The 132,894-nt window shown below is 32.8% G+C and overlaps 15 protein-coding genes and 1 non-coding gene across 23 annotated transcripts; 5 read left to right on the forward strand and 11 right to left on the reverse strand.

Moving 5' to 3' along the window:
* Window positions 1-2,960: 2,960 nt before the first annotated feature.
* On the reverse strand, window positions 2,961-5,628 carry LOC125874798 (gibberellin 3-beta-dioxygenase 1-like). The gene is made up of 2 exons (XM_049555830.1): window positions 5,057-5,628; window positions 2,961-3,627 (listed from the first exon to the last, which is right to left on the reverse strand). Exons 1-2 carry the CDS (start codon window positions 5,539-5,541, stop codon window positions 2,994-2,996), a joined length of 1,119 nt encoding a protein of 372 aa, XP_049411787.1. The 5' UTR covers window positions 5,542-5,628; the 3' UTR covers window positions 2,961-2,993.
* A 4,560-nt stretch (window positions 5,629-10,188) lies between these two features.
* On the reverse strand, window positions 10,189-10,626 carry LOC125873447 (uncharacterized). The gene has a single exon (XM_049554384.1). It carries the CDS (start codon window positions 10,624-10,626, stop codon window positions 10,189-10,191), a length of 438 nt encoding a protein of 145 aa, XP_049410341.1.
* An 8,922-nt stretch (window positions 10,627-19,548) lies between these two features.
* LOC125874791 (katanin p60 ATPase-containing subunit A1) lies at window positions 19,549-25,894 on the forward strand. The gene is made up of 7 exons (XM_049555821.1): window positions 19,549-19,857; window positions 20,393-20,855; window positions 21,651-21,848; window positions 22,216-22,460; window positions 22,756-22,914; window positions 23,006-23,093; window positions 25,278-25,894. Exons 1-7 carry the CDS (start codon window positions 19,736-19,738, stop codon window positions 25,557-25,559), a joined length of 1,557 nt encoding a protein of 518 aa, XP_049411778.1. The 5' UTR covers window positions 19,549-19,735; the 3' UTR covers window positions 25,560-25,894.
* Window positions 25,895-26,537: 643 nt separating this feature from the next.
* On the reverse strand, window positions 26,538-27,809 carry LOC125874816 (protein CDI-like). The gene is made up of 2 exons (XM_049555847.1): window positions 27,654-27,809; window positions 26,538-27,558 (listed from the first exon to the last, which is right to left on the reverse strand). Exon 2 carries the CDS (start codon window positions 27,534-27,536, stop codon window positions 26,784-26,786), a length of 753 nt encoding a protein of 250 aa, XP_049411804.1. The 5' UTR covers window positions 27,537-27,558; window positions 27,654-27,809; the 3' UTR covers window positions 26,538-26,783.
* Window positions 27,810-29,264: 1,455 nt separating this feature from the next.
* LOC125873448 (F-box/kelch-repeat protein At3g23880-like) lies at window positions 29,265-31,840 on the reverse strand. The gene is made up of 4 exons (XM_049554386.1): window positions 31,510-31,840; window positions 31,329-31,442; window positions 30,268-31,012; window positions 29,265-29,674 (listed from the first exon to the last, which is right to left on the reverse strand). The coding sequence occupies exons 1-3, from the start codon at window positions 31,761-31,763 to the stop codon at window positions 30,313-30,315; spliced, it is 1,068 nt and encodes a 355-aa protein (XP_049410343.1). The 5' UTR covers window positions 31,764-31,840; the 3' UTR covers window positions 29,265-29,674; window positions 30,268-30,312.
* A 5,350-nt stretch (window positions 31,841-37,190) lies between these two features.
* LOC125874792 (putative F-box protein At1g49610) lies at window positions 37,191-41,518 on the reverse strand. Of its 2 annotated transcripts, none has more exons than XM_049555822.1 (3): window positions 40,435-41,518; window positions 38,307-38,471; window positions 37,191-37,733 (listed from the first exon to the last, which is right to left on the reverse strand). In XM_049555822.1, the coding sequence occupies exons 1-3, from the start codon at window positions 41,431-41,433 to the stop codon at window positions 37,398-37,400; spliced, it is 1,500 nt and encodes a 499-aa protein (XP_049411779.1). In that variant the 5' UTR covers window positions 41,434-41,518; the 3' UTR covers window positions 37,191-37,397. The 2 variants fall into 2 exon arrangements, with proteins under 2 accessions (XP_049411779.1, XP_049411780.1); XM_049555823.1 differs by having other exon boundaries at window positions 37,494-37,723.
* Window positions 41,519-48,117: 6,599 nt separating this feature from the next.
* Window positions 48,118-50,361, reverse strand: LOC125874829 (auxin-induced protein AUX22-like). The gene is made up of 3 exons (XM_049555858.1): window positions 50,019-50,361; window positions 49,631-49,709; window positions 48,118-48,495 (listed from the first exon to the last, which is right to left on the reverse strand). The coding sequence occupies exons 1-3, from the start codon at window positions 50,344-50,346 to the stop codon at window positions 48,369-48,371; spliced, it is 534 nt and encodes a 177-aa protein (XP_049411815.1). The 5' UTR covers window positions 50,347-50,361; the 3' UTR covers window positions 48,118-48,368.
* A 2,382-nt stretch (window positions 50,362-52,743) lies between these two features.
* LOC125874788 (N-terminal acetyltransferase A complex auxiliary subunit NAA15-like) lies at window positions 52,744-70,881 on the reverse strand. The gene is made up of 26 exons (XM_049555817.1): window positions 70,641-70,881; window positions 67,696-67,774; window positions 67,182-67,264; window positions 66,914-67,063; window positions 66,037-66,152; window positions 65,297-65,402; window positions 64,480-64,551; window positions 64,287-64,402; window positions 63,761-63,893; window positions 62,811-62,888; window positions 62,676-62,729; window positions 62,505-62,575; window positions 61,477-61,531; window positions 61,282-61,377; window positions 60,408-60,536; window positions 60,192-60,274; window positions 59,878-60,108; window positions 59,467-59,599; window positions 59,282-59,389; window positions 57,628-57,759; window positions 57,276-57,332; window positions 57,009-57,106; window positions 56,832-56,890; window positions 56,623-56,734; window positions 56,407-56,507; window positions 52,744-53,492 (listed from the first exon to the last, which is right to left on the reverse strand). The coding sequence occupies exons 1-26, from the start codon at window positions 70,689-70,691 to the stop codon at window positions 53,284-53,286; spliced, it is 2,712 nt and encodes a 903-aa protein (XP_049411774.1). The 5' UTR covers window positions 70,692-70,881; the 3' UTR covers window positions 52,744-53,283.
* A 750-nt stretch (window positions 70,882-71,631) lies between these two features.
* On the reverse strand, window positions 71,632-77,045 carry LOC125874797 (DNA-repair protein XRCC1). The gene is made up of 7 exons (XM_049555829.1): window positions 76,648-77,045; window positions 75,839-76,027; window positions 75,014-75,125; window positions 74,781-74,866; window positions 74,563-74,673; window positions 74,135-74,221; window positions 71,632-72,310 (listed from the first exon to the last, which is right to left on the reverse strand). Exons 1-7 carry the CDS (start codon window positions 76,873-76,875, stop codon window positions 71,969-71,971), a joined length of 1,155 nt encoding a protein of 384 aa, XP_049411786.1. The 5' UTR covers window positions 76,876-77,045; the 3' UTR covers window positions 71,632-71,968.
* Window positions 77,046-82,872: 5,827 nt separating this feature from the next.
* Window positions 82,873-84,136, forward strand: LOC125874800 (F-box/kelch-repeat protein At1g80440-like). Its single transcript, XM_049555832.1, has one exon. It carries the CDS (start codon window positions 82,957-82,959, stop codon window positions 84,049-84,051), a length of 1,095 nt encoding a protein of 364 aa, XP_049411789.1. The 5' UTR covers window positions 82,873-82,956; the 3' UTR covers window positions 84,052-84,136.
* An 8,066-nt stretch (window positions 84,137-92,202) lies between these two features.
* Window positions 92,203-97,138, forward strand: LOC125874804 (phosphatidylglycerophosphate phosphatase PTPMT1-like). Its single transcript, XM_049555835.1, has 6 exons — window positions 92,203-93,002; window positions 94,539-94,661; window positions 95,324-95,417; window positions 96,172-96,254; window positions 96,338-96,427; window positions 96,562-97,138. Exons 1-6 carry the CDS (start codon window positions 92,736-92,738, stop codon window positions 96,934-96,936), a joined length of 1,032 nt encoding a protein of 343 aa, XP_049411792.1. The 5' UTR covers window positions 92,203-92,735; the 3' UTR covers window positions 96,937-97,138.
* Window positions 97,139-100,848: 3,710 nt separating this feature from the next.
* On the forward strand, window positions 100,849-101,703 carry LOC125874835 (thionin-like protein 2). The gene is made up of 2 exons (XM_049555865.1): window positions 100,849-101,231; window positions 101,494-101,703. Exons 1-2 carry the CDS (start codon window positions 100,919-100,921, stop codon window positions 101,562-101,564), a joined length of 384 nt encoding a protein of 127 aa, XP_049411822.1. The 5' UTR covers window positions 100,849-100,918; the 3' UTR covers window positions 101,565-101,703.
* Window positions 101,704-102,519: 816 nt separating this feature from the next.
* Window positions 102,520-106,326, reverse strand: LOC125874795 (nuclear pore complex protein NUP50A-like). The gene is made up of 2 exons (XM_049555826.1): window positions 106,171-106,326; window positions 102,520-104,327 (listed from the first exon to the last, which is right to left on the reverse strand). Exon 2 carries the CDS (start codon window positions 104,267-104,269, stop codon window positions 102,914-102,916), a length of 1,356 nt encoding a protein of 451 aa, XP_049411783.1. The 5' UTR covers window positions 104,270-104,327; window positions 106,171-106,326; the 3' UTR covers window positions 102,520-102,913.
* A 936-nt stretch (window positions 106,327-107,262) lies between these two features.
* On the reverse strand, window positions 107,263-119,976 carry LOC125874787 (coatomer subunit beta'-2-like). 7 transcript variants are annotated; one of them, XR_007447308.1, is made up of 26 exons: window positions 119,680-119,976; window positions 119,441-119,461; window positions 119,276-119,337; window positions 118,952-119,006; window positions 118,030-118,066; window positions 117,590-117,915; window positions 117,345-117,476; window positions 117,109-117,257; window positions 115,085-115,153; window positions 114,655-114,805; window positions 114,471-114,536; window positions 113,784-113,972; window positions 113,301-113,441; window positions 113,123-113,197; window positions 112,854-113,030; window positions 112,667-112,758; window positions 112,457-112,573; window positions 111,742-111,856; window positions 111,549-111,620; window positions 110,854-111,050; window positions 110,665-110,758; window positions 109,973-110,079; window positions 109,590-109,719; window positions 109,043-109,263; window positions 108,245-108,311; window positions 107,263-107,523 (listed from the first exon to the last, which is right to left on the reverse strand). XR_007447308.1 is itself a non-coding variant. In XM_049555814.1 (26 exons), the coding sequence occupies exons 1-25, from the start codon at window positions 119,680-119,682 to the stop codon at window positions 108,292-108,294; spliced, it is 2,742 nt and encodes a 913-aa protein (XP_049411771.1). In that variant the 5' UTR covers window positions 119,683-119,976; the 3' UTR covers window positions 107,263-107,523; window positions 108,245-108,291. The 7 variants fall into 7 exon arrangements, 4 of the variants coding, with proteins under 4 accessions (XP_049411771.1, XP_049411773.1, XP_049411772.1 ...); XR_007447311.1 differs by having other exon boundaries at window positions 107,263-107,577; XR_007447310.1 differs by having other exon boundaries at window positions 107,263-107,627.
* A 1,376-nt stretch (window positions 119,977-121,352) lies between these two features.
* Window positions 121,353-121,426, forward strand: TRNAR-UCG (transfer RNA arginine (anticodon UCG)). Its single transcript has one exon. It is a non-coding gene; the product is annotated as a tRNA-Arg (tRNA).
* Window positions 121,427-125,188: 3,762 nt separating this feature from the next.
* LOC125874836 (uncharacterized) lies at window positions 125,189-125,863 on the reverse strand. The gene has a single exon (XM_049555866.1). It carries the CDS (start codon window positions 125,790-125,792, stop codon window positions 125,454-125,456), a length of 339 nt encoding a protein of 112 aa, XP_049411823.1. The 5' UTR covers window positions 125,793-125,863; the 3' UTR covers window positions 125,189-125,453.
* Window positions 125,864-132,894: the final 7,031 nt, after the last annotated feature.

Consider the following 132,894-nt stretch of genomic DNA (forward strand, 5'->3'; position numbering starts at 1 on the left):
ACAATTTCGTCGGTTATTTTTCACACAAAAATACATAACACTCTTAAAAAGAAATTATTATTTTTTAAAAAAGAATTATTTTTTGTTAATTTTTAATTTTTTTAACTAAAATTAGCTGACACGTGTCGATTTAAAATAAGAAGTTGCATTTGAAGAATATATATAAAATAAAGAAATCATAAAAATAGTATTTCGTGTTAAAATGGAACAGAAAAAATGGAGTTCAAGGGTTAAAATGGAACAAGGCTAAGTTGGAGTGCCAAAATGAAAAATTGGGCCAAGTTTGAGGGGCTGTGTATGTGTTTGGCCTTGTTAAAATGGTATATTCTTTGTTTCAATATATTTGTCCTCAAAGTTTAATAAATTAAAGAATTTTTTTAATATTATAATTTTAAATTTAAGATATGTCAAAATGTTCTTTAGTTTTGTGGTTTTAAACTTGTCATGTGCTCACGTGGAAAATTTAAATTAAAGAATTGTTAAAAAAAAGAGAGACATTTTTATTTAAACAGGCTAGAAAGAAAAATATGACAAACAAAATGAAACAGGTGAAATAAATTGATTAAAGAGTTTTTTTTCTTACTTAATCACCTATGTGTTTTCCTTCGCCCCAAATACACTCTAAATTTCACTCATTTTAGAGGCATCGCTAATAATAAGGATAAATATAAGACGATAAAATTGAGTAATTCTAAATAGTTCATGATCAGATTTGGAACTTTTTCCCTCTAAAATTTTTGCATCAATCACATTTCAGCTCACATCTATCAGAACTGAAACCGTTGAAAATAATAATTCAAAGTTGAGTAGGAATCCTAAGTTGTTTAGAATTTGTTATTTTTGGTATTTACTTATTTATGTTTGATTAGAATTTGTTAGTTAGAGTAGTTCCTAGTCCTACTTTAATTTGGTTTTTACCTTTATATATAGAGATGTTACTAATTATTTTCAATATACAGAAAATATAGAATATACAAAAATATATAAAATAGATAGAACTTGAAGTAAAATTCAAAAACCTTTTGAATTTATAAATAAAATATTTTCGTTCAGAACCCACAATTGTTCCTAGGACAGTACTTTTGTTAAATTATTCTATATATATGTCAAAAACTCTTGTAGAGCAATGAATTGAAACTATGAAAAAATTGAAAAATTATTGAATATGATTTTGAGAATTATTTTTTATGTAGGAAAGGCACATGCTTTCTACCACAAATTGTTGTTGAAGGGATTGACACTGCCACATTATTATATTCCATCATCTCCCTGTAATTTGTCTCTACAATAATTTCCAACAACAGTGGGGAGTGATCAATAATTAAGGGGGTTAAAAAAAAATATAAAAATAACAAGTTTGGTATTTGAATTTTTAAAAATATGTATATATAAGTAATAATTTTACATATGCAATCATACATCTCTATAATATCTATCTTCTAGAGTATAAATTATAATATATATCATTTCACTGCAACAATTAATTTCTCCTCCTTTTCTTATTGAACCAGTTTTTCATGTTACGTTATATCATATGTTCTCTATATAATAACATTTCGTTATGATAGCTAAAAAATATTCAAACAAATAACACCGTTATAAAAAGATTTATTTATGAATTTTGCCGAATTTTAGAGCCTAGCTACCTCTGCCCCTGTAAGGGATATGGAGTTAATTTATGAATAGAGAAGACCTAGCTAAAAAGAGATGAATTATATTGAGATGAAAATTGATAAAGAAATGGACCTACAGCCTAACTCAACCTCAAAATCTAGCTCATGAGAGGAGAATGTCCAAGATCCTCGACTTTGAGACCATGGACCATTACACGCTTAGAACTGGACATTTGGAGCATGAACAATATAAGACGAAGGGTGGGCGGGGGGGCCAACATCGAAAAAATGAATGAGCTTGACTCTGATACGATGATAAATAAATGAACCCATCGATTTGGAACTCCAACATAAATTGACAAACATGGCATCTATATCAACTTGAGCACTTGGCTAGTTTGTTTGTTTTTCTTCTTCTCTGATCTTTTTTGTTTTCTTGTTTAAATTTCGCATGGTGGGCTTTATTTTATTTATTTATTAGTACTTGTCATCATTATACAATAGAATTGCTACATATTCAGGTCAGTAATACTCTGATTTCTTTTTTGTCATATACTTTTATTTCATCCCAATAAATTATAATCTATCAAATTTAATTTATAACCCATTTTCTTTTTAGCTTCATCCAGCATTACGACAAAAAGGACAGCAGATCAATATTGTTTGTTTGGTTGTTCATTTTTAAATAACAAATACAACTTTAATGTGTGCTTATATGTTTGTGTGTCCATTATATGTATACCTTCAATAAGGAAATTATGACAGATTTGTTGTCAATCATTTTAAATTACAATTGTTTTTGTGTATGTTTAAAAGGAGTTCAATCGAATCTTATTTGTTGTAATCATTTTAAATTACAATTATATGACTCAAATAATTGTTTTAGATGTGCAAGTTCTAAATGAAACATTGACATTTTTGTAGTTTTGTTTTATCAAAACTATGGGCTTCCCATTATGTAAAAAGAAAGAAAATTTTTTGTTATAATAGGTGTTTTTTAAAAGAGAAAATTAGCTTCAAAAAATATTGTCACATCAACTAAGTAATCGAGAATAACACTTGACCGTTGTCAATGACTTCATGTGTGAAATGACAAGAATATAATGATAGTTACGTGTCAAACTAAAAAAAAATGATTTTCACCCATAATTTTTACTAATTAAGTGAACCAGATGAGAAATCAACTTTATCTAATGCGCACATCAAGTAAATTCGATCATTTTGAAATACAATATAAAGATTGATAAAAATAAAATCTATATTCTCCTCTCTCCCAAAAATATTAACAATATTCCTCCAATAATGGAGTAAAAAGGAACATCAAGAGAGAAAAAGAAACATAATTTTAAAAAAAATAAAATTCAAATGCCACTAGTGAATTTATCCAACTTGTACCCCATTATGATCTTTGGCATCAGCAAATCCACTCAAAGGGACACAAAGCCGTACAGATGAAAGTGCCTTATCAAAATATTTGGCCTTAGTGCCCAAATACTCACTCCATGTCACTGCCCTATACAAGGGTGGGTGCCTATGGTCCAGCAATTTCGACAGGGGTGAGACTCTCACCCCTGTCGGTGGACCATATAAATAGGCTACAGAAAGTCGATGTCGTGTCCGGTTCACAACCGCCCGATGTAAAACACTCGGGTATGACCCGTTTGAGAGTATGTGTAATAAGTCACCTACATTAACTACTAATGCCCCGGGTATTGGAGGGACAGTGACCCACCCATTTCCTTCTTGGTAAACTTGTAAACCACTTGTGTTGTTTTGGTGAAGGATTGTTAATATGGTAGAATCCGTATGTGCTGCAAGACCCATGGCCCGACCCGGATCCGGACATGCCGGGTATGAATTTAGTTGTAAGGCAGCACATCCTTCTTTGGTTTCACCTTTTGGGCCTACGGCCCATTTTACATCATCTTTTGTTATTCCTAATGACCCAAGTATAAGCCACATTAATCTTCCTGCTAGCTTTTCCATTTCCTTTTCATATTCTTCTATTACTTCACTGAAAAAAAGGCAAAAAAAATTGTAGTTATTAAGTATGAACAACATCAAATGAATTACTTACTACTAGAAAACAAGGAAATAGAGACAGACAAATTCGTAGATAAACAACAAAAATCTCATGCTAATCTCATTTAGCTATTGAGATTAGCGACAAATTTTAAGAAAACTTAATTAACTAGTGTTTTAGCAATATGCTCCCTCCGTTCCTTTGTAGTAGTTATAGTTTCTTTCTTAATGAATTTTGACTGACATTTTAAGATGTATATTTTATCATATTAATATGGAAAAAGTTGCAATTTATAATACTTTTTGTATAGTTTTTGAAAATCTAAAATTTTATTTTAAAATATCAAATTAATGTAACCTGATTTAGCTTTGAAAATTTGTCAAATCGACTCTCGAAAAATGCAACATGACAACTAAAAAGGAACGAAAGAAGTATTAGCTAAGATACCAGATAAAATTCATAGCTAATTTCATATGTTCGTGACTATTAAGTAAGTAATACTACTCTTATTTACTACAGTAGAAACTATTTGAGAAATTTATTTAATTTATATACTAGAAATAGATATAAAAACAAAGTACAATAAAATAAATAATTAGATTCGATTTAGAGATTGGTAGATCTGTGAAGTCTTCCCTCTTATCTTGTCCGTGGGACCTTATATGTCTTTATCGTTAAATTTTTCTTCTTCCATTAATAAAGTATAAAAGTTACATCACTAGGTTTTACCTACGGCTTCCCCTACACTATGCACAAAAAGATAAAAGAATAAAAAGTTGTGTACTTATGAAAATGAAAGAAAGACTTTATTTTCATTCTCCATATATGCGTGCATGAGAAATGTGAGGGATAATAAAAAAGTTTGGCAGAGTATAGTGCTTCCAAATTGAACTTTATTTTATTTTTTTGTATGTAGGTGACGGACAACAATAATCGGCCTTCTTAATCATGGTGGTTGACTAGTTGAGGAGTTTTCTCCTGACCACTAGGTCAAGATTCAAGGCTGATAAATAGAAGAAAATCAATGATATACGTATTTTAAAATACCTTTTTTTTAAGTGAGAAACAATTTCTATAATTAAATAGTATATATTTATCGTTTATCTTGTTTAATGTTGTAACTTATAATACTTTTATTATAATTTTTTTCTATAAATATCTAAATAGTAATCTTAAAATATTGAATTAATCTAATTTAATTTTGCCTTAAAAAGTTAGTTAAACTGACTCTCGAGAAGTAAAACACGACAATAAATATACGACAGAGGAAGTATTATCAAGAAAGGAATCTTATCCGTACGAGCTATTTATCGATAGATTAATAATGAATTTTATAAATGATTCATTTTCCTTTTTAAATTCACAACGTCTGAATCCTGAATTTGCCTGATAATAAGTACTACTATACTCTAATACTTACCAGAATTTCTTGTAATCTTTAGGCCAAAGTTGTCTAGCATGTTCAATTGGGGAGCCAACAATGGTGAACCCTTCAGACCACATGAGCTTTGAGAAAAAAGACGAAATTCGAGCCACACCATAGCCAGTGACACCATCAGGAGAGCGAGCAGCCTTCAATTTTTGTTGCATAGGAAGTGAAAAAAGGGTTTTCCCGGCCACATCAATATCTTGTAGTAACCTCTCTGATATACTATGGTTTATAATTTGAAATGCACCCCATTTCTTGCATGCATGACCTATATGATCAAGAATATTATTATTATTGTTGTTGTTGTTATCGAGGTCGATAACTGGAATAGACTCGAAATTACATGAATTTTCTTGAGAATAATGATCATTTGATGATGTCCATGCATGGGATTCTGGTAATTCTTTAATTGAATTCAAGTCAAAGTGTTTTTGAGAGTGATGAGGTCTAAAAGAATGTGAGATTCTTGAAGGCATAGTGTAGTAGTACGTAATGAAAAATTTATAAAAAAAAAATGTAGATTACTTTATGAGCTATAGTAGATAGAAGAACAAAGGGGAAAAATGGAATGTTTTGAAAGAGGTGATGTAGGGGGAGGTATATATAGAGGTGATTGATTGGAATGAAAAAGAAATATTAATAATAATGTAATTTTGAGTGCTATTTGAAAAATATTGGTGTTGATAGATATATGGAAGGGGACAAGAAACTAAAGATAAATTGCTATTGGATTATAGAAACAACAAACAAGTTGAAAGACAATCGTGTCCTCTACGAAAATAATGTACTTAGATAAAGGATTGTATTATAGAGTTATACACTATTATATCAGTGTAAATAACTTTTTACGCCGTCAGGTCCTGGGACGAAGTTAGATAGGATTGATCAGGGGGTTTATTTGAACTTCCAAATTTTATTGTTTATATATAATTGGATTTATTTTAATGTATATATACTAGATATTAAATCCCTTCAGCTAGTGAAAATCCTAGTTTCGTCACTGATCAAGTCATTCAAATAGCATATATACAAGTAAGTCTCTCCTCAAAATGTAAATTTTAAAAAACTATAATACTATAAAAGTTATTTATACTGACAATATATACAAATTATATATTAGATGACATCTCAAATTCATACACTATTGGTGTGAATAATCTTTCACACCATCAAGTCCAAGGGTGAAGCTAAGTAGGGCAAATCAGGGGGTTCATTCGAACTTTTCTTCAGCAAAAAATTACATTGTTTGTACAATGACTAAAATTGATTTTTACCATCGGCTTCTTCACATTTATTTATTTTTTCATCTTTTGAATCACATAAGTGAAAATCTTAATTTTTCTAGTGATCAAATCCTCAAAAATGTATTTATTACTATAAAAATTATTTATAATGACGATATATATACTATGACATCTAAAATTTCATGTACATAATTACTATTGTGTTGAAATGATCCAAGAAGCTAGTATGGGAGGGGTAATTCCATATAGGTGAGGGCCTATGTATCCCTTCATTTCATGTGGGTTTGTCTTGTCCTCACGTAGAAAAACATCTATATCATTGCGTCTTTAATATCCCTCTATTTGCTACAAGACACTATATTTCTCTCCCCACTGGCCATCAACTTTGCCCTATACATCCAAAAACCCCAAACACAACTCCTATATTTGCTAGCCCAAATGGCTACAATGCCTCTTCCACTTTACCTTTTTGTAATACATCTCTAGAATCTTTGGCCGGGGATTAGCTTGAGGTGTTAAATCAACGAGTTGAATTGAATTTGAGTGGCAGAATGATCCATTCAAAAGTTACTTAGGTTGAAATGAGCTAAAGTACTGATCATAACCTAATTCATTTCAATTATTTTATTTATTCTTTTATAATTTTTTTAGTACCTAATAAACTAGTTTTTCTTTATCACGACTTCATGTAATAGATCAAATATATATAAAAAAAAATTGATAAGATTTTTTATTGATTAATTTAGGTGACATATTAATGTAACAAATGTTTTTTTTATGTATTGAAATAAGTCGGACTGAAATGATCTGATCTAAATTTGAACGAATTATATTTTTATGGATTAATTTTACCACCTCTACTTTATTTGTGATCATGGGGGCTACCTAGGGGATCATACTAACCTTTTTTTTTTTTGTCAAAATTGCATCCTTCTTAAGTTTTATAGCATATTGTTTATTATAGTGTACTTTATATTTTGAATTTTTTTAAGTGAAAAATTCTAACTTCACTATTGTATATATGTTTATGAGCGGTGATGAAACTACATTCATGTAATTGCAATAATAGTTCAATTTGATTTGTTTTGCTGAAAATGTTGTCAACTCATGGGGAGGAACAGGTGCAAAACAACACTCTCCAACATGCTATCACAAGGGAACAATGTGGCCAACTCATGGATTTACTGCAGCATTTCCAGAATGAAAACACATGAGAAGATTCAGGTAACTCAAGTGTCAACACTAGTTCCATGAACTTTGCAGGTATTGTAGTGTGCTCCTCATCTACTGATTTTGATAATCATTCATGTAAATGTTTTCAATCAAATATTGATATATGGATCATAGACTCAGGAGCATCCAACCATATAACATTTAACAGAGATTCCCCTCCAGTTGTATCAAGTATCTCCAATCCTAGGAAGTAGTGTAGCTTGCCAAGATCTTTGATCTCAAAGGTGTTGTCCAAATATGACTTGAGTTGTTCAATCTCAGTGTCATATGTTCCTGTTAATATAACATCATCTACATACACAGCCACAAACATTATCATAGGACCTGATTTCTTGTAAAACAATGAATAGTCATAGTGTGAGTGTGTGTATCCTCTAGCAGATAAAGCCTCAGTTAACTTGGCATACCATTGTCTGCTGGCCTGCTTGAGGCCATAGAGAGACTTAGCAAGCTTGCAAACCAGTCCTGTATCATGTACTTCAAGTCCCTGTGGCACCTTCGTGTAGACTTCTTCATGGAGATCACCATGAAAGAAAGCATTGTTAACATCAAGCTGGGACATTTGTTTTTGAGCAATGTTGAAGGAAGTCTATTTATGATATGAGTGGCTGTTAAAACACATTCTCCCCAAAATTTTGGAGGTAGTTTAGATTGAAATAAAAGGGCTCTATCTGTCTCTAATAGGTATTTATGTTTTCTTTCCACCACACCATTTTGTTGTGGTGTATATGAATAGCTTTTTTGATGGATTATACCTTTGGTCATGAAAAATAAATTTTCTTCATTGTTGGTAAACTCTAGGCCATTGTCAGACCTTATGTATTTGATTGTGGTTTTGAATTGATTTTTCACCATATTTGTGAAGGTTCAAGACATGTAAAGCATTACTTTTGGTACTCAACTAGTGAGTCCAGGTGGATCTACTATAATCATCTACTCGAGTAAGGAAATATTTGTAGTTGTCATAAGTGGGGATATGATATGGTTCCCATAGATCTATATGAAGGATTTCAAATTTGGACTTGGTTTGGTTGGTACTATGACTAAAGGTAGTCTTTCGTGTCTTGCCATTGGGCATATAGTGCACATGAAGGGTAGTTTAGGGGAAAATTTTGTTGATAGAGTGAAAATATTCCTCATTTTAACAAAAGGCACATGGCCAAGTCTGTTATGCCACAACAAATCTACATTGTTTCTTGCAGTCACACAAGCATTCTTATCAAACAAGACACTTTTATTATTGCTATTGGAAGTAGAAGTACAGACAAGAGGACCATAAGTATTCAACAACTTACATTTGTCCACATGACAAGAGTCAATATCGGAAGATATGCAAGTCTTACTTACAGTGGAATTTGAAAAGAAACTATTACTACTAGAAAGACAACAACATATAAAGTTCCCATTTACCCTTTTGACATTCTTCGGACAACTTGAACACAGAAAATAAAGTCCATCTCTGCTGCTATCAAGCACCTGAGGCCTCTTCATTGAAGGGGCCTGCAACATACACAATGCATCAATGAACAAAACTGTGCATTTCATGGAAGTGGTCAAGGAATGAATTGAAACAAGATTGCACTTAAAAGAAGGTACATATAACATTTCATGTAAAATGATATTAGATGTAATTGGTACATCACAAACTCTGTCACCTTGACTTTGTATCCATTGGGAAGTGAAATTAGTACACGATAGGGTAGGGTCTTAATGTTGATTAGGGAATCTCTGTTAAATGTTATATGGTTGGATGCTCCTGAGTCTATGATCCACATATCAATATTTGATTGAAAACATTTACATGAATGATTCTTAAAATCAGTAGATGAGGAGCGCACTACAATACCTGCAAAGTTCATGGAACCAGTGTTGACACTTAAGTTACCTGAATCTTCTCCTGTGTTTTCATTCTGGAAATGCTGCAGTAAATCCATAAGTTGGCCACACTGTTCCCTTGTGATAGGATTTTGGAGAGTGTTGTTTTGCACATATTCCTCCCCATGAGTTGACACCAGGTCAGTAGGAGTACCACCATGTACATTGGCCATCACATTTTTTCCCTTTAAATTCTGATTATTCTGCATGTAACCTTGTCCATTATTGTAGCCATCATTTGGCCTGTAGCCTTGATTGTTATTGTGCTGAGGGTATCCATGTAATTTATAGCTCTTTTCTCTGATGTGTCTAGTTTTCTTACAAAAATCACAGATTATTGCATTTATACCACTGCTACTACCTTGATAATAGTTGCTTCATGTATACGTGTTGTTTCCTCCTGAACTGTTATTACCTCTCATATAACTGTTATTCTGATAATTTGTGCTAAAGGTTCTTCTTGTTTGAACCTTGTTATTAAACACACTTGCATTTAAGAAAGTTAAATCCATAGGCATTTGACCTGTGGGCTTGAACTCTCTATGCTTCTCTTCTTGGATCAACAATGAAAATGCTTGTGCCATGGAAGGGAGTGGGTTCATCATAAGAATATTTTCTCTCACCACAGTATACACCTTGTTTAGCCCCATAGGAAATTGAATTAATCGTATATCATGTTCTGCCTTATGCACACTGTCCTCGCACCACAAATACAGACACAACTGCACTGAGTTTTGAGATTCAAGGTGTTTAATTCCTCCCATAACTTCTTCATCCTTGTGTAAGATCATTGATTTCCTTCTGCATCTGATACAATTTTGCCCCATTTGTTTGATCATATCTATCTTCCAATTCCTTCCAAAGTTTTACAGAGTTATTGACATATTCTACACTGTCTGAAATCTCCTTACTTAATGAATTCAAAATCCATGATGTGACCATATCATCACATCTCTGCCATTGACGAAGTTGAGATGAATTCGCATTTGATTTCACACAGCTTTCATCGATGAAGCCTAATTTGTTCTTCACTGACAAGGCTCGCATAACTCCTCTTCTCCAAGATCGATAACCTGCTCCATCAAATTGAGCAGGAACAAGCATCATCCCTGGGCTATCCGATGGATGCACATACAGGGCATTATTTGGGTCATTACCAATAGCATTACTAGCTCCTTCAGAGGTAGATGAATTTTCACCAACAGCCATGAATGTGTTTTGATTTTGATCAGAAAAACAATCGAAAATGAAGAATTCTAAATTGAGAAATTTCTCACAGCAAAAGAAGAAGAGATGAACGCGAAGAGATTACCAATCTCTGAAATAAATCGATGAACATGATCGAATCAAAAAATCGAAATTGAAACGAACAATCACTGATTAACAGTGATGAAAACTAAAGGATCGAATTGAGATACCTATGCTCTGATACCAAATTAAAATTCACATCAATGGTGAAGAACTTACCCAATACAAGGCATGGAAGCCATAGCTAATCACAGAAGAAACAAATTGAGAGAACTTGTGATTTTGTGTAAAATGAAAAAGGTTACTTCTTATTGATTATCAGTGAGGTATATATACAAGAGAGTGAATGTGACAAATGTATACAACCAATTGGGTGAGAAAGGAATATATGCTAATCGACTAACAACTATGAGCTAACTAACTAACTGACAAAATGCATAACTAACTGAAACTATATCCTATACAAGATTGATTAAATACATATTCAATTGTGATCTTCAATAAATGTATATTGTACAAACAGGACAAAAATAGCACTTTCAATATCCTAGTTTATGTGTCATAATTCTAATTTTATGAAATAAATTTTTCAATTTTGACTGTAAATTTGAACATAAAATCTTTATACTTTTAAAAATAAAATATTTAAAATTTAGTTTATAAGTAACACTATCTTATAACAATACCAAATATTCAAAAAAAATGTATGAAAAATTGTGATAAGACTCATTCGATTCTCAAAATCCAAACACCACTACATAGTTGAGATGAAGGAATTTTTTTTTTTAATTTGTGTATATAGTGAATCCACTGAGATCAGAGAAGCCTTTAGCATTGTAATAAAATTGATTAGGTTCAAGAAATGTTTTTGATCGTAAATTAAATTAAAATCTACATGTAACTCCTTTTTTAATGTTGTTTTCTTATTAAATTTCTGACTCATTCACTAAGACTCAATAACTTGTTCGGGGCTGCGATAGTGGCATGATTGGAGCAAAATTAATTACGTAAGAAAATACTCCTTTGAGAAAAATTAGTAAGGGTATTATCGTCCTCAAAAAATGAATATTTGGTCATTTTCCCATTTTATGCTTTCTTTTTCTGTCCCTTGCATATTTGGTCATTTTCTGTGTTTTAACTTTTAATAAACAGTAAAGTTATTTTTGGTATTTTGCGATTACATTTTATGTCTTTTTGTTCCGTCTATTAAAGGGTAGCTAATATACACATCATATATTATAGCATATTGATTGTCTTTAAGCAATCAACTAATTTGTCTTTGTTAATTTATTGGTGTGATTAATGACTATTTGTCTCACATTTACGTGTACTAAGTAACTTCAGCCAAATGTCCTTTTAGAATGATTAAAGATTTAACTTATACATTAGTGTAAGATTTGAAGAAGCATGCATGTCTTATATTAATTATTCAATAATGATGATTATTTACATATACAATTTCTATTAATTTGTGATTAAACAAAGGTAATTGTCATATTAAATAATTTGCATTGATATAATTAAGCTTCTGCTTTTTGTTCGTTGCACTTAATTATGTGGTCACATACACCATAAAGATAACAAATTAAAGGCTCTCAAGAGTGTTAACATATTACAAATATTTATTATTTCTATATTATTATATTATATATGAGGCATAAAGAAAATGACCATATATGTTAGTAGCATATGCACTTCACGTGACACAAGCGTGCAAGGTTCAACTTTTTTCTCTTTTGTATTTTTGTTGTCATTTAAATAATTTAGGCTTTCTTTCGCGCTAGTTTATATTCCTTCAGTTTAATTTTACTAGACTCATATTACAAAATAAATATTTCACTTTGCATATTCATTTAAGCAAATCATGAGATCGTTCTATTACATTTTCTCTATGCTATCTTAGTTTTAAATAATTATATAATGTAGTATTAATTAGTTAAATTTAGAATTCCAAAATATTATTAATAAACTTAATTTAATAAAATATACTTCTAGTTAAATACTAAATAATATAAAGCAAATGGATTAATGTGTTCCTAGAGACATGTGGTCCAATTTTATACCATAATATAAATTTACGATGAATAAAAGTTAGATATTTAACGTCGAATAAAACTATTTGAAAAAAGTGCCGCTCTCATATTGCATGTACGAGTCGTTGCTTTTATTATTTTTTTTGGGACGTTTCTAGGTTGCCGGCAGAAACAACTTTTGGAGTTTGTTCTATTTTGTAATGATTTGATTTGAATATTCAATTAATTTAATATGTTACTGTCAAGAAAATGAAGTATATTATTATATTATTAACTTTAAATTTAAGATGAGATCATTACATATAATTGTGTGTGTGGTGTTTGTTAATCACTATTTAATGTTGGGTGTCGGTAATCCCTGGATTTATATTTGGTGGCCGTCAACATTTTAATTAGCAAATTCCATTTCTCATTTTTCTTTCCTTTTTAGATACTTCCAAACTCTGGCCGACTTTTCGGCATTTTTATCATTTTTGTTGTTTCGTTCGCTTTTACTTATTTATTATATTAAAAAATAAAAATAAATATTTTTATTTGTAATTTTTAATATATTAAAATGTAGCTTTTTCATGTTTTATTATTAATTATTTATTTCATTAATCATTTTTTTAAAATATAATACTCCATTATTAATATAGATATTATGATAAAGTACTCATATTAATTATTATTTTTTAAAGAACATGCAAACTAAAAAAATACTAAGTAATTACTAGTATTCATTTCCTTTTTAATTTATATGCTAGCGGGATGCCGGTCATATATGGGATAATAATATACGAAAAAAGAAATTTATAAGCTTGAATATTATTCGTTGTAAATATAATTTTTTTATTAAAAATGAAATAGTAAGTCCAAAATATTTTTTTTGCAAATATAATAATGTGTTATATTTTCTACAAGAACTAATACTGAAAAAAAAAAATGGACCATTGAAATAGAAATTAGACAACCTTTCTCGTAAGTCATTTCCCGTCTTTCAAGCTAGTCGACAATATATTTAAGCAATTGGTGAGTGGTGACATACGTGTCTACATGTTTTATTCTCACTCCTTTTTTATTTGTATTTTTTCCACAGATAATTATCCATTCTCCCTCCACGACACATAAACACTAACACATCAAAAATGATATAATAGGTAAATAAACTTTCAAATTCAACTTTAGCCACTAAATAAACACTTCAATTTTAAGAGTGCATCATCACATTTTAATTTGGTTTTAACTGTCAACTAAATAATTCAACTTATTTTAGCTATGACACATGGACACCTGACGTTGATATGACACATAAATTATGGAGATGTCTAGATGTTCATTTTGTAAGTTAAGTTGGAGTGTTTGTTAGAAGAAAAAACAACATATAAAATTAAAATTTTGAGGCGTGAAAGATCACTATCTTTCAAGAGTTATTGCCTATATATTTTTTAAGGAATGACAATGAATTCTCTTTCAAGATACAACAAAATCTGAAATATATATGCAATTTAATATGATACTTCTGGGAATACTTCATATTTATAGAATCTGATAAGGAGACTTTTCATAAAGAGTAACTCTTTTTCTGAACAAACTCAACCTTTAGTTGCTCCCTTTTTGAACAGACATAACTTTTTGGTTAATTAAAGTTAAATATTAAATAAATAAATTGTTCAAAACAAATCTTTAAATTAAGTAAAGATCTAACTCGGTCCAAGCCCAAGTTCAAGTCCAAGTCATTGAGATATAATTAAATATATATAAGTAAATTTTACTCAATTAAATAGACTTAATCGGTTAGGTCTTAAATGACCTTAAGGGTGGCCTCTCCCCAACTATGTGAGAACACCCCACTATATTACAACCATCTCAATAGTGCAATTGAAATCGTGAAAGACGAGTTAAAGTGTATAAATATGTATATGCATAGTCAAAGTTGAGGTGTTTATTTGCTAGACGATGAGGTCAAATTTAAATGTGTTCATAGATTATGCCTATCAAAATTGTGCACTAAGGCTGTAATTAAAAGGATTCCACAATCCAAACTCAAGGAAAATCAAGGACAAACATTTATTTTTCTTTTATGATAATATTTATCTAATGAAACAATCATAAAGATAAGAAGAAATAGCCAAATTTACCTTTTGCAATGTATACAATTTGAATTAGGTATTATGGCCTAATCTTACTTATAATTGTTCAAGATAGATATTTTAATTCTATATTACACGACATTTCGATAAAATAAACATCACATGACATGACACTTTACCGTCCTAGCTATCTCTCTCCTCCGCCCCTTGTTTGACACGTATCTCCTCAAATCCTACTAGTACTAGGTGGTAAAACAGTAAAAGTGAAAGGCAAATAGTAAAGATGAGTTGAGTGATTGATGACTCCAATTTCCAGAATTGGAGAAGCCTAGTTAGATGATAGAAATTTCTCCAATATATATGCAATGACTACCTACCTGAAATATATGACCCCCGCACCCCCACTCCCTATAGCTAAGAAAACATAATTTTGTAGCTTGTTGACCTTATCATGTGAGTGGTCAATTTTTGGTAACCTTTATTAAAAATCAATTATATACATCCAAATACGGCAATTTGGGGGCCTTATAGTTGATTCTACCATGTGTACTCAAGTAGTTGTTTTTTTTTAATTGATATGTGGTGCTTGTTGTGCTTACAACCATGATATTTTATTTTATTTTTCCCTTTGTTCTTCAATCGATATTTTGTTCTAATTATTCATTTCCGTTTATTCTAATTGGAGTTATAATTTTTAAAGCAACAAATTAATTATACATGATTGACACATTTTAAGAGCCGTAAAACAAATATCGGAGTTTTTAATTTCTCTTTAGTCCAATGAATTACTCATCATAGGCATTCATGAAATTTCGTAGGACTTTACAAGACGAGTTCTATTTGAGTTGAGATTCTCGAAGGCTAACTTATCCTGAACCTTAGTTCATATATGTATAATATATTTCTTTGAAGAGGCATTTGGAATTTTCTGTAAATTAATGGCATATTCACAAAGAGATCAAAATATGTCAGACTCTTCTTGATAATCAAATACTTCAACAAGATTCACAAATTTTTTATGATAAAATACTTCAAGAAGGTTCACAAATTCTTTCATGGAGATCAAGTCAAAATCATCCTAGTTTGAGAAATACGGCTCCAATCACACAAAAATCCAAATCACCTTAGTTTGAAAAATACGCCGCTAACGGTTCCGAATCATGAAGAAAACGAGAAATCCTAAAGAAGATCAGAATAATCAAGGAAGGAATGGGATTGTAATCATATTGTTTTATCAATAATATTCTTGTTTTTTCAGATTTTATTTATAGTTAATTTATTTTTCATATATTTAAAATTTGTTACAAACGAAGGTACGCGGTAGTCTTTTTAACTTACCACTTGCATGTCTTAGAGGTACTAGTGCACTTGGTTATTATATTAACAAGTGGTCACATAATTGATCCACATACAAAAAAAGTTTTTGAAACTGAAAACAATGCAACACAAACGACTTGCATACTACAATCTGTCAAATTTTAACTTTTAATTTGAGACTTGACCATATGGATCTCTAGTGGAATTATTTACTATTAATTCAGAAAAGGATAAGTTTTTCTAGTAAAGCGGCAGATCAGATCACTTCAATTGGTTACAAGTTGCAAAAATATGACTGCACACAAATTGTATTTGAATTTCGGCCAATCTCGAATAAATTGTGATATGCCGAATAAGGATTTGAGATTTAAGACAGTGATAATGCTTGCGCGATTTCCAACGCAAAAACTTAAACTATTCTAAATAAAATAATACGTAGATTTGTTTATAACTTATTCATGTATTAGTAGTAATGCGGATTTTTTTAATTGTCAATCAAACATGATATTAATTTTATACCTGAATCTATTTCCTATCTACCTTTTAAACGTCATATAAGTTATACTAAAATGAATATATGGGTAACTTGTTTCTTATTCTGCTAACAAATAACCCTTAAATATAGTAAATACACTTATACATTTTTCTTTTCTCTATGGGGAATTCAGAATCTGATTGTTTGTACTGGAAATACTTGTTTTTGTATTTACATTTCATGTCAACATTTGTGACTGCAAAATACTAACAAATCACCAGAATTGGTCAAAAAGATTTGTGTAAAATGTTCACTTATGTGATTTTCCTATAAAATTGGTCCAAATCACCTTCAAATGTGATGTACAATCTTTTAAAATGAGACACCATAAATTTCCGGTCTCTAAAGGCCTTCCTCAAAGGCTTCTCGAATGACTGGACTCAGTTATGTATTGGGCTTTCTCTTCTTAGAATACACCCCAATTTCTAGATCCAATAGTATGGGCTCCTCTAGGGGCCCAATAGGCCCAATTAAATCAGTACCCTTCCCTAATAGGCTTGAATAATTTAATGAGACAAGAATCTATGTTAATTAACTATAATTTGATGTTAAAAGACTATGTACAATATTTATTGATTTGATACATATAAAAAATATCTGACATATTAATTTTTACCCATAAATACAAATCAAAATAGCTGATAAGAGAACAATTTGATACACTAAGCTTCCTCTATACGTAAATTTCGGGAAATGATGTATCAAAATATCTAACATAAGAAAAGAATGTTTTTTCTTTCAAGAATATATAAAAAGATTTGTTTGAGTTAGTTGGAAGATAATATTATTTTTATCTGGAAATAAGGAAGGATTAGTTTGAGATCCAACTAGAATCTCTTTTATGGATTGAAATCTAGTATTAAGGAATGTCAACTTGAGAATTTTCTTTAAAAAATTTATAATAGGTCTTTAAGATTGTGAATTTGGTAAACTATACTTTAAAAGAGGCATTGGAAAAAACTACATAACTACAATAACATAATCTAGCGATACTTTTGATTAGAGCCGTCAAAATGGGCTTAGCCCATAGGGCCGGTCCATTCCAACCCGTTATTGGGGTAGGGTTGGGATAAGATTTTTCAAGCTTATTTAAAACTAGGGCTTATAAGTCCGGCTCATATAAGCCCTTTGGCCTTTGAGGCTTGATCAGGGTCGGGCCGGGGTCGACTCATGGGCCAAAACATTTTATTTAAGGGTAACTTATCATAATCTCACTAGTATATAATCTAATTACTTACATACACACTATGTTGTAATATTATGAATCTTACTAGATTTTGGTACGTCTAGATACATATATCTCAAAATATATGGCCCAAAATTAGGTTAATCTATTCTAGATACACTTTATCCAAGTAGATTCGCATGTATCTAGAATGCATAGACAAATCTCGCGCCCTCGCCTCCCTCCAATCTTATTTGTCACTCTCGTATCTAGTATGCGAGATACATGCTAATTACACTAGACTTTTTGCTAGTGTTATCAAAACAACGCCATTGTTTTTCATATTTGATTTGAAAATCTTCTCATTTTCTTGATGTTATATAATTATAAGAAAAAAAAGAAAAAAAGGAGTAGCTCGCCCCAGCCTTGGCCCTTCTAGGTTGGGTTGAGTTGTGCATTTTCAGTCCCTTCCAAATGAAAGGTCAGCTTGCCATAGCCCTTCAAATTCCTTGGCATGTGCGAGGCTTGGGCGGGGTGGGGATGGGCCGGCATTTTCAAGCCCTTCCGAATGAAGGGTCTGCTCGCCATAGCCCTTCAAATTCCTTGGCCTACGAGGCTTGGACGGGGTGGGGCTGGGCCGACCCTTTTTGACAGCTCTACTTTCAATAAATTATCTAATATAGCTATAATTAGGGTTTTATATCAAATTTCCTCTCTTCCTCTCTTGTGCGCCACTCTCCCTATCTTATTTTCCTCTCTCCTCTCACATTCCCTTCTTGCTCTATCTCTCTCTACAATTCTTTGCGTGAATCTTTTTTCTTCTCCATTTCTGTTACTTATATTAATATGGAACTCCATTAAGGTTTTACCAAAATTTTTTTATCTATATATACATGTGGATCTCGATATTAATATTTTATATGTATTTGCTGATTGTTGATTATTTTTTTTATCGGATAAACGCATATATATCGAAATTTTCCATTTTGCGTTTTTGATTTGTTGTTCAATATTTGCATCACTAGATTGGAAACATGTATCAAACTGTATCCTCTTCTCTTTTGAATCATTCTTTTCTTCTTAGATTGCAGAAAAACTGACAAACCTATTACCAAACAATATCTTCTTTGATTGATACAACTGATTGTACCAATATATATTAGGAAAACCGATAGAATAATTATCGAACTATATTTGTGTGTGAAGGAAAATGAATACAACTATTATTAGAAAAAATATATATTTGTATATTTATTTTAGGGGTGATACAATGTGTATTTTGTATTTTAGTTTCAATTTCGAAGTTATCTTCTTGCGAGATTGGAAGAGAGAGGAGAGAAACGAGCGAAAATAATGTGTGAAAGAAGATTGTATATATATGTATCTGTGCATCTCGATTTCAATTGAAATACCATGTTGTATCTAAAATAAATTCTACTCGTCTCTCTTATCTACCTCTCTCCTTTCTAAAATTGTTGCTATAAATATAATTAGACAAATTATTACTACATTTATGTTAATGAAAATTTCCCAAAAAGAGAGGGTATTTGTGATTAAGCCCAAAATTCAAATAGAGGAGGAGGCATTTCTCTTTTTGTGGGCTCCGCATCCTCAACGGGCCTTACCCAAAAAAACCAGTCGATCAAAGTGAACCCTTTAAAAAATTCAAAAGATGGAGGTCAATATAGTAATTTACTCTCCACTCCCTAATCATCAGATAGACCGTTAAAACGTCGCCGTATGTTGGTAGAACCAACTTCAACTTCCAGTCTCCTGTCTTCCCCAGAGGCCCAGATATATATATATATAGAGAGAGAGAGAGAGAGAGAAATAGAGAGAGAGAGAGATTTTCGAATTTGTTGTTGTTTACTGAATTTTTGGAAACCCTAACATTTGGGGATTTGGTTTATGGAAAGTGTAGACAGATTTGAGCTTTGAGGAATTGATAATGGTGGGTGCATCACTGGCAGGGTTACAAGATCATCTCAAATTGGCTAGAGAATATGCTGTTGAAGGCCTTTATGATACTTCCGTCATCTTCTTCGATGGCGCAATTGCTCAGATCAATAAGTAAGTATTTCTTTCACTCTCCTTCCTGTCAGATCTCTTGTGCTTGCTGTTTCTTGTATTTAGGAGCTACTTATCCAGTTATAGTTCACAAATGGGTGCCAAATTGGGAGATGTATGTTCCAAAATTTAGGCTGTGTCTGCTGTTGAATGTTTATCTCAATGAAATTATTTCCCAGAAAAAAAGGAGAATAACTTCTGTAACTTATAAGCACAGAGAGTATTGTTTTTATGAGTGAAAAAAGAAAATTTTGTTTGTGTAAATGAGAGTTTTGCCAAGTCATGAATGCAACTCAGGTGTCTGATCTGATACTGGAGTATGGAGATACCACTGATTTTGATTATTTACTTCATAATATTGCTTGCATTGTCATTTTATTTTGGGATTTCGAAGCTTGATGAAGTACCCATAACGAAATGTTGGCTTTAATCTGTTCTTTGGGGTTACTTCTAAACATAGTTATAACATTCTGAGTAGTTAATCCAGGCTGTTTTGGGCTTTTGACTGAAGTTGTTCCTTCTTTTTGTCTATGCGTAGACACGTAAACACACTTGATGATCCTTTGATTCGTTCAAAATGGATGAATGTAAAGAAATCAATTTCCGAAGAAACTGAGGTAGTGAAACAATTGGATGCCGAGAAAAGGGCTTTTAAGGAGGTCCCTATGGGTAGACGTCCTAATTCACCTCCCATTTCAACCAAGTCGTCTTTTGTCTTTCAACCGCTTGATGAGTACCCCACCTCATCCGGTGCTCCAATGGATGACCCTGATGTTTGGAGACCACCAAGTCGGGACACAACAAGAAGACCTGGAAGAGCTGGTCAGGGGGGTATGAGAAAGTCCCCACAAGATGGAGCGTGGGCTCGTGCATCTACTACAAGGACTGGAACCACAAGCCGTGGGGGAAGGACCAGTGGCTCTACTAAGGCTGCTACTGGGGTTCGATCTTCAACTACTGGGAAAAAAGCACCTGGAAAATCTGCAAAATCCGATTCTACGGTAAATTACAGTGGACAATATTATGCTTTGATTTTCGTTACTCTGTAATTTCCCTCTGCTTCAAATTATTCATTGGTAATTCACGCGTCTTTTGTATGTATTGAATCTTGTGGTTAGTCATTTGCTGACTGTTTATGTTGTATGTGGCAAGTTCTAAAGGTCATTTTTATGTGCTAAGCTCCAAGTATTAGTTTGTATCCAAATTTGTGGCTTGTATTTCCTTATATATAAGTGTGCATGTTGAATAGAAGGGCAATCGGCATCATAATGCTATCTATTTCCTTAACCGTTACTTACTGAATGTGGTGTCCTTGTTCAGTTGCGTAGGCAGAAAATTCGTGAAGGGTGTCCAAAGTAAAGCCAAAATAGAATAAAATGTGGCCATGGGGAATTGAACCTCAGTGGCAAACAGCCTTTTGCACACTATTGCCACTAGGCTACTGCTCTATATACAGCAAAGTGTTTCATTTTTCAATTAATTAACTGTTTTAAAGCAGACCACATTAAACAAAATATACAAAATGTAGATGCGACGATTCGAACTTGGGTATTGTGTACATGTTGGGCACACTATTACCACTGAGCTACGGCTCATTATTGTTGTTGAGGGTGTCCAAAATGCTTAATATATCAATATAAAGTAAGATTTGGCCTCTATATATAATGTAATTTTCTGGCGAAGGGTGTCCAATTGGACACGCTGGAGCAACCGTAGCTCCGCCCCTGTCCTTGTTAGACCATTATTATGGGTTGAATCTGAATCTATTTGTTAAGAATTTCTATTCCAATTGTTAGGATGGTGAACCTGAAGAGGGGAAGAGTAAAAAAGGTCAGTACGAGGGGCCTGATGCAGACCTGGCTGCTATGCTTGAGAGAGATGTCTTGGATAATAGCCCTGGTGTGAGATGGGACGATGTTGCTGGGTTAAGTGAAGCCAAAAGACTTTTGGAGGAAGCAGTTGTTCTTCCATTGTGGATGCCAGAATATTTCCAGGTAACTTAGTTGGACTGGAAAGGTGCATTTTGTGGAGTGTTGTTTTATTTCTCTTTACTCTTTAGTCATCAATGAGCATATGCACAAGTGAAGATTTAAATGCATGAATTAGCCGAAATTTCTCATGATAAGGATATGGAAACCTTATATGATTTTAGGCAACAATACCTAGTGGTTATTTTCTTTCTCAAAAAATAAATAAATTACTTTCTCAAAATACCTAGCGGTTATTTTAGCAATATTTTTTTGCTAAGTGTGAGCTATTTGTTAATACTATCTTCAAAGAGCCATCAAAAAGGAATGATGTAATCTTCCACGTATATGCATCATGACTCACTTTTTACTGATCAGGCATGTATCCTTGCAGGGAATCAGGAGACCATGGAAGGGTGTTCTTATGTTTGGGCCTCCTGGAACGGGGAAGACACTTTTGGCTAAGGCTGTTGCTACCGAGTGTGGGACGACATTTTTCAATGTTTCTTCTGCCACCTTGGCTTCAAAATGGCGTGGGGAGAGTGAACGCATGGTGCGGTGCTTGTTTGATCTTGCTCGCTCTTATGCTCCCAGTACAATTTTCATTGATGAGATTGATTCTCTTTGTAATTCCCGAGGGTGAGGACTTTGGCTATTGTTTAAGATACCATCTAAATTTTTTCAGCTGACCTCTGTTTGGTTAAATGTTTCTTTTGAAGAATATGTATGATGTTTTACAGTAGTCTTGGATATAAAAATCCTTACCTTTTATCTTTTCAAATGTAATGTAAGAAAGTTAACTTGTTAAAATGAGTAAGGTTGCCTCAAAATGCTTGTCCAGTGTGCCTTATCTGTGAACTAATTATGGTATGTTAAATAGTTTCTTACTCTTTTTTGAGGTTGAACCCAAGATAATGGTTGGATTGCTTTTCAGGGGTTCAGGAGAGCATGAATCATCCCGAAGGGTGAAGTCTGAACTTCTTGTTCAGGTAGATGGTGTAAGCAACTCTGCCACTAATGAAGACGGCACTCGGAAGATTGTTATGGTTTTAGCAGCTACAAACTTTCCATGGGACATAGATGAGGCATTAAGGTTGTGTCTCATTGTATTCATTCATTTCCTTTTATTGCGTTGAGATGCTTGTGAATGTGTCCTTGACTTAATTCTGTTAATGGAAAATCAGGAGACGTTTGGAAAAACGTATATATATTCCCCTACCTAACTTTGAGAGCCGGAAGGAGCTTATAAAGATCAACTTAAAAAGTATTGAGGTAAGTGTTATGAAAATGCTTTCTCAATCTGTTTTATCTTCTTATGTATGCTCCTGTAAGCCAGTGTTTTGGACGGCGAAAGGCGACAAGGGTCTGACTCGCCTTGCGGCGAGGCGAGCGGTGAGGCGGTTGCCTTTTTGAATTGAGGGGCCAATTAATACCAAAAACTTTAAATAGTTAATTGCATATCCAAAATGTCAATAGCCATAACATATATTAGCAAATACTATATTATTTAGTATAAAACTAAATTTAGTAGGGTAGAAATAAATGTAGAAGGATTGAATTTTTTTTTTTTTTAAAATGTAGGCAGATTGCAGAAATGCAGTCAGTTAGCAGTAGCTTCAAAATAAAAAAACAGAGTCTGCACTTCTTCTTAGAGAAGAAAAAAAATAATCTAAAACCATACCTGCTGAGTGCTGAGCAGCTGAGGTCTCGTCATCAGTAGTGAGAGAACTGGAGAAGAGAAGAAGAAGAAAGCCGCAAAGTAGTGAGGGAGGAGAACTGGAGAAGAGAGGGTAGCGAAGGTGCAAGGAGAGTCACGATGGAGAGAAGAAGTCCTAGGTTTGTAAAAACACCAAATAAACCCTAATATTGCCTTTTAATTATTAAATCAGATCTTTTTTAAAACAAAAAATAAAAAGGCGAAGCCTTGTCGCCTCGCCTCGCCGCGTCGCCATTCTCCTTTTGTCGCCTTTCTGAACTCGCCACGCTTCACCAGTAAAAGGCGATGAGGCATCGCCTCGCCTCATCGCCTTTGGCGAGCGTCTTTCATAAAACTGCTGTAAGCTCATGCAGCTGTAGCTACTTTTGAATATATTATTTCTCCTTACTGCTGAATGCTGTATCGCCTTTGTAGTATTAATTGTGCTTATCAAAACTATATTTACTATGTGAAAATTCTGCGGTACGATTTGGTGTATGTTTATCAATCTTGGTAGCAGTGGCTAGTAATATTTTCAGCTGAGTATTGTGGCATACCCAGCGATTGCAGCCTAAAATGTAATGGAACTTCAAAAGAGTTGAAAGGAAAAGACCAATGACAAGAAAGCCAAAGAGATATCAAGCAATATAACATACATTTATTTTGCCGTTTTAGTATCAGATGAACTAAAGCCAACTTTAGAAACAATATGTTCTATTGAAGGCTCTTGAGTAAAAAAAATGGAAAACACTATTGTACCTGTTATTATTATCTTTCCCTGGAGTAAATTATGGGAATGTGTGCTGATACGGTGATACCAGTGAGAAGACATTGAGTCATTAACGGATGTAAAACAGTTTTTTTTTTAAAATAATAATTAAGAAATGATCCTTTTAGGTGCTTGTCAGATAGGTAATGCTGTAGCAATTCTTTGGTGAAGGTTGATATATCAGGCTTTGGAAAATGTCACTCCAAACACTTGCTATCTTTTGCATAATAAATACATAGATGTCAAACTTTAGGTGTCTTATTGCAGTTTGATGAATAAGATATGTGATGTGTTTGCAGAAGGTGCAGGCTTTGTTGATTGTTCTAACATTATGACTCTGATGTCTTGTTTCATTTTAAGAATGCTTCTTTTTGTGGTTTAATCTAAACAGCTGTGTTATGTAATGCTGATCTGTAGTTGAAATTTCTTCTGGCGTGTTATGTAGGTTAAAGTATTTTGTAACCTTGCATTTACTTGTGCAAAACTTTACATTTTAGTTTGTTCAACCTAGAAATTGCACCCCTTCCATGTTCCAATCATTAATGTTTAAGAGCAGCAACTCAAAAATGAAAAAAACAAATTTTAAGACTGCTTATGACGGGGACTTGGTTTCAGATGTTTGACTTTGCAGAATACTCTGCATCCTTGATATCTCTTCTTTTGCCGGACCAGCAAATTGAGGGGTAAACATTAAATAGGTTTTAAAAAAAAATTAAGATAATGCCTCCATGTGAATATTCTTGGTATCCTTTTTCTTGTTCTTTTGAATTCGATACTAGCATACTTTTTCTCCAATGTCTGAAAGGCATCAACATCATAATGCTGTACTTCTCGATTTGTGCAAGTGGGGTCTTTTTAATTGGATTCTATCTTGTAAATGGATTTTCATGAGACTGTGTTTCTGAAGTTTGAAAGAATTCTATCTTGTTTATCTATTTAGTTGAATGAATCTTTCTTTTAACGAAGTGCAAATGTCTGCCTGTGACGTCAGGTAGCTGCAGATGTGGACATTGATGAAGTAGCTCGTAAAACAGAGGGGTATAGTGGAGACGACCTCACAAATGTTTGCCGAGATGCTTCTATGAATGGCATGAGGCGAAAGATAGCTGGGAAGACACGTGAGGAGATTAAGAACATGGCCAAGGATGACATTGCTAAGGATCCTGTTGCAATGTGTGACTTTGTAGAAGCTATTTCCAAAGTTCAACCTAGTGTCTCAGCAGCTGACATTGAAAAACATGAGAAATGGTTTGCAGAATTTGGATCAGCTTAGGGTAGTTTGATGGTGAGCAGTTCACTCAGTTTCCTTACGTTTGTCCATATTTGGTGGTGTCGGTTATTCTGGTATTTCTTCTTACTTGTGTACTATTCAATCTTTTGATCAGCACTGGACTGATCAACTTATGTAAAATGGCAAATCACCTGAGGTTTTTACTTCATTGTTCATCCGCCAATTGGATTGTTATTTTCTTTTCAATTGGTTTACTCTTTAGCTATCGTGTAAGTGTCAATTGAAATTATGTGACAGTGTAGGCGCTCAACTTTGTAGCACTACTTGTGTCTGTAACTTTATCAAATGCAATGATGTAGTGGCAACTTGTGAGCTCATAGTTTTATTCAATACGATGTTGCAACTGGATCCCACAATTGCTGTATAATTTTTATACTCGATTTCTTAACCACAATATTATGAGAAACAAGTCATTCTTGTTGTCAAAAAGCCTTTCTGATCCAACCACAATACTGCTTTATAGTTTTTAGATTGTGAATGCATGTGTATTCGACATCTCAACGCTTGATCATATTAGAATAATAGTACATGGTGCTTCAGCTTTATCAAGCAAAGGACTAAGTGGACATACAAATGTTGTAATGCCTCCTCCATGAAGAGTAAGAAGGAATTATTTGATACGACTAAATACAGAATTAATCAAAAGCAACTAAACCTCCTCTCTCCATGAAGGGAGGGACAAAAGCTATTTCATTTGTAACATTAAGTAACCAGAATAAAGAACATAACCAGTGTAATCCCCACAGGTGAAGTTTGTATAGAAACCTTACTCCAACCTCGTGGAGGTAGAGAGGTTGTTTCCCAAGTAACCAGAAAGCATACTTTTAGTATATCATTCAAAGATCAGAATGATCTTTTTCTTTCCTTAATGAATCTGTAATACAATATAAGATATGGTGGAAAAACAGCTTACAAAGTAAAAGTCAGTAACTTTAAGTAACCAAAAGCATACTCAACAAATCATTCAAAGATCAAGATGATCTTATTCTTTCCTTCATGAATCTATTATGATTACAATACAAAAGATGTGACTGAAAAACTGCTTACTAACTAAAGGCAGTAAAACTAGAATACAAAGTATTTGATTTGAAAATGAATCGATCACATCTCACAATCGAAACAATATGGAAGACTAAATCAAGGAAAACACATAACGAATGAATTACCTTAACTAAAAACTGTGTGAATCAAACAACCTACATTGCCTTAATCCACCTTCTTCTCTGTCGCCTTCTTGTACTCTTCGAGTTCCTTTATCCACAAATCCCCAAATTCACAATCCTTCCAAGCCTCAAACCAAGGTCCACCAAGCGTATAATGAATCGACTTAGGAAATGTAGCAGGATCCCCTTCAACAACCTTATTATGCCCAACGAGGAAGTTCCAAACGAACGGAACTTCCCCAATCTCCTCATCTTCCAACCAGGTAAACCTATGAAGAAATGCCCCAGATTCAGTATTCACAATCTCAGGTGTCAACACCTTATTCTTTGGATGCCCACAATTATAAAGAACCATTGATGACCAATTCTTCCTAGGATACACAGTTTGAACTGCCCCATCCATTTTAGTAGTCTCTTTTGGAGCATAATTATGTTGTACACACATTAAAGCATATTTATCATCAACCATATCCCTCAATTCCTTAATATCCCCTAAATACAAGAAATCACAATCAACAAACATAGCCCACCCTTCAAAATTAGCCAAATGGGGTGTCAAAAAACGAGAAAATGAAAACTCAGTGCTTTCTAATTTCCCCCTTTCACGCCAGTACAACCCTTTTTCCCTTAACTCTGATTGTTTAATGGGTATGATTTCAAGTGGGATTGAAGATCTTTTGAGAAGGGAGTAACGACAGACCTCATAAGCAACATCTTCACGAGGATCATAACCTATGAAAATCTTGAATGCCTTTGAATTTGGGGCATTTCCATTAGAATGCACATCTGTCGACATTATTATAGTCCAAGATTTCAACCTGTACAACCAAGAAAATCAAAAGGGTAAGCAAAAAAATGATTTTTTTTTCTTCATTTGAATGAACTAGAGAAATGTGAAAACCTGGAGCTTTACCGTAGATCTGGGTTTGGACTTGATAGAGAAAAGACAAGATTTTTTTCTTCTTCAAGATTTGTAGTAAAGAGAAAATTGTGGAGAGGGGAAGAATTTATAGATGAGTGATTTTGTGAGAGTAATTTTTAATAGCAGCGGCTTTACAGTTGTACACGCGGGTGATGCCAATTATTCCCACAACCGACAATAGCTTTCCATTCAAGAGGGACTGGATTTGGGGTGAATTTTAACAAACCTCTCTTAAGAAATTCCAGGTTGTTTTTGTTTTATTTATTTTGTATTTGTACTGATTATAAGAGATCATTAACATCTTTTCTATCATAATTTGTCAACGAGTAAAATTTCATTTATATATTCAAATTCTCGTTTGTTTCAATTGAGTATTTAAACTTTTGATGAAGTGTCATTTTCTAGATTTTATGCATTAGCTTTAATTGGAATATGTCTGAGATTCAACGGTTGAAATTGACGGATATAACTAAAGAAAATGACATATTTTAAATAATTATCTTATCTACGTAATGAATATTTGGAAACATAAGCTTTTTCTTTAAAATTTGAACTAAAAATGTTTGATTAAAACACTTTATTTGTGTTATTTGTTAGACGCATTCAATATAAAATATTTTCCCCTGCCATCCTGATTTTGCGGACTTTAAATTAGTCAAATGTAGGCACACCGTAAGGAGAGCGTTTCGAAAACTATAGGCGTGGGCAGCGTTTTTCTACCAAAATCAGCACCCTTACTCAGAATCCTAATTTATGTAAATATGTTTGATTGTGCACAAAGTTTAAAATACTACAATGATTTTTAAAATTTATAGTTCAATATAAGTCATATATATTTATGTGATTATAAATCATCTCATTAAAGATAAAATAAGAAGTTTAAAGTTAAATTATTACTAGATATAAAATAATGTCAAATTTTTTTAGACNTCAGCGCCCTTACTCAGAATCCTAATTCATGTAAATATGTTTGATTGCGCACAAAGTTTAAAAATACTATAAAGATTTTTAAAATTTATAGTTCAATATAAGTCATATATATTTATGTGATTATAAATTATCTCATATAAAATTAAAAGTTTAAAGTTAAATTATTAAATAATGTCAAATTTTTGTCAGACGGACTAAAAAAAGTGTCACATAAAATAATATTAGTTTACTACTACATGTTACGTGTGTCTATGACTTGTGCTTTCCTGTTCCTTGCCATTCGAAGCTTGTGCAAAACAATCTGTTAGACTACTAAAGCGAGTGTCCCACGCGTGTTGTCACACTGCTTTCTATTCCAAGTTGAAAAAAAACAAAAGGTTAAAAAGACTATGCAAGAGTAACAAGTACATATTCTTTTGCGCACCTCGACTAATTTCACGGGTTACCTGCCACCTCCCACGAGCAACATGTATCAGGTAACTCTGTCCAACAAGGCTAGGACATATGGGACATGTAGCAATTGTTTTCTTGAACCTTACTCTGTTATATTACAACCTTCCTCTGATATTGAGTCTTCGAAAGCCACACTGCATTGTCTATATTTGCTTAAGCCCTATTGACTTGAATTAAATTTTCATAGTGCCACAATAAATAGTTGATGCCATAACGAAGTAGAGTTTATTTGACAAGCCTTTTCATCTTTCACTTCATGATACACAACCTAATCATAGCACCTATTTCTTTTTGAACTATTATTATTATGGAAGATCAATCAGAATTTATGAAGAATCTTGAAAAGTTCAACTCTGATATAAATTAACTGTATTATTAAGAAAATAAGATAAGAGAATTCATTATAGTAGGAACCTTCCTGTTTGAAATGACAAAATGTCAAAATTTTGCAACTTTATATAAATACTAGACAGGATCCCAGTATATAAAGCTTCATACCCAAATCTATTTCTCCTAGATTACCCTGTTCACAGGTATCAGCAATCTACTATATATCATGATCATAGCAGCTAAATATTTCCTCAGATGTTTTCTCCTCACTAAATCATATTATGCTAATGTCAATGTTACTGCAAAATTGAAGAAAGATTCAGCCTTTGATTCCATTAACTAAAATATTGAAAGATAAGAGTTGAAGAAACAACAGTACGCGAGTAGCAACAAGGAAAATCACCAAAACTAGATACTATATCAGACCTTAAACCTTCTAGCATGACTCCTTTTCCCCTAGTAACTTTCACTCAAAAAAGGACTAGCAATGAAGGCCCCATATCAAATACTGTAGTAATCTCGTAAAAGGTTATGCCTAGTGTTATAGGCGCATTCACCTGCCCTGATTCTCACGTCCCTAGAATTGTTCTTTACTCGGTTCAGACTTCAGAGGCACAACATGTTCCCTTAAAACACTGCTCTGAAAGAGAAAATATGACTCAAGTCATTTACTTTGAGTAATGATAACACCAAACACAACAACCAAACAATTGTTCTTGCAAAATGTTGTTTTTTTCAAGGAAATATGCAAATAGCAATAGGACAGCAAGTTCTTGAAGAAGATGTGGTGTGAATATGACCCTTACATATGTTAAAGTGTTTTTCTATATTTGACAATATAGACAAAATTGAACTGCCCTTGTGAAAAGAATGTATAGAGCAGAACTCTTACCAGTAACTTCTTACACAATTGAGCTCGTCAAAAGTTTTGCAGCATTCATCCCTGTCGTGTCCTTAGTTCGTTTTGTAAGAGGGGGCAAACTAGACTTTCAAAGTAAATTTCTGCTTCAACACCAAAATTACCATCACCAACATCCACAGACTTTGGATATCTTGTCGAGTCATCCTTTGGATTGTATATCATGAAAACTGATCCAAATATAACCAAAATTTCACCTGTATTTGACAAGCAAAAGGATGGAGAAAACAGATAACCCAAACGGTGTTCATATGGAGGATACTTGATGGTAAACATCTTTGTCCAAGATTTTTTAATACCATACTCTTTCATAACCCACACATCTACGTGAGTTCTCGGATCAGTGCAAACCATAGAAAGATTACTTCCATACACTCCAAGCGAGAAAACACCATTTCCTTCTCCATAGCAGGGCAGCTCCACCACTCCCCATTCCTCACAAGACAAATCAATAGAACTGATGATCCATCCCTCATGCAAATGACCATCACAAGTAGCCCAATGAAGCTTTCCATTCACAAACTTACCCACCTCCGTGAAAAGTAACTCATTCTTAAGACAATGGATGCTTCTCCAAGAATCAGTCTTTAGACTATATACTTCGAACTCGTTATGATGCTTATTGTGATGTTGACAAGTAGAACGCACACGCAATACCTTATACTCATCATGTATCTCATCGTATCCAAAACCATATGTAACCATGCTAGAAGAAAACCTTTTTTCAGTAGGCAACNAGCAAACCCCAAGGCTCAAGTCAATTGCCAGCAGGCCAACCCCTGAGGGTTGGCCTGCTGGCAAGTAACTCATTCTTAAGACAATGGATGCTTCTCCAAGAATCACTCTTTAGACTATATACTTCGAACTCGTTATGATGCTTATTGTGATGTTGACAAGTAGAACGCACACGCAATACCTTATACTCATCATGTATCTCATCGTATCCAAAACCATATGTAACCATGCTAGAAGAAAACCTTTTTTCAGTAGGCAACTTCTTGTACTTTCTAATTGTTGGATTTCATAGAAACAACCCAGAAACACAAATCAATCCATTGACAGAACCAACCGTCCAAAAACGCCCACAGTGGTTTTCGACAGGATAATTCATGTCAGATGAATCCACAACAGATTCATCAAGCAAAGACCTAAGTGAATAGTTCTTAAGACCGCATTCAGGTGGACTAACCCTCAACATAACTCTATGGTGGATGCAGTCCTTTGTTATTAGCTGCTAAACTGAGATGGGTCTTGATAAATTCAGGGCTACAGATCAATGAAAGCCAAGATTTCGAAACACACCTGCATTGCAAGAGGGACTTCACCGGAAGCCTCGAGAGGATATCAGTGATGAGTTCTGGTGGCAGAATAGATGAATCTTGCACTGAAGTTGATGGAAGTTGAGAATACTTAATGGATTTGCTTCGTTTGTGGTGTTGATGTAAGGCTTCATCTTCCCCGAATTCCATTTGGGATTTACAGAGAAATTGAAAGTGACAAATCTAGACGGTGAAATACACCCTACGGGAATGGGTTATCGGGTTTCTCCTTTGTAAACCCACTGGCCGCAATCTTTAATTTATAGGAAAACCAGGTAATTTGCGAGTGCGGTCATAAATAATAATTGCATTGAACTTACAAATAATTATTTATTAATATCTATACATTAAAAATGACAGAAAAAAATAGAAAAAATCATTAGCAATATTCCAACATGAATTTGATTATTTGTCATTATCACATAACTCAAGAACTTCTAATGAATGAATTATTCAAGAAATAATAAATCATTGGTCCTTTAATCAACATTAAAAGGAAAATAAAGAAGAAAAATAAGAATATATATACNATAGGAAAACCAGGTAATTTGCAAGGTGCGGTCATAAATAATAATTGCATTGAATTTACAAATAATTATTTATTAATATCTATACATTAAAAATGACAGAAAAAAAAAGGTTCTTAAAAAATTATTAGCAATATTCCAACATGAATTTGATTATTTGTCATTATCACATAACTCAAGAACTTCTAATGAATGAATTATTCAAGAAATAATAAATCATTGGTCCTTTAATCAACATTAAAAGGAAAATAAAGAAGAAAAATAAGAATATATATACAAAGGCATTTCGTAAAAAAAGAACACATTTAAGTTGCATAGATTATACAATTGTGATATATATCTCAGGGAAAAATTCAAAAATTTGTTAATAGATTCAAAAAAGAAATTACGCTTAAACATGAAAGCAATTATAACTTTTGAACTTGCATAATGAATTTCTTCAATTGATAAGTGAGAGACTTCATATCTATGTTAAAATAGATAATATGTAAGCTTATATATTATAGTACTTTTAAGTCATAGGATTTTATATAGAATATCAAAACATGTATACTTGGAACTGAGTACAATAATTATTTTCTGCAATCAATATACCTATTGTATGTGTATATGTTCAATATAACTGGAGACAATAACTTTGCAAAAACATAAACAACACAATTTAAAACATGTACTCAAAAACAACAATTAACATCATAAGCACAAATTAATGACTGTAAAAAAAAAATCAGGATATGTAAAATTAGAATGAAATAGAAAGGAAAAAATTGAGTCCACTGAATGCACAGTCTCCCCTTAAGATAATTATTCCCCTCTAATACCTGAGATTTAATGAATTAGATCCTCTTAGGATGGAACGATTTTATTTACCAATGTATTGATACAAAAACAATGGTCCCAGTAAGCCACTCAACATGAGCAAAGTGCATGAATATTTAATTGTGTAGAAGAAGAAGAAGTTCAAAATTTTCATTGTTTTAAAATGAGAGGAAATCTCTCTATTTATAGGCAACAAAGGTAGTGTGAACAAATAAATATGCTTATTGTGCCTTATCGAAAATGTCACAACTCTTTGGAAATGTCGCAACCCTTCGGAAAGGTCACAACCTTTCATAAAAGTCGCAACTTTTCATAAAAGTCACAACTCTTCGTAAAAGTCGCAATTTTTTTATAAAAGTCACAACTTTTCGATGAATGCTAGTTTTAGAAATAAATAAATTAAAAGGGAATTATGATTTGTGGTGGCGCCACGTAGGCGGGCTTAAGGTTCTCTTTTATATATGATATATGATATATGATTAGCAAATTAGTCAAAATTTCTAACATAATCATCTTATATCCTAATATAATTTATTTACCTTCATTTTTTTATCGTTCTTTAGGCATCTCCAATTCTATACTCTATTTTACTCTCCAAATATAGATCAATTATAGAGTTTTGTATTTTTGCCAACAATTAATTCTAACCCAATTCTCTATTTTACTCTCTAGAAAAGAATTTTTTCTTTAATATTATATTATTATTTCTATTTCATTCTTATTTTTTTATTTCCATAATATAAATCCTTTATTTCTTTTTCCAAATAATCACTATATATAATTTTCATGTAATATAGAATTTTAATTTTTTGAAATTTTTTATTTAATATAAAAGTTTATTTTATTTTAAATTTGTAAATAACATAAATTGCAAGAAAATATTATATAATGTATACATCAGTAGACAAATATAAATAAAATACAATTACATAAACACTTAACTCTTAAAATTATTACACTGCTCTATAAAGAAATAATTAATCCCCACACACAATTTCTACAATTAAGGGAGGAGTTACTAAGGAAACCAAATAACAACAATTTAGGAACAATTTATTCGTGTAATCCTATTAGCTTCAACCCTTGTAATCTCAAACCTCTCGGCTCTCTCCATATTCTTCTTCAAAAAAATAAAATAAATTATAATCATCTTCATTCCGGTGTTATAGATTTCAATAATACGGAAAGTGACAATATTATAATTTAAATTAGTTCTTTAAACAATCTGCCAAAAAAAGAAAGTGCAAGAATGTTGTCTCTCCTCCGTCAGACGATTATGACTTAGATTTGTACCAAAAACACATCACAAAATAGGTAATTTTTATTTGAAGGGTGATACTTCACAAGTAAAAAAGCCAAATGTGGGTGTGAAGAACGATTTGAAGAATTCCAAGTCTAGAAAAGGAAAAGTTGTTCCAAATATATTAATAGTTCAATTTTCTTCATATTTTGATGATTTTGATTTTTTAGAACTTGTATGTTGTTTTTCTATAATATTATTATGTGATATATATTCTGCATGTAATTATATTATACGAATTATGATTGAACTTGAAATATGTTCATTTGTTTGTAAAATAGGTATAAGAATGACATATTTTATTGATAGATGTGAATATGAGGTAGGTATTAAAAATGTATTTTATTATTATTATTATTATTATTATTATTATTTTATTTTAATAAAGCTGATTGTATAATACATCACTGTGAATTATTGTTGGTAGATGTAAGTATAAAGTAGGTGTAAAAAGTACATTTTTATTACTTATGATTTTAGTGAACGGTGTGAAATTTACATTAATATAGGTTCCTAACCCTTTCTCAAACGATATAAAATTAGCTCCTCGGCTTAATTCATCACTTATTACCCGTTTATATATCAAATTTATACATTTAATGATTTCATGAATAAGTTAGTTAAGTAATTTTCATTAACATTACATACAAACTTATTTTAGTACCAATTATATACTCTACTTTGTAAAGCAGTTTCCATTAATATTACATACAAGCAGTTTTCATTCCTATTATATCAATTATATACAATATTGCCATTAACATTACCTCGTTTTAATTTTCTGTATATTTACTTTGTATAATTATTATTTTTATTATTTCAGAAAAAAAAAAACAAGAAAAAAAATCAATTTAGATACTATAAAAAAAACAAACGGACACTTTCTGATCTACCACAAAAGAAAATATTTTTAAAATGTGAACAAAAAAGATGGAAGAAAAGNAAGAAAAGAAATTTACCATCAGATGTTGACTAGTTGACAGAAATTTCAAAAAATAAAATAAAATAAAAAAATATTTCTACAAAAATCGCTGCCAAGGCAGCGTTTTTTTAAAAAAAAAACTAGTTCCACCAAAATCGCTGCCAAGGCAGTGATTTCAAGATATATATATATATATATATATTTATTTTTTTTTATTATTTTTTTTTTTGTAAAAAAGCTGTCAAAAGGTTGACAATTGCTGCCTTGACAGCTTTTTAGTTAAATTTTTTTCTTTTTTTATAAAATTCGTTTCTCTTCAATTTTTACTTTTTTAAATTGTTTTTCGTTTTGAAAACAAGGCAGTGTTTTTTTCTAAAAAATAATTTTTTTAACAAAAATCGCTGAAAAGGCAGTCTAATTAAAAAAAGATTTTCGAAAAAAAAAAAATTAAGGAAAACGCTGCCAGGGCAGCGATTTTCCAAAAAAAAGTTTTTACAAAAAGCTGCCAAATTTTGTTTTCTATGAAAACGCTGCCATAGCAACGATATTTGGTGGAGGAAAAAAATTAGAGTTAAAAAATTGCTGTTGTGCCAGCGATTTTAGTGAAAAAAAAGAAAAAAAATTTGACAAAAATCGCTGCCCTGGCAGCGATTTTATTTTAACGGAGTACACAGCGTTAATATGTGTCAGAGGAAAATCGCTCCGGCAGGAGCGATTTTGCCGTTTTGGTTTTAAAAAAATATGATGTGCCCTTTTGGAATTTTTGGCAATTTTTTTTGCCCTTTTGGCTCCGGACTCCTATTTTATTGATAGATGTGAATATGAGGTAGGTATTAAAAATGCATTTTATTATTATTATTATTATTATTATTTTATTTTAATAAAGCTGATTGTATACATCACTGTGAATTATTGTTGGTAGATGTAAGTATAAAGTAGGTGTAAAAAGTACATTTTTATTACTTATGATTTTAGTGAACGGTGTGAAATTTACATTAATATAGGTTCCTAACCCTTTCTCAAACGATATAAAATTAGCTCCTCAGCTTAATTCATCACTTATTACCCGTTTATATATCAAATTTATATACTTTGTGTATTTTATTAATGATTTAAAAACCCGTTTTAATACCACTTATATACTCTATGTATAGAATCTATACTTTGTAGGACAATTTTCATTTACATCACATATAAGTCATAATTTGTGAATTATACTATTAGATTCAATAGGTATTAAAATAGGTAAAAATTTTATGTTTGTATGATGTTTGGAATCTATACTAAAAAAAGATTTCTAACCCCTCCTCCAAGTGTATAAGATCAGATCTAAATTGATTGAGTTTGTTTCATCATTTGTTATCAATTTATATATCAAATTTATACATTTAATGATTTCATGAATAAGTTAGTTAAGTAATTTTCATTAACATTACATACAAACTTATTTTAGTACCAATTATATACTCAACTTTGTACAGCAGTTTCCATTAATATTACATACAAGCAGTTTTCATTCCTATTATATCAATTTACAATATTGTCATTAACATTACCTTGTTTTATTTTTCTGTATATTTACTTTGTATAATTATTATTTTTATTATTTCAGAAAAAAAAACAAGAAAAAAAATCAATTTAGATACTACAAAAAAAACAAACGGACACTTTCTGATCTACCACAAAAGAAAATATTTTTAAAATGTGAACAAAAAAGATGGAAGAAAAGTAAAATTTTCTGATTAATAGGTAAAAAACAAACTAATTGAGAGAAATTTATGGAATGCAATACTCCATCAGTTATACACCTAAATTTATGGAAAGTATATATTCTCATCAATTTATTATTTATACGTTTTTTTAATAAAATCAAATATGTTAGATATTGTTGGTATTCTAATGTTAGAACTTGAAAACTTAAGAATCCCGTTAAAATTAGTAATAACAACATTTAAACATGTCATTTATTTAATTTTCTCATATCTACTAATGCATTACGGAGTGCATTTTTGTACTTTTGATCAGAATTGAAAGTCGGCCAATTCAGGATTGACCAAGTAATTACAAACAAGCTAAAACATAAATACACTCACATCCAAATATGTGGCTTTCTAAACACGAGTTTCAAATATAATTCAACAAAATATTTTGGAGGACAAACAAGGCCAATATAGACGGCTTTAATCTTCACAGAAGGGATTGATAACAAATGCACACTAAGAATCTTCTGGAAAACCTAACAAATTCTCTATAATTTTTGAGATCCTAGTTGAACAGGTGTTGCATCTTCTCCAGTGAGATAGGCTTATAACCAGTTTCACCATATTTCTTGCATGCTCAAGCAAAGACTTCAATAATTGAGTGAGCCCTGTTGTGTCATCTTTGAAGATATCATCACCACAAAACGCTAAAATAACCTTTGAATTCTTTAGTTTCTCTAAGGAACCTTTGATTAAGTTTCCTTGAAAGGAGAGGAACTTGTTTCCCAACACGTCAATGTCATCACCCAAGAAGTTGATATCATTGTGGATAATCCTAACAGCTAGGAAATCCTTAAGCAAATAATGTGATTTCAAAATGCAATGATATAGTTCTAAAATTGAGAAACACCATGTAAGCAACATGGTAGGCGACAATAAACAAGCAAATGAAAATGCACAGCAGAACTAAAATTTGGTAGACTAACATTTTTATGAGAACACGTAACATAAAGGAGATAAATATTGGAGAAAGTACTACAATGTTACAACTGAAATTATAGGAATGGACGCATGATGGAGTCTTGAGTGCAGCCCCACTTTGTTGACATATCTTTGGTCAAAGAACAAAAAGAAGTTCAACTTTAACCCCCTCATTCACAGTAAATACGATAAAGTATAAACAAGTTCAGTATCAAAGGGGGTTGTACCTACGATGGCCTGAAATCCAAGGCTATACTTTGCCTCAAAAGGAGATGAGTATCAGTGGTCATAAAATATTCTAATAATCTAAGACAATTACATAAAGGATGGAATACATACCATGAGGAATAATAACCTCTAACTAAATGGAGCAAACATGAGGAAAATATTAAAGAGTGAAAGAAACCAAAATATTTCAAAGCAAGAAATCAATTGAAAACATACCTGTTCCGGTAGTAATGTCAAATTCTCCAGATACGGAGTTGAGCTTAACAGGTTGCCTATACCGAGGAAGGAACATTTTGTAATAAACGAATTTATTGTCAACCATTTGCACTCCAGCAACGGCAACGGCAAGTCTACATTTTCCAACATCAACTTGGAAATCACCTAAACAAAAGCGAGAAGCAGAGTATCACATAAGCACACAGAATATCACAAAATAAAATTATGGGGCTTGAAAAAAACAAAAAATTATGGATTTAACTTCTGCCCTTTTACAATCCTCCCCTACACACGCACACACAAAGAATTCAAGATTATGGTCTTTCAACCTTTAGCATAATTCAGCTACATCTTTTAGCTCATTAAGGTTTGATACTTGCAACTGATAAACATTTCTAACACAAGGAATCACAATTAGATACACATTGCTGAATCTAGAGAAGTGGCAATAAACAAACATTACCCTTCACCAGTTGGTTAAAAAATTTATTGACCACAACTAGTGAAGACAATATTATTTATTAAAATGTCACATTAAATTCAATTGAGAAAGCCTCATTAATATAGAACAGTGTCATGCAAACATAAAACATCGAAGGGGAAAAAGAAATGGCTACAGCGTTTGACTTGCAATAATGCAAAGACTCCCTCAAGAACTGAAGACCGTTTTTCTTTGGGTTAGAACCTTATCTTCCTCTACATGGCTATTGGTATAGGTTTCACAAAATCTTTTAGTAGGTCTCTCTGTTTTGGAACATACTATTGGTTGGAGTTCATTCAATTTTTTGAACAATAATGCTAGATTTTATAGAATTTTAATACAAAATGACTAATGTTACAAATTAGTGCTGAAAAGAATTGCAAGCGGTTGTATCTGTTCTATATCTCTTCCTTATCTTTTGGTATCTCATTTTCTCTTTCCGTTTTTCCTTAAATCATTATAACCTTCGGCGCACTATTCGTTAATTAATCTTGTAAGGAACTTCTATTTGAGAATGTTATTGATTATTAAGTCTTGACGCACTTGAAGCCACCAAATTAAGGCTGTTCTAACTAAAGCAGCCCATTCACTTCAGTCCATTACAAAATGGATAGATCTCTGCAATATGGTAGAAAGGCTAAGACATGTAAAAAGATAGAAACAAGTATGTTGCAATAAAGCTCCTCAGGGCACTATCAAAGTAAACACTGATGGGAGCTTCTCACAACATTAGGGCAAAACTGGCATAGAAGGAATTGTTAGAGATAGTCAAGGTGATTTTATCAGGGCTTTCTCTTTCTCAACCCAATATAGCAGTAGCAACAGGGCTGAAGCTATTGTGGCAGAGTTTGGAGTGAAATGGTGGTCTTAATGGGCATCCTAATTTCACTTTAGAACTTGACTCATGTTTGTGGCCAACACGGTGACAAAGGAGGACAGTTCCAATCTAACGTTTAAGCAGATCGTGGACAACATCATTAATTACAAGAGGAGAGCTGGAATCAAAATCAATCATTGCTACAGAGAGGGAAACCAGACAGCAGATTTGCTTTCCAAACTTGTCTCAAGCAATGATCACAACTTATTGATCCATTCCCTCCATCAACTTCCAGGGAAGGTTAAGGGTCTACTACAACTTGACAAGTGCCAAATGCCTATTAGGACAAAGCTTGACAAAGCTATTTTTTTTTTGTAAGCTGTGTTTTTGTGTACATAGTTAACACCAGAGGGTTGTAAAATTATTAGGCCTTTTGGACTGATGGATGATAATATCACCAAGTAGCTACAAAGATGTGTTGTATTGAGGCCCTTTTTGCTTATGCAACACCACACAGACATTGCCTTGGTAATTGAATAAACAAAAACAAAAACAAATTAAACTAATAGAAGGAGCCAGTATTTAACCTCTCATACTTGACCAAAACCATATGAGTTAAACAGGAACAAGAATCAAAGACAAATATATCAAGTTAGCGACCTATAACTGATAGACCTAACACCCCCACCCCAGAATGCAATTAAAAAGCCTCTCACTAGACATGCAAATGATGAACTCTGGTCATTAATATTGATATAGACTATAAACGAGAGTAACTATATTCATGTTCAACTTGAAAAGATTAGAGATATTTGAGACTGAAAACTAACCTCGATAAACCAGGAAGGGACAGTTAGTTCACTAGCACAACGTACGTCTGATAAGATATCTTTGATGTCAATTAGATCATTTGTAACACCCCAAGTGTGATTATGGAAATTAAGATCTGCATGGACCAAAGAAGAAATGTCGCGGAGTCTAAATTTCACATCATGGAAAGCCCCAGATATCTCTAAATGCTGAACAAATGGAGCAACAATATCGAAGAAGCAATGATTGTCAAGTGGATCCGAATCATTCAAAGGATGCCTATGATCAATCAATAGCAATCTCGTGCATTTTGGAGAAGTTATATGCAAATGATGAAGACCACAAAATTCACTTAGCTCCAGCGATTCCAGCTGAGGACAACCTGATGATATTTGTTTAATGTTTTCATCCCCCAGAAGCAAATTAGTCAGAGTTAAACTCTTGAGGGATGGCCAATTGAGTACACAATTTTCGGATAATTTACAATACTTGCAATTTAATCCTACAAGGGATGAGTTACTGCAGAGAACTTGGGGCAACGTATAAGGTTGCTCATTAGAAACCCAAACTTTCAAATAAAGATCCTTCACATTTTTGTTCACAGCAATTTCAAGCCATTTATCAATTTTGGAAATAGTAGACACATCATCATGGTTAAGTACAAACTCAAGACTGAACTCTTTAATGTTAGAGCATCTATGGAGACGCATTACATTGTCAGTGAAGGAAATGAACCTATTGGCTTTCGAGCTACTGTTGAGTTTCGAGGTTTTAAACAGGAAGAAACCATCCCTGCTGTCAAAATTCAGATTGTCGATGTAAGTCCATAGGTACTGCCAACGCTTAGAGAGAATAGCTGTTTTGCATGCATCTGTTAAGGTCAGTAGAGAAAGAATTTGAACGATAACAGAGTCAGGCAGCTGACTAATCCAATCAATACCGCCGGTTTCACTCCGAATCCTCTTTGTTTTCGAGTTTCCACAACTACCAGCGGATTGCTTTTCCTCTTCTTCGCCCATCCTTTCTCTGTTCGGACACAAAATCGGTGAAATCACACAGCAGAAATGAAAAAAAGGAAGAAGAGAGGGGAAAGATAGATTTACTGTAGAGTAGCAAATTAGGACTAAGAAGGGGTAGTGAGTGATCCGTCAATATTTGGAATTGAGCAAATCAAAATTATAGACTATGGATTTGAGTCGTCAAAATAAAAGATAAATTATTTATATACACACATTTTTTTTATTCTCCATCACGTCACCCCGTATTTGAAAGAGAATTAATTGATCGAAGTATTAACTTGGAATTCGAACTCGCAACTATGTCTAGGGAACTTGTGACCCAAACAAACCAAGCTACATACAATTTGGGTACGAAATAGTATCACAGCCTTGGGCCTTCCTAAATCCACACCTGGACACAATCATCTTCTATCCAAACTTATGTTTTGGGATACATACACAAGAAGGGTGTTGACTATATATCTTATCTAGCAGCCCAATTTCAAGGATCTGTAATGATCATTAGGCTAGTAATAAGGAGATAATTAGGACTCTTTCTTTGTATATATATATAGTACAATTATATTATCAAAACTATATATACAATGAAATACATAAAATTATAAGTAGAAAATTTTGGTCCACGTGCAGAAAACATGAATAAGAGTCATGTCCATTCAGGCCAAGATGAGAAAACTATTTTAATCAGCTTGCTACACCTACACTGAGCATTTCAACATAAATAAGCTTGTCCTTGGAGCTGCATAAATACACCATTAACAAAAATAATTAGTTGATTTAGTAAACTATTATTTTAAAGCTAATTTAACAACTTTTAATCTTATGTAACTCTTCATCAACCTAAGCCTCTTGCAAGATTGAACAAACATTCTAGCAAAAGAAAATGGATCATAAGAACAAACATGACTGGATATATAAGGCATAGAAACACACATACACTATGGTGAAATTATATATATACAACACACCTAAAATATGCTATGGTCTTATCACTCTCCTAAATTTATTTCCTCCGTATTATTTACTCCATTTCACTTTCGTAAAAAAATGCAAGTTAAAATATATTACGTGCATATACGGCGCCTATATACTAGCAAAAAAGGGATTTTTGTTAATATCATATTTAATTTGATTATTTCAGACTCAAATCAATCAAACCTTGTCATCTCTCAGGTCTCAAACACAACAAAGTTCAAAGTCCCTAACTATGATTTATACATTATATATTTTGTTTCAAAATTTGTTGTAATCCCACAATCTAACAACACATTATCTTGTACATAAATATAATTAGAAAAAAAAAAATCTCTCTTCCTATTGCTCCCCCCTACCCAATATTTATTGTCTAATTACTTTTCAATTAATAACGTTAAGTCCCAATGGTTTGATCGTGTAGAATTTGATCCATTTTCTAATTGAACGAAAAGTATTCTACTGAACATCTCCAAGTAGCATCCAGTCCCCATCATTTAATCTCTTAACCTCGCACACAAGGTAGGATGCGACCTGTGTACATGCATGTTACTTATTGTTGTTGTTATTGAGGTCACCTCACGACAGTGAGACTCGTTCCTAGAGTTATAATGAGTGGTAGTGGACTCGATGTAACGATTTCTATTTGCTCTAATATATACCATGTTAAAATTTATGATATATCATCTCAAGTTTTATGAATATTACACGTAGCTAGGTTAAATTACTTATTCCAATTTGGTTGTAGTAGTGGAGATTTCATTCTGGTGAGGATTCGACATACGATAAAAAATAAAAATTGACTCCTCTATTTGAAAAAAAAAATGGGCAAAGGTAGGTGTTGGATACGATGTTATAAGAGCTTTTGGATTAATGTGGAAGGACACGTTTAGACAAATGGGTGGTTCATTTTGTTTCATGTCATTAATTAGAGGAGTTAATCACGGAAAAAGTGCGCATAGGGTCCATATATATACCAGTACGATAACAATAATATATCCAGTAAAATGTCTAGAAATTAGAAGAATACAATATAGATAGACTTAACTTTCTTAATTCTCTCTTCTTCTTTTTTTATAACTCGTTTGGAATTTTTTTTATAACTTGTTGGCAGTTATTTCTTATTTACTTCCACTAGCGCAACAAATATTTTGCCTGATCGATAAATTTTATTTATATTAAATTTAAATAAGTGTTTACTATATTGACTATAAGTAGTGTCTTTTTGCCTTGAAGTGCAACTTTGATAATGAAATGGGTTATGAAAGAAGACCGTGAGATCATGATCACTCTTTTATGCTAAAGTTTAAGCTATCATCTAGGTTGTGAGCTCAAGATGTGAGAGTTAGGCTCGACTCTTATATGAAGTTAATCAAGTTGGAGATTGTTTAAGCTATCATCTATGTAGTGAGCTCAAGTTTGCATCGAATGATATGGTCATTGTTAAGACATAACCCAAAATTACATATTTCTTTTATAGAAACCGTCACAATATATGTGATACATGAAGGAAAAGTCTTTTTATATTACAAAATCTCTCATGTTTGAATTTTAAGTTTATAAAATTCTTTTCAAGTAAAAAAGTAATAATATTTTACACGATTGTATGCGTGCTCAATAGAAATTAAATGATATAACTCATATAAATTAAGAAAAATAATTGGCTACAACTTAGCTATATGTATCTACTAGTGATTGAGTGATGCAAAGCATGGCACTCGTGTGTGCAAAAAGAAGTTGGGACCAATATGTCTTGGGCACTTTAAGGAACAAGTCAACCTTAGAAGATTCCATGTGCTAAACCAACTCATGAATTTAAGAAGAAGAAAAAAAAGTAATGTCTGAGTCATGTGACCCTGTTGCTTTGTCGGATTTTGACTTATTTCTACCCCTTTATCACGCTTCCAACCGACACGTTCACACTCTCATGTACCTCTCCTTATATATGTCTACATTTAATTTAAAAAGAAGGAAATAATCGACAACAAGGGTCCTGGTAGAGTGAATAAATATTCTTCTATTCTTGATTAGAGATATCGGATTTGAATCTCCTTAGATTACATATCGCTTTTATTAGAGAGTGTTTTATTCCTAAGCAAGACTTTTCAATGTCAATCCAGATATAGAGGAAGGGAGTATTATAGGTGGAGCTTTTTCCACTATATATATATATATAGCAAGTAGCCTATTGTTTTATTCAATTATTTATTTATGAACTATAACTTACTTTATAGGTACTATGGTAAAATTATTTCACATTTCTATATTGTAGGTGCATAGTAACTAAAGTCTAGTTGATTATATTGCTCTAGAAAAATACCACTCTTGAATATAATAATAAAGAAAGGTTTACCAGTTTAGTTCCCATATTGATTGCTTCCCTCAACAAGAAATTCTCGTTAATTAATTTGGTACTTGTTCGTACTGTCCAAAATACTCCATGTTATAGCACATGCCACACATGAATGCATATTTAGGTTGAGCTTTTGAAGATATGTACGGAGTCGCATTTGCTAGGGAGCGTTTTACCTCAACGTGAGATTTTTCAGCGCGAATCCGAATTTAGCCGGGTTTTAATGTGGGTATCGAACTCTGGGTGGAAAAAAAAATAAGATTAAACAGATTTCAAATTAACCTTATTATAAAATTATATATATATATGATCAATTTTCTTATAAATATTTGTTGAATGTTAATAATAGAACTTTTATTAAACACATTTGGAAAAAGGCTAACACACATGACTCATGAGTTACGAAATTGGAGCCTTTCAAATAAGAAAAGGCCAATCCACGAGTAAAACAAGATTTCCAAAATCTAGTAAAATACACTACTCAAGAATGAGTATGAGTATTCAACCTTTTTGATAAATAATTCAACATTCAATCAACAACAATAATATTCTAACTTTTTTAAAAATTATGAGTGCTAATCGATAATACTATATCAAATTTTAAAAATATTTATATAAATCTATTATGAATAAATCATGAGTTCACGTGAATTATAATTCAGACAGTAAGGACAAGCACTTCATTAATTTTTAAACGTGACTATAGTATAAATTAAAGTGAGTAATTTGGGGGGATGGACAATTTGCGTGGACCAGTTTTTGATGTGTTTCAACATTTAAGGTTATTTTTCTTGAATTGATCCAACATATCATATTTTTCAGTTATATGGTATCATTCCTTTTCTAAAAAAATTCAAACAAAAATTGACCTCTCATAAAGAGGAACAATCATGACTTCAACTTTTTCTCATGCATGGGTAATTTATTTTTGGAACAATTCCCATTATTAAAATTTGCGGACTGAACAGTGAACAGACTAGAAAAAGTGAGTCAACATTATATTACACTTTTTATGAATTAAAGAAAATGACTCTGCAAATATATAATATGAGATAGAAGTTTTTAAAAAGTATTATTAATTAATTTACATTGTAAAAACTATATAAATGGGCCACAAAACTCAAAATAATTATATGTTCATACCCCAATTCAAAGTAATTCAAGAAATACCATTCTCTCAAAAAAATAAATAAATTATATATATAGGCCATACCCCCCATTCATTAAGACTAATAATTTTCTCTTAACTGATACTAAATCAATATCATGTATTGTATTGATATCATGAAGACTAATAATTTCGCTTAACTGATACTAAATCAGTATATATATATATTGTATTAGTATTATTGACGTTTCTCATTCAAAAATTATTTATTAGTCAATGATACTAAAATCATGTTATCCTAAAACAATATTAATTTTAATTAATACAAGAATGCCTTCTGTCGGACGTATCTACGAGGGCATCAACGATCATGTGCAGTGGTAGTTTAATTAGTTGCTATATATTAATACTTTCTCAGTTCAATTTATTTGATATTTTTTACTTTTTTAGTCTTTCCTAATTAAAAGAATGGAAAATTGTATATAATAGCAAACTATTAATTCAAATTAAATGCTATAAATATAGTTTGATTTAATTGTACCTCATAGCAAACTATTGCTATTTCACCTCTCTCCTGGTGAATCTCGCTCGCCACTCTCGTTCTCTCCCTCGCCTCTCTCGTTTTTCATACAAACGCAAGTGTATAAAGTGTGTTTGTGTTTGTATAAAGCGAGAGAAAATTGTATATATACATATATTTTCGTTCCCCTCTCTCCCCTCTCCCAGATCTCGCTCGCCACTCTCCCAGATCNGTTCATACCCCAATTCAAAGTAATTCAAGAAATACCATTCTCTCAAAAAAATAAATAAATTATATATATAGGCCATACCCCCCATTCATTAAGACTAATAATTTTCTCTTAACTGATACTAAATCAATATCATGTATTGTATTGATATCATGAAGACTAATAATTTCGCTTAACTGATACTAAATCAGTATATATATATATTGTATTAGTATTATTGACGTTTCTCATTCAAAAATTATTTATTAGTCAATGATACTAAAATCATGTTATCCTAAAACAGTATTAATTTTAATTAATACAAGAATGCCTTCTGTCGGACGTATCTAAGAGGGCATCAACGATCATGTGCAGTGGTAGTTTAATTAGATGCTATATATTAATACTTTCTCAGTTCAATTTATTTGATATTTTTTTCTTTTTTAGTCTTTCCTAATTAAAAGAATATCTTATTTTTATAATTATAAATAAATTAATTGCTTCCTAAATTTAATGTTAACTCAAATAATATAACATTAATTAAGATTAAAAAAAAAAAGGACATCTGACATATTTTCGCCGTGAGTTGTGACTGAATTATAATATTCTTTTTCGACTCGTATAAATAATGTTTATATACATACATCCTTAATTCACGCTATATGAGAATTGAAAAACTTGACCCGATCGAGAACATGGTTTACAAGTTTCCCATGGTTTCTTGAGTCATTTGGAAATAATAATTAACTAAGATTAATGCATCTTGTTAATTAAAAAATGGACTACGTTTGACCGATAATTAGTTAAATTAATGTTGGGATTCCAATAGAATTAATTAAGTCTGATTAGCATGCATGCATGTAAGCGTTAAAAAGTTATATATATATGCTTATACTGGAAACTATGCAATGTTCATCTGTATTTCATATATACATATAGTCCAAAGAGAAAGATACATTATATTATATTATATAGTATAAAATACATGGGAAATTGAGTTGGATGGATGCAGAAACTTTGCCCTTTTAACTTATGCATGAACCTATATATATTATTTTGTTAATTAGCTACTCTAGGTCAATTCCCAGAAGCCGTACGTGTGATAACGCATTTAATTATATAAATTGGCATATATATTATCAATGTATATACTTCTATTATTACAACAAGTTGTTTAATTTACATTATTCTTTTAAGTTATTGAAGTAGACTTATTATAGATATAGCGTTATATGTTGTTGTAATTACAAGTATCTCTACTATACTATGAGAACATTTTACACTATAATAATTAACCTTGTTAATATTATCGGAAATTTGTGAGTGTTTTGCAAATATATGTTGATTGTTGAGAACTTAATTAAGTAAATAAAAATATCTTAGTAAATATGGAGAAAAAGTCTCAACAATTTTGAACTCTTAAAATTTTCACTTGTTTTAAACTATGAAAAAAAATTCAACAATTCACTTAATATGGACCAGGGAAGTAACATATAATGAGATAAATGAAGAGAAACATTTTTTTTTAATAAAAAAATTACATATACTAAAAGCTAATGTATTAATAACTGCAAACTTTAAGTACGTTATATATCTGGATTACATTACAAATTAACAAAATTATCAACCAACATAAAAGAGGAAATCATGATATAATTATGTCTTACAATTACACCTAATTAAAATTGCAGGTACATTTCCATAATACAATTAAACATATATAGGAGAAACAATAACATAATTAATTTAAAATAATGATATGAGAGGCTATTAATTAATTAAAAAGCGTCATTTCTCTTTTGACATTAATACCCTTGAGAAAATCTTCTGTTCGAAGCCCTATCACTTTTGCATCAGATCTCTTCATTATCCGTAGCCTTTTACATGATTCACTAAACATCCTGTTAATTAAATCACAAATTTAGTATTAATATTAATTAAAAATAAATAGATACTATAGGCCTGCTGGTAACAGTAAGAAATATTCAAAACACAATTGAGTGTATATATAATAATAAAACGACATGCATGGAAAAATTGTCTAAAATTTCATGATTGTGAAACTGTGTAAGAAGAAAACGTGGTCCAAAAAAGCTTTCAATGTGATAATTACTGCTTGACCCTTGATGTTTCTTGTCCTTGGGGACATTTTTGTCTCATTCAAACAATATTATTAATTTCTTCCATAATTATGCCTTAATTTGTCGGCAATGAAAAAAGCTGAAATTAAAATCATTTAATTAAATTAATCATTTCTTCTATCCCTATCTCTATCTATTTCTCAGCAGATGTGAGTAGAGAAGAGGGAGTTGATCGAATGATAGGTTGTGAGTTCGAGTCATCAAGGGAGGGAGCTAGGAATGGATAAGAAAAAAAAATTTAAAAAACATCACTAGATATTTGGTTGACAAGTTCAATTCAAATGTGTAACTCATCGAATGAATTATGCTCTCGTCAAGTTTTTAAAATTAGTTTATTTTGAAAAATATTTTTTTTCAAATGTGTATAGTAAAAAAAAATTGTAAGAAATAGTTGGTATTTGATCAATAAAATATTTTTGAACAACAAGTAGTGTATAATTTTTTAAAAGTTCTTATTTCTTAAAACTGCTTTTAAAAAAAAGTATTTTTTACGAAAAACCCACTTTTTTTTTTAGCTTCTGAAAAATTAGCTACTCCATAGAACACTTACGTTTACGAAAATTTTGACCAAAATCTCACTTTATTTAAAATAAACATCTTTTTTGACAAAATTAAGAACTTTTAATCATTCATAAACTTGGTCAAACAGACAATCAAATCCAACAAATCCACATGAGAAACATCACGTACACCTAGTAAATTAAGTAGTAGTACGGATTATGAAAAAAAGAAAAACTGTCCGAGAAGTCATCGTGTTAGTATAAACGACGACAAAACATTAAAGTTGGTGATTTAATACAATAAAAACTCACATTAATCATTATTTCGTTAGAGGCGTGCAAAGTTTTATATGAACAAGTAAACGTAAACGGAAGGAGTAAAAAGATGAACTTACTGCCAGGGAACGTCACCCACAAGCATCCAGTCTCCATCTTTATCCTCGTATATCGGAATGTACTCTGAACTACCTTCACCTATCCACAAATTCCCACTTCTCAATATATATGATCGTTTCGTACGAGGGATAAGAGATGAGAAATAACATATGAAATACATAGAAAAAATAATACCATACCAACTCATACAAAAATATAAACTCAACACTCATATAATTCAAAAATTCTAGTTTTGTCACTGATTCTAGGGGAAAGGGTCAAATATATCCTCAACTTTGTCATTTAGAGCTGATATACCTCTCGTTATAAAAGTAACTCATATAATTCCTACTGTTATACAAATGACTCACACGAATAAATTATACGAAGAAGAAATTATTTACTTACAAATGCCATAAAAGTGGAAGAGTTTTTCAAGATTGATAACAAATCCAGAATAATCCTTATGAATACTCAAATCAACTTTTCTAAGAAATGGTGCACCATCCATGCTAACTTTCACGTACATCTTCTTCGATCGAGCGTTACTACTATTATTGTTCTTTCTCCGATAACCACAAACCGGTGGCCATCCAACAACTTGGTTCTTATCATCGTGGTTAACGTTGGTGCTACTTCGATCACTATCGATCTCCGAAAACACCCTTTCTTTCTCATTTTTTGAACTAGGAATAAGCCCTAATCTAAGCTCTGTAATTTCAAGTTCTGTTGCCATTTTGTTTGATGAGAAAAAAGGGGAGTTAGTTTATAATTTATATATATAGTGTGTGTGTGTGTGTGTAAGAGGAGCAATGAAAATATATGGTCGGTCACATGAGAAAGCATGGTAGGGAACTATATGTTACCTATAATACTAATATGGACCGACAATTTCCTAATTTTCTATGGTACCACTATCGTACGTATGTAGGGTTATACTTCCTCCGACTAATAGAAAATAAAAAATTAACGACAGATAAAATTTCATAGCTAAATTAAAAAAAAATCATACTAATTGCATTTAGCAATGGATTATATATTAGAAAATTAAATTAGCTTGGAATTTTGAATGACGAATTAGCTGAGAATTACTGATAAATTTCTAAGCTAATTTCATATTTTAAAGTAGTACTGTCTACGGCGAAATAAATGATTTTTTTGGTGTGGAGCACATCCCTTGAAAAGTTAAAAAAGACATTAATAATAGTGTCCGTTGCAAAATAAATGATATTTTGGTGTGCATCACATTAAAAAAAGTAGTTAAAACAGTGATTTCTTAATAGTATCACATTTTTTGCTTCTTTTAAAACTAGAGATAGTCGAAGGAAACTCATTATATAGAATTTTGTATTAAAATAATTAATAATCACTTTATTCAATTTAAGTGTGTTGTTTCTTTTTTAGTCTAATTCAAAAAGTGTCTTCTTTAATATTTAGTAAGTTTTTAATTTCAATATTCTACCTGGCATAAGTTTGAAATCACTAATTTAAAGAATATACACATCTTTAATGTGATCTTTTCATACACACAATTTAAAATTAAAAACAAATTAGTTAAAGATAAAAGAAATTTTATTCATCTCGTCACAATTCCCGATAATTTTGCCATTTGTGTCTTTTGCTTCCTATGGAAAGACTTTGGCTTATTTATATCTAGACTAGACTAGGTTATTTGTCCTACAATTCAAGTTTTGTAGTTTTGCTTCTTTTACTTACTTTTATAGGTAGAATATTGCTATAGAAATGTAATTAAAATCTAACATGAAAAAATGATTTTGAAGAAAATCATATTATTATAGTGAAATGTTATTATAACAAAATGATAATTATAATGAGGCTCAACTATGTGTAATTCATATGTAAAAATTTATTTAAACCCTTTTATAAATATTGGAGGTTTAATAAGTGAACATTTGATATTTGTCAACAGAAAACATGCCATGTGATCTTTCCCTTTGAAGGGCTCACTTAATTTATATGCATATATGAAATAAATATATACTCCCATTAAAATTGTGTAATTATTTCAAGTTAAGGTCCAGAGTATAGACTATAGACTTACAGGATCAAGTGGGAACTTGACAGGTCTCAGAGCTATTGCGCTTTCAAAAAGCAGCGTCCACCTGCACTTTGTATATAACTGAAAGCTTAACGTAATCAATATAGATGGTCTAATTCCACCCGAATTAAGGATGTGCTTGATAAGAAAGAAAAATATCACGGAACATATCGATTAATTGAACATTTTTTATTTATGTGATTGAACACCAAATTTAAAAGGAAGATTTAGATTGAACACCGAATTTAAAAGGAAGATTTATGTGACTGCGAAGATTAAAACTAATTGTCAAAAATATTTGTGTGATACTAAATTATTTTTTTGTGAGTATTTTTTGAAAGTTTAAGATTAAATTATTTTAAATATATAAATATATTATTCTTTTCAAGACAAACTAAACGAAAATTAAGTTTTGAACTTGCAGTTTTAACAAACAAAAAAATCAAATTTCAAATTTGCCCGTAGAGATTTTTCTTTGTTCTTTTCGTTCCAATCTTCAGCTAGAGATGGGTGATAGATATAGAGGTAATGTTTCTCTAGTTTGGCCTTGATAGACGCTAGAGTAAATTCAATTTTTCGATTCAATTACTAATTTTCCAATTCCAACCACCTGAAGACGGAACAATGAACATTGTCAAACCCTTACTCATTTCTTAGAGTCAAGTGACTTTCCACTCCTCTGAGACAATTCATTCCTCTAGATTGTGGGTATTAATTATCATTTTCACTAGAAAGCAGGTTGAAGAAAAAAACATAGGGTAAATATTAATTGACTACGAAGTCACTTGAGAGATGATTAAAAAGTAGTCTTATGTCTCCATTAGTAACATAGACATAGCATTTAATCATTCTTTATATCATACATATGAATTCTCAGGTAAGCACATTTTTGTGGGGTACTAGATATGACGTTACATTTCACTTTTCATGCTCATTTTTCACGTTTTTCCACTTTAGAAATATGCTGGCAACACAACTCATGCAGAAAAAGGAAAAAGAGGGCTAGGACCAGGCTAGGGAAACAAAAAAAGAAACTAAGGTCCAATTAAAGCTAGCATAGACAGACGAATCGACTGGTCTAATAAATCATGGTAAGTCATCCCAGCAACTCAAATCAATTTGTAAGTTTCTCCGAGTACTATCACAAAAATCTTCACATACTGTGTTTGTACATTAAATAATGCTTGACAAAACTGAATAATACACAAGCCTTCACGGTCGTCTAGCTTGGCATATTGTTCTATGCTAGTGGTATACAAGATCCAGACCTGAAAGACTTCTGGAGAGCTCACTTCGATCTCTAAGTTGTTGAAACCGAGTTGCACTAGCCCAAGAAACTCTTTTTCTGGTATCTGACCAAACCCTGAGAAACCAGACAATGCTATATCATCATAACAATACCAGATCAAATATACACAGAAGCCAAGAAATTGAATCCAGGGGTGGAGAACTGCTGTAAAAGGAAGTCTGTCTGAAAGCAAGAAATCATCAGATGTCTCACACCCATTTGAACCTTCCCATTGGTGTACGAGTACATTCGGAGGTTAAAAATGCAGTTTCAATTAGCTTCTCCAGTACTCTTGTCGACAATTTACTTCAGCATGAAATATACAATTAGATATGTAGATCCTTCAGCGTGTCCAGCTTATCTAATCTCCCATTTGATGAAAGCAGAGCAGAATTTTCACCAGCATTCAAGTTGACAACTCCATTTTCAGGGGTTTTCTGTGTCTGATGGTTAGCCGAACTTGTAGCAACTGAGCTACGAGTACCTTCAAAATAAGTTGAGAATGGGAAGAACTCGGCGCAGCGCAATTTCCATCCTACACGAGCGTGCCAAACACATCATTCTCCAGAGAATTATCAAGTATAATTCAGTCAAAGACAAAAGGATTTTGAGTCTCTATTTTGCCAAAAGTTGCCAGCACATATGTACAAGTAACATAACTGAAGGTTTTTCTTTTCTTTTGAAGTAATAAGCAAGCACTTAACTGCAGCAATAGTGTAGAATAAAGGCCCGAAGAAGTAGCGACTACAGCTAAAAGTCATTTCCTGTAGGTGTCACACTAAATAGGAATGGGGTGTCTACCTATTTTTACCCATAAATAACCTACACTCAATCAAAGTAAAGACTTGAACAGACAATTTTACATTCAAAGATGTATATATTTGAAATGAACCACTTTGAGTGATTGGTCACTGCTTCCATTCTGGATGGACTCATCGGATTAACATTACAAGGTAAACAGTTTGTTGGATATACAACAAGTGTTCAATATAATAGCAAAATGCAGAAAATTGGGGGAAAAAAACATGTTCACAAAATGGGCCAGACAAATCCAATCAGAGGGAACTCAACAAACCGGAGGTAGAGCACATAATCAACTTCCTCGAAAAAGATGCACCACATCTTTTAAAAACCCTTTAGAAGTTTATTTCAATTGGATGTAACTTCAAGGAGATAAATCTAGTAGGGGTTTGCACAATTCAGTTTAAACCGAAAAAACATCTGAACTGAAAATTTTGTTACTCTCGATCAGTTTTAGGTTTGAATAAATCAGAGATCCAGTTCTCGATTTACTAAAAGAATAACCAATAAAACTGAAGTTTATATACTTAGATGCATTATATAATTAGTCTTGGGACTCATATGAATTGCTCGGAAGTTTTGGTAGTTAAGGACTTGTGAAGAGTCCCATTGGCCCTTTAAGGGATGGGCGGGTCTATTGATATGGATTGATCAAATCCTCACCTCTTGAGCTAGCTTTTGGGGTTGAATTAGGCCTAAGATCCATTTTTTAACATGGAATCAGAGCAGGACTCGTCCCAAATCTCACTTCCGATGGCCCCTATATGAAATTGTCTAGACTTGGGCGTGGTTGGGGTTGGGGGGATTGCAAACTCAACTAGGTTTGCTTCAAAATTGCAGCCTCCTCATCAAACTCCTTTGCATTCTATTTCTCCAACAGAAGTTACACCAGATTTCATGGGGACCTAAGTCACTAAACTCTATTGTCTGACCATACAGATGGACCGTAAAAATTCCACAATTTTGATTTAGTACAAGTAGAGTTGTCGGAAGAAACTTACCATTTCTAAAAATATAAAATATATTATTGGTGGCATCACTTCTTACCTGACTGTGGCAATGGCACAGTTCTTTGATTGAGCAGATTAATTAAAAGTCACACTTGGGACTTGGGAGGGGCTTATTGGTGGCTTCTTCCGGTATATTTCACGGCAACTCACAAAGGCTTTACGATGAACCACGACTCAAATATCTCCCAACGTAGTGCTCTGTGCTTGTGATGAGTACTGGCTCCATAGCTTTTATTGCTATCGTTCATGGCATGGGTAAGTTGCACATTTTCTTTTCCTTTTTTTTAATAAAGAGGGTAAGCTGTACTTATTTGCAGAGAGTCCTAAAGAATCTCATATCCTATTTGCTCAAAGCTGGTAGTTAAGATCAGATAACTGATTGGAGATAGTTTGTACAATGAAGAAGAACCAAACCGAAAATTTAATAACTGAAGTTAACCGAGATAATTTCAGTTCAGTTTCGGTTTGCATATTTGGAAAACCATACACCGATGACCAAACCAAACAAACCGAATGCCCACATAAACGAGGGTGGGGACAGAAGTGCAGTAATCTCGTCTTAAAATCTCTTAAATGTTTGTGATGCTAGAGAACACCACCAACACTGTGAGGAAACATGTTGTGGAATAATAATGAGAAATATGGATATGACCGGTCAACTGTTAAATGCTTATCACGTCAATGATGCACGTTCCAGACCAAAATTATGATTTCCATGCAGCAGAACATTAGTAGATGTGATTATGACCAGTTAGTGCTAAATTTCTATCACTTTGTTAAACCTGCTATTAATAGGGTCTATAGCCGCAGGAAGAAGGGTGAAAATAAGGCCTAAATGTATCTGTATTATTTATTAATTAGTATGTGTATGTATTTCTAGTAGTTACCGAGCAGTTTAGGTAGTTATTTTGTAATAAATAGTACTAGGAAGAAGAAAAGACAGTCAGTCTTTTCGGGTAGGATTTTTTCTGGCAGATTTGGAGGTTAAGGTTCCTCGAAATACCTTGGTTGTTAGGACTATTCTCTATTTGCTATTTGTAAGACTTATTCTGTGTGTTGGTGTTAGTAAATTACAGTTAGACAGTCAGTCTTTTGGGGTAGGATTTTTTCTGGCAGATTTGGAGGTTAAGGTTCCTCGAAATACCTTGGTTGTTAGGACTATTCTCTATTTGCTATTTGTAAGACTTATTCTGTGTGTTGGTGTTAGTAAATTACAGTTTAAGTGTTGTTCCTATTTCTGTATTGCATTTGAAAGTTTACAGATTTGTTGTTAGGAGAGTGGGTTCCTAACACACTTCAACGGTGCATATCCCATCTGACAGACGAAGGTGATAGGTGAATAGGAACAGACCAAAAAGGGAAACACCTCTGGGAAAAAATTAAAGAACAGGAACAGAACAAAAACACTCAACTTCTATAATTTAGCAGTTTGACATGAAGTGTATGGCTTTTTAAGCCACAAAGGTAATAGGTCACAAACTGAAACAAAATGAGGGGCTAATTTAGTTTAACCCCATTTAGATTGTAGAAATATGATATGTATACTTTCTTATCTTTTAACAGAAATAGAATAGCATGTATGATATATTGGTACCAAGAATCAGAACATCATGAGATGGCAAAGAGCAAAGCACTTACTTAATGCAGCATCATGGTCATTCAAGGTTTTCTCCAGGAGTTTATGCAATGAAATGCAGTCTTTCAATTTCCATGTCCTAACAGCTCCTTGAACTCCATCTCTAATTTGAAGAAGAGTTAAAACAGAACCCTTATAAGTTTTGATAACATATAGAGAGAGAGACATTATGAGCAATCTGCTAGACTGCTAATTGATTCATTAATACAAGTCCTTACATAGAAACAAGATCATTAACCCAGTCCTCAATTAACTTGACAGCCACAGCCTTCCTGGTTGGTTCCAGAACATACATCAACTCAGCCACTGCAGCCCTGTGCATCAATGATTCTGCACACGTACAACAACAAAGAAATCATACTTCTCTTGGGAACAAAAACTTGGACCAAATATGACAAATCCATTAAAATGACAATCGAAAATGGACCTTTATGCTTTTCAAGGAAAATGTTGTTTGCCTCAATTAGAGATTTCTCGTGCAACTGACTGAAATTGCCAACAGACACAAATAGGTACTCAGTCTAATAACAAGGATAAATCACTGTGTAATTAATCAATATCTAAAACATTGAAGATAGATGGAAAGTGGATGATTCAAGGAAACCTAAAGGTAGGTTGCTCGACTTCTAAGACACGCCACACAAGTTTTTCAGTTTCGGTGACTGGGGACGGCAATCCTCCTATTTTATGGAAGAATTTTATCTGCAAGAGATCACAATCTATATCAAGAAAGATGTATAGTCCTCAGAGTTTCAAAGAGTTCAGCAAGAATTTAAACCTGTGCAAAGAAACAGTTGACAAGGCCAACAAACATAATTTACACTACTACAGAAATTTTTTATTAAAAAGTCATGAAAAAAGATAAATATACCAAGCAGAGATGAGATTTTGGATTTTCTGCATCCAACCTCAGCAGATGTTTTACAGCCTGGAAAAGATAAAGATCAAAGAGAATGTTTATCAATGGTCATACAGAAAGAAAAGGATAACTCTCTTTTACAAGGAGAAAGAAAAGGAAAACTTTGATTCCTGATACATCAAAAGACAGATGATAATTAAACCAGAAAAAAAGAGAAGGATGGTAATTCAAGCAGTTGATCAAAATGCACTGGGACCAGTACCAATCCTAGATACACCATACAAAAAAGATATGTAAAATGGATAGAAATTGGAGCAGAAAGGAAGAGGATTTTTTCTTACTGTTGAATTATGAAGGAACATACCTGCAAGGCAAGCAAAATTTTCTGTTTCCTCATGTTTACTTCAAAGGACAGTAAATGTGTCTCCAAGCAATCAGATGAGTGCTTAAGTAGCAGCTTCAGGTACTTTGTAGCCTCGGCCAGGGGATCTTCAATCTGAAGTTTTCTCAATAAGAAAATTTCATACATCAATCAAAATAGGGAAAAAGGACAAATATACCAACGAACTATCGTAAATGGTATACAAATACCCTCCGTCATACTTTTCGGTCATTAGTACCCCTGCCATCCAAAAAGCAGAGCACATTTGCCCCTCGCTCTAACAGAAGAATATTTAGTGACACGTGGCACAATCCTACGACTCAACCCGGTTTGACCAATTAATTAACCCGAAAATTTAAAAACCCGCCCAATGACCCATTTAACCCACCCAATACCCCATTACCAACACAAATATTAACATATTTTCTGCACTAGACTCCTTCATAGAGGTATATTTTCCCCCAACTTCAATATACAGTGGCGAAGGAATAAACGCCGACAAACTGCATCAAATAAAAAAATTTAGAGAAACGTGGATCTGAAAAAACAAAAACAACTTCAAATCATGTCAAAAATTCATAAATTTTAGCTTATTAAATTTCCAGCTCAACAAAACTTACTGGAATGTCGAGAAAATCAGATGATTTCTTCAAATTTTTTCACAGATCTACGCATAATTTAATACAACAAAAATTTGAGCTTCAAAAAATCGATGGAAAACAAAGCATATCACAGGCCTAATAGTATACACTACTTTGTTATACCTCCATCATAACAAAATCATACTATACACAAATCAATTTTTCTAAACTAACTTGAGGTTCAACGGAGTCGGTCGACTAATTTTATCCAACACAAAAACAGTAAATTTGCAAAATCATAAGAGAAATTTACCTGAGAGAAGTGTAGGAAAAAGTATGGTTAATTTGAAGAGGATGATTCAAATAAAGAAGAGAGAAGAAATAAAGGGGAAAATTATTAACGAGAAGAATTGGGGATTTTTTTTTTAGATTTTTGGTTGGATTAGTTTGAGTGTGAGTGGGTTAAATGGGTCATTGGGCTTTTAAATTTTCGGGTTAATTAATTGGTCAAACCGGGTTGAGTCGTAGGATTGCGCCACGTGTCACTAAATATTCTTCTGTTAGAGTGAGGGGCAAATGTGCTCTACTTTTTGGACGGCAGGGGTACTAATGACCGGAAAGTATAACGGAGGGTATTTGTATACCATTTACAATAATTCGGGGGTATATTTGTCCTTTTTCCCATCAAAATATGCAAAATTTGGAAAAACCTCAGAATAATAAAATCCCTTTTCTCCCATTTATTGGACACACTTGTTTTTTTTTCTTTCTTGGAATAGACTCCAAATGTTTCACACGACCTCACAGACATAAGATGTTGACCACTCAAAGTTTCATGAACTAAATTTCCACCGGAAGTACAAATTCAAATCGTGATGGAGATATCCCTCGGCACACTAGACTCGATATATAATCAATTCCAGTGTCTTCTAGCATCACTAGGGTCATACATTACTACTTCTTGTAGCCAAATTGTGCATACATCATACAGGAGATTATGAAGTTCAAGCTCACCATACATACAAGATGTGAGAGAACGACAGACAAAATAATACCTGAACCAACTTTTCACCGTGTGGATCAGGATCTACAGGCTTCACCTGGCGCTTCCCTGATTTGACAACACTAGTGGTACTTGGTTCCTCAGTTTTGACTTCTGCATCCTAAAAGCACGCAAAAGACTAAGTTACTTCACGCTAAGTTAATTTTTCAAAAGCAATACAGAAGCAACTTCAAGTACTTTCTTAGCTCGGGCCTCTGCTTTCCTCAGTTTTTGCTTCAATTTCTTTTTCTGAGAGGGAGGCAACTTAGCCATCTCATCATGTTCTTCAGCTGCTGACTTTGGAGGACAATCATACAGCCTCAGGTAGCATCTGATTTACAAGAAAAAGAATGCCCGAGGAAACATAAAAATCTCCAGTCACAGAAACATTTGGTAAGCTAGCCGACAATCTAGGACAAAACATGGATATTAAGCAGAATTTTTCCAGTAATCGGATTAGCAAGTGTCTTTCCTAGAAAATAGTTCACAGGTTTAGACAGAGAATAGCAAACAAATTAGTAAAGGTTAATAATAGCAGAAAAGATTTAGAATACAAGGTTCCTGGAGATCTCAAACATTTTAATACTTTTAGCAAGTCAAAATAAATACCTGATAGCACCACTTGCTGCTTTGCGAAAATAAGCATGTGAATGGAGCCGATCTTGAAATTTCAGCATTTCAACATAGGCGCGTAGTGTCATTTTCCTTAAGCAATAAGAGTGAAAATCAAATTGATCCTCCGTGATATCTGCATAATGTTTTTCCACAGCCAGAAATTTCTTTAAGGCCCGCCCAAGCTCGCCTTGGCGCAGATAACTTTCCCCAGATGCCAGTTCATACCTTACCAAATTCATCAAAAATTTGCAGCTAAAAGGATCGCAAAACCAAGTAGATAATGATTTAAGTTCAGTGAAGAAACTTACCACATGCACTGCATATCGTAAAGGTTGTTCAGTTGATCCCCTTCTTTTGTGAATAATAAAGCTGTCTTTTCAGCTAAAGCCACCTTCAAAAAGATGTGCAGCGTAAGCCATAAAAAAATCAAAGGACAAATGTAGGATAATTCATAGGTACTGAAAATTACCAGCAAAGGTTAAAGATTTTATTAAAGATCAAAGAAAACAGACGAAGTTTTGTACCTGATCAGCCTGAAGCATACGCTTAACACATTCACTGTTAACATAGCGATCTGCAAGATCCATACACCTGGCTTCATCAGCCAATGAAGCAGAAGCTGATAAGTCACCACTATGCTTTAATATGCGGCTCTGTGTTGAAGAGAACCAAAGACAAGTTACATACATTATAAAAGTTATGATTAGACCAACATATGTTAAGTTCATTCAGGGACCAAGATTCATGTCCCCGGAAATATGATCATAAAATTTGAGAGACATGAAAAGAGTAGAAGATTCCTTGATAAACTAGCAATAGATAGTGTGTGCATTTGTCTTACCATGTCATGTCAAATGAGCAGGTACAAGATCGAACGGATTTTGATCAATGTAATACTTCTGCTAGTAAAGTTTGACAACCAAAGAAGATGGACAATAAATAAAAACATGCAAAATGATGATGAATCAATATCAGACATCGGAACACATGTAATTTTAGAAAGACCTCTATTGTTTGTTTAACATAGGTGGTGAGAAGTAGAAGCAGACTTATGATTAAAATAAAAATCAATCCCTCAACTACACCTCAATCCCCAACTAGTTGGGCCTGGGAAAATGATCCTCTATATCCATTCTCTATCTCCATTATAAAAAAACACACAATTTATGGTGCAAATTACAGATAATTTATTTTGACACGCTCCGATAGCAGCCTTTACTTTTCATCACATTTGAAAATTGGAAGTGCAGTTTCACAAGAAACATTTTCAGACAAGTAACTTAAGAACCAACAGGGATATTGTCAAATATCAAAGTCAATAAACAAATGGTAAAGGCAAAAGAAACGAATAATGAAAGATTCGCAAACATTCTGATATGGATAGATGAGCAAATATACCTTGACAGAGTATAAATCTATGACCGTAGGAGTATGTTCTATTGCCTCATCAATTTTTACAAGAGCAATGTCACACTGTCCACATCTGTCATAATGCTGCAGCAACAAATTTTTTCAGCAATTAGGAAGGTGAAAGGCGACGAAGAAAAAGACATGAAAGCCCTCAATATATATATCGAAGACATGTGAGCAAACCTGAGCCAAATAGAACAAAATCCACAGAAGTGTTGAAGGGGGTTCTTTTCCCTCACTGCAGAAGTGTATATTCGAACATCAAAACTTAGAAGTAAGAAAGGGAAAAAAATGAATCAAAGCCCACAGAAATCATAGTATCAAGGTAGGCACTGATTACACCTCATACAAATTATAAGACATCAATACCCTTAAGCTTACATCTCAATGGAATCCAAGAGCATCTAGGTTGATTGCTAATAGAGATTGAGATGATACAGGATTTAAAAAATAAAATAACAGGCGTGAAAAGGACAAATAGTAGCTCCTTAAAATTCCCTTCTTGACGTTATATTGACAAACAGACGGGCATCATCTGGTTAAATAAGAAATCAGATTTGGTGTGGAACTTTTATAATTGTTTTTGAGAATGAAATATGTAGATAATCATTGACTACATGAATTACGTTGTTCTGTTGTGGAACCTCCATAATGAAACAAGCAACTTTATCATGAGAATCACCTTGGGTATGGTGATTGAAGTTTAAAACAAACAAAATAACACACAAATGACTACATATACGGAAACATAAATATTATCTCTCAGCCTCAAACTAGCAAAATACAAATTTATTTCTTACAGAAACTCTGTAAAATAAAAAAAGTAACCTGAATGTACCTGGTAATAGAAACCTAAGACCTACGTTGCTCGGACTCCCCAAAAATGTTACTGCACCCGAGTTAGATCCTCCTAAAATGCACAACTTTAAGGATCCAACAAGCACCCAGTGACATTTTTGAAGAGTCCGAGCAACAAAGCCTAAGACTAGTAACTGTCGAAATCTGAAGTGGCCTCAAGAAGGTCAAGATAGTGAAAGAAGAAAATCAAATGAGATCTTCTTACTGATCTAACATAATAAAGGGGGGCAAAATAAATAATAAATCAGCTCACGACTGAGGACTGCTAAAGTTTGCCCAATGGTTTGTTAAGCCTAATTGTGAAAGTGACACAATAAGTGTATCATGAATCAAAAGTAGAAGAATTCACTAACCTCTCGGGATATCCACCAGTACTCTTAATTGATTTCTCCAGCCTCAGAACCAATTCCCCTAGAATATTGGCCTGTAAAACATATGCAAATAATTACAAACACCACAAATATGCGGGAAAGTAATAAACCCGTGCAATCTGCTATGGTACATGAAGGAACATTTGAGCTGACCTTGCCAGGGTGATTGTACAGTGGATAAAGATCAGAAAACAAAGAAGGAACACCCTAGATATTCATCACCATGAAAACATGTCAGCTTAGCTCAAAAGACCAAGGAAACCAGAAAGGGTGTTGGCATATAAGTACTTTTGTTAGAAGAGGTCGAATATAGTTCTCGGCCGCTTCCCGAAACTTGTCGTCTTTAAGAAAATCAAGTGGAATTCTCTGAAAGGGAAAAGAAAACAAAGTTCACTATGGATAATTATCATATTTCCGCAAGATAGCAAAAGGTAAAAGAATTGTGATACAACAACAACAACAAACCCAATGAAATCCCACAAAGTGGGTCTGGGTGGGTAGAGTGTACGCAGGCCTTACCACTACCTCTGCGAGGTAGAGAGGCTGCTTCCGAAAGAATGGTGATAGATAAGTAATAAAATGTTTACATTTCAAGTCATTGAAGACAGCTTGTACTTTTAGCATTTAAGAGAATGAAAAGTCAATTCCCCCCAGGGCTTCGTTCTAGTGGCAAAGGATGAGGGAGTTGTGACTTAGGTCACAGGTTTGAGCCCCCCTGCCATATGAACTAAGCTTGTTATGTAAGTGGAGAAGCACAGAGGAACATGCCCATTATCCCTGAGTTTTAAAGGTTGTGGTTGGTCCTAAGGGTTGGCCCCTGATGTTTTTTTTAAAAAAAAAATAAGAATTAAGTCAACTCTATCAAGAGAGATTGTAGCCTATACTTAAACCATAGTAAGGTCCAGAAAGACAACAACGCAAGGTAACTAAATCAGCCATGTAAAATTACAGTACTTCGCTAAAGGCAGATAATTATGGAATTTCCTGAAAACAAATCAACAGGATATGGGTAAGAAAGATAGCCACTGCCCAACACCAATTCAAACCTGTGTTGCTCAGACTCTTCCAAAATATCAACCGGTGCATGTCAGATTCTCCAAAAGTAGTGTATTTTTGGAGAATCCGACACGAGTGCAACATCGGAAGTGCAGAGTCCGCGCAACTTAGATTCAAACATTATTGAGCAGAGTTAGACAGCCATTATCCCTTGATAGTAGGCAGGATAAAGCACACATTACCTTTACAGCAGATGATCTATTATATTGCTGAGCAAGTGACTTGTACAAAGCTTCGAGCCTATCAATTTCATCAGAACTATACTGTCCGTTTTCAGAATATAGTCCCAGGCATCTTTGTAACCCCTCATAGTATCTGAAAGTTAGAGAGAGTATATATTACATGTATAGTTAGTACTTCAGCTTTGAACAAAAACTAGCTAGCATATCCATTCACAGTTAAGAGATAGCACACAACAACAACAAAACATGCATGTGATTAAGCACTGGGTATGTTGTTGTTGATCTTTTTTTTGGGGGGGAGGAATTACCAAGGAACGATCTTTTTTGTTGAGAAGGAATTACCAAGGAAATATCTTTTTTATTGACAAGGAATTACCAAAGAACGATTTAATCTTAGTATAATAGAAAAGATAGATATGCACATATAGAAAATTATAGTTTAACTGTAAAAATTATCTTTATTATATGAAGGCATCATCTAAACATTCCAGTAATTTTTGACAAACGAACTAAGATAATAGTGCACCTGTAATTGTCAGGATTCATTGACAGAAGCACTCTGAACAATCTTTCACCTTCTTCAAAGCGGTGAAGCTTCAAAAGAAGCGAAACCTCTTGCTCCTTGTAGCCCAATTTGTCAAACTATAGTGACATAATAAAATCAACATCCAGGAGTAAACTCAAACAAATTTCCGTAGGATTGCATTATATGAACTTACAATCTTAGACTCTCTCTTGTGCAACTCTTCAAGGGCCTTCTCAAGAAAACCACATTCCTCTAACAGAGAGACCTGAAACAGTTTATAACCGGGTGAAATTGAAGTTTTCAGAACAAAATAATACAATTCTCCAGGCATTGATAACACAATGCTCCAAAAACAGAATTATTCATCGGGCTAACTTGCTAGTTGTATAAATCACAACATAAAGAAGCAATTTGTTTCACATATTTAAAAGATGAAAAACAAATATTTTTTTTGTTGAGAGAAGGCCACTGAAGCCTCGTCCAAACAGGCATAACCTGATAGCAACTAGTTCAAACACATATTCTTATCACTTATATACTCAAGCAGGAAACTTCAAATCAGAAAGCTCTTAGAAAAGTAGATCTGTGTCGGTGGTTAAGCAACTAAATCATTTTGCATGTTTGAATTCATAGCTACCCATAGCAGCTTTCATCCAACTAAATCAACTATGTATCGCAGAATCATGCTTTCTGAATGTGTTGCTAAACCAGCACTACAATGTGCCAAATAAAAAGAGCCAGATGGGTTTGTTGCAAGAAAAAACTTCAGTATGCTGACAGTATGGCCATGGAAAGAAGCATCTCCAAAAACATTCCAGTTCATTTGGGCAGTAGTAAAATAAAAAAAAATGAGTATTACTAGAAATTTCAACCATCCAAGTACAAAAACCTAAATGGGCATCAGGCAGCAGAATGGTACCAGTATATGTCACTGCACTCACCTCAAATAAATGAAAATTTAAAACAGAACAATAAAATATTCTGAAGCATGCATAAATATTCCCTGTTACCTTGTATAGAAGCATCTCCCCATGTTCACAACGTTCATTTTCTGGAGGATAATCATCTTCGAGAGTCCCTTCATATGCCTCAAGGATATCAACAGCTTTTGACCCACTAACATACAAGAAGGTGAAATGCAGATTGATGTTTGAAGTCGATGTTGTGAATTATAAAAAGAAAAAAAAATTATTCAAACGATCTTAAAGAGTAAATGATTTGGTAATATAATGTTGGAATTAGTCAACCTAATATGTTCTTGGAAGTATATTATCATATATGTTATAAAAAAAAAAAGGACAAAAAACTGAATAAAATGAAAAACCCAACAAAACCAAAGCGATGACAAATGACTTAATTGGTTTGGTTTGTTTCCAACATTTGTATAACCAACTTAATTGGTTTGGTTTTCTTTTAGAGAAAAACTGACCCAAACTGAACTGTGAACACCCCTACCCACAATCACTGTAGGAAAAAAACAGAGAAAGACAAGAACTAAAGAGTCAGATCAACTGCCAAGCCAGTCATACTTTATTCACATGCAAACCAAATCAAATTCCCCAATATGGACATCCAATATCTTATACACAGAAACACCATGGAATGCAGAAGTTCTTCAACTCCTCAACTAGATTTCTATCAGGCATCAAAAACAGATAATCAGCATTCAGCAGGAGAGAAAGTACTAGCTATTTCGAAACACACATCTACCAATTGTACTAGCTATTTCGACAATAGTAGAGCAAGTTACTTGGAGTTTAAATGATGAGAAACAGCAAAGCCAATCCAATTCATGCGATGATTTGGCTTCAGAGTGAGCAATTGCTGTCTCGTTTCAACGAAACCTGACAAGTCACGCATTTGTGCCTGCAGAAAATATTTACCAACCCATAAGTTTGGACAGAGAAGAAAAGCACGCTAAAAAATGAAAAGGAAACACAATGAGAATGACAAAGGTAAAATAACAGAGCTGCTCATTTTACAAGATAAGCTTTTGGCCACCACTCTACGAAATTCTTAGATGTTAATCATGTAAGAATCAATTGCATAGAAATTCATGATACCAAGCACCTGGAGCAATTAAAGGAGACATTCCAACAACATAGGAGGAACCTTTAACACCCAGATTGCACCTTAACTTAGAATGTCATAAATTACTGGGATCATCAGAACATAAAAAAGAAGTCTTAAGGCAGCGATCAAAGAGAATAAACCACACGAATGTCACATGAAATACAGTCCAACTTTAAGCTCGGAAACAAGAAAAAGGAGTTGCAGGAATGCCACAGACATGACAATTTTACAAGCATAAGCAACCCACTTATTCACTCACATCAGTAAAGGGTGTACAGTGACAGTATCATCCAATACTCCATATACACGTGAGAAACGAGGCATAGCGATGAATGAATAACTCTTCTGACATGAAAGTTTCTTAAGTAATTTGGCAACTCACTCATTAAGGAGCAGCTCTTTAACAACAGTTTAATAGACATGATTGAGACGCAGCACAACTTTAATCTTTAGCAACCCATTATGAGGCTTATACTGATGAGCCTAAATGCAGAACAGTTTAAGTGCAGCAAACACTCAGTAAAGGAAGAAGAATGTTATTAAAAGAGTCACACCTGTAAAAGGGATAGGTCACGTAATATCTCAATGTTGTCAGGATCGATTCTAAGGGCATTGCGATAGCACTTAATTGCTTCTCGGTACTCTCTATCTGATCGGTATAGGAGCCCATAAACATGCCAACAAACATGACTCTTAAGGTCATTCTGCAAAGAGAGAAGCATAGTTAACACTGTTATACATAAAAAAAATTTAAAAAAAGGACAATAGAAGTTAAAACACAAGGAGCTTTTCATTCCTAAGAGGAAAATGAATGAACTCCACCTTCAATCCAAGCCGGACAAGTTCATATGCTTCTGATTTGCGGTCCACACAATTCAGTGTTAATCCTTTCATTGCTAGCGTTTCTGTAACCAGATCATTAAGTAAAATGGCAGCATAATAACTAAGAACGCCCCGGAAGGAAAGAACAGTCATTAAGATACAAAACAACTAGTGCTACTTTACTCAAGCTCAATCTCAATTACTTCACATCCAGCAGAAAACATGGTCTGGAAGTGAGAGCTTGAACTACTGATTAGAAGATTCAATGAAAAATTTACAGTCGGCATGTCTGATAAAAGACATAAAAAAATCTGCTAGCATGCATATTGCCTACTGTTCATATAAATATTGTTATCCGTCATACTTATCATGGAAAAGTAAAGGTGCCGTCCTTCATCTATTTACAGATTACAAATTAACTTCTCAAGGACCGATCATGAATGGAATAATCATGAACAAGGAGCTCAAATTTTTGACTTCTAATCAAATGTGCACCTAGTAGAATTGAATTTACCTCCATGGTCAGGAAATTTCTTGAGAATAGTGTCAGCAGCTTTCAAGCCTTTCTTATACTGCTTTGTCTCATATGATTTCTGCAACAATTAAGAAATCCGGCTCAACATTAGACATACTTAAGCCAACAATAATCAAGAAATTAGAAAGAGAATAAACAAGAGGAGGAGTGGATGTCATATGTACTCCAGTCATAATGAATTAACTGGAATATTTCATGTTAAATAGTCATATAATCTACTCCTCTGTGACTTACTTTTCTTTTTAGTCGGTCCCAAAAAGATGACACATTTCTATATTAAGTAACAATTTAACTTTAAAATGTCTATTTTACCCTTAATGAAATGATTTATAGCCACACAAATTTCTATCATTCATTTTAGACCACAAGCTTTAAAAGTCTTCCTTTCTTTCTTAAACTCCGTGCCGAGTCAAACTACCTCACATAAAATGGAACGGAGGGAGTAGTACAAAAAGGATTATATGTCATATTTTACTAAAAAGAATGCCTGGATTCAGGATACGAGAAAAAACATCTAAGTGTTGGCGTGAATTCTGTTTTGATAAATAAACATGAAGTTTTTTTAATCAAAAGTAGCACAATGCTTGTGGTATGAAATTACAACATGAACCTTGCAAAAAATCAGTTCCTGTCTAGACTTTGGTAGGCTGCCTACATCATATACATTTTGCATTGCACCCCAAAAATACCTAAAGAGAAAAACTAATAGTACAAATATGAAGTGAAGTACCTTCAATCACAAAAGGAAGTATGAGATAAAGCACCCAGCTTTCGGCATGAATTTTTTTAGTTTGGTAGGTAAAATAAAAAGGTTTATTGATCAAAACTCAAAATTAGCACTAAGCTTGTGCTATGAAATGACCACAGAAACCCTCACAAAAAATCTGTTCCTATCTAGACTAACATGTGAGGCAAAGAATAACTCTCATATGCTATCCATGTCACATACATTGCATTTTACACCAAAATGTCAAAAGAGAAAGCTAGTAGATTTTAGCTTGAGTATGTTCTCCTGTACTCTTTTGAAACATTAGTGATTACCCTTCCTTCCAAAATTACTCACCACATACAAGCAGATAATTTCTCCTTTTTCTGATTTTCCGGGTGAATTTGGACAAGGATTCCTCAATTTTTGAAAATAAAATTATTTCAATAAGGATAAATAATGTAACAAATAATTGATAATAACCTTTTGCAAGAAAATTACATGCAAAAGTGCTATTAGTCAAATTTGAAAAGGTTTGATATCATCGTTTTTTCTCGTTAGTTTAGAAAAGGTTGGTGTTGTCAATATAAATCCTCTATATGTTTGTGAAATGTATAAATGCTCCATATATTCAGCTATATTCTAACTCAAGTCAATCCAATACTGGTAATTAATATGTTTTTAGGGGTTCTCCAAAACTAGGAGTTCACTTAATATCAAACTTATATCTGCCCACGCCTAATGGTAAAAGTATCAACACAACCCTAACATATTGTCATCGCTTGTATGGGCCTTTGCTTCATGGCCTCTTTTCTTTTTGATAATCGTGGTGTCTAGGCCAGCTTCCTTGCACCTTGACTAGTTCCACAAGTTACTGCCACCACCCACCAGCAACAGGTAACTTCGTCCATCAAGGCCGGAATAGATGGGAAGAAATTACCTGGTGTTATTGTCTCTGCTAAGATTTGAACCTGAGGTTTCATGGTTCTTAACTCACTTCATTGACCACTAACAAGAATATAGATCTTAGCTAAGAATATTTTAGACTTCATTATCTTTGCTTCATAACGTTGTATTCTTAGCTAAGTCTTAGAGATTGTAGGTCTCATAATACAAATCTTCCGTAATAACTTCCCTCCAATGTGATATTTAGGTTTACTTTGTTGCCTTTCAACAACTCCAATCCATCATATTGTTGCATCTACTAATTGGTACATTTCGGACTCTATGTCAGACATGGGTAAACCATCTCAATCGATCTTCTATTATTTCTCTAGGTGTGATTTGCACCTTCTATCTTGTATTATAGATCTTTTAGGCTCATTGTAAGTAGCCTAGATTCCTATTAACAATATTTTGGAGGTCTCCAGCATGTCCTTAATGCTGAAACTACAACGTTACCAATTTCAAAAAATAAAATTATGAAAAAAAAAAATTGTAGTGTTCGTGCACATGTTACATTTTCACTAATTTTATAATTTTCTTGAATTTTCTGTAGTTTAATTTTATTTATCTTTTTGTAGTTATATACTTTTTTATAATTTATAAATTATTAGGCTTACACATCATGCCTTGGAGTTTATGCCTTGCAATGTATCATGTAAAATGTCCCACCGCCCGCCCTTTAAAAACACTATCTGAGCTTTGCTAATCCCCCTCTTTTTTTGGTAGTAACTTCATATGACACTTTTTTTCACAAGCTCTGTCAAACACCACACCATACTTATGGTTCTAGTCCGTTAGACACACCTAAAACTTCAATCTTTTACTTTCTTATTGCAACTTATCAATTCTTGGAGAGATAAAGGAGGAGGATTTCGATAGATTAAAACTGAAGTCTTGAAATAGACTATTTATCATTATTCCTTATAATGATGACATGACAATCCAGCCACAAAAGTATTTTGGACCATGATTATATATTAGTTCAGCACAAAATCATCTGAATTCACGATTGTACTACAATTCTTAAATTCGCATTGCAACGGAAACGCCTCTAGCCTGTCCAAATTCATAATTTCATAAACAACTTAACAGATAAAATTCATGCAACCAATATAGTACCGTACAATCGTCACTGAAGTAATTTAACATAAAATACAGGCTATTAACTGGCATGAATACAAAGTAATTGAATAAAGTGAACACGAGCCAAAAAAAAAAACGAAACTCCATTGAAAAAGAATTATTGTTTTTTTGAGAGAAACGAAGAACTTACAACGATGAGTTTGAAGAGGTTGGCCTCTTTGGCAGGAAGCGAAGCCCCCATTTTTGAATAGCGAAGGTTCTAGAGAGAGAAAGAGGAAGGAGATTCCAGGTAGTGAGACAGTGAATGGGAAAAGATACAGCGGAGATGGTGGCGTTTATCTGCTGCAACCCTACTGAGATATAGTCAAGTTGAAGCTTTCGGGCTGGGGAGTCCGCAGGGGTATTTGAGTAATTGCGTAATTTGGTTACATTCGTGGGGAATTTACGATTTTATTACGTTAGTTAGTTCCTAATAAGGTTAGGTGGAAGAAGGAAGAAAAAAGTTGCAAAAAATTAGTAAATTAGGTAGGCCTTTTGACATGGATGTAGTGCTTATTTGAGAGAAAAAAAAAGATGTAATAGTTTGAACTTTGAAGTTGAAGTTGTGTTTACATTACATTTGAAAAAACTGATATTTAATGGATGAAAAAAAGACCATTTGAAAAATTAACTTTTACGGCTAATCAAACAATGTTTTTCAAAAATATTTTAAGAAAAAAAAAACGCATGTCCAAATGAGCCCATAAAATTTATTTGGAATAGTCTTCCACAACTCTCGAATGGTCTCAATTTCAACATGTTTAATGTGATTTTATAAGTGGATTTGGATAGTGTAGAGTGTATTTAAACTTACCCTTACATCATGGAGATAGAGAGATTGTTTCGAAAAAATTATCAACTCTGATAATAATAATCTCAATTTCCTCAAATTATTATTAACGAAGTCAGTTGTAATCTTCCTTTCAATTAAATAATTGACATGTGTTGCATACTTATATTGTACCAACGATCAATGGAATCAATTGAGAGGCATGAGATCTCAAAATTAAAATTTCATTGCAGGCACAAATATCATATGATCTCATCTCATTCGTTCAAAGTTTGAGTGAACATAATTACTCGATACATACGTTGGTGGAAAATAATAGGTTTTCCATATAATTAATCAAGTGCCCGTAAGTTGATTCGGACAACAATGTTTATTAAAAGAATGTTGATTGAAAACTAAAACGAGCATAGAAAACAAATAAAGATAGAAAAAGAAATTGAGGTAGCGAGGATCAAAGTTATTGGTACATAGATTTTTTGGGACCTAAACCAACTTGACAGAAAAATCTCAAAAAAGATGAAGATCCAGCCCAGAGTATGTAATTGGGTTTTTGTATACTTTTTTATAACAGGTTAGTGACAGATAACAACTCTTGGATGTCGATACTCAGTCCAAATATAAAACTATCATCTTCTTCCTCCATTCACAGGCGAAAAGGAATTGAAGATTAGTGTTTCTACCTCCCAGTTTTACACTCGCTTAGTGTTTCGAACCGTAGATGCTACGGCATTATAAGCATGGTTAATTTCCTCTTCTGTCATCTCAACAGTATCATCACTGTCATATGCAGCAGCATCTTTGGCAGCGCCACCAGCCTTTCCACTTACACGAGTCTGCTGCTCTTTCCTCTTCGAAAGTTCATCGTCTTCTCTATTTCTGTACTCCAGCTCATAAATTTGTTTACAGGTCGCAGCTTGTTTGCAAAGATCCTTGTGCATTGTAGCTGAACCAACACAACTACCATCAAACTTTGCCAGCTCCTCAACAGCACGAGGGATGCATTCCCACTGTTCAGTTATTTGACGCATATCCTACAGAGTTAACAAGAATATAATTAACCACGAAAAAACATAAATAAATTGGAGGATGAGTCAAACATATCATCAAAATATGGAGAAAAGAAAAGCAACTGCCAAAACCTTTTTTACTTCAGTGATTACTTTTTTAATCACTACAGCTTGAACTAATTGATATTACCTATTATATTACAAATCTTCCAATAAAATTTCCACCAATTCTTGTACCAGAGAATCAACATTAATTCAGCTAGAATTCTTAGAATGTTCAAGGACTCGAGACATGATAAAGTTTCTCCATTGGAAAGCACAACATTCAAAGGATAGGCTAAGCAAATGAATTTACAACCTACCCTCCATTTCCTAGGACAGAAAGTATTCATTCAACTTGAAATACAGATCAAAGGACACTTGTAGCCTTAACAAAGAACGTACTTTCAAAAGAGCAATTCAAACTTCTCCCTGGAAGAAACAACCATGTTTTCATAATTTTTTTATAAGGGCAACCTCACAGCCATAAAAGTTCTACAATGGGTTCATCACACCTTGGTCAATCATCTGTCAGAATATGTGTTCCCTGTTGAAGTTATTCACTTGGTATGAAAAAAAAAGCTGATATTCCAACCCATTATGCTTAATGGTCTCACTTGATGGGACTCAAGTAAGGAAACACAAAAAGTTCTGCCCAGGATGCTAAAAATGTCTGCTACAAGATGTAAGCATTTGCTCATTCAGCTCTATGTAGCTGTGCCACCTGTTTTGACTGACTCGGAAACCAGCAGACTTTTGTCGTCATTTAATGCCATTCCCAGTTTCCTATCATTAGCCACTCCGGTACAGTACAACCATCAACAACAACACCCAATAGACCCTCCAAAAACCTAACATGCCTCCATGCTTGCCAGAACATCCAATGTCCACCCAGACTATACCCACACTGGTTACTACCGCCACATTTACAGTTAGAATCGAGTAAATTGACTGTCTTCACTCTCACTACGTTCCTTCATGTACAATAATGTATTTGTGATTCCAGAATACTCTCAGAAAACAAAAGGTCCTGGTGGGATGAAAAATTAATTAGGTAAAAACTTACTTGGGTGTTTACGCCAAACCAATAGATGCATGACATGTGTTTGTATGCACACTTTTATCACTTGACCATGATTAATTAATGACTATTTTTACTACATTAAATCACTTAATCACAGTAAACACCCGATGCAGGTTAGTATTTACCAATTACTTAATCAACGCAAATTCTCTCATGAAAATGCAGTTCAATAATGGTAATATCCAACAAAAGAAGCTGCCTAGGATAAAAATTAATTAGATTAAAAACTGCAATGCTACCTATTTGTCACAGAGCACTATTTATTTTCTTTATAAAGTAAATATAAACAGCGATAACTAATTTGTGTAAAACATGAAATACTACTTCATTTATCATCCATAGCAATAACTAATGTGTGAGAACAGTCCAACATCAATAATTGATTAATCAACTATGCATCACCCCAAAACTAGTTGGGGTCAACTACATGAAAAAGAGTCCAACATCAATGGTGCAACAGAATACATTACCAGGAAAGTGGCAAGAAGAAAATCCTGAGGCAAAACTATAGCAGTTTCAAATGGTGATAAGTCGGAAAAAACTTAAGCACTTGTTATGTTGATAAGAGAGATACTATCCCCCTCTAAGATTTTCCCATGGCAGTCCTATATATTACTTAAGGATATCCAAAATGGCAAGTAAGAGACCAGCAACACAATTCTTACTCAATATAAACCAAACGTTCAATAGAAAAATGTAGAAAATTGTAGCAAAAAATAATTTACCTGCCCTTGATTAAGAGAATCTATGGCATCCTGTAAACAGGTTAGAATTCCCTCAGCAGCTATTTTCTTCATCTCATGGGGCTCTGGCTGTATCAAAATCAAATTTGATGGAGTAAGATAACTTGTGACAAATAATTACATCCAATTATGCAGGATTAAGTATTCATTCAGATACTTGGATGGACTATTTCTCGCAATTCCCTCAACACATTTTTCACCTCCTTTCCTCCCCCCCTCTTACCCAAAAAAAGAAGCATAAAATTCTTGGCCTATTCTTTCAGAAGACAGAGGTCCTTCATTTTTTTTTTCCTTTTTAATAAGACAGAACACAAAGCTAGTTTGTATCCAAATGAAGATAAGCAGTCAGATTGACAACACTCACGTACAAGTCAACAACTGATTCCAGAATATTAGATACATCACTTTACCCTTTCATCTTGATTCTCCAGCCATGAAATCGTCCGGTTAAGATCATCTATAGCCCATTTTTTCACTTTATATGGAGAGAAGCCATCTTTTACTTTATCAGAATGTACCTCCTGTCACAACAAGATAATGTGGATCACAAAAGCAAGTCCGGATGAATTGATTTTGAATCCTTTTCCGAATCTATATATGGTGAACCTGTGTCAATACAGATAAGTACCTCAGATGAAGGAGTAGTAGTTGTCTTAAAAGGTGAACTTTTCTCTCCTCTTGTTTGAGATTTTCTTGATGTTGATGTTTTTTGATCTGTAAGGACCAAGATGGATCAGTTAACTGTAAGTATCATTCACTATATTGAGCTTAATGATCCCCGTCCTTCTGTAACACACAAACAGTGAGTTGGGATAGGGTGGGATGGGGAGAGGAGGAGAGACAAAAACAGAGAGAGGTAACCTTGGCTGGATTCATGAGAGACACTTTGACGTTTCCATGGCTTGCCAGCATGCATAAGATAAGTTTCAATTTCAACAAGTTTTCGTTGTTTGTAACACTCTGTTATCCACTCCTGTGCAAAACAAGCAAAAACTTTTAGACTTAGAAAGAGTAGAGGTTGTAGAAGAAAATAATCAAACTCCAACAGTAAACCCATGTCCCCACATAAAGAAGGCAGCGGTGCTTAACGTGAACAAACTTAAACAAAATAAAACCCACTGTTTATCACACATTTTCATGACATGTGGATGCCTAATACTTCGACATACAGTGCAAAGCACGGTTTCCCCACGCACCAAAACAAAAGGAAGTAAGTCAGGATAAAGAATAAACAAAGACTTACACCAAGATTTTTCTCTCTCAACTAAGTTACCACTTGATCTTGCAGAAATACCAAAAGAATAAGATCGACATCTAGGTCTAAGACCCTCCCATGTTCAAATAGAGACTGAAGTATCATCTTCTGAGGAGGAAATGTCATTAATAAAATAGGATGCATTCCCGCGAGGAAATTATGAATCATGCCGTTATATAAAGCAGAAATATTGGAACAAAAGAAAGGATCAAGCAAAATAGTTCTGTTTCAAAAACAAATGACAAAACTGAAGTCTACAGGGATAGGAAACAGAGAAGACACAAGTAGTACAACACAGTTAGATTTCGTTCATTTCGTTGAAACACATAATACTAGACGCATCACTATCTCCTAGGACATCAGCCTCCTTCCTATCATAATGAACTTGCAGAAAATCAACATCAGTTATACAGCAAAAGGAAAAGGTAAACCTTCGATACAATTGTTCCATTATCTGCTTCAACTTGACGAAACTTTGGTGTATTGGAAAATGCACAGATCAAGAGTGTGGATTCCGAGTTCCAATCAGGTTGATACTTGGCTCCCATTTCTAAAGCCTGGGACCTTAATGTACCACGCTCGGGATTGACAAAACCTGATAGGACAAATACAACCCCTTCCTGCAGCACTCAGAATATAGAACAACAAACGAGCTAAATCAATCAATCAACATACTCCATAATCCCAAATCACTTGGGCTGATTATATGAAACAATACGTATTCATTCCAGTCCATTCAACACATTTCATGACAAACACAGCTAGAATTAGTTGGGTTTTGACTATGCTAATCCTATATATTTGTGTCATTCCATGCTATCCAACCGATTACATAACTAAAATTAGCAAATTGTCAACTATATGAAGCCTCTATATTCATTCTAAGCGATCCGATCCATCTCATAGCAAACACAACTAAAATTAGTTTCAGTCCTGTATGAATCATTAGCATTCATTCTACTATATTTGACCTATTCATAATAATCAGTACAAGTCTACAACATAAATTTCAACATTCATTCTTCCCTATTCAGCCAAATTCATTACAAAAACCGTCACAATTAGTTCTATCAACTATATGAAGTTATGAAGCATTCCGCCCTATACTATTCCACGCATTCCATAATAACTGAAGCTAAAATTACTCGGGTTGACTATTCAAATCCTCCATATTCACTCCCTATATTCGGACGATAACATAAGAAACGCAGCTCGTATAATTGGGAAAACTCTACAATACCATAAGTTTTGAAAAATTTGAAAAATGTGCTTCGTTCTCAGCTTCGTCGGGAAGTGTTTTGCTATGGTTGGTTTTGCGTCTACCTTTCCCTTGCTCAGCTGTCTCCGTCGTCTCACCTTCATCATTTGATTTACTCTGACCCGAACCACTTGAACCGGGTTTTGAACTCATCCATGAAGGAAGATTACGTTTCCTCCCATTCTTGTCACCGTCGTTTGACCCAGACATGTTCAAACGGCGCTGCTTATCGATCGGAAATCGTTAAATTTCAGATTGTGAGAAGTAATTTGAACATGCAAATTGCTTCAATTTACAGTAATATTTTCCTTCATTGATGAAGAAGTTAACAATTTTAGGGTTATTTCCAGAAAGTGTAATCACATTCACTTTTGACTATATCAGCTTTTTATTTACTCCAACAAAAATCAGTATGGATTTTCATTCGTATTCTAATGCTATAATTAAGTCTCGGATGGTAGTAGACTACTAGTTTTGCACAAAAAATTAATTAGCAATCTAATTTGTTTGATATATCTATTCTTTTAGAGTGAATTTGATAATATGTTCCAGTTAAATTTGGTGATTTTGCTAGTTTTTAGAAAGGGGAATAAATTATTTTTTTAAATACATCTAAATTCTAAATATGCTTTGTAGAAAATATATGGTCAAACACCATTTCCATACCAATTTAACATTTTCAAATAAAATGAAAAAAAAAAATTATTTCCATAATCAAAAGTCCACTAAAATCTTTAAAAATTGAACTCGTTGAATTTAACTAATGAATTGCTAATTAATATCAATGGTAGAACATGGTAAAAAGTTAGCTTTTAAAGGTCGAAACTTTGATAGAATAATGTTTACTTCTTCAGTGAAGCAAGCAATTGAGTATCATGCATGTAAATTGGACAGAAATTAAAGAAAAAGTGTTTTGAGTCAAGAGTCATTTGAGAACAAATTCCTAGTGAAATTTATGGAATCTTGAAGAACATTATATTTCAGCAACTTGTTGAATTTCATATATGGCCTTGAAAAAATTTAAGCAATATAAAATTTATCATTTAATTAAGTTTTAGCTTGCTAATTGTTGTCAACCTTTGACCAGCACCTGGATGAATGTAACTTGATCACTTTGCTTGTGTTGGAAGAAAATAACATATAATGTATAATTACTTTGATCAATATTAAGTATATGATTCAACGTGGTGTGTATAATTAAACCTAAGTAAATATATATATATGTTAACTATGTTGAAGAAAGTTGTCTCACATCAGATCAAGACAAATTTCAAGATTCTTTATATGACAGGGATAATTTTCCTCCTTTTAAATTAGCTTTCAGAGCATTTGTATGACAACTGTTGGAACAATAATTCACAATGATTCAAAATTTAACTATTGTGAGTTTTGAATCAAAAAGTATATTTTACAATGTGTATATAATAGTACCCTATTATATTCATTTTTCTTCTTTTTGCATCATGTATATAGGATCAGCCCAAAATATTTCAAACTCTTGAACCCAATTTTAATTTAGACCCCACCCCACCCCCATTAACATAACTTCTGCAAATTTATCCTATATGCTCCATCTAAAAGAATATACATACATTAATTTATTGTATATTGAGTACTCAAGGTTCACGTTCTTAAAATAGTTTGAGAAATTAAATTATTTTTGGTCATTTGTTATCAAAATAAGTTATTTTAGCTTTTATTATTATAAAAAGAAAACTGACTGTTTATTGGGTGTTGAACCATTATCAAACTTATAGCAAGAGGGAAAATCTCAACACTTCAAAAAGCATGAGAGGTCAAGTCCATTTCTAATCGAAATTTAAATACGTGTGAAATTGGGTTCACACAAATTAACTATAATCGTTTTATTATGTATTCACTTATGAAAAGATTAACCCGACATAATAGGTAAAACATTTTTTGATGGAAAAAATGTAAAAATATTTTATGATATATATTGAGGGAATTACACGTATAGAAATTCAAAAGAATCAATTTAATTCATATTAGACTTTTTGTGTTATCAATAATTCGAATTTGAATTATGAAATAGATAACACCTGATTGAAATTTTTATAAATAAACATATGAACATGTCTTGTAAAATATGGACAAGTCCAAATTTCCATTGTGGAATTGTCTAGCCAAGTTGCATCTGTTCGTCCATGTTGGAACTAGATTGGATAGTGTTTTGACTATTGATTGGGCTGGTGGCTTTAATCTATTTAACTATAATAATAATAAGAGTAAATTTTAGGTTTATCATACATAAAAATCATATTTGTATGTTATAGCTATAGTTTGCATAATTGCGCTTCATAATAAATTTTATGTTTGCTATGGAGCATCAGATTTGTATAAATCGCAGGTAGGCATTCGTTTGTATAAAGGCGCAACGATTGTATANTAACTATAATAATAAGAGTAAATTTTAGGTTTATCAAACATAAAAATCATATTGTATGTTATAGTTATAGTTTGTATAATTGAGCTTCATAATAAATTTTATGTTTGCTATGGAGCATTAGATTTGTATAAATCGCAGGTAGGCATTCGTTTGTATAAAGGCGCAACGATTGTATATGTATATCGATTAGATAATTGTATATATGTAACTATTATGTATATGTATCAATAATCGTATTTGTATATCTGCATACAATTTGAATTTGTATACAATTGAATCGAAATAAAACATTTGTATATCAAATCTCTCTCTCTCTCTCTCGCTTTATACAACACAAATTATACATTGTAATTTGTATAATTTGACTTTGTATAAAGCGAGAAAGGCAAAAGAGAATGGGTAGGGGAAGATCTATATTTGTATAATTAAAAGTGTATATGACGCAAATATATGTATTTGTAAGTGTATATACAGTTTTCTCTCGCTTTATACAAACACTAACTCAATTTATACATTTTTGTTTGTATAAAGTGAGAGAGACTGGGGAGAGAGGCAAATGACAAGTGTTTGCTACAGATTACAATTAAATGAAACTGTGGTTATATCATTTAATTTGAATTAATAGTTTGCTATTTTATATAATTTCCCTAATAATAATCAAACATGAATGGCATAAATCGCACGTTTTGTCTTTCAAACAGATTGATGTTATCTTCTTTTTAGCAAAAAATTATGTCTTGTAGTCGTACGTTTTTTAGATTAGTGCAAGTGATTATCTTGTGATGGCGAATTTGAAAACGTATAAAATACTAGTTGATATCCAAATTTCAACTGATAATTAATTTATTTTATTAAACACATATGCAATGATCAATCAAGATATTGCGTAACTCAAATTGGGAGAAAGTTTATTTAATGTACAGTCTACGTATATGATGGGACACTCATGCCAAAAATATTGTAGTTATATAATTTGTTGAACAAAAGACAACAAATTGTATGTTTTTTCGTGGGATATAATATTCTCAAGTTGGATTGTGAATGATACTATATGATCCTTTGAATAGATATAGATTTTGGAAAAAAAAAAAGAGAAGAAGGCAACGAGGGAAAACGAGAGAGAATAATTAGTCTGATCAATCAACAACTAATATAAATATAGTCACCACGTAAAACGAAAAATTTCATAAATCCTCTATAATTTGCTATTTAACAAGCTATAGCTTCGTTGTCTATTGGAACTTAAAAAAACAGATAATACCTACGGACCTTCACTCTTAATTACAGAGGTATGGTGACTCAAGTTTGTAATTTGAAAATGAAAAAAATGTTATAGGCAGCATCTCTCCTTTAATATAATTTATATAGTGCAAAATCGAATTAATCAAAAAACTAACAATAGATACAATCTCAATTTGTACGTCTCACTCCTGATCTCACTGGTTTACTTTCATGCGCAAATATTTTTTATCTACTAGAAGGCACCGCCTTTTGATGTAATATATCTAAATTGTTTGTCTCTTTTTTAAATTTATAATTTATAATTTCAAGTAGATATTGTGAAATAAACGTTAGATATATTCAACAAATACCTTGTAAAATAATGTGAACATAGTTGTCATGTTTCATTAGCAAAGTTATTTATTTTCATTGCATCTTATTTCATTGAAAAGACTAGTTCCATGTGCTTAGATATATATATGATGAATTAGATTATAAATTTGTCAATGTCAACATTTATGAAAACATCATTATTTGAAGTGCTGAAAACTAATAGCTTAGATTCTAAGATTAAGAATGTATCATGTGGAAAATAATGAAGTTTGACTAAGCTATATACAATATAATAAATTTGTTAATATTTTTTCAACTTATTAAAGTTGAATCATCCTAGAATATATGACCATTTTGATTTCGTATAGATCCGGCAAAATTAATTAAATTATGTTAGTTTGAAATTCAAAAATATCAAAGCAGCATGCTGAAACATGCCTAATTAACATTGGATAGGGCAAGAAGAAAAGAAAAGGGGAACTAAGGATAAGAAGACTAGAAAGGGGTTCGACAAATATATGATGTATAATAAATCGTTTTTATAGAAAGTGCTTTCTCTCAAAGTATAAAAGATTTCATGTGAATTCAAATTATTCAAAACTACAAAATGAATACCAAATGTCAAATAATACAAAAATTAAAAAAAATAGACAAGTAAAGTAGCATAAAGTCAATTTACTCCGGATTATTATCCCCTTTATTTTATTAGTGACAAGCAGTAAACAGTAACAAATGGAGTCAGATAGGCATATAAATTAGTAGCAAATATAGTTAATTAAATAATAAAAGACCAAGACTAAGAAACCATTAGAAAATTATTCACATTCAGCGTTTACTCCAATGAGTACAACCTACACTAGCATAAATATCATATAATTTTGGCTAAAGTATTCATTAACCCCTTGAATTTAAAGTTTTTTTATTCGGTATACATCTAAATTATATTCCATTTTAATTACTCTCGAACTTGTTTATTTCTCCATCACGTACACCTTTTTTGTCCACCTGCTCCTATTGTGACTACACGCGCGCAACAGTTAGCAAAAATGGTAATGCGGATTTCCACCTGGATAAATAATAGTCACCTAGATAAATTAATATGGCAAAAGATAAATATCAAACATTCATTGTTTAAAAGTTATTTTTGAGTAAGGGTTGATTTCGCGGAACTCCTTCTGGATTTGGGTTTTTCTAGACGTGAAGTTGGTCGATTAAATTTCAAATTTGTCTGAAATTCTTATCAAGTAAGTGTTAATCTTTGTTTCCTTAACTCTTCATTTACATTTTGCCCTATTTTTCGTTTAAAATATGCCAAATATTAAAGAAAAATGAAGATTTTACATTTTTTTACCATTGTAACTTTATGATGTGGCAAAAAATCACTTCCTCATGCGCCTAGTAGAGCGTGTTGTTAATTTCTACGCCAAGTGGACAATAAAGGTGTACGCGATGGAGGAATAAACAAGTTCGGAGGTAATTAAAATGGAATATAGTTTAGATATACACCGAATAAAAAACTTCAAGTTCAGGAGGTAATGAATACTTTAGCCTATAATTTTATTTATCAAAACTTGAAGAAATAAGAAGAAATTAGTACTTAATAATTTTTTTCATTATGATTCTGGATTCAAATGTCAAACCTGATTCTCAATTCATTTCACTGATCATTATGCCACATAATTATTTGTTTGACCATGATTAATCAATCAAAATATAGTCTTAACATAAATGTATTATTTTACAATTATAAACCTAGCTATATATTTGATGTAGAGACCATATGACTTATGAGATATTCTCTTTGTCTCAATTTATTTGACGATTTTTTCTTTTCTAATCTGTCTCAAAAATAATGTCATCATTTTATAATTAGGAACAATTTAACTTTACAATATAATATAGATTGGATAAAAATAAAAAAATGATGTCATGGCACGTGACAATCGCAAGAACTTGTACGCGTTATATGCCTGTAACTCTATAAATATTATAGCAGCCAGCCAATTATAATTTTGATTATAGCCATATTCACCAAGTTGCACTACTTGTGTTGTGTGTATTACTCTGAAAACAACCTCTCTGGACTCTGTGCCCTCCCCTTTGCCCCCACTGCTACTTCACAAAGTAAACTCTTTAACTTGTGTCACGCTTACGGTTTTGTCAAACCAATGTTCCATAAATTATGTCCTTTCATTTTGCCCCCATAAATTCATGATTTTATTTCCCTTTCTACTAAATCTGAAAAAACATAACTAAAATTTACTTCAAATATTTTCTTCCATACAAATTTACGACCAAATCATAATATACCAAAAAAGCGAGCTAGAGCCATGGACCTGATCCCGGGGATACCTAATGAAATAGCTCTTGAATGTCTCATACGTCTCCCTGTTGATCAATTTTCTAAAGCAGCTTCAGTATGCAAAAAATGGAACGGCGAGATCATGTTGCCGGAGTTTCGCCGCCTGCGGAAAGTTTCCGGGTTGACCCGAACCGTTTTAGCCATGGTACAATCTATGGTTGCTACTGTGAAAAAACCAGAGGGTGATACTGTACTTTTTTCTACTCAGGTTTACCGGCTCTCTGTATGTGACCCGGAAAACGGCTCCTGGTATGATTTGCCGCCGATACCGGAGTTGATTGATGGATTGCCGAGGTTTTGCCGGATTGTTGGAGTCGGGTCGGATTTAGTAGTGATTGGCGGGTGTGACCCGGATACTTGGCGGGTTATGGACTGTGTTTTCGTTTACAATTTCATATCCGGGTCATGGCGTCGTGGGGCGGATATGCCAGGTCAGCAGAGGTCGTTCTTCGGATGTGCATCGGATTCCGATAGAATGATCGTCGTCGCCGGTGGCCACGATGACGAAAAGAATGCTATGAAATCAGCACTCTCATACGACGTCGTTAAAGACGAGTGGATTACACTTCCTGACATGGTCATGGAGAGAGACGAATGTAAGGTTGTATTTCACAAAGGTAAATTCCACGTCATCGGCGGTTATCCTACGTGGGCGCAAGGTCACTTCGAGAATGATGCTGAGGTGTTCGACACCGCCACGTGGCAGTGGCGACTGGAAGATAACTTCTTGAGTGTGATCAACACTTCTCCTCATAGTTGCATTGAAGGTGATGATGGAAGATTATACATGTGCCGAGGCGGTGACGTGGCAGTGAAGGAAGATCCTACGTGGCAGAAGTTGGCGGGGTTGCCAGCAGGGATTACTAGCGTGGCATATTTGACAGCGTGTCAAGGGAAGTTGATATTGGTGGGAAGGGGCCAATTAGATGAACTATATAGTATTTATGCTTTGGATTTGGATTTGGATGTGGAGAGTGATGGCAAAGTGAAAAAATGGACAAAAGTAGAAACTTCTGATGAATATAGTGGTCATGTTCAATATGGTTGTTGTTTGGAAATATGACAAAAATCAGTACTTAGTTTTAAGAATGAGAGTGATTTTTTGTCCTTTTAATTTCCTTTCTAAGATGCTCAATTATTCTGGCATGATTGCTCTAATTTTTAGCATGTACAGTTGTGTATTGTGTTTCAAGTTTTGAATTGGTTTACTATCTGCATATTGTCTTCTTTTTTCATTCGGCATATCAGGGCTCGAATATGAAATTTCTGGTCAAGGATAGAGGAATCTCAACCATTTCACCACGATCCATATTGATTACTATCTACATATTGTTATTGCATTATAGTCATGGTTAGAGATCTTCTACCTAGATCCGTCTCATTTTTTAATTTTATTGGAAGCACCGCCTTTAACAGTGAGTTATGTAATATGCAAATTTGAATTAATCAAACCTTAATACGATTATCAGATAGCAAATATAAATTTTTTTAAAAAAACTATTCTGTCTCAAGTAGTATTGGCCTACTGCCTACATTTGACATTCAATTCCTTGCAGTCATGGTTAAAGATTACTATTGTGTCACACTTTTGCTAAGCTAATGGAGGAAAAAAAACGTTTTTGCTTGGTACTCTTATAGAGATATTCAGTGGCGGAATCAGGATTTTCATAAGGGGGTTTGAAAAAAAAAAGCAGTGCTTAAGATTTGAGGTTTGAACCCATCAACCACTAAGTCAACCTCTAATCTTATATTCAGGAGGTTCAAAATCAATATATAAACATAAAAATTCTTTAAAATACCTTAAATATACAACGTAATTTTTTTCCGAGGGGGTTCGGGTGAACCCCCTCGACAGACTCTAGGTCCGCCCCTGGAGATATTTGTGTTTGTAGAGTCAAACAAAACATTTTATCGAAAATGTTGAATTAGTGGGATTTCAAAATAAATATACGAAGAAAAAGAAAAAAATATCATTTTGTGGATATTTTTAAATTTCCTTTAAGATATAAACATAGCTGAATAGTTTTTTCGTTACAAAAATCAATTTTATTGACATAATTGTAATAAATCAAAAGTTGAATAATTATCTGCAAAAATCTTAATTAAAAAATATGGGAAGAAGCTATTATACATTCTCAAAATAATGAAGTTGAAAAATGGATGGTTTAGAGCAAGTGGATCGATGATATCGGTGGCTAATGCTTGAATTTGTTCAATTAAACATATTATTACTAATTAATGATCATTACAATAATGTTGGAGTTGACTTTATAATCAGATTAATTAGCTAATCAACTTGGTAAGATGATTCTTCTTCCTGACAAATCAATAATAAGTATTAATGAGGAAGAAATTTCTCTCTATGGTCCATCTTGCTTGTTATACTCCATCCGTTCCTGTTTAGCCGTCCCGTTACATTTTTTTAGAGTATTAACTTTCAAAGTTTTGCATTAATTTAATATTTAAAAATAAAAAATTAGACATTCAAAAACTATACAAAAAGTACTTGAAATTACAATTTTTTTCATATCAATAATGATGAAAAATACATCTTAAATTATTAGTCAAAGTTCATATAGTTTTACTTTAAAAAAGAAATTGTGACAAATAAAAAGGAATCAAATGTGTGTTTTGTTTTGCCCACCCTTTTAAGAATTTTTTTAATTAGAGGGTATTTTATTTCTCTCTTTTGCACCATATTAATATCTCTTTATATTTGTGACTCGCTCCGTCATTCTTAATATGGGATAAAAATAACACTATAATCCCAAAATAAATTATTTTATAATTTTATCTCAATCAAACATAAAATAAACGTATCTTAAATTAATTACGAAATTAATAACTATTCCTTATTCTTCGTACAAACGAGCACTTAAGTACATGCGAAGACAAACAAATTATACTAATTGATTTAACAACACTAAAAATGGACAAAGAATAATCGAATTTCAGTTGTCGTTTAATAATTGAAAAAACTATCATTTCTTACGTGATGAAGTGAATGAAGTTGCTCTTTCCTCAATCAAAAGTCTCAAATTTGACTTCTGAGGATGAAAATATCTTTGATAAACAACGCTAATAGGTCATACGTGACGCAAATCTAGAACACCAATGGGAAACATTTTTTATCTTTTCTCATTATTTATTTTTTTGTGTCTTTTCTCATCTAACATAACATGCGTGCATTACCACGTCTGCAATTTGAACCATACATTTTGCCTTTATGGCAAGTCATCTATAGTAGGGTTAGTCTTTGTCAAAAAACAAGAAGATTACCTTTATTCCCATTTAATTTAAATTAATTTAATCGGTTTTCCTTTTTCCATTTCCCTTTATTCCTTTCTGTTTTAAAAACAACTTTACTTCTTTTTCCTCTTTTCCTTTTTTCCTGTAGCAGCTTTGTCCAGCTGTAGAGAATCCTATGGCAGTGACTAGTGTCGGTAAAATGAGCTCATATTTTAGTAATCTGTCTAATTCGTTTATATTTTAATGGGTTGGATGAGTAATTTTTTACATAGGTAAAATATAAACTGATATTCATATTTAACCCATAAAAATATGGGTAAACTATGGATAAAATATAAATTAGCCAAATGAGTTAAACTTCTAACTTTTATTCACTCAAAATTCATGATATCACTAAAATTATTGTAACTTCTTTTTCCTTTTATGTTCTTCTACCGAACTAGTTATTTTTCTCTATAATTGAACATGTGAAGTTTTTGGCCCTTCAAAAATATATATTTTAAATGTACATTTCTTTTGTTAATTATAATTATATTTTTTATTTATTTAATTTTATATTGGATAATAAATAATAGTGTAAAATAAGCAAATCATGTATTAGTATTGACATTGCTTAAAGTACATTAAGCATGTTTTAGTCCTAAAATGCAAATATTCATTTACTTTGAAATTAAAAATATTTTCCCCTTGTTATTACATAGATTTATTTTATATTGAAAAGTTATACGATTTTTTTTTTACTTTCATGATACAACAAAACTAAATGACGCATTTTCAATATTTTTCATCTAAAAAAAAGACTAAAATATTTTCTTCATGTTGAATTCTTAAGTAGAGTACTATCTATAATGAAAATATGGGTAAATATGAGTAAACTAATATTTTACCCCATCCATTTTTATCCATATCAAATATGAGCGGGTTGAATTATAACCCATTTTATGTTGACCCATTTTCAGCCTGTCCAAATTTGACCCAATCCGTCCAATTGCTACCACTAGTGACTAATAAAGTTTGGGAACTAACGAAAAAAATCTACACAATTTTCGTCACTTTAAAGTTTATTCCTATACGCGGGGTTTGAAGATGGTAGTGTGTACGCAATCTTATCTTATCTTGCGAATGAATATAAGAAGAGTATTATTTTTAATAGACCCTCAACTCGAGTAAACTTAATAAATCAAGCATGTAAAGCACGAGTACAATAATTTTAATTAGTTTAAACAAGTTTTATACTACCATTATAGTAACAAAAGATTAAAACTAGCTGTGGCAAAGTATTTTACATATCTTATATATTTACGAGTTGTCCACATCATGCTTAGCTTACTATAATATGGTGTATATATATATATATATATATATAAAGACAATTAAAATCTTTGAAATCTCCAATATATAAAACATACGATGTTGCCAAAACTATCAAACTTTTTATGTAGTGCTATAAGCAAATGGATTTTTCCATGACAACGAATCATGCCAGAACACTTGACCATCACCCTTCATGTCCAATAGTGGAGCCAAAATTTTTAATAAGGGGGTTTAAAATTTGAAGACATAGACACACGAAATAGTTGAAGGGGTTCAATATCTACTATATAGCTAAAAACATATTTTAACCATGTATAAATAATATATTTTTCCATCGAAAGAGATTTGGATGAATCCCTAACTATAAGATGGCTCTGCTACTATCTGCGGCCTAAGTACTCTCCTATATATCTAGATCATATCCTCGATAACTGAAGTTGCCTCATAATTTTATTTTGTTTTAATATTCTTTTGGTGGGATTGTGTGGGAAAACAATTTAATAAGTCTAGATCAATCTACAAGTTTACAAACTTACTTTAAAGAAGAAGAGGTCCAATCTACATTTACCTTGTCTTGATCTTGTAGTTTATTAATATGGAATAAACTAAATATAGAGTTGACCCACCCAAAAATAGATATCTAAAGGAAAGTCACTCTCACAACGTGTTTCATCCAATTAAATTGTCGAATATGTTAGCCACATTGAAATCAAATTAGATCCACATATAAAATGTACACTATGAGATATAAAACCTTAGGTGAAATTTATTTTTATTTAATTTGGACAAAATTAAATGATTTTATATGACAAAAAATAGAAGTATGACTTTGTGTGATAAATTAAAAGTTAAATAATTTTCCGCAATAATCATTAAAGTTGAATGAATTCTATGTAACAAAAAATAAAAAAATGTGACTCTTGTCACATGTCAGAGGCGTTGGCTCGAACAAACCAAATAACTTTTATTTAGATCTCTCGAGATATATTAAATATATGAATAGAATAACTAAATTATATTGTTATATGAATTCATGATTCATAAATTTTAAATTTTTGATAATTCATCTGAAAGAGATATCATGAACTTCTCTTTGCGATATTTTTCCTTCTAGAAGACTAAAAAAATCTTTTCTTTTAAAATCTATATAATTCAATATATATGGATATATAACCCTTTCACATCACATCCATATAAAATTGTGATCCAATTAATATTCCAAGTTAGTGTAGAAAATTAAAGGACAAAACAAAAAAGCAAAAGTGAGCTATTGCCTATGCATGATCCACCTTTGTTGAATGGTCCAGTCTCGAATCCTTCTTAAAGCTCTAATCAGCATTTCTTCAAGTAAACGCCATATATAGTAAATGACATATATAGTTTTACCTCGTACTCTCCCTCCCTTTCACATTAAAGATTTTTTTTGTTTTTAATTTCGTGGTTTTAAACTAAAGATATATAAAAATATATTAAAATTATCTTTTAATCTGATGACTTAAATATGTTATGTGAAAAGCTGAAACTAAAGAGTTTGTCTTAAAAAAAATCGTTCTTTTGAGAGACACTAAATAAAATGGAGGAAGTACTTATATTATATTATAATATATAGTGGTGTGTCAACTATTGGAGTTTCAGATCTTTTTTCTTTTGATGTGAATAAATAAATGAGAAAATTTCAAACATGACTATCATTTGGGTATATAATTAACAATCTATAAATCTATCTTCCCCCACCCTCTTTATCTGTATTTTGAATTTTCACCCTTTGTTGAGGTATCAAACAACTGTATTTATATATTCTTTGAGATGTATTATATTTATTGGATTCATATTTCATAGTGGATTTAGATTGTATCCTGTGTTTCCACCTATGTGCCTATATTTGTATGTATTATTTTTAAGTGTTAAACGTCTGTATTTGTTGAATCATATATTTATATAAAAGAGAACCCTAGGTCTGCATACGTGGCGCCATCACCAGCTAAAAATTTCCTTTTAAATTTATTTATTTTCAAATATAGTCTTCTCCTTTCATGAAAAGATGTGACTTTTATCAAAAATTATGACTTTTATGAAGAGTTTGACTTTTATGAAGAGTTACCCAAAAATAGTCATCTCCTTTCATGAAAAGACGTGACTTTTATGAAAAGTTGTGACATTTATGAAGAGTTACTACTTTTATGACGAGTTACAACTTTTATGAAAAATTGTGACTTTTATGAAAGGTTCTGACATTTTCGAAGAGTTGTGACATTTCCGATAAGGCACAATAAACATTCCTTCACACCATCTTATGTTGTCTATAAATAGAGGGATTTCCTCTCATTTTAAAATAATGAAAATTCTAAACTTCTTCTTTTGCACAATTAAATATTCAAGTACTTTACTCCTGTTGAATGGCTCACTGACACCATTGTTTTTGTATCAATATACTTGTGAATAAAATCGTTCCATCCTGAGAGGATCTATTCTATTAAACCTCGGGTACTAGAGGGGAATAATTTTCTTAAGGGGACACCGTGCATTCAGTGGGCTCAATTTTTTTCCTTTCTGTTTCATTCTATTGTTATAGATCCTGGTATATTTTTTTTAAAGTCATTAATTTATGCTTATGATAGTAATTGTTGTTTTTTAGTACATGTTTTAAACTTTGTTGTTTATGTTTCTGCAAAGTTATTATTATAAGTATTTGCTAGTACATATAAATATTATTTATTTATTAGAAAATTTAATATCTCATGTTGATGTTCATCTAATTTCCCTACAATATCAAATAGCAATACTTCCTGGAGGCAAAAGGATAAATTATAAAATCAAATTAAAGATGATTGATTGAAGGATATTTGATAAGATGTTATAATTAGTCTTTTCCTTTACATTATTAATGTTCGTTACTACGTAATCTTGTATGTAAGATAATATAGTGTTTTAATTTTAATGACGGATAGATTGTAAGTATTATTTTATAAATTATGTGATATTAATTTTACTAGTTGTATTATATGTTTCCACCTTTTTTTTTTTAACATATTTTTAAAATATCAGACGATTGTATTTGTTACATTCATGCGTGCATAAACTCTCTGTACCAACACCGAATTAAAATTTGAAAAAAAAGAAGAGGAGGTTAGAGGAAAAAGTAAAGAAGGAACTTACTTTTGTCTTAAATTAGCCAAAATAACTATATATTAAGTAACTAATTCGAAAAAACAATCATATTGCTTAGTAGTAAAAATGAAATAGTATATTTCCTATGATAAGGATGGTTACTTAGGTACAGCCCAAAAATAATTATACAGTAAGCTAAGGCCCCTCAATAAGATGCAAGAATCATAGCCCAGGATAGTGATCCCAGCAGCCCAAACATTACAACTCCTTCACCAGCATTAATAAATGATCAACAATCTTTTATTATCTCACTTATTTTTTCATATTTGATAAGTTTTAATTTTAAAAAAAAATTCTATTAGCATTTACACCTGATATTTCAAGTCTATTATCACATATTTTCACCAACTTATCTATCATAAATATCTTAAAATTATCCTTAACGTATTATATATGATATTTCAAGTCTACTATCATATATTTTCATTAAACTTATCTTTCATATATACCTTAAAAAGATGTACTAGTTCTTTAGTAGTAGTTTTCTTTTAGGCATGATACATAAACATGATCCTTAACCTGACGTCAGTTGGCAATTATGATCTTTAACTTTGGGTGTGCACAAGTAGACACTGAAACTTGTATATAATTTAACAAATAGATTCGTCCTACATGACACCCAGCTACATGGCAATTTTGTGTCATACATGGCTTCCAACGTGTATTATGCCATGTAGGATATATGTGTCTACTTGTTCAATTTTATACAAGTTTAAGTGTCTACTTGTGCACACTCAAAGTTGGATGACATAGTTGTCCATTGAAGCCAAACTAAGGATCATGTTTATGTATTATGACTTTCTTTTATTATGTAATACTTTCGTTGTTTGGATAAAGATTAAACGGAAAGAAAACACTAATTATTTTTTTAAAAAAATAAAAAGATTAAAACAACATTTGTTTTAAAACAAAATGGTAATACTTAAAAACAAAAGAGAATTCTTGGACATCCTAAAATTGTTGTTTCGAACCACCTTGGAGCAATAAAAGAAATACTTTTTTCCCTACTATATTAGAAGAGTGACTGCAGAGCTAGGATTAGTGTTTTTTTAAATCTGTGTTCGATACTTTTATTGGAACTTGACTAAATTTGAATTTGCATCCGAAAGCCTTATCAAATGCTTCCTAACAAAAATGACTCAGTATCGAGGAAGCTATTAACATGTTGTTATGTGTCCTTAGAAATCATCTCAAGGACCAACATGAGTTGTGGTGCAGTAGAGTGATTATTTTACTCTTAACCAAAGATTACAAATTCAAGTTTTGGGTATGAATTTTTTTTTTGTTCAGAGCGCCAACCCTGAACGTGCCGTGCTGTGCCGTAGGAAAACCAAAAAAAAATAAAAAAAAATTCATCATAAGGGCCCTACCAGAAATACTAGGCTTAAACGTGATTCGTGAATTGTCGTTTGGGGTTTCCACGTCACCGTCAAAAATTACTTTTAAGTTTATATTTTAAAAAAGGATTGAAATTACGTGGCACACACACAGAGAAAGGGGACAATCTGAATTCCCAAGTAGAGTATCGTCTAGGGTTCTTCAATTCCAAGCTATCTCCACTCTTTTACCGATTCGGATTCAATTGATTTTCCAAATCAAGGGTCTCAACCGTCTCCGCAAGATCTTGTCCGTCTGATCGATACAATTTTCTCTAAATATGGTTGAAATTTGCAAACCCTACCTTGATTTTAATCAAAGTTCGAACCTTTGTTGCAATTTCAGCAACCCCGATCCGTTTCACTGATAATTTGCCTAATTTTGAGAGAAGGATCCATTTATTTTATGTTGATTTTGAAGACAGTGATGAGAATGATATTGGGTTTACAAGTCTCTTAGTTTGAATTTTAGGTGAAAGCTTGTGGTTTCGTGTGGAATTTGCACTTTGTTTATCAGTGCGTTGTATAAATCTTTTTTAAAAAAATTTCTTTGGTAAGTGGGTTCTGCATTTTGTTTTTTACTCTTTTTTTTTGTGATCAGTCAGTTGTATAGATTTTTTTTTCTGTTTCAAGTATTATCATGTATATAGAGGAAGAGAAGAGAGGAGAGTTGGAGAATGGGGAAGTGGAGATGGGTGGAGTGGTAGAGAAGGCAGAGAAATCATTTCCTGCTGATAAGGTGGTGTGTTCTAGTGGTAGTAGTGGCAAGAATGCTATTGTTGTGTTGGATGTCAGGAGGGTCATGGTTGGAGTTGGTGCTCGGGCTTTGTTTTACCCGACACTTCTCTACAATGTTGTTAGGAACAAGATTCAAGTGGAGTTTCGCTGGTGGGACTGGATTGATGAGGTATACCAGCTTTTGACACTTTTTGTTGTCCTGGCTTTAGTGTATACACTTGTAATGAATGCCTTGTTGTTGTTATTGTTGTTCCCCTTTAATGTATACACTTGTAATGAATGCCTTGTTGTTGTTGTTATTGTTGTTCCCCTTTAATGCATACACTTGTAGTGAATTACGTGGTCTTTTTAAATGTATCTTTGTCATTGTGCAAATGATGTCAGTATGCTTCAATAGTTGTTTAGACAAGATGGAATGTTTTTGCGTATAATGTCCAATCCCTATGGCGTATCCAAATAGTTATGTGATGTGGTGATAAAATTTTGAACTAGTTATATTAGAAATTCATTCTAATTAATTGTCATCTGAGGCAGGATAGATCTTTCTGAAAGGCATTGTCTGGAAAAAGTATTTACACCTCATCAAAAAAATAAAATTAGTTACATTAAAGTTGATTACTTTGATTGCTGATGTTGAACTGTTATAACATCTTACTGAACTTCTAAGTCATGAATGATGAACAATAGTACTATATGCATGATTATTCAGAAAATGAGGGTGCAACTGAATTGTAGAAATATCAATTGCGTAGTTTTTACCTGAAAGAACATGTCTTTGGACATGCTTGTCAATAATAAACAGGCATGTAATAGATTGATATAGTACTCTGTATCAAATGCATTAGAAAGATGATTATACGTCTGTCCTTGGATTGACAAGACAATGACACCTGGGGAATAGTATTTTTCTTGTGATAATCTACTAAAAGAAATTTGCCTTTAATCATCAACTTCGACATGTGGCAAAAGATGGATGCATTGTTATCCAGGAAGATGAACCAATAGAAAATTTGTTGAGCTCTTCTTTAAGTAAGTTACTCTCACTATTGCCATTGCCGATCAACTCTCTTACATTTCCTTCTTTGTTTCCTGAAAAAATATTTACTTTCTTTAGTTAGGAAGTATTTCTAATATTCTAATTAGTTTTAGAATGTTATGTACCAAAAGGTGACTTGAGATTCTCCTTTATATCAGTACAAGTTGACATTGATCAGAAAGATAGTTCTATCCCCACTCTAGATCAAATCCTTTTAAATTCAGTAAACTTCAATGTTTGCCGACATCCTGGTCAAATTAAGAGGACTGATTTTGGAGGGAGTATGTATAGTGATGTTGACGACTTGACGTTCCTCATATCTGTTTTATGTTTTACTGGTTTTGTTTGAATTATTTGTTCAAGGTTGTAGAATGTCTGGTATATGTGCAGCGAGGTAAAGGAGGTGCATGTAGGAATCTTAACAAATGTCTTCTTACATCTTAAACTTTCATGATATAAGCTGCAATTCTTTTCTCGTAACTCCATATGCATCTATCTTCATATTGGAGATTAAGTTTGTGTGTTTGCATTGACCATCTTGGAAGATCGCATAGGTTGATTGATGTTCATGTTCTTTCAATTATTTTTTAGTGAATAGTTGGGTAGTAGTTGTACTCTAATATTTTACTGCATAACAAGATTGTATTACTGACTTAATCTCCCCTTTAGTTTGTGTTATTAGGTGCTGTCCCTTTCCCATCGGATGTGAAAAGGCTTAAGGAGCTTGGTGTCTCCGGTGTTGTCACCCTTAATGAGCCATATGAGACTTTAGTTCCGACTTCTTTATATGAGGTTAGTTCTTTTATTACTGATATTTGTTTTGATCTTTCTGTTATGCTTAACTTAAAAGACAAGTTAGTCTTCTATCTCAAAAAAAGAAAAGAAAGATAAGTCAGTCTTTCCTTATCGATCTAGAACAAAATCAAAAAGGAAAAACAGAAGTCAGTCAACATTGAAGTTTTCTCCTTCATGCGGTCTTTCCTCATCTAAAAAATAGAAATGATAAGTCAGTCTTCATTCAAGCTTCACCTTCATCCCCTTCCTCTTATTTCCTTTGCATCCCTATGAAATTGGAATGCGCATTAAGGACATGTTGAGTATCATTGCATTAGCTGAGGACGATGTACATGCACCTAACTTGTTTTGGTGAATGGTCTATTTGTCCGTTGCAATTCTTGTTTAGGGCCTTTATTTACCGATTGTGGTCTGATCTTCTTCACGGTATTACTGATATCAATTCTATAAATATGGGATACAGTAGTGTTGACTTTCTACCTCACCCCAGTACAAGTTAAGTTTTTTACTTCTTAATTCCTACATTTTACTTTTCACTATTAACTAGTTGTCTAGTTCATGTACTTTTACACTATGGATTTGTTACTTAAATTTCCTTCCCATTACATGATCAAGTGTTTTTTTTTCTTCACATTATTGTTATCTATTATTTCTTGCAGGCTCATGGTATTCGTCATTTGGTTCTCCCCACAAGAGATTACTTATTTGCGCCATCACTGAATAATATATGTCAAGCAGTAGAGTTCATCCATGGTAAGTACCTTCCCATCCCCTTTTTAACTAGTTCGTTGATTTATTGTCAACATTCTTGACCTTAATTCCTGGATGCTTTTGGGATTTTGTCATGACATCACTGTCGCTTACCATCTTGAGATTCATCTAGTGTCCAAACTCTGGAACTATGAGCTGTCTCCATCATATAAAAAATGACAGTCTGAGGGTTGAAGTGTCCAATTCTTGGGTTGACACAGATTTTTTGATAATCAAATTTTATTCTTGAGACTAGACAAAAATACTTTAAACTACATGTTTATCAAATAAAAAATATATTACAAATTCAAATGCCGTGTCATGGTTAAGCAAAAGTCAACAGAACATTGGTCCATTCAAATATTTGTTCAATTCACTAAATTGTGATTATGTCACTTAAAATGTGATCGAGTACATGTGTTAAGGTGCTGGTCTTGCTATTTGGATATAGTACTTTTTGAGGTATCTGCCACTTTGTATATTGACTTGTTTTCACTTTTGTTGCCTTCTGTCAAAACAAATAAGGGTGAACACAAAATTCCATAGAATTAGCCTTGGTTGAATAAATATCTATGTTATTCCTCTTGTCTTCTCTCCTCTTCCTTCATACCTAATCAAGATTGAACCTCTACACTTTTCCCCTGGCAGAAACTATAGAAAATTCCAACAGAATTGTTTAAAGTACTGCCAGAGCCCAGAGGAGGGTTTACTCGTAGGTTAAGTCTTTTAAGTAAACTTTTCTTGTTTTTCTTTTAAGAAAATGCTTCCAATGGACAAAGTACATACGTGCACTGCAAGGCTGGTCGAGGACGTAGCACAACCATTGTCTTATGCTACTTGGTGGGTAAACTAGAACTTGTTTGAATGGATTGTTTTGAAATCACTTTACACATTTTCTTTCTAAAGTTTCTTTTGTTTTGTAGGTTAAGTACAAGCAGATGACACCAAATGATGCATATAACTATGTGAAGTCAATTCGTCCAAGGGTGCTTTTGGCCTCTACCCAGCGACAGGTGTCTCAGAGATTTGCCTCATTGATCCTTTCTCTTAGATGCATGATTTTTCTTCCTTAATGAGATACTCTAGTTGACTTGGTTTTTATTTTTCTAGCTATTGTTGTTGATTCTGTTTTTCCACTAATAACCAGGCTGTCCAGGATTTCTACCATATCATGGTGGAAAAGACATACAGTTCTAACCCCTTGACTAGTATGATCTCGTTGAGTTCAAGGTTCTTGGCTAGACGTAATTTGCTCGCCTTTGATGATGGTGCTGTAGTGGTGATAACCGAAACAGATCTAGATGGATATGATTCGAGCCTCGACTCTAGGGTGGCTGGATCCGAGATATGGGCTGATTTGAATTTGGTTTACAGGGTTCGAGTTGCTGGTGGGGCAGCCTTAGCAAGACTCTCCTGTATGTGGCTTTGCTGCCACACCGACCAGAAGATTCTGAATCAGAAGCCGACTGCAAAGAGCAAGCAGCTGGAAAGTTTTACTGTAGATATACATGTGTTCTCTTAAGCTAAAAGTTGTATGTATACACGTGTTCTCTTAAGTTCAAAGTTGTATAGGTTTCTTCCGTACATAAAGATGCGACAAGGTGCCTACTGTTTCAGTTGTCTCTACCAAAAAACCTTGACGTTCTCAATGTAAATATGGTGTAATTCTCATGTTGCATGGAAGTTTAAGAGTAAATGTATATATAGCTTTCTGCAAAATTTGAGCTTTGGTGATGTGTACCTTACTACCTGTTAGAATATTTTGTGGTTTCTGAACGGGGGATTTGCTACTCAGGGCATATATAGATGCATCAGGTTTGCATACAAAGTCTGAACAATCTGTATGTTAATTCACTTAGCTAGAACCTCCTTTTTTTTTCTGGTTTATTTCCAGCAACACCAAGTAACCATTTGCCTATGGACATTGAAGTTCTATATGATGAACTTAACTTGTTTGGTATTGAGAGTTTGAAACATAGTTATTTTGCATTAAGCAGTTAAAAAAATTGGGTGTATTACATTACATTAAGCAGTTAAAGAAAAATAGAGGAAATTGTTAGGGGTCGTTTGGTTTGAATACAAGTTATGATGGGATTAGTTATGATGGATAAGTTAGGATGAGATAAGTTATGCTGAGATTATTTCTTATTGACCGTTTGGTTGGTTCCTTTTAATACACTATGCATTACATAAATTCTAAGAATAGGTTGTTTATTTACGAAAATACCCTTCAATTTATTTAGTGTTTTTTTATATATATTTTCTTTTCAAGCAGTAGTTATTTATTCTTAAAAATAAAACTTTTGTCTTATTTAGCTTAAATATTTTTGTGTGTGCATTTCCATAATTGTACCAAATGTATTTAAGAATAAAATTTTCATCTAAATTTGTTAAAGTACAAAATGATTTATTATTTATGTTACTTCATTTAAACACGTATCATTCTTAAATTGTAAAATACTTAAGTTATCTTCATTTTTAAATCATCTTTCATGGTGAACTAACAATAGAATTCTTCCCGAAATTAGCGTACATGAGATGAAAAGAAGATTAAAAAAATAAAAAGTACACAAAAGATCTAGCTAAAAAGAATACCAATATAAACTAATTTCAGAGAAAACTACACGGGAAGCTTGTATTCAGTACCGTAGCATTTTGTTTTATCTCTCATTTTAATTGATATATAAAATATAAATTTTCAAGTGGCTAAAAGAATATACAATTAAAAATATGTAATTCCATAGTAAGGAAATTAAATTAAAATATAAATAAACATACGAATTAGTCAAATAAATTCATAAATAAAATTATATTTATAGTGTAATTTTTTTTAAAAATATGAAGAATTATTATAATAAAAATAAGGAGTAGTTAAGGTCATAACTATTATTATACATGATATTTAAAATAATATATGATTTTATATGGATATAAAAAATAAGGTATAAAAAGAGTTTAAAGAGACACTTTTGTCATTATATCTATCTTATACCGGAATAAGTTATTCCGGTATTACTATTCCACCCAAAGATAGTGATAACTTATTCCAGGATTAATTATTAATCCTGGGATAAGTTTTCCCATGCTGTACAACCAAACAAAGGATTAAAGGGTGCTCAAAATTTATCCCAGAATTAACTCCCTTTATCCATCACACCAAACGACCCCTTAAAGTACTTTATGAAATTTATGCACACTATCTAAAAGATACAAAATTTATGACTCAAAACACATTATTTGATACATTTTTCTCTGAATATGGTCGAAATTTGCAAACCCTACCTTGATTTTAATCAAAATTCTTCCTGTTTTTTGTGATCAGTCGGTTGTATAGATTATTTTTTTCTCTTCCAAGTATTATCATGTATATAGAGGAAGAGAAGGGAGGGGTAGGTGGGTTTAAACTCATTTTCATATGCCTTATCCTTTATAACTACCTCTCTAATAGACAATCAGTGGTGGATGCAGAGTATGATGTACGAGTTAAGTAATTATTAATTGTGGTACCTAGTTGTTACTTTATATGAACTATTAACTTGAGGACGTTACATAAACTCATAAACTTCAAATCCAAGATCGGCTTATACTAATAGTCCAATATAAAAACAGCCATAGCAAAGACAAAAAACCATCACATGTCACCGCAACTTTAGCTACCACCAAAACAATGATCAATCTTTTACTAGTATTACTACTACTATATATGCCACTTGTGAATACTGGCTATTACAGTTGTATAATTTTTCCATAGGCCAAGAACATTTTGTTGTTAAAGGAAAAATGAAGTTATGGGCTTTTGTTTTTGTGTTAATGGCATTTGGGATGTTTATAGGGCAGTCCAGTGCCTCTGTTTCCACTTTTAGGGATTGCTATTCGAAATGCTTTATATTCTGCTTAATTGAACCTTCTCAGAATCTTTGTACTTGTACTTCTAGATGCTTAAAAGAATGCATTTTTAGTTCTGATCCAGGTAATAGTTCCTCTATTATTCCCACTTCACACAANTAGTTGTTTATTCTTAAAAATAAAACTTTTGTCTTATTTAGCTTAAATATTTTTGTGTGTGCATTTCCATAATTGTACCAAATGTATTTAAGAATAAAATTTTCATCTAAATTTGTTAAAGTACAAAATGATTTATTATTTATGTTACTTCATTTAAACACGTATCATTCTTAAATTGCAAAATACTAAAGTTATCTTCATTTTTAAATCATCTTTCATGGTGAACTAACAATAGAATTCTTCCCGAAATTAGTGTACATGAGATGAAAAGAAGATAAAAAAAATAAACACAAAATATCTAGCTAAAAAGAATACCAATATAAACTAATTTCAGAGAAAACTACACGGGAAGCTTGTATTAGTACCGTAGCATTTCGTTTTATCTCTCATTTTAATTGATATATAAAATATAAATTTTCAAGTGGCTAAAAGAATATACAATTAAAAATATGTAATTCGATAGTAAGGAAATTAAATTAAAATATAAATAAACATAAGAATTAGTCAAATAAATTCATAAATAAAATTATATTTATAGTGTAATTTTGTTAAAAAATATGAAGAATTATTATAATAAAAATAAGGAGTAGTGAAAGTCATAACTATTATTATACATGATATTTAAAATAATATATGATTTTATATGGATATAAAAAATGAGGTATAAAAAGAGTTTAAAGGGTCACTTTTGTTATTTTATCTATCTTATACCGGGATAAGTTATTTCGGTATTACTATTCCACCCAAAGATAGTGATAACTTATTCCAGGACTAATTATTAATCCTGGGATAAGTTTTCCCATGTTGTGCAACCAAACAAAGGATTAAAGGGTGCTCAAAATTTATCCCAAAATTAACTCCCTTTATACATCACACCAAACCACCCCTTAAAGTACTTTATGAAATTTATGCACACTATCTAAAAGATACAAAATTTATGACTCAAAACACATTATTTGATACATTTTTCTCTGAATATGGTCGAAATTTGCAAACCCTACCTTGATTTTAATCAAAATTCTTCCTGTTTTTTGTGATCAGTCGGTTGTATAGATTATTTTTTTCTCTTCCAAGTATTAACATGTATATAGAGGAAGAGAAGGGAGGGGTAGGTGGGTTTAAACTCATTTTCATATGCCTTATCCTTTATAACTACCTCTCTAATAGACAATCAGTGGTGGATGCAGAGTATGATGTACGAGTTAAGTAATTATTAATTGTGGTACCTAGTTGTTACTTTATATGAACTATTAACTTGAGGACGTTACATAAACTCATAAACTTCAAATCCAAGATCGGCTTATACTAATAGTCCAATATAAAAACAGCCATAGCAAAGACAAAAAACCATCACATGTCACCGCAACTTTAGCTACCACCAAAACAATGATCAATCTTTTACTAGTATTACTACTACTATATATGCCACTTGTGAATACTGGCTATTACAGTTGTATAATTTTTCCATAGGCCAAGAACATTTTGTTGTTAAAGGAAAAATGAAGTTATGGGCTTTTGTTTTTGTGTTAATGGCATTTGGGATGTTTATAGGGCAGTCCAGTGCCTCTGTTTCCACTTTTAGGGATTGCTATTCGAAATGCTTTATATTCTGCTTAATTGAACCTTCTCAGAATCTTTGTACTTGTACTTCTAGATGCTTAAAAGAATGCATTTTTAGTTCTGATCCAGGTAATAGTTCCTCTATTATTCCCACTTCACACAATGATGTTGCAGACAGTAAGAACCTTAACTTCTGCAAGCTTGGTTGTGCTTTCTCTACATGTTCTGCTCTCAGCACAAAACATCAACCTAGTAAGTTTCAATTTGTTTGTCTTACTTTTCTTTTTTAGTTCGTTTAAGACAACGAGATTAAAGATTTTTTTTTGGTACATTCTATGTATCTTTAGTTTAAGACAAGAAAATGTAAATGTTATCTTTACTTTCTTAAACTCTGTGTAACTTAAAACCAGATAAACAAATTGAAAACGGAGGGAGTAATCTTTATTTGTACATTATCTTTGTCTTGGTGTATTTGCTCTATAATTGATGTTCTCTTTTCATTCTTTGTTTTTAGATGGTGGAAAAATGGATGACTGTGTTGGATCCTGCTCAAGAATGTGCACCAAGAACTACTCAATTCCATAGAAATGGCACTATTACAGTCTGGAATATTTTATTGGACTTCATTGTTTTTAGCTTCTTTTTTTTTCCTTTTCTGTTGGTGTGTGTGTGTGTGTGGTAGTTCCCATTTTTATAAATTTCTTTTTTCTTATGCTGTTTTCAAGTTTGAAAATGGAAAAGTAATTCACGAGTGTGTTTCTGAATTTTGGCCTCCTTTTTCTAATCCTTTTGTAGACTTCAGAAGAAGCATAGAATTCTGCAGTATCACAATTCACAAGGTTAATCCTGTAATGTAACCCTAAACACAAATTTAAAGGCAATTACTGTTCGTTTTGTCAATTAACAAACAATATATAACGAACCAATAAGTAATTTTTCATTTTTTAATCAGAAGTCTCGAATTGAGGACTAGGTATAAAGTTGCATAGTCTTCGGTGTGGACTCGCGATGTACCAATGCGAGTATATGATTAATAGGAAAAAAACGAATACGATTAATGGAATTGCGTGAAGCTCAGTTTATAATTGGTTAAAATGCTGTAATGTACGTAGTAGGCCAATCTGTCTGGTGCACTCACTTTTGAATATTTTTTTCACTGTCTTTGCATGACCCGTGAACTAGGAAATGGCATTGGGTAAAGAGCTAATCATAGCACGTGAAGAGATCCAAACATTTCTCTGAAGAAAAGAATTAGCATTACTGTTTAAACTAATTAGTACTCATTTCTTATGGATTGGTAGGGCGAAAACGAAATTTAGCACAATAAAAACAAATCAAGAACGTGTTTATTCTGCAATATCCTCTTAAGAATAAAGCCACTGTTTTCTATGGGAATACTATTGGTTTGTCATCTAAATACCCTACTTGGTTTCATTACATGCTTGATTTTTGATAAGCTTTACTTAAGCCGAAGGTTTATCAAAAAACAATCTCTCTACCTTCACAAGGTAGCAGTAAGGCTGTGTACACACCATCTAAATTGAGATAGGAATTCAAGAACTTGTAATTTCAAGGAGCTAACAAGTAACAACAAGCAAAAGAAAGTATTACATCAGAAAATGATAGAATGAAATCAGGCTAGAGTTGCGTCTACAATTCGTGGGAATAATAAAGCAATATTAAAGGCAGTTAAACCACAAGTTATATCCCTAAAAGTCAAAAGAGAGAAGAAATATTAGGGATAAACAACATCATAATGTTTAACACTACTTGCTATATAGGATCATAAGTTATCCATCTATGGACAAAATACTCTACTTTTTTTTTTTAAAACTATGCAAAGGGGTAGAAAAGGGGAAAATGTATGTAGGTGGGTTCTGTGATGATAATAGAATCTCTATGCATCATTGCAAAAATTATTAGTCATCTGAACTTCACGGAGAATTTGGCGGCGTCTTCAAAGAGACTTCTATCTTATCTTTATGTTCCATCACAGCAGCTCGAAACTCCTCAACAATAGAGGCATCCTTGAACTTCAAAGCAATTGTTGAAAGTCCATCTTTCTCATCATCAGCACTATTCATACAAGCAAAGGTGACGCCTTTTTTATCCATACTTGCAAGCTTCATTTCAGGATAAAGGTTAGCATTCAAAATCAACCTGTAATTTCCTCTGGTTCTCATAACAAGTCTAGCTTTTCCAGTTCCACTTGAAATATTGAGCTTCAGCTCTCCCTTTCCACGCTCCTTCCACCCTCCATTAAGATATTCAAACAGCACAGAGTCAGCTGTAAAGATTGCCTTTTCATGCTCCTCCCCTGTTACAATGGGAACCTCTTGCATGGAAGGAAATCCAGTTCCCTCGCTCTTTTTAACATTAGATGACCCTGAGTAACCGAATAGAGAAGCATTTCCATTAGTGGGAAGACTAACACCGATAATTGACTGGTCGCTTTTTACTCCAAAGAGAGACCCAGAACCAGAACCAGCACCTGATTCAGAACCAAACCCTAGTGGAGATCCCTCTTTTGAACTAGCTCCAAATGAGAATGTAGTATTGGAGAACCCAGTTCCTGCAAGTCCTGTGAAAGCGTTTTGGCTACTGGAGAGCTGTTGAAACGAGCTAAAAGATGCAGTTTCAGCATCCTTGTCATTTTTTCCATCGCCAACGTGTTTTTCCATTTCAATTTCTGTCTTATTGCCTCCCACTTCTATGTCATCTGCACTCTTCTCCACTACCGTGACCGTCTTAGTGTCATCTTTAATTCTCTCACTTCCCACTGCCTTCTTTTCAGTAGATTCAGGTTTGTTAGGTTCATTAGGCTTATCAACTTTCTCCTTATCAACATTAGCATCAGCGGTTGACTCAAATTTGCTCTCTGGTAGTTTAGAATTTTCATCACTTTCCTTCTCATGATCAGCTTCCTTACTCACATCTGTTTCTTCCTTTTTAATTTCCTCACTTTGATCATTTGAATCTTCTAGTTTCTTGGAAGATGTTGTTCCATTCCCAGCTTCAGTTGTGGTCACGGCAGGAGTTGTACTGGTATTAGCAGGTGGAACCAACTGGATCGCTGCAAAAGGGTTAGAAGAAGGAGTAGTTGTAGTCGATGCTGCTTTACGAACTTTGACGATTCTCCTATTTGCCATCACCTCATCGCTTGCTCTCTTGAAAGTTCCATTCTCCTGTTCAGATGACTCATTATCATCATCAAGACCAGGATTATCTCGTGATAGTTCCTTTACAGCAGCCCTTTTCTTTGATGGTTGAAGAGATTCCGTGTCCCCCATCCCAAAATGAAGAACGACACTTGAAGAGTTCCCAAAAAGTTGATGACGATTCAAATTTCTGCAGGAAATACTCAGAAGTCTCAGTAACCTGACAAATGAATTCAATCTGCTGTGTGGCATAAAGCAGCCTAGGCCATTGAGAGGGAAGTCACAGTCTAGATAAACCAGGACGAAAAGACAACAGACTGCCCAGAAAAATTTCATCAATCATCAGGAAGGTGGATCAGATGACAGTAGTACTTTGAAATAACTACACGGAAGCTTATACCATGGCAACAAACTATCCCAACAACTAACATACACAACAAACTCATTGAAGAAAACAATGCAACTAGTAGTTAGAATGTCAAAAGCTTCATGTCAAGCTTTCAGACCTGCTTTGTACCAGCATCAGAGGTACAAAGGCCAGAACATACAACGGAAAGGTGATATAAGACTGCTGAGTTAAGATACATACAGACACACATGCGAGAGCATTTACTCCTCGTATCCAACCAGGTTATCGATTACCGTTCAAAAGTGAGAATGAAAAGTTTTTTATATGTAAAATGAGGATGAGTAGTAGTAAGTATAGAAAATTAAACAATTCCTTTTGTCGTATTCAGAGCCTTTCAGATCGCATGCATGCATAAAACTCTAATCAATATCAAACAGAAACTTGGAAGAGATAAGACAGCACTGTAGAAGCAGAACCCAAAGAATTTCTTTATAAGGAAACAAGAAAACAGAAGTGGAGCTCTGAATTTTCTAATTCAAAACCTCTTATTTCTCTCTTTTATATGAATCAAAACCTACCTGAAGAAACCTTCTCAAAAAAAACCTGCCTGAAGAATTTCACCAAAATATTTACTGCAAACACAAGGCAACTGATAAGCTTTAAACTGACAAGTGTCTTGACATAGAGGCAGATCCAAAATTTGATCTTTATGGGTTCAAATTTGGTATTTTACCACAGTTCATATGATTTTCTAGGTTCAAAATCAATTATTTGTACTCAGTAAGAGAAATTTTTAACAAATATACAGGGTCCGAGAAAAAGCTACTAGGTTTGAATGAACCATAGGACCTTAACATACAACCCACAGAAGGCCAAAGGTAGTGGTGAAAGTACATTCTAAATCCTACGACAAATCTATGCTTTTTCCAACCTCTCCATTTTGTGTATTGGTATTACATTCCTCTTTACAATTATGTAAAGCTAGCAACAGAATTGAGTGATTTCTTCTGTGTACAGGATCATAACATTTTTGGTGAAAAATAGGAGGTCGACTAAATGAATCTTTTGTGGGATCCTACCCTCCCCAAATCCTACTAGTGGGATTACACTTGGTATTTTGTAGGCAGTGGCAGACCAAGAGTTTTTCAGCAAATGGATTCTATATATGAAATAGTAAATGCGCCAAGAAGCGAACAGAACAAAGTTTTATCACTCAAAAAATTCAACAATAAGGCATTCTAAGAAATACATGTTTGCAGTGACCATTACAACATAAAGAAGTAGCTAACTTGAACAATGAAACAAATCACACCAGATATAACCTACATTTTATAATTCTTCACTACCGCGGTAACAAAATTCACATCTTCTTCCTCATTTATTCTCTTCCAGGAAAGATTTGGGTCTATCATTATGTGTCACTGAAATAACACTCCTACCAGTTGAACTAGTTTCAAATAAGAAATCATTACAACTTACATACAAAATAATTCAATCTCAGTTCATTTCCTATATCCATTTCATTCGCCAAACAGTACCTTACCAGAAAACCTTCTCTCACAACAAATTCTGGATTTGTTTTACCGATAGTTATTTTAATCAAGTATAATAAACCATAAGCTAAAAATCGAATTAATTACAGAAAATCCATAAACAAAAGCAAGAGAAGCGAGATCGACGTTACCTGGAAGCAGTCTGATTTCTTCAAGTAGTTTTAGAGAGAATCTTTCTACTGTAATGAAAATGGTAGCGAAGTGTATAAAAACCCTAGACTGAGCTTATGAACAGAATCAGCTTCCTTTTTCTATTTTTTTTTTGCTTTCCTTATTTATTCTTTTTTACTTTTAGAAAGATTAAAATTTAGCTCACAAAGTTGTTATTTATTCTATTTATTTATTAATTATCTAAAAACCATCTTTTAAATAAGTTGTATCTTTTGATTAAATTATTTTTGAATTGCAATACATGAATTGTTTTCAGAATATTATCAAGTTTGGTACGTGATAGGAAATAAAAACATAGGTTCATAAATTCAATAGCAAATCGTAAGATATGGTGCATTCTTAAGCAATAAAGCATAGTACTAATATATCTTTTTAATTAGCGATGTTTTGCAAATTCTTTTCATTCTAATAAAGTGAGTGACCTGTCACTAATAACTGATATTATTCTAATGACCAAGCAAGGATCAACTTCTTACTTACTTCTCAAGCGATAGTTTTGCAATACCCACCAACAATGAGCATGAGTAAATGCTTTGATGAAAGTCTTTTATATATTTATCTTCTTTGGTGTACTTGTTGAAGCTTTTCAAATTATGCAGAGATCATACACATTGGAGCTTCAAATTCATTAGTTGCATTTGTAACTACAACTAAACATAACTGAATTTCAAGCTATTACCTTTGATCTGCAAGTGGATTTAAATCAAACTTTGACATCCTAACCATGATAAAAATTAATATTATAACCCTAAAAAGAAAATTGATGAAGTAAAAGAACATGGTGTTTGTTATAGGAAGTCATCTTTCTGCTTAAGATATAATTCCATGGTGTTTGGAATCAGTAAGTTCAAGTTTTAGCTTATGTATAATTGAAATTCGACTTCTAAATCCTTAATATAGTGAAAGTGATTGCGCCAATAAAATGGAAAAAAGAAAATATTAATATCTCAATCTGTCTGCTACATAGAGATTGTTACTACCATTGACTGAATACAGTTGGCAGAAAAGGCTCTGGTGAAGGGAACACAGTGAGTTGGAGAATCATAGAGAAATATGAACTCAAAAGCACTTCCGCAGTATCTCCACTTGCATATTTTGTGCAACTGTTTTTACATTCACAATGGATTGAAAGAATTTTGACGGATTAAAGAATTGTATCCCTCATAAAGAATAATAGTGTATAAATCTATGCGTATAACTGAGCTGGGACAAATGTTTTCTACAGTGTGCCACCAAAACTCGTTCACCACTCAAAACAGACAGCCAGCCAGTCCCTTCATCGTTCGTCCCATTCAGACAACAACTTTGAGAACCTGGAATGAAAAGTTCAAATTTCTGTCAAACGGTCCAAACAGTGCATGTTTTCCCTGATGTGAAGGTAAACAAGGAATTCAGGCATTTGTCAGAATTCTGCAAGCTGTCAACACGAATTAAGGTGTAAAAAACAAAACTGAAAATGATTATAGCTTTAATCTGACCAAACAAATTGAAGATTTTTCTTCCGTCTAAATGTTCTATAAAGCCAAGGAATTCAAACACTCATTATACATTGTAAGCAGAACTTTTCGAAGATCTGCATTATTGAATCCAAATCCAGATCAAGTATACCAGAAGTGTAGTCAAATAATGTAAACTAAAACATTATGCAAGTGAAAGAACTGCAGAACACAATTATTCTATCTTTTTCTGGATAGTACACACAGCGCTTTCAAGAATATTTCTGTATTACAATGTGGTTACACATACGTATGAATCAAAAAATTGACCAAATTCTAGGGGGGGAAACATGGCTTCTTCAGTTTCTTGCATATAGGCCAAGGCAGAACAAGGTTAAATGTACAAGTTCAAATATTCTACAAGGGCACCAGTCAAGCAAATGAAATGATATGCATGCAAGTGTAGTTAACACACAAAAGACTTGATAAATAAGATACAATTTGAAGCACCCCCAATCAAGAAGACATACAGATAAGAACTGTTTATCAGACAAAGGATGCATAAAATTATGCTTGATGCAGAAAACTCAATTCTCACCAGAAGAACGGATTACATACAGCTGGAACCAACTGTCTTCACTGAACCTAGTTATGTGGTGTAAGCACTGCAAAAAGAATAAAAAGGAATGAGAGGTAAGTAACAATAAATTGACAACCACAAAAAACAACATACCCAGTGAAATCCCACAAGTGGGGTCTGGGGAGGGTAGAGTGTACGCAGACTTTACCACTACCTCGTGGAGGTAGAAGGGTTGTTTCGTAAAGACCCTTGGCTCAAGTTCAGCAATTTCAGGTATAAAGAAGAAGAAAAAAACATTGACGAAAACATAACATAACAGCTAATAAGAGAGGCAGTATAAAGTAACAATAAATTGAACGAAAAAGAAAAGAACAAGCACAAATAGGGACAAATCGAGAAGGAGAAGTGAAATGCCAAGAAACAAATGAATGCCAACGTAGTTAACTTCCTAACTTATGCCAAAAACAAATGAATGTCAAATGCTAATCAGCTGAAAAATATTAGCCAGTGCTGGAATTTTCACCCATAAAAGCAGTTCAAGCTAAATGTCAGAAATTATCTATGGATTGAGGTACTTTAAAAAGTTTGAAAATACATTAATATCTAGACATGAAAGAAGAGAACAAACTCCAAACTCCACATTTTAGTATTTCATAGGAAAGGCAATATGCCTTCTCAAGGTTGGGTTTGCCAAAATTGCAATTGCTTCAAGCAGTTAAGGTTAAAGAAAAAACAAGGAGGCATAAAAGAAAAAAGAGAAGGATTTGGAATGTATAGGAGCCAAACACAGCAACTAAAAGAAATTCAATTAATCACCAGCTACAAAATTAGGATTTTCACACCGGCCCAACCAATTGCTTTTAGGCTGACAGTTTTCCTTCAGTATTCGTACCCCACTCTTCTTCAGCCTCGTTTCCATTGACGAGTACTGCACTATCAGTAGAGTCAGCATCTACGACAACAGCCTCTTCTTGGCTCTCCTGTTGAGTGCCATCTTGTCCCTGTTCTTGAACCTCATCACCATTCTGTTCCACAACCTGGGGAGTTTAAACAAGGAAACAATCAGTTTTAAACATGGCCATTACCACAGTGATTAGTCGTATAAGCTGCTTGTATGAAGGGTATCAACTACCATCGAGCATAAGGTTGTTGTTAAGATGCTTGAAATACAAACTATTATGCCATACATCCATATCTAATCCCCAGCATTGTATAAACAAAATAATGTAAAATGCTAACTATGTTTTCTACTTCTTTTTTTAAATATATATATATATATATATATATATATATATATATAAATGGACACATAATGGAAAATGAATCCTCATATGAGACAAATAGAAACATGTCCATCTAATACCTCGTGGTCCATTTCTCCATTTTCAAGGGGTTCTTCTTCATCCATTTTCATGTTGCTGAAAGCTTCTACAAGGTTGGAAGTTGGTCTATCAGCATAATTTCCATAATCTGCTGCTGGTGGGTATACACCCCTACAAAAAATTAGAAAATAACCTTGATGAAAAATTTTCACAATAAAATTGTGCGCAACACTTGGTCTCATAACTGGGAATCAGTCCACACTAGTGTTAAATATGCCCATTCATTAAGCCCTGTTGAATTCATACTCCAGCAATAAGAGGAAAGGAGTACAAATAGAAAAAGAGATGTAAACTTTTTTCAAAGAGCCACCAGTGTACAAGCTACAAAAGATCCACAAAAAGGAGAATAGTGGTCTATATACACCTTTCCTCTGAGACTCTAGCTTCAACAGCATGTGCAATTTGCCAGTGCTCAAACATGTTGGGATATTCTTCAGGATCAGCCAAAGCTTCTGCTGCTTTCTGGTTAACCTACAGGCCGAAATCATGCAGAAAACTAGGTTCAAAATCTGACAAGAATTCTGAGTGACATGGTTGCAAATAATTCTGCAGACTGTTTCTTACCCATAAAAGACAACCTTTTCTGCAGTTCTCTTACTACTTGCACTCAAGTTCAAATCATTTTTTTAACAAAGAAACTCAAATTCTAATCGTGAAGTTAAAAGGATGTCTGTATCGAATATAGGGTGTTCTCAGGCCACATTGGCCGCTGAGAGAAATTGACAGAAATATTTCATGGCAGGCACATGCAAATGCAAGCAAAAGTTGGAAAAGAGAACACACACGTCAACACCAGCAAATTTGTATGTCTTATCACAGGCATAACAGTACCATCAAAGAGCTCCTAAGTTCCTTTGCACTGTTAACTTAAAGGTCAAAAAGCATGATCCCCGCAACATGAGGCAGAAGCATTGTACTTTATTTCTTTATTTATTTTTAAAAAGATTAAAACGAAAGTAACATATTTTTTAAAAAAACTGACCAAGAGAATACACAGCTCCTTAAATAGTGGACAATGTAAATCTAATAGCAATCACAAAAATGAATATCACTGACCTTATTAAGGTCCTTCCTCCACATTGCAACTATTTCAGAAACCTTACTTGGAAGGTAAGATCTTGCCATAAATGCAGCCTCAGGTATCCGGTTGCTGCAAAGTAATTGCAATAGAGAATATCATTCCAGAGTTGACAACAATCTGACAAGTGGCAACAAACTGAAGAGGATCTCAAACGAAAAAAGTACCTGTCAACCAACAGCTGAACACAATCTTCCACTTTACCCAGGAGGAACAGGCAAAGGAATGCAACATTGTTTCTTCCATGCTCTTTTGCAAGAGATGCTAATTCAGCAATTCCTTCAGCATCTCCTAATGAGGAATAAAGCAGCAGCAAACCACTCAAGTCATTAGCGTATTTCAAACAATCCTCTGCCATCTCCAGCTGCAAAATATAGAACAGCAATATTGATAGAGAATCCAAGTAAAGAACAGTTGGTAGGAGTAAGGTTTGTGTACACCCCACACCATCCCCAGACCCCATTTGTGGGATCACACTGGGTATGTTGTTATAATCCAAGTAAAGAGTACTAGGAAGAATGACCAGGAGGCTGCAGAAATCAACTACAAACACCCTTTACCACTGAACTACAAACAGAAACATTCGGTAAACTGTCACAGGCAAAAGGACAACCAACAGAGTTCAGAACCTTAACCATAGATTTTTCCAGCAGCAAAAAAGGTATGGGTCAGGAGTTTTCTGCTAAAGAAACTTTCGGAGAGCTGACTTGGAATTTCTGATATAAATTAAGAAGCTCAAACACTGACCATTTGTAAAACTCATCAATTTACTTGTTTTTGAAAATTCAAGTGGTTTATGTTCCCCCTGGTAAAAATTTGGTTTTTAAAAAAAGGGGCTCAAGTGGCTGTAAGTATCAATTACCATTCCAGCAGACATTGCCAGTTCACCCAACTGCTTCCATTTGGATTCGCTCTGTGCTACTACAGCAATTTCCTGCAAACAAGAAGGGGTGCATGCCCATACTTAACAACATGTGGTTCTTCTGACAGAGACAAGTATAAAGGAAGAGAGGCTGAAGTCAAATCGCACACTTTCGCGAGTTAGTAGCCCTTACCTTTGCAATGTCTAATTTACCCAACTGTATGGCAAGTTCAAATCTGTAGTCAGCGTCTGTTGCAACTTCCAATGCTTCCTCAATCATACCTCGTGATTCCAAGAAACGAGCAACACTACGGGGAATCATTTCATCACAACTTAGAGAACTTGATAATCCCATCATATAAGACAGAAATAAATCCACCACCGCCCAAGGCTTAATTACTAAACACAATATAGTAATGCAGATCCCAATAGATCATAGGAAAGATAAGAACATGAATGACTGCATTCAATCACATAGCATAGCAGCAAGAATATCCTTTTATCTAATAAATGCATCCCTTCCAAAAGTCAGGGCTTGTAGCACGTATTAGCACTAAAATTACTACGGCTATCAGAGTAACTTTAGCAGTGTGTGCCACACCCCCATGATAATAAACAATTTTACATCAATACAACAACTGTGTTCACAAACTAGATGGGATGGGCTATATGAAACCTCAAAATCCATTTCATACCATTTGGACACATTTCACTCCAATACTCAATAATGTGTCTTAAGAAAACAATTTACATCATAGACTACACTAAAATGATGTTTGTATTTTTTTAACTGCCATTTTGTCACATTTTGCAACTGTGTTCGAAGATGAAGGAAAAATCGCAATCAAGCACAATTCATTAATCATATTCACAGAAAAAAACATATTACAAGAAGAATAGAGATGTACCTGTTATGGTGATCCTTAGGAATTGATGGTAAGACCGCATTAGCTCTGTCCCAGTCACCACGCATCACAAGTGTCTTGTACTCTATCAAGCTGAGCAGAAGAGTATATCCCACGACACTGTAATGAAAAGAATATGGGTCATCATAGAAGAATCATACTTGAAATAATTTTTCTAGTTCCTGTGTGAGAAGCTGTCATGAGCCTACTCACTTGAACTCTTTGTCAATCAGGAATACTCTACTTTGATTAGCGAGATATCCCAGCAGGTACATGGGTCGGTCTAAGTGAAACATGGTGGTCACCTAAAGATCGTAAGAAACACTGTTACTCACCTGTATGAGATGAGACATACTGAAAACAAAGAGGTCCATAAAACTGCATGAATGACTTTTCATACCTCGCCGCCTACACAGTAATTCAGTCTCGAAGAAGAATTGTTGTAAATGAAACAATCTCCGACCCAAATTCCAGTTCTGACACGTTCATTTATTTCATAAAGAAGTTCAAAAGCATCTTCAACACCTTGGTCATCTACAGATCTTCCACTATCTAAATGTGCAGAAACAACATCGCGCTGCAGGTTTAACAAAAGGACAATCATAACACAATAGCTTGCAAAGAAAAGATATAGTAGTAGTTTAAAAATCTGAGAAAGAGAGCTCTCACATTATACTTCAGTATGTAGAATGAAGTATCACTAGCAATAGCCACCAGATCACCACTGTCAGCCCAGTAGAGGTTCTGAAGTAGTTGAAGCAAAAAAAAAACAAATGATGTTGTAACAACCATCAAAAGAGTAAAGGACCAACATAGCACTTATGGAAGTCAAGCTTATCTATCTTACTTTGACATTAACATCAATCCATCGTATCAACCTGCACTCAATCCAATCGTAGAAGCAAATGAAATCATTTGAGCACATTGCCAATAAGGTACCCCCATAGATGTGCTCAGCAGAGAAAGTAGGGCGAATACTCTTTTTTTCCTGGAGATATCAGCATATTCACTTCAATCCAGGTGAACAAAAGAAACTACAACACAATGCACCCTTCAGCTTCAAGACGAAGAGAAGCTAAATGCATTAAAGAACTACAACTTACTGCATGCACATGAACCCAAATTTACTTGTCAGGCCTCTAAGAAGTAACAAATTAAGGGTACGAAATAGGAGAGAGAGAAAAAGAGATTGAGTAAGAGGGGATAACATCTAATTGTGGGGTCCATTATTTAAAGTAATATCATTAGATTAAATAACACATAATCTGAAGCATAACACAAAAGTAATCCAAATTTGGGAGGGAGGCAGTTGTGAGGACATTCATGAAACCTGGAAATTTTTGCTGAAAATCTTAATCCTTGAAGTACTTTCTCTGATAGCATACTCTCCATCAGACGACCAAACAAATTCCAGAGCTGAGCCAAATGACCTATTTCTCCAGGCCAGAGCAGTATATATGATATACTCACCGTCTCCACAAACAACGACAAACCTTCCATTTGGGTTATGCTTTAAGCTCTGTGAAGGAGGAGAAAAAGAAAGAGATCAACAGTAAGTGACATCTAAGTAATTACATCCTTTAACCCTAAGAGGGAAACTAGTATATTCCAAGCACAACCTCAAACTATGAGAAGATGACTAAAGAACCAATAAAATGACACATCTTTAAGGACATAAGGAAAGCAAAGAAGCAGGTACATAAGTCATATCTTCTGGGATAAGCATCACTACTACAAAATGGCTTCCCATGGAAGTCTGAAGAGAGAAACTGTACAAAACGAAAACCAGAAATCAGATTAAGGGAGGATTGGTTTCAAATCTATGGATTGCTTATTTTAACGAAAATAGCAAGTCTTTTACTAGAAAGAAGATACAATTTATGCAACCCAAACAGGATAACCTTACATGAATAACAATTGAAGTATTGAACTATGGAACCAGATCCAATTCACAGTTGCAAAGCAGGTGATACAAAATTATACAAAATGCCAGGTATTAGCTGTAAATCTGACTCACTTGTGGGTATAGGTCACAAGTTCCCAATTCCTTGACTGCCAAAGGCAATCTTTCTCCATCAGTAACCTGATATAAAGCAAATTATTCATAAAACAATATCCAGCAGTAATTGAGGGGGTGACAGGAAAACAATATTCTGTAATTTGAATCAGGCGAGCAGACTTGAAGGAAATTGATGCCATACCTCATAATCCACACCCACACTCTTGATGTTAATAGTTTGAACCTCATTGTGCTTAGCCCATATGACTTTTCCACTATTATCCATGCTAGCAACAGGTACCTCTCGACCAAGTTTTACCATAATGGTTCCCTCATCGTAACCAATTACAACCCTATACATTTAATACATTAATTATAACTGCAGCTAGCTGAACAAATGCAAATACAAAGAAAAAGATGAAAATCATGATCTACTCCTTAGCTCTTTAATATTTCCTAGTTTCAAATTATTTTTTTTTGTAAGCTCACGATTCAACTAACATTGGCTATTCCCTCTTTCCTCGTTCAAATATAAAAAGAAAAGAAAGAACTGAAAATCAAAGTAAATATGGAAATCGTTAGACTTCCAAGCAGATAAAAAATACAGCTATAAATTAATTATAGAAACTCACCTTCTTGAACCTTTCATGTAACCAATGGCCCAAACTCTTTCAAGGCCATAATTCAACGTGTTCTCGAGTCTGCGCGAAATAATTATTTTTAAAAAAAAAAAGATTAAGAAATGAAACAAGATTTATGAGAGGAGACAATCACTCAGAAGTCAGAACCAGAGGAGTGCTTACAAAAGTGAAGGAAAAATTCATCAGTTTATCTTAGGCAAAATAATAGAAATGCATCAGTTTTCAAAAGAGATAATTCAAAACATTGTCAGGTTTACAAGAAAATGCAAATCAACAAAAAGATAAACAATTAAAACCCAAGCACCTAGAAAAGAACACAAGAAATCAGAACCAGAAGGTTGTATAAAAAATTAATGAAAAATCATTTTGAAAAGGTAAAGTCACCAATAGATGAGATGCATTGCTTTAAGTGGTAGATGGAGAATTTCATCTTCTCGTTAGGTAAAATTCTAGAAACACGTCAGTTTTCAAGGTTTAATTGATTAGTTTAATCTCAGAGTGAAAAATAAGAAGAAAATTAGCACTGCAGCTAATAGCGTAGAGTGTTTTAACTATGTTAACATGTTAGTCAACTGATATAGATACAGGAAACATAATTCATCTTTAGTAAACAGCAATGCAAAAGAGGATATCAAAACGTTGTTATCGATCTACTCAAATTCTTAAAAAGAATATTCCATGCTGAAAACAAGAGACGTGTCAATTTCAGCAGCATGTATGTGCGTGCGATATTCATGGAACCTAACTAAGTTGCTCGGACTTGGGTGTGGGTGTCCGATCCGGGTGTGGATCTAGATGTCGGATCCTTCATGATCTAATTTTTAAGATTCGGGGATATGGATCCATGTATGGAACGGGTGCGGAGATTCGCCTAAAAATAATTAAAATATCTAAAAAGAAAGTTATAAAACCTAAATTATGATATATTTGTGGAGAACTTGACGAGAATCCTAGAAGGAGATTAAAGGAAAAGGAGTGACATGGAAATTTCTATATAAAAGGTATTCCATTTTCTTCATTAGCTTTTGTATTGATTATAGAAATCATTAAAATTGTCCACTTTCCCATCGATTTTGGTCAAAGTATGGTCAAAGTACCCGAAATTGGTTGACCAAATCGGACACGGATCCCACACCCACACCCATGTTGTGTCGACACGGGTGCGGCACCAAAAGTGAAGAGTCCGAGCAACTTAACAACCTAGCAACCTAATGAAAGATACATTCATCTAAGCAATGCCCCCACCTCCACCCCCACCCCACCCCCCACCCCCCACTCCCAGCCCAAAACACACACACACACACACACAAATTCGGTAATTTGTGTTACATAATCTGTTGCAAAGAATTTCTTTTTGTAAAAAACAGACAAAATTCCATAACAAATTAGAAAGGGAAAATGAACATACAATTTGGACTAAGGTAGTAGGGCGTGCATATCTTTCCATTTTCTTTTGATCCATTATCTTTCCTTGTATAAGGGGGGAGTAGTGCATATGTTTCAACAAAAACTGTATCTCTACGCAGGTGACACAGCTTGAAAGATAAAAATAAATATGTGCTGATTTATCCACCAATAGCATTACATAGGTCATCACTGTGATTCAATCAAAGAATTTTTTTTTTTTGATGAACTAAGTTGTTTCATTACCAGCATCAAGAAGATGCAAAGAGTACAAAAGAGATATGCTAGCTGCATTACATGATAAAAGTTGAGACCCAACCAAAGAATTCACATAGGTCATCATTGTAATTCAGTCAAATAATTCATATAAGCTACATGGCCGGTTCCACTGATTCATGCAACTCCAAACGATAGAAAGAAGTGGTTCCCTTTACAGATTACAACTAAATATGTCCATATTCATCCGCATAATCGCTGTCTTTAAAGTTACAGAAACTATATGTCCGACAATGTATTGAAACACAAGAAGTTGTGTCAAAAAATGAATGCCATGTCTAATAGTAATAGAACCTTGAAATAAGCTAAAATAATTAAATGATACTGAGTATTACCTGTAAGTAGTTGCATGCCAAATACGAACAGTACCATCTTCAGACCCCGTCATTATAATAGGAAGATCTGGATGAAAACATACAGCAGAAACATTGTGTGTGTGACCTTCAAGAGTCTGGACACAACTTCTTGTCTGATAGTCCCAGACCTGTTTCGTGATTCCAGAGCATATAACTCAGGTTCTATACAGGTGCAGTCAACAACAGAACATGGGAATAGGTTATTAGTAGCAAACCTTAGCAGTGTGATCATCAGAGCCAGTAATTAGAAAAGGTTTATCACCACCAGTGAAATAATCAACACAATTAACCCCTTTCAGATGGGCATCCAGTGTAAAGTTAGGGTCAGGAGAGCCAAGGTTCCAAATCTACAAGTCAACCATTACCAGCCCCAATGTTACATAGGTGAACGACAAATATGATGTTATTTAGAAATTTATCATAGGAGGGAGGGGACGATAGGAAAGATTAAAAAAATTACCTTTATAGTCCGATCAAGAGATGCACTAGCAAAAGTATTGGTGTCTTTTGGATTAAATGTGACCTGCATCACATAATGGGAATGACCCTCAAAAATTTGAGTGCATACCCATCCCTTCTCCCAATCCCAGAGCTTTATAAGCATGTCATCAGATGATGACAGCACATATGGTAGTGTAGGATGAACAGCCACACACCTAATATAATCTGTGTGTGCCTCGAATACTTTGACCTTATCCATGGTATTATAATTGTATACACGAATAAACATGTCATCGGAACCAGCAACAATCCACTGTTTGCGTGCTATAAATTTCGCTGATCTTACTGCAAAGAATAATTAAGGTGTTAAAAAGGTACTGCAACCCTTTGTTAAAGCAGAAAGTTTCTTATGCACCCCCTGACCAACCAAAAAATACCACTTTCATTCAATTAACGGACCTGGTAATTCAGTAACTTCGAAAGATTGTGCCATTGTCTGCATTAAAAATGAATGACTCATCAGCATTCTATAAATAATGTCATTACAATGTAACTTCTCTTCTATTAGGGGAATGCTGATACAGTTGCTTTTTCATACTAAGCTAATAAGTATACATTTGCACACAAAGTGAAAACAGTTATGTCTCATATGTATCAATGGTAGCTAATAGGTAAAGATACTATGAATACTGAACATACTTGGAACTACAGTAATTAGAGGATATCAATGGTGGAGAAATAATTTTAGGGGCAGTTCTGATTTCTGGGTACCAATTTTACTGATCTAACTTGGAGATGTTATCCCAAAGGTCAGGTGAGAGGAAAAGGTATGCGATACGAAAATGGAATACATACCTACATACAGGGCAAATCAAATTATGAGCTCAATAGTAATATCAGCTTTTCAAACAACCACTAACCAACAATTCTGGGAGCTACAACTATCAGCTTGTCTTTAAGTACAAATTGCTGGAAGTTCGCATAGTATCATCTTCGCACAGTCAGAACTAAAGCTACCAGCAAACATCGAAGGCTGCTTTGTGAGCTTTACTAAGCACTCATTGAAAATCAACACCAATTCATCTTTGCATGGCCAGAGTTGCAACTACCATGCAAGTGCTTCTAATTGCCCGCCCACCCCCTAACTCCCTTTCTCTAAATTGTTAAAGATTCCTCAGAAGGATTTTCTAAAATGTTAAGATCGACGTATGACCATTATCCCAAGACCATAATAGCTGCTCCGTCTTTTTCATGTAATGTTCTTCCTTAGTTTGGGATTATGCTTACTTTTACAAGTAACTTTATCATGTATAACTTTCACAAGATTCAAGAATCCAACTTTAATAAGAAGCAGCACAAGTTTGGATGTAATTTCCTATACCTGGGTCTGGTAGTTCCAAATGCAAATGGTCCCTGAATATAAACTTGTCAATATCCTGTGAACGAGAATAGAAAGAATGAGCCACAAGAATTATCATTTAAGTAAATGACATTATCGTTTCTACTATACCAGGCCCCCCATTCCCAAGAGAAACACAAACTTTGTAATTCAAAATTTTGCAAAGAGTTTGTTACTCCAAAACTTCATCATATAAAAATGTCACTCCAACAAACAACATTAGAGACTACAGAGCAAGCATAAACATCAAAACTGGAAAAAAAGAAAGGAAGTTACTATTTGTTTAGTAAATATGAGTTTCATTACCATGGCTCCGTAGGATGTAGATCCACGGCCTTTACCCTTTCTGATCTGTGAGCAAGTTTCCTCTGATCAAAGTACCACAGTCAGCATTAGTACGTATTGGCAATACAAAAATATAAAACTATTTAATCCACCATTAATATTTTGAATACTGAAAAAGTATAGTACCTTAATCTCCAATCTTAGAGGCTGTGCCATCGCCAATGCAAAAAAAAAAAAAAAAGTGAGATTAAGTTAGTAAACAACAAATTACCAGATCTCAACTAATTCTCAGAACCGACATTGAATTTTTCCAATCCTCAACAGAGTGATCCCTTACCACCATTAAATCGAATTAGATTTGAATCAGATCTAAGTTTTAACGTAATGCGAACGCATTAACAACATACTGAAACTAATGGACGTACCATTTTCACCGACGAATGCGAATTCTATTGGAAAAAGGCAATAAATCAGAGATTTGAGTGTGAAGAATCCTAAAGATCCACCAGCTACTCAATTGCAGAAATCTTCCAATTCGAATTGCTCGCTAAGTGGCAAAGTGCCGGAGAGCAACGAAGAGAGATCGAAAAAGAGAGAAAATGAGTAGAGGTTTTGCTAATGGCAGCGAGCAACCTCTGTAATAATAAGAAGAAAGAAAATGGGACGAACGGTAGAGGAGATCATACGATGATGATGCTTTGAACTGAAGTCACAATACATTGACAAAATTATTTTACTTATTTATATGAAAGATAAATTAACATTATTAGTTTATTGCTCCTAAAGAAAATTTGGTACGTAATTTGATTTGGGTAAAATACATTACACAATTATTGTTTTTTATGTATACGTATATTTTAATTAGCTATGGTTATCTTTATTTACTTGTTTTCGATTTCATATATATATATACTCGATGTAATTTCATAAAAAATGTAAAGATAAAATATATACATATTTTTTTTTATTGTAGACTATTTTTGATTAAAAAAAAATTATTTTATTTTTAATATAAATGTAATTATATTTTTTTAATTAAAATAGTGATGACTCCAATGAGAAATTTTTAGTTATGACCTTTACATTCAAATCAATATACATTACAATAAATAAAGGATTTTATGGTAATTATTTAGCCATAGTACTATTTTACATAAATATTGCTAAAGATTTTTGCGACAATGAATTCTTTAACTAGATTACCACAAAATATTATGAAAATAAATATCATCACTAAAAAAATATATTATCACTAAATGTATTTTTATTTTTTTTGTATTGATACAATCCATGTGAACAAAAAAAATCAGTTGCTTGGCTTTATAATGTTACTAACTTGGTACTGTATAATTTATTTATTATGCAAAGATAAACATCCAGTATAATGACTTTTTTTTTAACTGTATTTACTTGCCAAATTTATAACTGACACACTCATAAAAAAATAATTGATATGATCATCTTTTACCTACTGTCACTTTATTAGGGGCAAAGTTACGGTGGTGTCAGGATGTCTAGCTGAACACATTTCGTTGAAAAATACATACTATATATAAGTCAAATCTTACTTTATATATATATATATATATATATATATATATATATATATTATTTTGAACTCCCTCAAAATTGATGGAGACCTGTAGCACAATAACAAGGGTATCCACGAAACTTACATGGTGCCCAAATATGATTCCTTGCACGCGCATTTTTTATTATTATTATGGTCAAATTTCTTTTGTTTTTTTTTTCAATATTCAATATTTATATTGACAACAGTGTATCGAACAAATATAATTCATTGTGATAAATGAAGTGGATCTATTTAATTTTATTTTATGTTTTAAATCTACTTCAAATCTATTAGATATTTAAAAAAAAAACGCATCTCCAATGTAAAGTAAGCAGTAGCTCAATGGTAATTGTGTGCAGGCATGCAAGATTGAATTCATATGGAGTTATTTACTATCATAAGTTTGGACACTCTTCATAAAAAAAAATCGGAAAACATGTCATTATATTAGGCGAAAATAAAAAAACCGATGGCATGTCCTATTGTTTTCTATTTATTTTGACAGAATCGTTATAGCAACAAGATGACCGCATAGCGCAGTGGATTAGCGCGTTTGACTTCGGATCAAAAGGTCGTGGGTTCGACTCCCACTGTGGTCGGATGTGTTTTTTACACAATGAAAAATGTTTTCTCCTGCAATTTTATTTTTTGCACTTACACATTTGATATTTTAAACAAAATATTTAGATATTTAAAAACTATACAAAAATGCTATAAATTGCAATTTTTTGCATATCAATATGATGAAAAAATATTGTTAGTCAAAGTTATTATAGATTGACTCTAAAAAAAGAAACTATGACAATTAAAAATGAATAGAGGAAATAAATCAGATGGATCTTAATTCTTAAATTGGTTTTAATATTCCACATAACTTGGATCTAATTATACCAAGGCAACAAAATGACCATTTGGTTGTATAGCGCTCACTTCTCACCTCTCTATCAATGTTTGTACTTTCGAAATATTCACTATTAAAAGAAAAGGTCAAAATTGATCCGACTTAAGTTTGTAATTCAAAAAAAGTTTGATCGGAAAATTAAACCAAACTTGGAAGGATGTTTTTCCACTTAATCTCAATTCTCAATTATGCATTCACGTTCAATATTGAACACTAGAAATCTTGAATTGACGCATAAGCTCCATTATATATCAATACATAAGAAATTGAAAAAAACAATATTTTTTTAAATTCAAATTGCAAAAGGATACGAGATTTAACACCAAAAGCGAGCAAATTAATTTAGTAACAAAAAGATTAGAAAGTAATCAAACTCCTCCAAAAAAAAAAAACACCTACAAAAAAGGGATTGTAAGCAGTCACAGAAGGAATAATAAATAATAATATCATCACTTGACCGACAGTCATACAACAATGTGGAAGGACAATCATTCACTCACTAAGAACCTTCGAACGATAAGACGTAAATGCCAAAAGTGATGACATGAACGAAGTCGTTACTTCAACATCGTCACTCTCAACTTTTAAAGAGATTCAATTTGTGTTATTTGACAAAACTTCGAAGTAATTTAATTTTGTGTATTGTTTTTCAGTATTAAATCACAATAATAATAATAATTTTTGAAATATATTCCAACGTTAGTCTACATTAATCGCAATAAGATATCTGAAAACTTATGTGGAACATGATTTCTTCACTTTATTAAGCTAGCTAAATCGGAATAATAATTATATATCTTCAGGAAAGTTTTTAATACTTTTATTCTATAACTTTATATGATTCAAACATAGTCTGATACTACTAATATTTATGTAATTTGTATATTATGTACTTATTGATATGGGTATATGCACAAAGCGCATACCTGTTAGAATGAATGCGGCCAACCAATGATCACTGAATCAGGTCCTCCGACAGAATAATAGCGCCAAAAATAAATAACTCAAAGTAAATCAAGCACAAGGATTTTACGTGAAAACCTCCTTTCTCAAGGGCAGTGAAAACCATGACCTGTACTCACATGGTTTCAACCCAAACTTCATTCACTCAAACAGAGCAAAGTTTCAGATTACAAACTCTTGCAACCTAAGAATTAACTCTTAATCCCTTCCCCTTTATTGTAACTATACTACAAAGGAAAACAAAGCAATAACTCTATTGCCCACTAAACCAACTCTAGTTGATCTAGACTTCAAGAACCCAACAAGTCTAACTCCAGCCACCAACTTCGATTTCGACGATAAGAGCATAAACAAGCAGCAATCCTGCTGCACCACACATCAACTAATTCTAGTTGACACTCCTAGGCAACTCTACCCAAGAAAACATCAAAACAATGATGTAAAAAGGCTTGACTAAAACGTAGATGATTCTACTAACTAACTCTAGTTAATACGACTCAAACTAAAGACTTAGACAAGTAACCGATCTACTATCCTTTATAACTTAGGAGTAGATTTACAATATAAGAACATAAGACACAAAACTCAAAATACAACAACGAAACTTCAGCACTCCATCAGGTCCTTTGTTGAGTATGAGCAGTGTTCTTCCTTGAAGATGACTTCTTCTTTTTGAGCTTATGAATTTTCAGAAATTCAAAACTTTGTTTGCCAAATCTTAAGTTTGTGTTTAGAGAAGAGACTATTGTCAAATGGACACAAACCCTTCGGACAAGACCATTGGCTGAGAATTTGCTACTTTGAAAAGTCGTGCACCAACCATGTCATATGCAACAGCTTTTAGACAGCTGTCTTTTGACTTTTTCATGTACGCAGTCTGTCCTTGACCAGGTCTCTTATTAGATCTGAAAGTTTGTTAAATCATCAAAACTTCTCAGCTTAAAATAACAATACCCTAACACTAGTACGTTCGTACATATATATTGCGATGTGATGTTCTAAACTCAGCATACAGTGTTTGTGCATGTAGTAGCTGTACGAATTTAGTACTTGTTATTATTCAACCCTTGTGTAATACCAAGGGTACAATTCATTGTTTCATAAACGGCCTTTCCGGTTCAGCAAAGATTGGTGCTCTTTAAATTTTCCAAGTCACATTACCCTGAAATGAACGAACATCAAAATAATTCTCATCATTTTTCAACATTATGATACATTGTATATTGACAAATGATAAAAACAAAGTCTATGACATCAAACAATATTAATAATCATGCCCAAGTAGTAAAGTACCCCATGAATCATCATGTCTTATTACCCCTTCATGAATTGCTAAGGTTTTTTAGAAAATTTTCTTAATATTGGATATGATCAAAAGACGTTACTCATGAGTCCGCCTGGCTCCATGTTTTTATATTTTTTGCTCTTTTGGTGACTCGAATTTACAACTTTAGAGTTGGAAGTTGAGAGTGATTATCACCTGAGCAACATGTCTAGCTCGGCACACGTATGCTTATAGTCACTTCGTTGGGACGAATCTTTATAGGTAGAAAGGGAGTGGTATTAAATACTAGCAATTGGGTATGGTACTAGAAGTTCATTTGTCAACGATGACAGCAAGATTCATTCTGCGGCTCTGCCTACCAGGCTTAATTTATTAATTTGGGCTCTACCTTCTTAAATCAATACCCATCCCATCCAAATTCCAATCCACCAGAATTTAAAGAAAAACGATTAATAATTCACTTCGGAATTTAATATTAATTGAATGCATTGCTCGTGAAGGAATGATTGAATCACCCGGTCTTGTCTGACGTTACTTAATTTAGGCAAGGATTCATAGTTATAGACTTCGGATTGCTAATAATTTGTTGCAAGTAAAGATATCTCGATCATGACATAGCCAGGATTTGAAGCTTATGAATTCAGGATTCTTATCGTTTTAAGTTTTTCGATTCTAAATTAATAATTTGTATATATTCAATGAATTTCTTTTTTTAAAAAAAGTGTATTGTATTCTAGCTCTACCCTTGCTTTCATATGACTAGTTGTTTCGTAACAGATAATCTTAGATATTAATTTACTATAGATCTGAATGGTGTAATCGAAGAAATACCAAACATATCTCAACTATTGTGTCTCCCAGACTAGCTAATGGAAATAGACTGTCAAATCATGTTACTTCTTTTGCACTGATTTGTACCCAACCACTTCAATTTTTTTGTTTACGATGGAATAATCAACAACCCGCAATTATCGATTGAAACTTAAACAACTAAACCATAGTATAAATATACAATTTCATAAAGCACAACCAATTGGTAAAATAAGTTGAAAAGGAAGAAAAGAAGCTCATGAAGATTCTAATTGCCGTTACTGGTTAGTACCTGCTACGTCAATTTAGATAAAAGTCAAGATAATGTAAAAGATCTCATAGCTAATCCAGAAAAAAAAAGTGTGAAACTCGTAAAAAGCATCTATCTTTGCTTGTGAATGAAAAAGTTAAATAAGACAAGATAAACAAGAAACGGAGCATCAACAGTCTACACATATCAATTTTTATCATTAACAACAGATAACAGATGAATTACAGTTTAGTAATTTGTATGATAACAATGACAACAAATTTTACCCTGTTTTCCTCCATTGTATTTTTTTTTGACTTGAGAGTCTATCGAAAACACAGTCAGTCTGCATACATTCTATACTCTCCAGATCTCACTTGTGATACGACAGTGAGTATGTTATTATTGTTTTCTCCATTAGTCCAGTAATTCGTCATGGGTGAAAATCCTGGAGGGAACAGCAAATCGAGCTGAGAAGGAACGAGAAAGTTCATCAGCATCGGTCGAAATTGAACCTTGATCGAAATTCTGCGAATAAGAATGAGGATCATATGAAAACCGCATTGAATTTGAACAATCGTAAATCCGCTTCTTCTCTTTCTTCATCTTCCTCCATATCAGTCTCCAGATGGGCGTTCTGCTTGATCTGTTCGCCGGCAACTTATAGGATACCAAACGGTCGTATTCTCTACCGGAGTAACACCGCCTCCAGCAGAAGTTTCCGTCGTCGGAATCACACCATGCTCCGGCATCCATTAGAGTAGACAGAACAGTTTGTGTGTGATCTGAAAGTTTTTTTACTTTTGTGACAGTTTTGGAAGCTAAAGTATAAATGCATGAGGGAAACAGAGTGGGACTGCATATATATAAACGGCATGATGTGTACGAATTTTTTACCAAAAGTAAGCCATTATTAAAATTAATTCACTAAAATAATACATTTTTTTGAAATTTTACAAAACTAGTATAAACGTAGTTCACAGTAACGTTTTAGGTTATATTTTATTCAAAAAAATTCAATAACAAAAAGACAAAAATCTAACAGATTAAACAAACATAAAATGTTATTGTTTTATAATTCGTTATTCTGAGACACGTTTTATAGCTAAAATATGACTCAGAGTAAAGTTTCTCTGGAATGATTGAAAATTGAAATTCAATCTTGTACCTGCCTCATTCATTATTCAAATTTCCACTATTAAAATGAATATATATATATATATATATATAGATAGATATATATTCACTTCATATCCGATGTAATCCCACAAGTGATGTCTGGGAAGGATAAAGTAAACAAAGACAAGCATTTGAGGAAAATTCTCCACCTTCTGAAATGTTTTCACTTGATAGAAATTGGTAAAAAAAAAAAAAACTTTCAATTTAAGTACATACAATCCATTAGAACAACATCATTGCAAGGTTCAACCTTTGAAGGAACATGACCATGTAGAGACCATCGAACGAAGGAAACTGCTAAATTATAGAGTACGAAATGCAAAATAGTAGCTACTACAGATGCTAAAGCGAAACAACTGTAAACGAGACATGGAGATTCAGCAGCAAATTTCTGATTTGTTCTTAATTAGCCAAAATATATCTATTCATTTTAATAGTGGAAATTTGAATAATGAATGAGGCATGTACAAGATTGAATTTCAATTTTCAGCCATTTCAGAGAAACGTTAATGCGAGTCATACTTTAGATGTAAAACGTGCTTCAGAGTAACGAATTATAAAACGTTACTGACAATAGCGTTTTATATCTGTTTACCCTGTCATATTTTTGTCTTTGTGTTATTGATTTTTTTTTAATAAAATATAACCTAAAACATTACTGAAAACAACGTTTATACTAGTTTTGTAAAATTTCAAAAAAACATACTATTTTGATGAATTGATTTTAATAATAGCCTACTTTGGTCAAAAATTCTGATGTGTACACACTGTTGAAGTTTTTTTTTTTTTTAATCATCACTATAAAGAATATTTATACTCCATGCATTTGAATTGAAAAGGCATTCGGTCATAAATTTTAAATATTTTTTCGTTTATTTGAAAATTATGAAGTTGAAGATAAAGTAATGTTTATTTATACTTTTTTGAAATAATATTCGTGTTTGAATATATTCAAATATAACTTCAAAATAAAAGTAAGTTGAAAAATAATGAATTTTAAACTTTTGTGACCAAACACATATTTTCAAATAAAGTAAAAATTATTCAAAAAAATGAGTAATTTTTTGTGATCGAATGGGCCCTAGCGTATTAATTTGACTGTGCATAATTTTAAAATAAAAAAGTTTGTTAAATCTTAATAGTTTAAATTTAAAATGTATAATCACAGTAACACAAAATTATCTTTTAAATATTGTGATTTTAACATGACAAGATCTTGTAAATAATAAGGAATTATTACATATATTATTTAGGATTTTGTCTGAGACCAATAATTTTATTGAGACTCTTTGATCATCAAATTCATTTGTGAGATAACACTAATATATTATTGTTGTTGAACTAGTTGGTGACAAAAATAATGGAGCTCTTAATAACTCTCCATCCCAATCTTCAGTTTTAGCTGGAAAAAAAAGTTTTGGGAAAGAAAAAAAAAACTTATTTGTCTGAATTGAAAATTGATGGAAGATGGTTACTGCTCTGGAGTTATTGATTAAAAAAATAGTACACCTACATTTGAAGAATATATGAAAAAATTAGATGGACTTGGATAGGAAGAGTCATTATACAGTACATGTGTTGGTATATTTTGTGAAAGTATCCGCTACAAAAAAGCATGAATGACGTTAGAGGTTCACAAGTTAGAGAATTGGATTAAGGTTATCGAAAAAAAGATAAGAATTCTTTAGTTTTTCTAATTAGCCAAAATATATGTTCGGCGTTGATAATGTGATACCTTATTTATTATTTTTCAACTAGTACTTATCATACTTATTGAACTTTTTGATATTATATTGTGCCTATAAAATACTTTTTATTCGTGATTTTTTTTATAATATGCTTAATGATTATGATATTTTTTTAATCAAAAAGTAATATTTTTTGTTGAAATGAATTTTTTATAATATTTTATTAATATAATGTTTGATTCATATGCACATTCAGATATTGAAAACAAACAACAATCATTCAGTGTTTAGTTTTGGATACCGCATCTTAATATTCAGATGTGTATTCAGATTTAGACACCTAGCTCTTAATGCAAATCTTAATGTTCAGACGTGTATTCAGATTCAAATGTCTTAATCTTAATGAAAACAAATGAGGCCTTTAGGGGTCATTTGGTAGAGTGTATTAGGAAAAATAATGCATGCATTAGGTGTGTGTATTAGTAATACCTTGTTTGGTACACTTTTTCATGTTATGCATAACTAATGCAAGCATTAATTATACACTATATTGTGTATTACTAATACTAAGAAATCCTAGGTATTAGTAATACATATCATTTTAACACTTGCATTAGAATATATAATTACAAAATTACCCTCAAAGTCTTTGAAAAAAATATCTCCATTTTCCATAGTACTGTGTTTTAGAAACCTTTCATCTTCTATGTGGCTGCTAAACCTTTTAAAAAAACATCTCCATTATTTATAAATTTGATTGTTAGTAATACTTTTTTGTATTTCAATTGCATTAGGAAATAGGATCTGTGGCTGCTAAAGCATATGCCCAGACTCCTAATATATATATAAAGTGCATATACTGATTTTAATAGGGTACCGCTTTGCAGTTAGGAATTATCTTAGGTCTATGCGGCCTATATCGCCCTTATCCATCAGTTTTTATTTTTTATTTTTGGACTCGTTTTATCTCAAAAAAAATTGAGGCTGAGCTTAGCAAGATATGTGATCGAATTTTGAGCTTAGCAAAATTGACATCTTCTTTTTTTAAAAAAAAATTCTTATTGCAATATAGTTTAATCAAAATATTTACCATTGTGACGATTTAGTTTGATAAAAAATTTCTTTGCCAACTTTTCACAAAAATATTTTGACTCAATAGTAACAACTATTTAATTTTATATTTGAAAAAAAAAGAGGAGTTAATAATGTTTTAACAGAGAAATCTTTTTTGATATTTTAGCAAAGAATCTTGTTGCAAAGGAAATGTACAAAGAAATAAAGTGTGAAGGGTATTTTTGTAAACATAACATTTTTTTAATGAAAATTATGCAAGATTTGTTATTTCTAATACATCAAACCAAACAGTGTATAAGAAATAATGCAAACACTACTAATGCATGCATTACTAATACACCATATTTTACATTATTCTTATACACTCTACCAAACGACCTTAGTGTTTGGTGTAAAATGGTTGAGCAGTGGCAAGAGACATGCTCAAGGACATACTATTCATATACTTTAGTAAAGTTTGTACTTTTCTCGTTTAAAAAAGAATGAACTAATTTGACTTCACATATATTTTACTAGAAAATAAAAAAAATATTTTTTAAAATTTGTGATTTTAAATTAAAACTATGTCAAATATACTAAAATGATCTTTAATCTTAAAAGTTATGACCTTATTTATGTCACGCGAAAAACTGAAATTAAAATGTGAAAAAAGAAGAAGAGGAAAATGATCATTCTTTATTGTCTTCCTTTTTTTAAATGGAGAGAGTATTTTGTTTTGTCCTTTTCCTTTTTACATTAATAACTGAGTTAATGAGAATATCTAATTTGTCAGTTGTGAATCTAATAATCTATTGTTACAACTACAACTGAAATTGCAATGTTATAAACGGAGTAATTATTGAGCGGATCAAATGGCTAGGAATTTATTATTTGTGTCCACAAAAAGTTATGAATTGGGCCTTCTACCTTGGAACAAAGAGGCAATACTCATGAAGTGACCTTTCATTATTTCCCAAGATTGTTTGTCCCTTTGTTTTTCAATTTTGAAATGAAATAAATTTACATAAAAGGAAATTAAATATGAAAGATTGATATAACAATTCTAACTAATTTGAGATTCATGAATGGTGAATGATGTAATATTATTATTCCTTCTATTTCAAAATAAGTGTCGTTTTAGCTCATTTCACGTTCATTAACAAAAAATAAGACATCGTACATATATGTATTCTTTAACTTGGATTCAACTAGTATCTATATCATCTAACTTTGGATGTGCACAAGTAGACACTTAAACTTGTATAAAGTTGAACAATAGACACACACGTCCTACGTCACATAGGATGCATGTGTCTACTTGTTCAACTTTGTATAAGTTTAACTGTCTATTTGTGCACACCCAAAGTAGGAGGACATAGATATCATCTAAGACTTTTACTTCATTGTCCTATTACCCTCTGAACTTTTTATTTTCGATATTTTGTGATCGTTAAATGTTGACCTGTCCAAGAAGGTTAATACACCTCTTGTAGGCGCGTAAGGGTTCAACAAAACGACATAAAATGACTAAAATTGAATTAAATAGTCCATGTGACAGTCTCTCATTGGAGATTATATAACTATTCATTTTTTCTAATTCTTTCCCTTTTCTTATATCACAAAATTATTATATCCATTTCATGATTTCTTCAAGTTTTTCTCAAAGTCCTTCAATGGTGGTCTTCTAAATTTCGTCTCTAGGAGCTCCAAATCAAATTGTAGCTACTGTTCATGCTTAGTTAATGATACATCAACTGTTTTTAGCAACAACAACCACCTAACTCATAAGAAACTTTCATATATATATGAAGCTCAAAAATGGAGTTCAAGTTTTTTCTTAAACCAATCATAATTTCAGCAAAAAAAAAAAAAAAAAAGTCAAACTACAATGAACCAACACTGGTGAATTTGAAATTTCACTTTTTAATTTCATTCTTACCAAATTTATTTTTCACTCCCACATTTTGAATACTTATTTGTGGATTTTTATTTTTGGGTTCGATTTCAAATTGAAAGTTTATGTAGACTAGCTATGGAGTTCTTCTTCTTCTTTGATTTGGTGTAGAGAATTTTTTCCTCATTTTCTCTTATTATTCTCTAAAGAAATCATTAGTATTTTAAAAAAACAATCTCTATTTGAAAGCATTTTTGTAAATTTTAATTTCCAGGTTTGATAAAAATGGAAACTTTACAGGGAATTATTAAATTATTATTTTGATTAGGTTTATAATTTACAGGAAAAAAAGAAAAAGAATAAAAGAAAATGAATGTACATCGTGTGTTCTGCACAACTCTGGCATAAAACTGGTTATGACTTTTTAGGGAGGTGATTATTCCATATTTAAATAGTTCAGGGGTAATAGGACTCCCGTATAGAATAAATGTGTAGTTGGGAATTGGCTAATAGATTGAGGGAGCTTTTGACTATTTTCTCGACATATTTATGTATTATGTCAAAAAATAATAAATACAAGATATAGTTTATTAAGTTACATCTATTTATTTGACATTTCTTGAGAATTGAGCACTATTAAGAAGAATTACTCCCTTTGTTCAGTTTTATATTACTTGACTCATGCTAACCGATCACACCGTTTAAGAAAATTTTAATGAAAGATGTTGTTTTAATAAACTAACCTTATTAATGATGTATTGAAACTCTGAATTTGACGACTACTACTTCATGTATCAATACTAAAGGTAGTATGAAAAAAAAAGAAGTAAAAATTTCTATTTTGGGACTTTTTTTTGGTGAAGCCTCAGTTTTTTTTTGGAAGGAATGGAGTATTTACAACAAAAAATTTGGAGAGCCAAAGCAGTACTCCACCATAGTAGGAACTGTCTGACTAAAAGTTGTCCATATGTTTCTTTTCCCATTATAAAATGACACATTGGCACTTCTCTATCAAAATTTCACATTGCTGTGAACACAGCCAAACTAATATTGAACAAGTGGTTGGAATCTTAGCTTGTCCTTCACCTCAAAATAGCCACTGATTCCACAGCCTTGCCTATCTTCACTCATTTTTCTCCAAGCGACTAATATGCACAAAAATCAAGACCCCCATTAAGGCGTACGCATAAAAAATAATAATTTTGACCTTATATATACGGAATATTATTGTGATGAAATGAACCTCTTGTGCCGGTTATCTCCGGCCCTGCCCATCATTACACACTATCCACTGGAAACTAAAAGCTAAAATGAAAGAGCAATTTCAGTCACCAATTCCTATCTGTGGTAACTGTGAATCAATCCAAAGTTTGTATTTTAATATACATTTCCATTTTTCTTCTCCTCCTTACCTTCTATTCTACTAGTACTCCCTAATCCTTATTCATACTAGTATATAATATGGTGAAAGTGGTTCATATTGTATCTCCAGTATCCAATGTGTTACCCGAGAGAACGTCCTGGGGAGAGAGGAGTTGCAAGGGAACAAGTGGAAATTCAAGTTGTAAGCAGAGAAGTATCAAATGGAAATGGATCATCAGCTGAAGCTGGAATGATGAAACAGTGTGTTTGTTCCCCTACACAGCATCCAGGCTCCTTCAGGTGTAGGCATCATCATGCTGATTACAAATGGGCTGCTCAAATGGGAACCAATAAGACCACCGATCACTGGTTCCCTATGTGAACTCACATGTAAAAATTCATGATATTGATCTGTCCTGTATTTACTCTATTTTGTACTCTTCTTCATGTTGACACCATCCCTACATGTGTGTTTTCTTTACCCTGATTATATCCAGGACTCGGAATATCATTACGAACTGAGTCACTTTCAAGAAATAGTCTGCAAAATTTCAAATGGAATTGATTTCTCAGATGGTCACTTATTTCAGAAAGTCACTTTCTTTGTTGAAGAAAGTTTGAATCAAGAAGAAATGTGATTTTCCGAGATAATAACTATTAGTTGAGTGACCATCTGAGAAAT

The sequence above is a fragment of the Solanum stenotomum genome, chromosome 8 (assembly GCF_019186545.1).
Source record: "Solanum stenotomum isolate F172 chromosome 8, ASM1918654v1, whole genome shotgun sequence".
NCBI classification, from domain to species: Eukaryota; Viridiplantae; Streptophyta; class Magnoliopsida; order Solanales; family Solanaceae; genus Solanum; species Solanum stenotomum.

Excerpts from the sequence above, each read along its gene's own strand:
- LOC125874798 (XM_049555830.1), bottom strand. The coding sequence starts at position 5,541 with ATGCCTTCAAGAATCTCACATTCTTTTAGACCTCATCACTCTCAAAAA. Across the intron at positions 3,628-5,056 it reads AAAGATTACAAGAAATTCTG|TGAAGTAATAGAAGAATATG; the intron begins GTAAGTATTAGA and ends CCTTTTTTTCAG.
- LOC125873447 (XM_049554384.1), bottom strand. The coding sequence starts at position 10,626 with ATGGCTGTTGGTGAAAATTCATCTACCTCTGAAGGAGCTAGTAATGCT.
- LOC125874791 (XM_049555821.1), top strand. The coding sequence starts at position 19,736 with ATGGTGGGTGCATCACTGGCAGGGTTACAAGATCATCTCAAATTGGCT. Across the intron at positions 20,856-21,650 it reads CTGCAAAATCCGATTCTACG|GATGGTGAACCTGAAGAGGG; the intron begins GTAAATTACAGT and ends TCCAATTGTTAG. Across the intron at positions 22,461-22,755 it reads TCTCTTTGTAATTCCCGAGG|GGGTTCAGGAGAGCATGAAT; the intron begins GTGAGGACTTTG and ends ATTGCTTTTCAG.
- LOC125874816 (XM_049555847.1), bottom strand. The coding sequence starts at position 27,536 with ATGTCGACAGATGTGCATTCTAATGGAAATGCCCCAAATTCAAAGGCA.
- LOC125873448 (XM_049554386.1), bottom strand. The coding sequence starts at position 31,763 with ATGGAATTCGGGGAAGATGAAGCCTTACATCAACACCACAAACGAAGC. Across the intron at positions 31,443-31,509 it reads GCAGCTAATAACAAAGGACT|GTCTTTGCTTGATGAATCTG; the intron begins GCATCCACCATA and ends CTATTCACTTAG. Across the intron at positions 31,013-31,328 it reads GGATTGATTTGTGTTTCTGG|GTTTTCTTCTAGCATGGTTA; the intron begins GTTGTTTCTATG and ends TACTGAAAAAAG.
- LOC125874792 (XM_049555822.1), bottom strand. The coding sequence starts at position 41,433 with ATGGGCGAAGAAGAGGAAAAGCAATCCGCTGGTAGTTGTGGAAACTCG. Across the intron at positions 38,472-40,434 it reads TCCCTTCCTGGTTTATCGAG|GTGATTTCCAAGTTGATGTT; the intron begins GTTAGTTTTCAG and ends GCTTTTGTTTAG. Across the intron at positions 37,734-38,306 it reads TGACATTACTACCGGAACAG|GATTTCCTAGCTGTTAGGAT; the intron begins GTATGTTTTCAA and ends TATTTGCTTAAG.
- LOC125874829 (XM_049555858.1), bottom strand. The coding sequence starts at position 50,346 with ATGGCAACAGAACTTGAAATTACAGAGCTTAGATTAGGGCTTATTCCT. Across the intron at positions 49,710-50,018 it reads CTTCCACTTTTATGGCATTT|GTGAAGGTAGTTCAGAGTAC; the intron begins GTAAGTAAATAA and ends ATTTGTGGATAG. Across the intron at positions 48,496-49,630 it reads GTGGGTGACGTTCCCTGGCA|GATGTTTAGTGAATCATGTA; the intron begins GTAAGTTCATCT and ends TTTAATTAACAG.
- LOC125874788 (XM_049555817.1), bottom strand. The coding sequence starts at position 70,691 with ATGGGGGCTTCGCTTCCTGCCAAAGAGGCCAACCTCTTCAAACTCATC. Across the intron at positions 60,275-60,407 it reads GTATGCTTCAGGCTGATCAG|GTGGCTTTAGCTGAAAAGAC; the intron begins GTACAAAACTTC and ends ATCTTTTTGAAG. Across the intron at positions 57,107-57,275 it reads CAAAATCTCATCTCTGCTTG|ATAAAATTCTTCCATAAAAT; the intron begins GTATATTTATCT and ends GATCTCTTGCAG.
- LOC125874797 (XM_049555829.1), bottom strand. The coding sequence starts at position 76,875 with ATGTCTGGGTCAAACGACGGTGACAAGAATGGGAGGAAACGTAATCTT. Across the intron at positions 75,126-75,838 it reads ATGGAACAATTGTATCGAAG|GAGTGGATAACAGAGTGTTA; the intron begins GTTTACCTTTTC and ends TGTTTTGCACAG. Across the intron at positions 74,222-74,562 it reads TGGAGAATCAAGATGAAAGG|CCAGAGCCCCATGAGATGAA; the intron begins GTAAAGTGATGT and ends ATTTTGATACAG.
- LOC125874800 (XM_049555832.1), top strand. The coding sequence starts at position 82,957 with ATGGACCTGATCCCGGGGATACCTAATGAAATAGCTCTTGAATGTCTC.
- LOC125874804 (XM_049555835.1), top strand. The coding sequence starts at position 92,736 with ATGTATATAGAGGAAGAGAAGAGAGGAGAGTTGGAGAATGGGGAAGTG. Across the intron at positions 94,662-95,323 it reads TTCCGACTTCTTTATATGAG|GCTCATGGTATTCGTCATTT; the intron begins GTTAGTTCTTTT and ends TATTTCTTGCAG. Across the intron at positions 96,255-96,337 it reads CCATTGTCTTATGCTACTTG|GTTAAGTACAAGCAGATGAC; the intron begins GTGGGTAAACTA and ends TTTGTTTTGTAG.
- LOC125874835 (XM_049555865.1), top strand. The coding sequence starts at position 100,919 with ATGAAGTTATGGGCTTTTGTTTTTGTGTTAATGGCATTTGGGATGTTT. Across the intron at positions 101,232-101,493 it reads CAGCACAAAACATCAACCTA|ATGGTGGAAAAATGGATGAC; the intron begins GTAAGTTTCAAT and ends CTTTGTTTTTAG.
- LOC125874795 (XM_049555826.1), bottom strand. The coding sequence starts at position 104,269 with ATGGGGGACACGGAATCTCTTCAACCATCAAAGAAAAGGGCTGCTGTA.
- LOC125874787 (XM_049555813.1), bottom strand. Across the intron at positions 118,067-118,951 it reads TTTGGAACTACCAGACCCAG|ACAATGGCACAATCTTTCGA; the intron begins GTATAGGAAATT and ends TTTTTAATGCAG. Across the intron at positions 111,857-112,456 it reads CCTAAGGATCACCATAACAG|TGTTGCTCGTTTCTTGGAAT; the intron begins GTACATCTCTAT and ends GATTCCCCGTAG.
- LOC125874836 (XM_049555866.1), bottom strand. The coding sequence starts at position 125,792 with ATGGATGCCGGAGCATGGTGTGATTCCGACGACGGAAACTTCTGCTGG.